The sequence below is a fragment of the Arvicola amphibius genome, chromosome X (assembly GCF_903992535.2).
Source record: "Arvicola amphibius chromosome X, mArvAmp1.2, whole genome shotgun sequence".
Classification (NCBI taxonomy): domain Eukaryota; kingdom Metazoa; phylum Chordata; class Mammalia; order Rodentia; family Cricetidae; genus Arvicola; species Arvicola amphibius.
In genome coordinates, this window is record NC_052065.1 from 123,907,114 (window position 1) to 124,022,306 (window position 115,193).

The 115,193-nt window shown below is 39.2% G+C and overlaps 1 protein-coding gene across 1 annotated transcript; it reads right to left on the reverse strand.

The window, feature by feature from the left end:
- Positions 1-683: 683 nt before the first annotated feature.
- Mcf2 (MCF.2 cell line derived transforming sequence) lies at positions 684-109,430 on the reverse strand. Its single transcript, XM_042054367.1, has 28 exons — positions 109,283-109,430; positions 88,345-88,413; positions 84,646-84,760; positions 81,936-82,026; positions 63,167-63,286; positions 62,223-62,339; positions 60,731-60,880; positions 58,206-58,339; positions 57,483-57,597; positions 53,585-53,704; positions 51,134-51,325; positions 49,148-49,339; positions 47,337-47,508; positions 42,362-42,414; positions 41,556-41,638; positions 38,461-38,527; positions 37,650-37,765; positions 37,305-37,374; positions 35,538-35,630; positions 19,901-19,993; positions 18,827-18,952; positions 16,171-16,392; positions 12,047-12,139; positions 9,895-9,973; positions 8,383-8,446; positions 6,518-6,636; positions 3,025-3,134; positions 684-800 (listed from the first exon to the last, which is right to left on the reverse strand). The coding sequence occupies exons 1-28, from the start codon at positions 109,365-109,367 to the stop codon at positions 684-686; spliced, it is 3,177 nt and encodes a 1,058-aa protein (XP_041910301.1). The 5' UTR covers positions 109,368-109,430.
- Positions 109,431-115,193: the final 5,763 nt, after the last annotated feature.

The following is a 115,193-nucleotide window of genomic DNA, read 5'->3' on the forward strand; positions in this document are numbered from 1 at the left end:
GAAATTGATTATTTCTTGTTTACTTAGGTAGTATTATATCTTTCTGGAGTCTTTGATGGAGTTGAAGAGTGGATAGATAGTTATAGTTTTCCATTGTTATGATAAAAGATAAAATAGATATAAATATTGTAACTGTAATTCTTGCTTTATAACTTTTTTATATGTAGTTATATATATATATATATATATGTAGTTTTACTATGTTAAAGTGAAAGCCTTTCTTTTTTGTTTAAACAGAAAAAGGGGAAATGATGTAGGTATGTCTTCTATCTATCTGATGATTTCATTGGATAATTAATAAAGAAACTGCCTGGCCCATCTGATAGACTGGCCCTTAGGTGGGTGGAGTAGACAGAACAGGAAGAAGGAAGTGAGGTAGATGGCTCAGTAAGATGCCACGCCTCTCCTGAGTTAGACAGACTGCCATGCCTCTGCTCAGGGAGAGAGTTGGGATGAAGCCAGCCGCCAGGTCAGATGTGCTGGATCTTTCCCGGTAAGATACCATTTGTGGTATTACACAGATTATTAGATATGGGTTAGTCAAGATGTGAGAAAGAGGCTGAAATTAATGGGCCAGACAGTATTTAAAAGAATACAATTTGTGTGTTGTTATTTCGGGGCATAAGCTAGCAGGTGGCCGGGAGCCGGGCAGGATGAAAAGCAGGCCTGCCCGCAGCCCCTCACTACAGTGCAGGCGTTGTGGACTGCACTGCATTGCTCTTGTGTATGTTTCCTGGGTAGCATGACTCAGGAAGGTATTCAAAGAGGAACTCTAATAGCTTTTCCTGAATTCCCGACACCTGTGATGAAAGCATTAGTCAATTTTGCAAACTCACTTTTATTTTCTGACTCCAAAACTGGATAAATAATGCTATAAGGCCTGGTTCTGACAAGCCTTCTAGACACACACAGGCAGTGTTCAAATACCAAATGGCTTCCTCTGATTGCTCATACCTGACCAACTAATCCAATCTAATTCATCCACCAATGATATAAACTAAGGAAGTTTCACTTATTACTATAATTGATATAAACCTGTAGGTTGCAAATTACAGGAAGTAAACCATTTAGGGTTTGTTTCTGAGAGCCATTCGATAGGTCTGGAAGGTCATGTTTACATAAGGATATTACTTGCCTCTTGTACTCTCATTCTCAAAAGTATGCAGGAGTTTTGCACAGTTTATTTGATCTATGATAGTAGAAAAAATTGGATTCAAAACTACATGAGAATCAGGATGTCTTTTTTATTGTTTTGTTTTGTTGACACAGGGTCTCTCTGTGTAGTCCTGGCTATCCTGGAACTTAACTTTGTAGACCAGGCAGGCTCTGAACTCAGAGATCTACTACCTGCTCTTCCCTCCAGAGTTCTGGGATTAAAAGTATGTGCCACCAGGCCCAGCTAAGGATGACTTTAAATAAACCAGATGTTAAAGATATTTAAAAGAGTGCTTCATTTCTCACTATTTTCTAACTTAAAAAAAAGTCAGCCAAAAAAAAAAAAGTCAGCCAAGTGGTGGTGGTGCATGCCTTTCATCCCAGAACTCGGGGGGCAAAGGCAGGTGGATCTCTGTGAATTCCAGCTCAGCGTGGTCTACAGAATGAGTTCTAGGACAGCCATGGGGTGTCACACAGAGAAACCATGTCAAAAAGAAAAAAGAGAAAGTCACTTTATAATAAAAATGATATTTACTCAAAATTACAATAGATTTCTTAATTTAAATCTTTGTTATTTCTCATTTTAATATATAATAAAATATATTTTCAACAGATAAAGGTTGCATAAGAAAATAAAAGTCCTTCTTTAAAAGATGCATGTGTAAAAAAAAGATGCATGTGTATTATATATGCCTGTGGCCCTTGAAAGCCAGAAGAGGGCATACAATCCCCTAGAATTGGAGTTACAGATGGTTGTGAGCTGCCACATGAGTGTTGGCCATCAAACCCACGTCCTCCAGAAGAGAAGCCACTGTTCTCAGCTGCTAAGCCATCTCTCCAGTCACTTAAAGATTGAAGTTCTCAATATTTTAAGAACATAAAGCATTCGATCATTCAAAATATGAGCACTGCAAATATAGACAATTATGACAAATTTCTTGCTAGCCCTTAATTTCTTCCTGTATTATAACTTAAAAAGTTTAGTCTTGAGTTCCAGGACAGGCTCCAAAACCACAGAGAAACCCTGTCTCGAAAAACCAAAAAAAAAAAAAAAAAAAAAAAAAAAAAAAAAAAAAAAAAAAAAAAAAAAAAAAAGTTTAGTCTTTCTCACACTAATACTGTTAATATTGAGAAATTGTTGTGTAAAGTAATTTCTAAAGTATATTTGAAACTTCATTACATCTGTGTATATCCCTCATACTTAAGTAAAAAACACAGCTCTGAACAAAATTACATGACAATACATATACAGACATACAAAAGTACATGGAAAACTGTTGACATCTGAGTAAAGCTAGCACAAATGTCAATTCCTAAGATTTGGTATCATCCTCTAATTACAGAAGATAACTAGGTAGAGGGAACACAGACATTTCAGTAGTATTTTTGTTAGCTTCTTCTGAATTTATAATTTCAAATATTAAGCTTAAAAGAAAATTCCATATGCACAGAAAGGTGTAATGAAATAAACACCTTACTTTTTTAAAAAATCTAAAATTGAGAGGGTCATGAAATCACACATGTATAATCCTAGCACTTGACAACCTAAGGCAGGAGGCCAGTCTAGGCTACCACAGAGAGCTCCAGAGTGAAAAAAAAAAATAAAAATAACAATCATACTGATATATCTGTAGACATCTGGAAACTAATTATTTAACTCCAGTAGTGTCCTGTGTGTAACTGAGATATATTCTACATAAAGAGAAGTGGTTAGTGAATCTTTATAGGACTCACCTCAAATCATTTCATTTAGATATAGAATATACTCAATAATCCTCAAGGATTCTGACAAAAAGTTGTTCTTTATGTGCCTTATCTGTTTCATCAGTAAAATGCCTCTGTAATTTTGATGTAGTATATCATACTAACCATTTGTGGCCGATCTTCTTCATTGTCATTGTAACTAGGGTAGAAATAGTTGGTTGAACATTCCGCAGATGCTCCAAGACCTTCTGCAGATGGTGACACCTGAGTCCAAGCTACAAGAAAAATGACAGGTATATCAGTTACTTAAAAGATCTGAGGTTGGAATATTTTTTTTAATTTGACATTTCAGAAAGGATTTGGACTACAATATACTTCTTCAAAATTTCAGAATGGTTTGAAGTTGAGGTTGATGGACATTATTAAAAGTAATGTTAAGCCAGGTGGTGGTAACGCATGCCTCTAATCCCAAATTGGGAGGCAGAGGTAGGTGGATCTTTGTTAGTTCAAGACCAGCCTGGTCTATGAAGCAAGTTCCAGGACAGTCAGAGCTACACACAGAGATACCCTGTCTCAAAAACAAAACAAAACAAAAAAAAAAAAAAACAACAAGAAAAATAATGCTAAACATTTTCAAAGTATATTGTCTTTCTTACCTCCACACACACAAAAAAATGGTTCTGAATGTTCTTTCTATAATATTTGTATTTATCCAATTCAAATAGTGCTTGTTAGATTCCACCTGGTGTTGCTATTATTATGTCTTGGATCCTCTCTTAGTAAGTAGAGATCATACATTACATATCCTATGACTTGTAAGAGCCTGCATGTAGCCAGGTGTGCACACCTTTGATCTCAGCATGCAGAAGGCAGAGGCAGGTAGATCTCTACAAGTCCAAGGCTAGCCTGGTAGGTTCCAGGCCAGCCTGTACTACATATTAAGACCATGTATCCCCTTGCCAAAACAATGAGGTGAAAGGTAGGAGGTATGAGGTTTATTTCTTCCTCCCTTTATTTCTTCCTTCCTTCCTTTATTTTTCCTTTAGACTTGAACTGCTTGAGATGAAGTAATCTGTGATAGTTGAAACTGTCAATTTGACACAACCTGGGATCACAGGAGAAGACGATCTCAGTGAGGGATTGGCTAGATGATGTTGGCCTGTGGACAAGTGTTGACTGAGGTTTCTGTCCTACCCAATCTTGCAGCCGTTCAGTCCCAAAGAAAACACACATAGGTCTACATTAATCATAAACTGATTGGCCTCATATCTCAGGCTCTTATTAACTAATTCTTACATCTTATATTAACCCATTATTCTTGTCTGTGTTAACCACATGGCTTGGCACCTTTGTCAGTGAGGGATTCTCATCTTGTTTCCTCTCTGTCTGGGTGATGACTGTAGACTGAACCTTTCCTCTTCCCAGAATTCTCCTGTTCTCATTCCCCTGCCTCTACTTCCTGCCTGGCTACTGGCAAATCAGCATTTATTTAAAATACAAGTGACAGGGTACAGACCATTGTCCCACAGCATGTCCCCCCACTTCTTTTAAACAAGAGCTCTGAATCAAATATCCTTTTCTTTTTATTATTTTTTTTTTTTTTTTGGTTTTTCGAGACAGGGTTTCTCTGTGGCTTTGGAGCCTGTCCTGGAACTAGCTCTTGTAGACCAGGCTGGTCTCGAACTCACAGAGATCTGCCTGCCTCTGCCTCCCGAGATCTGGGATTAAAGGCATGCGCCACCACCGCCCAGCCCAAATATCCTTTTCTATCTTTTTGTCCAGACCATTATTCATAACATCTTGTAACCTACACAATAAACAAAATAAATATCTATAATCCATTTTGCAGGAATGTGGGTGTAGTTTTCCAGGATACTTCCTGCTGATTGGAGGCACTGATAATCTTATGGGGACCTAAAGAAAATTTAAGATTATGGCCAAGTCCTGACTGGAAAATTCTGTGAGGCTGTGGGAAGTGCTGTGGGGCAATGGTCTGTACCCTGGCATTTGTATTTTAAATAAACACTGATTGGCCAGTAGCCATGCAGAAAGTAGAGGTGAGACAACGAGAACAAGAGAATTCTGGGAAGAGGAAAGAGTCAGTCTGCAGTTGTCACCAAGACACAGAGGAAGCAAGATGAGAATGTCTCGCTGATGAATGGTACCAAGCCACATGGCTAACACAGACAAGAATTATGGGCTAATATAAGTTATAAGAGTTATAAGGAGCCTGAGCTAATAGACCGATCAGTTTATGATTAATGTAGGCCTCTATTTGTTTATTTAGGATTAAATAGATGTGTGACCTGGTGGGAGAGAAGCCTCTGTCCAGAGACAAGCCTGTGGGGGTGATTTTAATTGATATAGTAAGACCTAGCCTGAAAGTAGGCAGCATCATTACTTTATAAGCATAAAGAAAACTATCTAAGGAAACAATTAATGCAAGCAAGCAGCATGAATACATTTATTTCTCTTTGCTTTATAACTGTGAATGTGAAGCTGCTTCGGGCTCCTACAGCTGTGACTTCCCTGCTCTGATAGACTGTAACCAAGAACTGTACACTGTAATAAACAAGCCCCCTCAATTGGTTTTCTCAGGGTATGCTCCTACAGCACCAGAAAAGAAACTAAGACAAAATCTAAGTCACACATTTACAGACTCTCATCTCAGCCACAATCAACTGTTCATGTCACCTTGGAAATATTATGTGACCTTCTCTGATGTGGTTTCCATATCTGTCAAATGAAGGCATTTGATACCAGGTTCTCTCTTTGTTGCTGGGGCTGGGAGTCACAACATAATGATCTAAAGGAAACAACCTCTAAATGGATAACTAAAAACTGAACATGGTCATCATTACTTTTTTCCTCCTCAACTAGTAGGATTGAGGACTACTATATTAAGTCCTGAGTATTTGGCATTTCTCAGGGAGTCTATGCTATTGTTTCCAAAGCTATTTAGGGAATCTTGTATGCTTGTATAGCACCTTATACCTCCCTATTATGATACAAACCACATTCCATTTTAATCGCTTACTGAATTATCTACCTTCCTAGCATTGTAAAGATGGCAACTGTGTGTATTTTAACTAGACTTCAGATGCAACTCTACAAAATTCCTGATGCACTGATTAGATGATCAAATGTATTATGTACAATCATTTCAAATAACACAATTCTCACAAGAAAACAAATTCTCCAGCTCTAGTCACAAAACCAATGGTAAATATATAGTATATCCACTGAAGGCAATATCTGTGTTGCATTCATTCCTGTCCTCTATTGCAAGAGTTCTCAAACGTGAACACAGATGAGCATTATATAGAAAGTTGCTCAAAATTCGGGTAGCTGGGCTTCACACCCAAAGTTTCTGCTTCAGAAGATCTGAAGTAGAAAGAGCCAATAAAACCTTCTTCTATAAAACAAGTTCCCAGGTGATATTAATGCTACTGGTCTAAGGATCACACTTTGACAAACAGTGCTCTATAGTTTCCATCAGAGTGGTTTTTGTGTGCAAGAAATGAAAGTCTTCTACAACAGGCTAACTCTCTTTTCTTTATACAAAAATAACACATGACTAGATTCTTTGCACATTAGCAACAGAAGTTAAAACTCACATAGTTATTGAATCTTTTCTTCAGATAACCAAGACACATACCTGCGCAATTTACTTGTGCTTGAACTGGCACAACTGCCTCCCTGACCTCCACCATGCCACTGGCTTGTTCTACCTCTGTTTCCACTTCCACAGCATTTAGAAGAGCATCCTCTTGCTTTCTGAAAAAGCCACTATAAAAATAGGTAAGCTTTTGCATATTCTAAGAATAGCAAAACTTAAAATTTTCTATCTTGATATTACGTGTTAACAATAAGCTGAAAATCCATTTCAATAGCGGATGTGCCCTTATTTAAGTCTGTATAATAGTTAATATAAAACAGTTTCAAGAGCTTTAAAGTCCTAGGATTCAAGCCAGCACACCCCTTTTATGCAAAGATAATATTGCTCTCTTCTACACCCAAGACATGTATGTGTACAATTGTATTGCTCTGAAGACTTTTCACCTCAATGTGTTGATGTAGGATGCCCTTCTGCATGCTATAAATATGTTTTATTACCATTGGTTAATAAAGAAGCCGCTTTGACCTATGGCAGGGCAGAATATAGCTAAGCGGGAAATCCAAACAGATACGGGAAGACAGAAGGTGGAGTCAGGGAGATGCCAACAGCTGACAGGAAAGCAAGATGTGAAGCAATAAACCACGAGCTTTGTGGTAAAATATAGAATGATAGAAACGAGTTCATTTAAATTGTAAGAACTAGTTAATAATAAGTATAAGCTAAAAGGCCAAACAGTTTGCAATTAATATTAAACCTCTGAGTGGTTATTCAGGAACTGGTGGATGGGCGAGAAACTTCCAGTTACAATGTGTCAGGAAAGGTACATATAAATATGTAGAAGAAATTTTATCCCGATTCACACTGTGACGTTTTCACCAGCTACTGTTACAGCAACTACTTCATACAACAAAGGCTTCACTTCTGTGTTTGAACGTTACAAACCCTGCCAGAAAAAGACCTTCAGAGTCAATCCCAATGAAACTCATGTGCTGTCTCAGATTTTAGAGACCTCTGGGAGATATGTTTGACAAAGGAGAAAAGACAGTATATGTAGTAAGTAATTCAGTGTTTCTAGTACCATGCAACTAGTGTAGCTCAGTGAACTCTGTCGGGGCTTTGGAAATGGCATGGAAAATCTCTGTACACTCAGATGCAAAGAGTGCAGCTTTTAAGATTGTTAAAGGCAGAATGTTAAGATAGAGTTTTAAAGCAGCAGTGCTGAGCTGCCATGTACAACTGCCACCATCCTGAAGAACTTCAGGCTAACTTCATTACCTAGATCTATGTCTTAACTATGTACAACAAATATCTAAACCACCACCAAGGGTTCTTCATCAAGGGACTACACAATGTGAACCAGTCCTTTATCTGTTGTTCTCATACTGTTTCTCCAACATACTGAAAGTAAAAGTATCCCAAAGAGAAAGCCATGAATGAGAACCACTACATTTACCGTCAATCTGAATGCAATTCTTTGTAAGAACAAGTGCAAAGTACTTAAATGTTTTAAAAACAGCCTTGCAATTTATAGGGACTGTTGGTCATTATGTGACTCCAATATATGGCTCCAATATGTGGTTACATTATCTGATAAATTATTGCTATCACAGAAGGCTAGTTGTTATAATTACATTGTTTGGAATGTCTGGGAGCTGAAGAGATTGATCAGTGATTGGGAAAAATTGTGGCCCTTGCAGAGGACCCAGGTTCAGCTCCCAGCATCCACACAGTGGTTAGGAACTGTCTGTAACTTCAGTGTCCAACACCTCTTTTGACTTCCCTGAACCAGGCAAACATGTGGTGCACATTTGTATATGTAGGCAAAATATTAATACACATAAAGAGAAATAAATAAATCTAAATAAATTTAGAGAATTATATTTCTGAGTGAAATGATCACTTACTCAGCTTTCTGCTGCTGAAGAGAAAGTTCATCCAGTTCTCTTGGCTGATCCAGCTGTTTTATAGCTGAACAATAAAACAAAGCTTATCTGTCACTTATAAATCTTGTTTCTTACTTCTCTGAAGGATGACTTTCACATACACCACAGAGGGTGGGAGAAAAGAGAAAGATAGAGAGATGGAAATACACACACACACACACACACACACACACACACACACACACACACACACACCATTTTCAGGTATTTGAAATGACCAACAAACAAGAAGGCCCATCTGAAGTTATCTGTAGAGTCCAAGCTGTGTATTTGGATACAAACTAGGGGCTGGGGTGACATGCAGTGGGCAAAGCAGTTTCTACACAAGAATGAGGACCTGCATTTGAATCTAAAACTGACAAAAAAAAACAGGGCTCAATAGCACATGTCTGTTGATGCGGGATGCCTTTCTGTATGCTGTGAATGTTTTATTACCATTGGTTAATAAAGAAGCTGATTTGGCCAACAGCCAGGCAGAATAGAGCCAGGCAGGAAATCCAAGCAAAGATAAAGAGAAATGAAGGGCAGAGTCAGGGAGTATCCAGGGAAGCAAGATGTGAGGTAACAAGCTACAAGCTTTGTTGTAAAATATAGAATAATAGAAATGGGGTTAATTTAAGTTGTAAGAACTAGTTAATAATAAGTCTGAGCTAATAGGCCAAACAGTTTGTAATTAATATTAAGCCTCAGAGTGGTAATTTGGGAACTGGCAGACAGAAGAGGAACCTCCAGTTACAAACTTTAATCCCAGCACTCATAGGAGGTAAAGTCAGAATTCCCAGAAGCTCCGGGGCTAGTTAGCCTGTCTTATACAGCAGTGAACAATGAAAAAAGGGCCTGCCTCAAACAAGGTATAATGCAACTGGTCTGATCTCCACATGCTCGCTGTGGCACATGCACCTATGAGCATACACAAACACACACACACACACACACACACACACCTATAGTCACATACACAAGTATGTACATCTACATCATACACACAAGCAGAGACTCTATTTTGTAAGTACAAGTTCAAAAGTGTAACCAATTCTTCATCCCAACCTTTGTGAACACTGGTTCTGTGAGGTTCTACTCACTGTCACCTCCCAAGAAGGACCAGAATTTGATACTTTGTTGATCTCAACTGGTTCTGAAGCACCGACGCTCACCTTAGACTTTAAATTAGCAGTTGGGTTTTTAAAAAAGCTTTCTGAATCTCAATGTCACTTTTTTATTGTAGTTTAATAAATCCCTTCATTTTCAAATTATCAGCCCCATTCCCAGGAAGACTTTTCACAAAACCCAAGGTAGTGGGTTGTCATTGTGCTTCTCCATATAAAGCATGGATGCCTGAAATTACCAGTCAAAGGGAATCGATCCAGATGGGAGAGGAGGTAGACAGGAACTGGGAGGAGTAGAGGGGGGCAAAATTATAATCAAGATATATTATTTGAGAAAAAATCTATTTTCAATAAAAAATGAAATTACCAGTCAAACGTTCTTGCTGCTTCAACAAAATGTTTCTTATTTCTTTTAACCATAACATCTTCACATCAATATTTGGAGCCTAAAAATTAAAACAGAAGGAAAAAGTATGTTTCCTTTTGAAAAGAATGCTTTTATAATAATAAAAAATGTAATCAAACATGAGTCACTCTATGAAACACCAGATTCAAATTCTAGCCTCTTAATTCTTAAAGCATTTAAGAGGCTGATCACTAGCAATCTGATTATATATTATAATCAAAATCATTTTAAAATTGCCTTAAAGAGTATAACAACTGGAGGAAATAGAGATCTTTTCAGCTACTTTTGCTTCACTGGAGGATTACACACACACACACACACACACACACACACACCATTTTGTTTCAATTTGGTAAAAACAAAGCAAGCGCTAGTATTTCCACAGTTAAAATTAATTACATAATCATCTTAAAAACTGATATTTATATGATGGATTCCCTAAATGCTCTCCATTGCTTATAAGGTAAGTCTGTTATATGGTACCAACTCATAACTTAAAGCAAACCAAGAAGGGTTTATGTACTGCTATCAATACAAAATGAAAAAAACTGAACATCTGTAACAGCTAATAACATATGGGTCAGCCACAAGTCGTGACACAGAGACTTAGTGAAAATAGCACAGCACTATCTTGAAATGTCTTGAGTCTTCTCCCCTCCCTGAAACAGGGTGGGCCTCAGAGCACACCTGCCCAGGATCTTGATTATGTTCTGTCAAAAGAAGGAATACATCCAAACAGTCATATCTTTAAGTCTTTAAATGCTGAAGACAAAGGAAACTCAACGCTAACTGTAGAAACTTCATAGATGCAAAAAAGGTAGCAGCCAAACTTGAAAGGAATGAGATTTTATAAAAGGTGACCAACATTTTTTTACCAACTCAGATTTTTAAATCATTTTTAAACTATTTATTTACTTTTACTCAGTATGTATGGATGGTTTTCCTGCATGTATGTTAAGCACACCACATGCCTTCAATGCGTATGGAAACACAGAAGGAGTCAAATTCCCATAGATTGTTATAAGCCACCCATCATGAGTGTTGGAAACTGAACAGTCTTTTTATCTTAATGTTGGGGCTGGAGAGATGATGGCTCTGTGGCTAATAACATGCACTGTTATTGCAGAGGACCAGACCTTGATACCCAGAACCCATTCAGGACAGCAAGCAATGAACTTCAACTCCAGCTCCAGTGGATCTGTTGCTCTCTACTGGCTTTGTAAAACACTGCACAAATTCCCAGAGACACAGACAGACAGACAGACAGACACACACACACACACACACACACACACACACACACACACACACACACCTAAAATCCTTAGCATGAATGTTATGAAGGTAACCAACTGCTTCCTGATTGGATTTAAGGTCTGCTCCAATAAAGAAAACATAGGCCTAGTATTCCAAAGTTGGTTAAGAACCTTGGTTGGGGAGCTGTAGAAGGAGCGGCTGGAGATCATAAACTCCACATATGAACATACTAATATTATTTTGTTAAATATCAAACTGCCCTCTAAATGAATATCTACCTGAGCAAAACTCTCCAAGCTCATCAGACCATTGATTTGTGCAGTGTTTGAAGGTCAACAAAGAAGCTTAGAACTGTTTAAAGTGTAGAGACTGAGTATGGCATGTTCATTCATAAATGGCCTCTTCTATATCCCACCCCACATACACGAGGCCCAGAAATCACCACAGGAAAAGGGACAGAAAAAAAAATTAAGATCCCGAGGTTTGGGAGGATCAAAGCAAAACAGTATCTTCTGGACATGATGGGACCACTGCATTCAGGAAATCACGGCAGCTATGGATGCCCAGGACCTCACAAGACCAAGTCAGTCAACATTCCAATGCAGAGTGCTGGGAAGGGATTCAGAGCTCCCACTACTAAGTGAAGAGTAATAGATGATTCCTGGCTTCTGGGATAAAGAGAATCAGTTTTCTATATAATGAGATTCCTGGTAGGTTTAACATTCTCCAGTGGATGCTTCCACACCCAGAAATATATAGATAATACAAATTGAAGGTGATGGGTCAATAAATTAAATGAATAAAATAAAAATTTTGTCATTTTAATGATGATTATGGTTTCCATAGAATAACCAACCTGAACAATGTAAATTTCTTCCTTCTCACCATACCATATTTCAAACTTGCGGTTATCGCCTTTTACGTGTTCTGTGATTCCAACTTCTTCCATCTACAACAAATCAAATTGTTCCTGATCATTTGATGATTACAAATATGGAATTGCATTCATCATGCTCTGTCATAATCTATGGGAACAGAATGTCTCACGTAAGCAAAATACACATTTTATTTTCAATGAGCAGAAAAAGGGAAGTATAGCCATAGGCATGATGACTTAAGTGTTTTTTGTGGAAATATGCACTCAGAGTTCAGATACCACGTTCCATTCCAGTGGTTGATATAAATGGCATACATCTGAATATCCAGGTTGCCTATCAAAGGTTGAATTCGTCTGGAAATTAACTATACAGTAGTAAAACAGAATTTTGTCAGATGTATGTTATTAAACATCAATGGGAAAAGCCACTTGAAATTGATTAATTTCAATGTTTTTTTAAGTAATTATTGACCAGATCGATTTGATCTGACAAGTTTATTCCCTATGACTTATAAGTAGCAAATTTATGGGTTAGGGAAGGACCAGCCAAGTTCACAGAGGTTTTTGAATTTCCACCAATCCCTCAGCCTCTACAGCAAAGAAAATACCTAACTTGAATGAGAACCTTCTCAGGGCAGTAAAACTTGTGTTGTATAAAGTATTTCTTCCTTCCCACCACTTTCTTCTCACCCTGGTTTGTGCTTTGCAAAATTGTCTTTCACCATTTGCTGCTAACCTTGCCTAATTCCATGGGGACAACTTCAGTCCCTTGTGTAACATTCTCTTTAAGTTGTTCTCTGCCTTTCCTCTTTTCTTTCAATTCCTTCCTAATTGTCTACAGGAATATCACACTCCGTTACACTTACAAACCCCTGAAATGACCCAAATTAAAACTAATAAACATTAAGGGTAGTGCTCATGAGATTCCTGCATTAAAGTAAAGGAAAACAATTATACTTAGAAATGCAAGTTAGCTATGTTAATTAAACAGCCTCTGACATCCACTTTGAATACAGTCTAAAGTGACTTTCAAATGCTCCCAAATATAGCCTTCCTGGGCGACTCTATTCTATCTCTGCTTGAATATTTCGATATAAGTCTACTTAGATCCTAATGTTTTCCAAAAGTAATTATGTTTCATCATATAACTGTCTCAATGGGATGACAGGTAGTAGACAAACAGACTTACGAGTCAAAGAAGGACAGACTGGACCTCCATCCATCACTAACATTCATCAGCTATGTGTCTTAGTGTAAGGTGCTGAATTTTTCTCAAATTCCATTATTTCTACCATAAAATTGGTAAATCATGTATTTCATAGAGTTGATATAGAGATATAAGTAGTAAATGGTATGTTCAGATCATATAACTTTTTGTGGAGGTATGTGCATGTGGATATGCATGTTCACATGTACATGGGTACATTTATACATGTGTGGAGGCCAGAGGTTCATGTCAGGCATCTTCCACAATAGGTCTCCACTTTTTTTATTGATGCAGGGCCTCTTGTTGAACCCAGAGCTCATCTGATCCAGCTAATTAACTAGCCAGCTTGCTTTGAAGATCCCCTAGAGCTGAGATTACAAGAGGCAGCCACACGCCCTAGTGATCTGAACTCCAGTCCTTATACTTGAATGACAAAGCTCTTTACCCTTCCCCCCGTTCATAATGAGCTTTGAATGTATGGCTTTGCCTCCCATCCTTTTCTGTATTTGAATGGCAACTGTTTTACTATTTCCCATTGCTAAAATATATAACACATCATTACTTAAATACATGTGGGGATTTCCTGGGAAATCAAACCATTCTTATCTGACACAAAGTTAGCACTGTTGTGTGTTCAATTAAAACAACAGTTGATGATAATAAGCAAGTACACAGTCTGATGGATCTGAGGAAGCGACATCTCTATCTGGTTACCTGTGACCTGACATATGGCTTTTCCATAAATGTTAAGTGTTTGCATTAGAGTACATAGTCATTAGAAAGACATGACCAGGCTGTGTGGTTCCAGCTTGCTGTTATGCAGTCAAAAAAAAAATCCATTTCAGGGGAGAGAAGTTGTTCAGCTATGCTTAGCAGCACACTGACCAGTAATGATGGACTCTCATGAGAAACAGCTGGAAGAAGCAAGCACAATGAGACCTAAGAAACAGTCTAACTTCCGTCTTTCTTAGTCTATAGCATTACCCCTTTCCCAGGAATCTTTATCTAAAATTTTGCAAGCACCACTGACTAGTTCTTTTCAATTAAAGATACAATTATATCAGAAAACAAAAGAAAAAACCAGACAGATTTTCTTCTTTTAAATGTCAAGTAGTATTTATTTTCTATATCTGGTAAGTCACTAAGCCCTTATGTCTGCCTTCCATTGAAATGTTTCTTGCATCAATTCCTCCTTCGGTTTCCATGGCAACTATTGTAACCCTTCTGGCTTCATTACCTCATTAGTCCTTCTCTACTTTAATTAACTTCAGAAACACTCTGTTGTTGACATGTCTATCATTGTATCAAATTTAAAATAAAATAGGAAATCAATGCAAATAAGAAATCCTGCAGTAAGTAGTCACTAGATTACCTCACAAACAGAATGTGAATCAAATTGGTTTATGTAAAACATGCCTACAAAGGTGAAGTACCTTTTCAAGGAGTACACATACAGATGACAAGATTTAAAACCCGTCACAAAGACATCACAATGTCTTGGTTCTCAATTGATGTTTATTAAAGTCATAAGTACGTCAGATATGTAGACTTAGAGGTAGACTATATTAAAAGAGTAACTGAGTACTTGTGATAAAGATGATTGGAGTTTTGAAGAATCTGTAGAGCTACTGTGGATTCAAAATTGAATACAAAACAGACAATGGGAAACATTCAGGGAGGTGGTTCTAGGTAGGAATTTTGCTAGATACAGCTAGAGGCAGCTGACCAATCTGAGGAAAAACAAAAGTAGGTAGGCACTGCTTATCAGGTAGCCTCCTTAAACTATGTCCTCAAGCCCTTGACAGGTCCAGCCACATAATCATTGCTAAATTTCCATCAGCCCTCAACTCTACTGGAAAAGCCAGCTGAGAAAGAAAACTAAGGGAAAATGATTCAAAGGACCGTGACTAGAGAATTGAAGGTAAGAACGTTCTATCTTCCAATCATTCTATAAACAAATCTGTTGCTTTTAGAATTTAAACTTGAAAAATGAAATTCATTAGGTTTGAAATAACCAAATTTGCCAACGAGAGCCTCAGATGGATTAGAAGTGCTCCCGGGCCTCTAATGACTTTCACAAACAACCGTGTCCTAATTTTAACACAAGACTAATATACAGTGGCACTTCGGGTTCGAGAGAGAATAAAATAGTTTCAAAGAATAGCACAGAATACATATATTAGAAAGGTCCAGCTGTGGGTAGCTTTGGGTAATCAGAAAGCATGGAGCTAAGGAATGGAGGAGGAACAAAGACAGGAGGGTAGGAATACGCTAAGCACAAGAGTTCTCCATTTTTAAACCGCAGTGAGGAGAGGGGAACCCTTTGCTTCTTGTTTCTCCTATAACAAAAGCTTCTTGGTAATGAGACCAAGAATTTTATCCAGGACCATTGGAAGAGTGCTCACAGGTGAGCCGGAGCAGAAAGGGCACCTTGAAGAACATCTGAGACGACAGTGATGGGGAGTTGAATCAAAGCTCTACACATGGACCCAACCCCTTGTCCTGATTTCAGACTCCCCAAACCCATGTTCAGCTAGATGTGGTAGTACATGCTTGGAATCCTAGTGTTCCCATGGCAAGAAAGGAGATGGAGACAGGGGACCCCCCTGGAAGCTCTTGGGATTGCAAGACTGGGTGCAAAGCAATGATCAACAGGACACCTTGCTTCAAACAAGGTAGAAGGAGAGGACCAACATCTGAAATGTCCTATGACCTCCAAAGTTGACCTGTAGCATATACGTGTCTGAGCTCACGCGTGAACACACATGCATTGTTTTGTTTATTCTTTTAAACAGAGGGATGTGTAACTAAAGTATAAAACCTACTTAAGTGAAAGAGTATTCAAGGCGGAATACATATAAGATAATATTGTATCACACAATGTGAGTTTTCTTACTTTTAGACAGTGCTTAAAACTGTACGATGGGTATCTATCAGCGCCTTCTCCAGATTCAACACGCCTCTTACAAAACATAACAGCTTTTTCATACAAGAAAAGGTGTCTCTGCATGGGCTTGAATCTTGCAAAATCCTTCATTTTTGTAGCACCTTTTCGGTGCCCCAGCCAAACACTGAATGCACCTTGCAGAATCATCTTGCCCAGCTCATTCAGATTCCCCTAGAATGAAAAATCAAAACCAATTCAGAGAAGGCAGAGCTATATGCATGTGTCAGACACTGACATTGTAGTGTTTAGCTTGACCTACTAGTACTCTGAAGCATGTTTTGCCTGCTTTATATCTTTCAGATCGTTACATAAGACTTTATTGTTGAGGACTCGTCACATTTGGTCACAGAAATGAATAAATCAATCTCATACTGCCCTGCATGGTTTACCCCTTACAGGCTTTCATAGTACTAGAAGGTAATATGCAGGATGCTAGGTGGGTAGTCAGTTATCATTAACCAGCAGTGAACCAGGTGAGACACAACAATGGCCAAGATGGCAGAATTGTGGCATGAATTTTTTTGTCCTTTATTTTCTTTTATTGAAAATAGATTTTTTCATACAATATATTCGATTACAGTTACCACTCCCCAAATTCCTCTTAGGTCCTCCCCCACCTTCCCTCTCAGCCAGATTCACACCCTTGCTGTCACTCCTTAGAAAACAAACCAATAATAAAATAAAATGAACTAAAATACAATAAACAAGCTGGAATAGGACGAAACAAACAGGAGAAAAAGAACCAAAGGGAAAAACACAAGAAACACATGTAGATGCAGAGTCATGCATGTTTGTACACACAGGAATCCCATAAAAACACAAAACCAGGAGCCATAACACATACACAAAGAACTTGTAAGGTAAAAAATTTTTTTAAATGTCTTGACAAAACATTATGAGATAAAGAACCTCCATCTGCCCCCTATGTCAATCAGGAAAGAGAACTCTGTACCTCCCCAGGGATTAGAGTTGGCCTGATGGTGTGAGTGTGAGGACCTGGATCTGAAAGTCTCATAGCAAGAACTGACCTGGTTCCTTATTGTAGGCTGTCTTAGGTAAGCTAACCGAGGCAGAGCTGGAGGGCTTGCTCTGGTAGCGATGATGAAGGAAAGCTAGCGGACTGACCACTCCAGCCATCACCCAGGCAGGCCCAGAACCAGGGCTATGAGTTGACCCACCCCAGCAACCACCAAATCTATGAACTGTTGGAGCATGTAAAAGGGATGAACCTACGAATCCAAAACAGCAGGATCCCTACACACAGGACAACAGCAGGATACCTAAGTGATGTGGGAGAGTCTTCTGTTTGAGTTGATTTCATTGGCTAATAAAGAAACTGCCTGGCCCATTTGATAGACTGCCCCTTAGGTGGGTGGAGTAGACAGAACAGGAAGAGGAAGTGAGGTAGAAGGATCAGTAAGATGCCACACCTCTCCTAAGTTAGGCAGACTGCTGTGCCTCTCCTCAGAGAGATGCCAGATGCAATGAAGCTCCTGCCCAAGATGGACATACCCTAGAATCTTTCGTGGTAAGACACCACTTGTGGTGTTACACAGATTATTAGATATGGGTTAGTCAAGATGTGAGTAAGAGGCTGAAACTAATGAGCCAGGCAGTGTTTAAAAGAATACAGTTTCTGTCTAATTATTTCGGGGCATAAGCTAGACAGGCGGCTAGGAGCCGGGCGGGAATGCAACCCGTAGCTCCTCACTACACCTAAGAAGAGCCCCCATGAAAGCCATTACCAGTGGTGTAGCAGAAGCCAGAGGCCTCTAGCCAGACCAATGACTCATAGCAACGAACACTCACAAGTAAAGATGAACGGACTAAAGGGCACACTGTGTGACTCAACGGGCCACACTCAGCTTCTTTTGTTGTTGCTATTTTTATTTTTGTTTTGTTTCTTTGATTTGTTTGGTTTTTCTTTTAAATTTCATTTTGTTTGGGGGGTAGATTACAAGGGCAGAGGGATGACTCAAGGGCACAGGGAGAGAAGTGGGATCAGAATGATGTGAAATCCACAAAGAATCAATAGAGGTAAAATCTTTTTAAAGTTTTGAAACCGTTCACTGTACCAGAACTTTTTACTTTGAAACACACCATGTCTAACATATATTTCAAATTGCTCTGAAGGTGCCACATAAAAGAACCTTCCTTTTGTTGGCTTCTTGGCATTTGCCATGTGGAGTTATTTCAGCTGGAGCAATTATCATATCTCTTCCTCACTCCTGATTGGTACATGATGAATTACCACCCTCTGGATGGAGCAGTTCTGGGGAAAGGTGGCAAGCCCTAAAGAGTTGAGCCTTTTTATTCATATCTACTTCAGACTAGGGAAAGTATCAGTTCTGGGACAGTGTGTCTGCTTAACTGACTCAAGTTTCAGACTTGAAGGCAGGCTGCTACAGACCAGGAAAATGTCATCAAATTCCATTTGGCTGCTGATCTGCACCCAATCCTCCACTTAGCTTATCAATAATAATGCTTATACTTTTATTTCCATTTGTCTGCCTCCTATGTTATTTTCCAATTGAATCTAAAAGATAAAATGGGATTCTGATAAGTCTACCCCCTAAAACTCCAACAATCATTAAAGTTTACTTACAATATAGCCATTGATTGCAATCTGATGCATGGAGTCATTCACTGACTTCAGTAAGTCCAGCATTGTATCAAGTGCCTCCTTTAACTGAGTTGTTCCTTCACCTTCTTTGCTGTACTTTAAGAGCTCCTATGAGTAGAAGTCAAGAATTTAACAATATTAGTCACATATTAAAACTGCTGGAAAAATTAATAATTTGAAGCTAATATGCTTTTGAGCAGTAATCCAAAGATAATGTCATTTTTAGAGTAATTTCTTTCATATTGTCTGTCACATTAACATATTTAATAACAATGTCAAAATTGGAGAAGTAAAATAATAATTAAAGAGTATAAAACAAAGAGCATCCATTCAATGCTTTTACAGCTAAAAAACAATTGTTATAAAAACACATCAGAGATTAGTTTTCAAAGCAATTACATGAGATTTCCTCCTCTACATACAATAATTTGTCACTCATAATGCATATAGCATCATGAAACACATTTTAAAAGAAACTATGTTGGATTTGTACATAACATATATTCTACAAATCCTTTCCTATTAAACTAGGGTAGTGTCATTTGCATTTGTCATTGAAAGGGCCAATAGAAACATAATCTTAAAATGAATCAGTATATATTTTGACCTTAATATAAAAATTCTTTTAAAAAATATTATGCTTAAATATAGATAGAACTTATATGGAGGATGAAGATCTCCTTATACTCATAGCTTAATCACCTTGTGACTGCCATTTGTATATCACCATGAAAAATCACAATGCAAAAAAACTTATACCTAAAGTTCATCTTCTTCAACCTATTGCTAGTGCTTCCTAGTCAATCACTTCCTTTCAGGTGACTACTAGATTTGGTTCCAAAAATAATGTTAAGTAGGGTCTAAAGAGATGGCTCACTGATTAAAAGCACTGACTGCTCCTGCAGAGGACCTGGGTTCTGTAACTCTGATGCCATCTTCTGACCTCCATGGGTACCAGGCAGACACATGCTACACATACAGACATGTAAACAAAGTACTCATACACATAAAATAATTTTTAAAGTAAAGAAACAAGCAAATGCTTCATGTAATTACCTTTAAAAGCAACTGATACTTAGTGATTCGCTGCACTGGTTTGAGCAAATAGGAATCCAGCCCAAGTCGGTGTTTCAATTTTCTTTGACATTCCTGTCATTAAAAGATAATGATCAGCTGGGTACAGTATTAGACACCTTTAATCCCAGCACTCTGGAGCCAAAGGCAGGCAGATCTCTGCGAGTTTGAGGCTAGCCTGGTCTACATAGCAAGCTCCAGGTCAGCCAAAACTGCACAGTAGAGACTCTGTCTCAAAAAAAGATAATCAATAAATGTTAAATTAAGAAATGTAGATGGGTACAAGTGACAAGCAAAATATGTATGAAAATTCCATATAGAATGTTTACTTTGTAAGCTTATTTTTAAAGTAATTTATTTTTAAAAGACATATACCAAGGCTGGAGAGATAGGTCAGAAGTAAAAGCACTTGCTGCTCTTCCGGAAGACCAAGGTTCAGTTCCCTACACCCGTACCCACACAGTGATTCACAATCATTCATAAGCTAGTTCTAAGGAATCCAATACATGGGGGGGGGGGTGTGCACGCGCGCACTTGCGTGTGTGCGTATACTGGCAAAATACTCATATAAAAATAAATCTTTAAACAATTTTAACGAATAAAAATACATGTTCCTGAAAATGTCGAATGCCAAGTGCTCATTGATTAGACCCCAGACCTAAATCTTTCTTACATCTTAAGGAACATGTATCAGGAAAATCACAAAGGAGGGAGGGGAGTAAGGGAATGAAAGGATGGATGGATGGATGGATGGATGGATGGATGGATGGATGGATGGATGGATGGATTTGGAAGGTAGAAATTTACAGCATTTCAAAGTCTAAAAGATTGCCATGTTTAAGTTCACATCGGTATAAACTGCATAAAATTTGAGAAAGCAGGAAATAACAATAGGTTAGAATGATTAAAACATTCTTCAATCTGCCCAAGAAAATTAACAAAAGACCAGCTCTACAGGCAAAGGCCCAGAAAAGAAATAGGTTGTGCTAAATATAAATCTGACTGGGTATGAGAACAGAATATTTTTTAAGATCACAAGAAAAATACAGACTTCATCAACTGGTGCTGTATTTCATTCAGTAACTGGCTTGCTGCCACTATAAATATAGGGGCTATGACATTGGGTCCTGGGAACAGTGTAGGGACCATAGTTAATAGAAATGGGGGTAGTTAGGATGAATGTGCATATGGAAAGTACACAACACAAAAGGACTGGAAAGAGGATATACCTGAATAAGATACAGGGCCTTCCACTAAATGTGAAAAAAATTCTGCATATAATCTAATTCAAATAAGAATAAACAATCAACAATTAAATATTAATTAAATATTAATTAAATAGTCTGATACAAGCCACTTTGTTCTCCTTCATAAAACCCAATTAGAAAGATGAAATATATTTTTCAAGACAAAAATATAATTGAAGAGTGAGAAAATATTTGCAAAACGTAAAAACTAAAAGTCAATTCACACATGGTATCTGATTACAAGTTGAGAGAACTGTTTGCCAAAAACAGTTCAGATTTTATGTTAGAGAATGCCCCAAGCCCTTCTCAAAGAAATACCCATAACTCAGAAAGAGAAAAGTTCAAAATATTTATGAAATCGATACCAACAACTGTTGGTGAGGATATGGGCCGATCAGAACTCATCCACTCTAGTAGTAATGGAAAACTGAAGTCATTACGGAAAACGGTCCAACAGCTAGCCATTAAACATAAGCAAGCATGATGGAGTCGATGTATCTCTGTGAGTTCAAGGCTGAGCTGGTCTATATAATGCATTCCAGGCTAGTTAGGGCTACATGGTAAGATCCTGTTCTACATTAAATATAGAGTTTCCATATGGCCCATTTTATTCCTAGGTGTATAGCCAGAAGAAAAAAAATTGCTTAAATTTTTTGTGTTGTCTGTCTGGTTACATTAGAGACAAGTATGTGAAATTCTGATTCAAAGTTTCTGAGTTTATTGAGAATGGTCCTCAGTCTTGGATTGCTTGTCTCTGGTTGTTTTCCTTTGGTGTGCTCAAGAGAGATGGGGGGACTTTGCTAATATATCTATCTTTTTACTCTCTCTTCCACTGCTTAGATTTTCCAAGACTGCTATTCAATAACAACATAATTGGCTGCTACTATGCTTGAGGAAAAGGACGTGAGTTTCAAAGTTGTTAGATATATAGATATGGTGGTTCACAACCACTTCTAATTCCAGTCCTAAAGAATAAGAAACCCTCTTCTAGCCTTTGAGGGAACTACCTGGTACACAAACATGCATCCAGGAAAAACAGACATACATTATAAAGTAATAAAATGTGTAAAATATTACATAATAACTATGTTAAACAAAAGACAGAAACAAGTCAAATGCCCATCAACTAATGACCATATGAATCAACTATGATCTATCTATTCAGCAAAATATTCAAGCAGAAAAAGAATAAAGTACTACTATATACAATGGTATGAAGCTCAAAAATATTATGTAAAATAAGTGATTCCCAACCTGTGGGTCACGACCCCGTTGTATCCTGAATATCAGATATTTTACATTACAACTCATAATAGTAGCAAAATTATAGTTATAAAGTAGCAACAAAAATAAGTTTATGGTTGGAGGTCATCACACCATGAGGAACTGTATAAAGGATCACAGCACTGGGAAGGGTGAGAAACACTGTGTTAAGAAGCCACATTAAAAACGCCATAAAGTGTATGCTTTTGCTTATATGAAATTCTCAGAATAGGTTAACCCACTAAAACAGAAATCCGATTAATAGCTAAATGTTAGTTGAATGGATTAGGAAAAATCAGTAAGTCAGTGAATAAGAGGTAACAATGAAAAGGTATAAGGTTGCATGAATCTTTTTTCCTTTTCTTTTTTGTTGAGGGGAGACTTTGTCCATTATTTGGTTGCTATTAGTTTGTTTTCAAAGGTAGTATCACTATGCAGCCCAGGCATGACTCTAACTGAAGATCCTTCTTCCTCAGGCCTGTCAGTGCTAGAATAACAAGTGTATGCTACCACGACTGACTTTAGGGAGGGAATTTTTAATAGTAAAAATGTTCTGAAATTGATTGGGTTGATAGCCATACAATCTAATGAATATAGTTAAACTACCGAATTATGTACTTTAGAGCAGTGGTTCTCATGGCCCCCAAGGGGTCCAAACAACCTTTATGCAAGGGTCACCTAAAAACACTGGAAAACACAAATATTTACATTACATTTCATAATAGTAGCAAAATTACACTTAGGAAATAGCCATGAAAATTTGGTTGGGAGTCACCACAACATGAGGAATTATATTAATGGGTCTTTGCATTAGAAAGGTTAAGAACCACTGGTTTAAAGGAATAAATTTTATAGTATCTTATTTGCATATTAATAAATATGTTACCAACACCAATATTGAATGCACATTAAAATCTAAAATAAAAAATGTAAAAGCTGCAATAAGCACAACTGAGTCACACACACGCACGTGCACACACATACACACACACAACAGAAGAATGATTCTCTATAAAAGTAAACCAGATTTTCTTGAGTTCTTTATATATTTTGGAGATCAGACCTTTGTCTGATGCCGGGTTGGATCTGGCTTTTGGGGAGCCTAGTCTGTTTGGATGCACACCTTCTTAGACCTGGATGGAGGGGGGCGTGAACTTCCCACAAGGCAGGGCACCCTGACTTCTCTTATGTCCGGAGAGCAAGGGGGAGGAAGGGAGTGGGAGGGAATGGGAGGATGGGAGGAGGTGGAAATTTTAAATAAAATAAATAAATAAATAAATAAATAAATAAATAAATAAATAAAAATAAAATAAAATAAAGTAAACCAGAGGGCCTCTGGACCAAGGTATATAAGGTTCAACTAATTTGAGATCACTATATAGAAAACAAGAAAAAGAGCTGGATATCTTAAATATCTAACAACTTTGAAACTCATGTCCTTTTTTTCAAGCACATTAGCAGCCAAATATGTTTCTATTGAGCAGCAGTCTGAAAGATCTAAGCAGCGGAAGAGAAAGTACCTAAAGATAGACGTATTAGCAAAGTCCCCCCCATCTCTCACAAGCACACTAAAGGAAACAACCAGAGACAAGCAATCCAAGATTGAGGACCATTCTCAATAAATCCAGAAACACACAAGAAACTTTGAACCAGATTTCATGTGCTTGTCCCTAATGTAACTAAGCAGACAATTAACAGACATTTCAGGAAAGCATCCAAGATGAGTAGCAAGTGCTAATAAAGAAAAAGAACAGAAAAGCGATTTAAATGCAGTTGGAACCATGCAGAGAGAATAAAACTACTTTAAAAGGAAAATCTATTATTATGTTCATATAGATAATTGAAAAGAAGTTCTGAAACAAAAATCAGGATTCCATTAAAAGTAACTCAGAGAGTACGGAAATCTGTTAACTGACAGACATACCACTATGGAAACTGATATGGAAGTTCCTCAAATAACTAAAACTATGGCCAGGATGATAGCTCAGTTGATAATATATCTGTAAGCATGAAGACCTGAATTGGATACCCCACAACCTGAATTTTAAAAGTTTAAAAACAAAGATGTGCCTAGTGACTTGCAGCATTTATGTACTTATAGTCACAACACTAAAGAGGAGATAGCATATCTCTGATGTTTGGTGGCCAGTTAGCCCACCGTACTTAGCTTGTTCCAAACCAATCAGAGACTCTGTCTTAAAAAACCAAGAATAAAACTCACCCAAGGCACATATGTGTATGTGGATGTACGCATGCATGTGCACACACAGGCACACATGCATCGGCAAAGACATGAACATACACGCATACACATATTTTTAAAAATTGAAACCCAAACTACCATATGACCCAGCTATATCACTCCTAGGACTCCAACTCAGCATACTAGTGCTATGGAATAATCTTTTGTACACTGTGAAGATGTGTCACTCAGATTGGTTTAATAAAAAGAAAAATAAATGATCAATAGCTAGGCAGGGTTTTCAGGGCAGAGAGAATGCTGGGAAGAAGAAGGACAGAGTCACCAGCCAGATGCAGAGCAAGGAGGGTGGACACGATGGAGATGAGGTAATAAAGCCACAAGGCAGAAAATAAACTAATAGATATGTGTTGAGTTATAAGAGCTAGTTAGAAACAAGCCTAAGCTATCAGCCAAGCTTTCATAATTGATAGAATCTCTTGTGTCATTTTTGGGGCACCAACAGTCCTGACCAAAAAGTCCAACTAAAAACGGCATCAAATGTGAGGGCACATATTTCCACATAAGACCCAAGAAAGTTTTCAAGAAGGTTCCAAACACAAAAAAAATGGAGGCAAATGTGGCTTCCTAGTCCCATAGTCTCTCATGCCCTCTGTGATACAGACACATCTCTGAGCCGCTGCCTGTGGGCTTGAGCCGCCAGCACACCTTGAGCTAAGCTGGGAGGAGGTTTCAGTTTTGTCATGCAGACAGAAATGGTTACAGATACACAGTAAAACAGATCCAGATGGGGAAAAAAAACTAAACAGGTTACGGAGTGTTTAAAAGAAATGTGTGTAGGCTTTAAAAAAAAAATGAGTATAGACAGTCATAGAAAAAAATACTTTGTAAGTAATAAGATTGGGGCTGAAGAGATGGCTCTGCAGTAAAGAGCACTGACTGCTCTTGCAGAGGACCTAGGTTCAATACAGAGCACCCACATGGCAGTTCACAACTTAACTCCAGGATCCAACACCCTCACACAGACATACCAATGCACACTAATTTTAAAATTTAAAATTTAAAAAATAAAAATAAATGAAAAAAGTAATAAGATAAAGTCTTTAAAGAGGAAACAAAATAATATAAAAAGGATAAGTCACATAGAGATAGGAACTACAAGGGGAATCTGGGTCCTGTATGATGTTGTATTGACTTTAAAATCTTTTGATTACTGATAATCAAACGATAGCTGAGGAGAGACATTGGAACAAACAAACTACTAATTTAAACCAACCTATATATTTCAAAAATGTCTTAACATCAAAATGGAAGAAAAAAAATAAGTTACATTGGGGAAGATATTGTGCTTTTGTTTCCACAGAAAAGGAAAGGCTGTGGATTCATTCAAGGCTTATAGAGATCAGGTTTGATTGGGGTAAACCCCCTGAAAATCCTAGCTTCAGACATAAAGAATTAAACCTAGAAAAATACAAGACAGGTGCTGTATATTTTACCTGCTCAAACAGAAAACAAAACAGCTCTGGCTAGCTTGTATACAATACACAGTCCACAGTAGTATTTTGCATAGTTGTATGCAGATATGTATGTTACCTTTGAAAGTTTATGTGTTTTCAGAGCACAGGACCAGACACCAATGAAAACAGGTGGCCCAGGTGATCCAGCCTCTCAGAGTGCCTCTGTTGCAGTTTCCTCAGAGTTCTACATTCAGAACAGCTTCAAGGCTGCTGTTCTGTGAGATGGTCCAGCCTCAGACTATTCTAGCCAGGAATTTACCATTATCCTAATTTTCTCAAGGTCCCCAAAAGGTGCCAGTGCCCCAAGAAACAGGAAACAATTTAAAAACATAATGCCCTCATTCCAAAGAAGTTGGGTGGGAGGGTTTTGGTTGTTCAATAAATCTTTGTTATCACCTGGGAGTGGGGGGGTTAGGCACAAGTTATTATTGGTCATGGTCAGGGAGGATACTAAGCAAAGAAAATAGAATCTTCATCCTGCGACGGATGGAGATAGAGACAGAGACCCTCATCAGAGGAACAGACTGAGCTCCCAAGGTCCAGTTGAAAGGCAGAAGGAGGGAAAAGACGAGCAAAGAAGTCAGGACCGCGAGGGGTTGGTCCACTAACTGAGGCAGTGTGCCTGGTTCTAATGGGAGCTCATCAATTTCTGCTGGACTGGGTCTGAATGAGCAAGTGATCAAACCGGACTCTCTGATTGTGGCTGACAATGGGAGCTGACTGAGAAGCCATTGATAAAGGCACTGGGACTTGTTTTTACCGCATGTTCTGGCTTTTTGGGACCCTAGTCTATATGGATGCACAGCTCCCTAGGCCTGGATGTAGGGGGAAGGGCCTTGGACTTCCTACAGGGCAGGGTTCCCTGCCCTCTCTCAAGCAGGGTAGGAGAGGGAGGAGGGGGTGTGGGGGAGCGGGAGGGGATTGGGAGGAAGGAAGGAAGTGTGGAAAAATTTTTTAATTTAAATTAAAAAATAAAAAGAAAAAAGAAAATTAGATTCAGGAATTTCATTCTGAAAAGAAAAATGGGATACAGAAATGATAGGATAAGAAAAAGTGGAAAGTACACTTGAACCCATTGGTACAGGAGACCACTTCATAAATATAATCCCAGTAGCACAGACACTGAGAGAAACAATTAATAAATGGGACCTTCTGAAACTGAAAAGCTTCTGTAAAGCAAAGGACACAGTCAACAAGACAAAACAACAGCCTACAGAATGGGAAAAGATCTTCACTAACCCCATATCAGACAGAGGTCTGATCTCCAAAATATACAAAGAACTCAAGAAATTTGTCATCAAAAGAACAAATAACCCAATAGGAGTACAGACCTAACAGAGAACTCTCAACAGAAGAACCTAAAATGACTGAAAGACACTTAAGGAAATGTTCAACATCCTTAGACATCAGAGAAATACAAATCAAAACAACTCTGAGATTCCATCTTACACCTGTAAGAATGGCCAAGATCAAAAAATCACCGATGACAACTTATGCTGGAGAGGATGTGGGGTAAAAAGAACACTCCTGCATTGCTGGTGAGAGTGCAAACTGGTACAACCCCTTTGGATGTCAGTGTGGTGATTTCTCAGAAAATTAGGAAACAACCTTCCTCAAGACCCAGAAATACCACTTTTGGGTATATATCCAAAGGATGCTCAATCATACCACAAGGACACGTACTCAACTACGTGTATAGCAGCATTATCTATCATAGCCAGAACCTGGAAACAACCTAAATGCCTCTCTACCAAAGAATGGATAAGGAAAATGTGGTACTACTATACAGTTGAAAAAAAAATGACATCTTGAAATTTGTGGGCAAATGAATGGATCTAATCAACACCATATTGAGTGAGGTAACCCAGACCCAGATAGACAAGTATCATATGTACTCACCATAAGTGGTTTTTAGACAGAAAGAAAAGAAAACCGGCCTACAATTCACAATCCCAGAGAAACTAGACAACAACAAGGATCCTAAGAGAGACATACATTGATCTAAGCTACATGGGAAGTAGAAAAAGACAAGATCTCCTGAGTAAATTGGAACATGAGGACTATTGGAGAGGATAGAAGGAGAAGGGAGAGGAAGGGGGAAAACCAGAGAAAAATATATAGCTCAATAAAAACAATTTAGAAAAAAAGAAATGATAGGATAAAAGTGTAGATTATTGTATCTACCTTCAACCTAAAAAATTAACTACTAGTCTCAAATATTTTAAACTGGTATGGACTTGTGTATATTGATACAAATTTAAAGCTATTTTTGTTATACTGTATATATATATATATATATATATATATATATATATATATATATATAGGATGGGGGACTTCAGCCAATCGCGTGTTGTATAAGGTGTATCCCCCACCAGGGCCCCAAATAGCCTATAAAACACCCATGTGCGTTTGTTTCCTCCTCTTTGACTTCCTGCGCTCCTGGCTTTTGCGCGATCTTTGGTCATGTAAATTTTCCCTCAATTATTAAAATCTTTTGAATTGAGAGCTGGTCTGGTTATTTATCAATTGACCACACCCAAGATATGTGTGTGTGTGTGTGTGTGTATCTACTCTTGTGTAAGATAATTTTGTATATTGATACACATTTAAAGTTATTTTTGTTACACTGTTTATATGTTTCTACTTTTGTGTAAGATATTTTTTGTATATTGATACAAATTTAAGGTTATTTTTGTTAGACTACATTATGTGATTTTATTTCATGTTTAAGGTATTTTACCTATGCAGCTCCATTTATAAATGTAATGTAAAGTTCTAGTCCTTGAAAGCTATTTATGACAATAAAAAATACAGGTTAGGCTGGGCTGTGGTGGCGCACACCTTTAATCCCAGCACTCGGGAGGCAGAGGCAGGCGGTTCTCTGAGTTCGAGGCCAGCCTGGTCTACAAGAGCTAGTTCCAGGACAGGCTCTAGAAACTACAGGGAAACCCTGTCTCGAAAAACCAAAAAAAAAAAAAAAAAAAAAAAACACAAAAATACTGATGCGGCGAAGATTGGAAATAACCAAAAATAGTCCTTTTATAATTATTTAATTTTAATACAAAGGGAGATAAGGGAACTTACAGAACCAAGGGTCCAGCGGAGTGAGCGCGGGGCAAACGAACGGGGCGCCTTTTGGCTCCCCAATCCTATTTAAGGGGCATGGCTACCCCGCTGGAGCAGCCACGCCCCTGAACGCAGGGATTGGGCCAGCTGCCCCAACATCTCCCCTTTTTTGTCTAAATAAGACAGATTTAGAAACCAAATACAACTATATACAATGGGAACTGATCATATAAAATTACAAAAAGTAAACAATATCAGGCGAGAAGTATATAACGAAGAATTTTTTTAATCACTCTACTTTGAGAAGTCTAAATAATCTAGAAGGTAGCTACCATTATCTAATCTTTAACCCCATCAAAGATCTGAGAAGGAGAGTAAAATTACCAAAGCAACCAAGAAGCACAAACGAGAAACTTCCAAAAAGTGCAACAGAAGACAGAGACAATTGACTACCTGGGCAACCACACGAAGTCTTGATAGCAATGTTGAGGCAACCAACTTTGGCTGAGGCCTGAAAAAACCTGACATACCATTATACAATGGCAAGGAACCTTTAGTAGAACTATCCTATCCTGTCTTGGCAAGATAAGACAATTTTGTTTTATCCACTTATGGATATTTTGTACTTTAGTCAGTAATGGAGGTATGGGCTTTTCTTTGCCCCAAGGCCAGTTCTGTCAAGTAGAAGACAAACTCCCAGTGGAGTGTCTTTGGTGCTCAACGTTCTCTCGGGAGTAGAGCATTGTTGCCAGGAGTGATTGTGTCTCATAAATACAAAACTGTAGGTTAGATTAAAGGCCATGTTCTACAGTTCTTCAAAGAGGTTGAAGATTATGTTATCTATACTAAATATAACCTCTATGTGTCTAAAAAACCTGATTGTCCTAAATATAAATATGACCAACATATAATTTTTAACACTTATGTAACTGTATGACTAATAGAATAGACAACTGTGCAAAAAATGAAGACAATGATTTTCAAATGTAAACAGGGTCCTTACATAAATAATATCTGAGGTAGAAATGTACAGTGCAATATGGTAAACAATGTCAATATAACAATTGTTTTAAACAGAGGTAGTATCATACTCTCATACAATGTTTAACATATCAATATACAAGAATCAACACTCATATAGTTTTTTTTTTAAGAGAAAAAAAAGGAAGAAAAACAATAACTCACAAAAATCAATTATTTCTTTAGATCACCAGTTAATCCCTCCCTCCCCCCCCCCCTTTTTTTTTTTTAAATACATATAGATATACACATAATTTATACCCCTGAGTCCGCCCATTTTCCCAAATATTGTTTATAAATGTTCTTTTACATTTAAAGGGGGAGATGATATAGATATGAATTTGCATTGGTATAGATTTTAAGGTCAATTTTGTTATATGTATATGTATTTCTGATCTTGATTAAGCTATTGTGATAATAGTTCATTTTAAAAACTGTAATGTATAATTAGAAAATATAGGTTGTTAATGGATAATCATCGATTAATAGTCAAGCTTGTAGTCATGTTAGTCATTTTCTAGATGTGCATAGATATATTTCAGATAGGCATTCTTCATATCTTTCAAAGACTACAAAATATGGCATTTAATGTTTTAATAACTTAGGGTTTTTCATGACAATGAGACACGTCTGCTCCTGGCAGCACCAATCTACTTCGAGAGGAAGATGGGCATCGAAGAGGCTACTTATGGAGTTTGTTAGCCATTTGGGCAAGAAAATGCTCTTGCCTGGACTGTTACATAAACTGGACACAAGGAACCCACAGAAAGAGGACTGCTAAACTTGCCTAAAGGTGAGATGGTCTTTCGGGGTTCCTGATTCATAAAAGAGTCTGCGAGACGTTCTGCAGGACACAGCAAAAAGTGACTAAACTGTCTTTGAAATTTCCTGCTTCATAAAAAAGTCTGCTGGACACTATGGGCCTAAAGGCTAAAGATGGATGCCTCAACGGTACAGAGGAACTTTGGGTGACTGTCCAGACAGCGAGTTGTCTCTGTCATTTCTAGAGTTTTATAAGTTACTTATTTCTTATTTACTTAGGTAACATTATATCCTTCTGGAGTCTTTGATAGAGTTAAAAAATAAATAGATAGTTATAGCTTTCCTTAGTTATGATAAAAGATAAAATAGATTTAAATATTGTAACTGTAATACTTGCTTGATAACTGTTTTGTTATATGTAATTTTGCTATGTTAAAGTTAAAGCCTTTCTTTTTTGTTTAAACAAAAAAAGGAAAAATGATGGAGGAGAGTTATCTGTCTATGTTTCTTTCATTGGTTAATTAATAAAAAAAACTGCCTTGGCCCTTTAAAAACAAAAAATTAGGTAGGTGGAATAGACAAAACAAAATTGTGAAAACAAAAAAGTAGAGTTAGGGAGAGACGCTTCAGACAGTCGCCATAGGAGTCTCCATGCTGCTCCTCTCCGAGATGGACTCAGGTTAAGATCTCTCCTGGTAAGCCACACCTCGTGGTGCTACCCAGATTAATAAATATGGGTTAAAAAAAGATGTAAAAATTAGCCAATAAGAGGCTAAAACTATGGGCCAGACAGTGTTTTAAAAAAATACAGTTTCCGTGTAATTATTTCGGGTGTAAAGCTAGCCGGCGGCGGGTGGCAGCCCGCCGCTTCACACTACAAAATACAGGTTAGTAGAGTTATCTATTAACAATCAAACTTATACTCGGGTTAGAATTATATTCAAGGTCAAACAGAGACATTTAAATAGAGATGGTCTTTAAAAATTTCAAAGACTTATAGAATATAGCATTTTAATATTTTACTAGCATAAAGCTTTTCATGACAATATGATACATCTGCTCATGGCAGCCCCAATCATCAGAGAAGATGATGGGCATCAAAGAACCTTCATATGGAGTTAGCTTTCTATATGGCAAAAGTTAGCTACTAGGCAAATAAACTGCCCTTTCCTCAATTGCTGACAGTATAATATCCAGATTGAACAAGCAGGACACAAAAGAAAACATCTGCCAAATTTTGTAAAGACAAGGTAGGACAGCCCTTCAAAGTTCCTACTTCACAAAAAAGTCTGTCACATCTCCTGAGTCTATAGGTCAAAGATGGATGTTCCAATGTTGCAGAGGAACCTTGACTGTCCAGCCAGCCAGCTGCTTCTATAATTTCTATAGGATTGGAAATTGTTTGCTCTGTACTTCCTGTTTACTCAAGTAATATTTTATCCTTCTTGGGTTTCTGATGGAGATTGAAGACTAGATAGTTATAGTTTTACAGTTTTCCTAGTTATAAAATTATAGAAAGAAACTTACATAAGAGATATAAAGTTTATACGGTTGAGAAATATAAAAGCTTAATTTGTTTATCTAAAAATGTTTTGAGGTCAGAAAAGATAGTTTTAAGATGGTAATACAAGTTATAAGAGAAAATTGTTTAAGTATAAAACTTTAAATATATCAAAATAAGAGATAATAGAGTATTTTCTCCAAATACGCCAAATACAAATAGACTGGACATTGCAAATATAATTCTTACTTAATTGCTCTTATTACATATAGTTTTATTAGTTAAAGTTAATACCTTTTCCTTCTATTTTGATAATACCTGATACCTCTTCTTATTGCATATAACTTCACTATGTTAAAGTTAAAATCTTCCATTCATATCTAGACAAAATGTGGTGGAACAATCTTTTGTATACTATGAAGGTGTGTTACTCTAATTAGATTAATAATACGTTAAATGGCCAACAGTTAGGCAGGATTTTGAGGGCAGAGAGCATGGTGGGAAGAAGAGTGAAGTTGCCTGCCAGACATAGGTCAAGCAGGATGGGCACTACAGAGATGAAGTAATAAAGTCATGGGGCAGAAAGTAAATTAATAGAAATGGGTTAATTTAAGTTATAAGAGCTAGTTAGAAACAAGCCTAGGCTATTGAATGAGCTTTCATAATTAATAAGAAGTTTCCATGTGGTTATTTTGGAGCTTGCTGTTGTGACAGAGAAAGACTAGATACATACTAGAGAGATGCTTGTATATCTATGTCTGCAACACTATTTGCAGCAGGCAAGATAGGCAACCAACCTGCATTGTTTTCAACAGGGGAATGGACAATATGGTGGTGTTGAGTGCAGTCTTGTTGAGTGATAATAAGAATGAAATTATGTCATTTGTAGGAAAAAAAGGAATGGAGGTGACTATGGTCAACACACATGATATACTTAAATCAATGTGATAAAATCCATGACCTTGTACAAAGAGTATGTGCCAATAAAATTTAAAAATATGATAGCAGAAATAAAACTCTCAGAAAGAGTAGCAGATAATTTCCAGAATACAGAGCAGAAAGACAAAAATCTTAGGAAATAGAGAAAGGATAATTATAGAAATAGGCCAGAACTCCAATATCAGTACAACAGTTTGAGGAAAGAAAATAAGGAAAATTATGTGGAAGGAAAAAATGAGTTAATTTGGACTGGAGATTCCAGTTTCAGAGTGATCAGCAAGGTACAGGGTACAGCTCAGTTTTAGAATGCTAGCCTAGTACATAAAAGGCCCTAGATTCTACACGTTTACCACAAAAATAAAAAGAAATTATGCCCAAAATACCAAGATAATTAAGAAAACAATGCCAATAAAGAAATTCTAAGTATTAGTTCCATATCATTCAGAGAAAGAGAACTATGTCTCTTGAAAAGTAACAAAGTGGAGTCATTATTTTTTTCTAGAAGTCAGAAAAGAGTAAAGTAGCATTTTCAAATTTCTGAGAATAATCTTTTCTTAGAATCCTATACTTAGTCATCCTAACAACCAAAGCATTAGGGAACAATAAATATACTTGCTCATACAAGTTCTCAAAAACATGCAAATATATTACCTAACATGTATACTTTCTAAATAAACTATTAGATTTATTCTACCAAATGGGGGTAAAACAATGAAAATGACATGAGGCTAGAGAGATGATTCAGCAGTTTATATCACTTGTTGCTTTTGCATAGGACACAGGTTCAATTCTCAGAATCTATGAAGTGCCTCCCAACCACCCAAACACCAGTTCCATGGGATCCCTTAGCTTATTCTGACTCCCAAAGGTATCAGGTACTGCTGAGGGATAATTCTTTTGTACACTGTACAGATTTGTCACTCATATTGGCTTAATAAAACACTGATTGGCCAGTAGCCAGGCAGGACATCTAGGCAAGGCAACTAGACTAGGAAAATTTGGGGAAGAGGAAAATCAGAGAGTCAGTCACCAGACACAGAGCAAGCAAGATGAGAATGCTTTACTGAGAAAGGGTACCAAGCCACGTGGCTAAACATACACAAAAATTAAGGGTTAATTTAAATTGAAAAAGCTAGTTAGTAATGGGTTTGAGCTAATAGACCAAATAGTTTATAATTAATACAAGTCTCTCTGTGTTTCTTTGGGACTGAACAGCTGCGAGACAAAAACTTCCACCTATAAATGGTGCCCATGCACAAATACAGGCAAAACATGCATACACACAAAATTAAATAAATCCTTTTATAAAAAGAATTGGCATGTAGACAGTAGGTCAGGCCACTCAAGAGACCAGTGAGAAGTACCTCCAAATGATATGCACCAAGATCCTGAGATGAAAGCAGGTCAGAAAACTCTAGAAGGTATTTCTCTAAGATAAAATTTAAAGATAGTATATAAAAATATGAGAAAAATCTCTATGATTCTTAAAATTGAAAGAGGTTGGAGTAGGAAGAAAGCAAAGCATATAGAAAATTAAATGAGATAAAAATGGTAAAAAAAAAAACACACAGACACACACACACACGAGAGAGAGAGAGAGAGAGAGAGAGAGAGAGAGAGAGAGAGAGAGAGAGAGAGAGAGAGGGAAAAGCAACCATATTTTACTATATGAGTCATCTGCCCAAAGAAATTCCAGTCTTAATAATTGAGTTAAATATAGCCAATTGATCTAACAAAAATATACTGGAAGCTTTGGAGAAAAAGAATTTCATGCGGATATGGTCATGGGACAAAAAACAGTGAAAGAGACCTAAATCTTCATTTTCTAAAGCAGAAAGGAGAAAGACAAGCATGTTATTTGGAGATAGGGAGGCAAATACCAGAAGAAGCTAAAAGTGGTTGCCTCTGGGGAACAGCAAATATGTATTTATATGTATAAATGTACGTGTGTACTTTGCTTGAGAGAAGAATTGCTGTTTTATATATAACTTTTATATATATATATATATATATATTAGTCAAAGCAGAAAATGAAATTGTTAATGATAAATATTCCAGTATATTTCAAAAAGAATATGTTCAATACTTAAATGATTAATACCTGGAAAAAGGCACATTCTGAATACTTTCTCCAAATTAACTCTGACCTGGGTTTATTCTGACAGTACTTGGCATACATCTGAAAATCATCTTTCTGTAATAAAGAACAAAATCAAATATATTACTAATTTATAAATATGAATTTTTATTTTCAAAAAAAGCTAAGCAACAGAGTGGGTGGCCAACCATGGTAGTGAATATGACATAAAATGGTCTGCTTTGTGTTCCACGGACAGCATGCCCACTGAGCCAGACAACAGGATATATGATTTTACAAGCAATTTCAGAACTCCTGCCTACCAGATTTGACAGAGTAAGAAAAGCCTTATCTTTTTGAACTATTTATTACCATGATCTAATAAGGGCCCAAAATGAGTTTTCTGTGCTTCTAGTCTGTTGGCTGTCTAAATAAAAGAGCTTGCAGCTAACTTCCAAGTTACAAGTAGTTCATGGTTCATCACTGGGACATCATCACATCTAAGCACATGGTTGCAGTTTGTTCTCCCTTGAACCATTTTCCCTAATTTTCTCCGTCTCCTACACATACTTTAACTTTCATCTCATGAGTTTCTTCTATACAGCCACTGTTTATATCCTCAGGCTATGGACAATGTCCTTCTTTTGTGTGCCATAGGACCCTTTGTATATCTCTAATGGAGTATAACTCATTCTGTACATGAATTAGGGTTTCTATTTCTCTACCTAAATGTTCTTTAGCATGGTAGCCACATTGCTCAGCATAGTGCTTGGTGGACAGTAAATATTAAATAGATGGCGATTGAATTGACATATCATCAAGAAACATTTATTAAACCACCACTACTACTACTACTAGACAAGAACTCTGCCAAATTTGACAGGGACAAAGATACATAGGATATAAGACCTCATCAGGTTGGGAAATAATTTACATATATATGTAAAGGTACACAGTAAATATAAAATGTCCTGTAAGTAACACAGTGTTGGGTATTTTTAAGGATGGGCTCTAACTAAGTAGTCCAGGATGGCCTGAGGCTCAAAATTCTCTTGACTCTACCTCCTAAGTGCAAGCACCATCACGTCTTTCAAAGTAGCACAGAGTTAAGAACTAGGGAATTTGAACCAATGGCTGTTTATTTATCCCTAGTTCAGAAATTTTTATGTTTAGAACATGTTGAGAAAGGTAATGTCATACCTTCTTTCTTAGTCCTGTTCTCATTTCTCATTTTTTCTCAGGCTTATTCTCTTCAACAATTTCCAAGGTAAGACAGCTTTTCTAAATTTTCAACAATCTCTTTAATCTAACTGATTCCCAATCAGAAGAGGGTTGATCTCTCAGGAAGAGGAAAAACTAGATAACTAGATGAAGATTTTAAAAATTCTATGGTTACATAATGAGACTCTCTATCATTTAACTTTTGTTTTTTAAAACTGCATCTTTTATTCTAACTTTAACCAAGCTCACAGTGATTTAATTAATATGCTCCAATCTTTCACATCTTCCTAGCTAGGGTGGTCACTGGATTCCTGAGATCACCATTGCTACTACCTGAGTAATTGAAACATTTAATACCAGAGAATAAAGGTGCACCTTGATCACCCTGTACATCATTTTCTTCAAATAAAATAGTTTTACATTAAGAACTTGCTAAAATTGTTGTATCTTTTCCAAAAACATAAAGATATTAAAGGAAAGGGGGTGTCTTGTCTTTAAGCCTGATTTATACAAAAGGTACTTTTGGGTTGCCAACATTTACATAATTTCAAAACAAATAATCAGACTAACCCTTTCCAGGAAACAAGGCCCAACTCTTTCTGGAGCATTAGAACAATCTTCCAGCCTGCTCATAAAAATGCTGTGAAATTTGGAGAGAAAAAAACAGTTATTTTTGACATACAATAAGCCAGTAAGTAGCTCTTTTTTTTCCCATCTTTTGAAACTGGGTCTCCTTATGTAGCCCTGGCTGTCCTGGAACTCACTACATAGATCAGGTTGGCCTCGAACTCACAAAGAGACCCAACTATTTCTGCCTCACTAATGCTGGGATTAAAGATGTGTACCATGACACTCAGCAGTAACTCTTTTTAAAAAAACAAAATCACCAAAAACTTCAGTTTAGCAATTACATACTTGTTATGGAATTCATATATTTCTGCCATATTTCCAAAGAGAACATCCTTTTTATTTCTCAGTAGAGGTGGAATAAGATCAAACATCTGTGGATTGTCCATCTCAGATCTGTAGCCCTATTAAAAAAACAAATAATTTTTGCATTTTAAGTATTTATATTAATGTTTTGTTGAGTCACTGATGATATCAGTACATCAGAGTGGGTACAGCTGTTTGAATTTTAACATTTAAATCCCTTAGTTATCAGAATTATCTGTGGCATTTTTTTTCTTTTAGAATGCAGGATAAGAAAATGAAAGCTTCCACTACATGGTTGGAATAAAAAGGTAGTACTTTGGCCTTCAAGGCTTTTATTGTAGTGTTGGAAACCAAACAGAAACCAACTATGAAAAATTATAGTACAGAATATAAAGGTCTCCTTAAATTGAAAGTTAAGTGCTTAGATTTCTGTTCAGACCAAATTAGTATCATGGCATTTGTGTCAAATGAGTATTTTTATCCCACCCTCAGTTTTTTCCATCTCAACCTCTAAGTAGCAGCCTGGGAATAATTATAACAATGCACCATGTCCCTAAGAGAACAGCTTCTCTTTTCTATAAGAAATTCTAAATCACATATCCCCACTACTGAGAAAGAATATAAATGCCGTCATTAAAACAACATGTATTCTCAAATAACAGCAAATATACACTGCTACCATGGGACAACCAAGGACGGAGAGAGAAACACAAACTGCTTAGAACATTTTCTAATGGAAGTAGCCAGGGACAAGTCAAGAAAATGGGGGGGGGCAACAATTTGCTACACTTACCAACAAAACAGTTAACAGCTCTCCAACATATGCCTTTTCTGTCTGTATCAGCTCATTCAGGACATGGCTACAATGAACAGACCATAATTACCAGTTAATGTCCTACTCACAAATCACGGTACAGTGGTTCAGCTATTATCTTTAGACATAATCTAAGGGAAAATAAGCTAATCTTGTGGAACTACCTGAGGATTTTGTTCCAGCATCAAAATATGAAGCTTATTTTATGGTTTTTGAAATAAGTACCACCCAGAAGGCTCTTAAACAGATTTAAAAGAAAGAAGTTTGGGTGTGGTGGCACACACTTTTAATGCCAGCACTCAAGAGGCAGAGGCAGAATATCTGAGTTCAAAGTTAACATTCATTCTAGGCTTACCAGGGCTACATACCAAGACTCTGTCTCATTGTGGGTGCAGGGTGGGGGCAAGGAAGAAACATGTTTAAGGCTATGTACTAACACAAAAGTGATTTTTAATTCACTTAGATTAAGAATAAATTTACTAAAATGTTGTGGAGTATTATTTTATTTTAAGATGTGTTACATTCATTTTTGCTGTGGAACATTTGTTTAATGATGCAAAGATGTGTTGCATTCTTTTACGCTGCATTTGTTTAACTCTGTGAAGTTATGTTACTTTGCCTGTCTAAAACACCTGATTGGTCTAATGAAGAGCTGAATGGTCAATAGAAAGGCAGGAGAAAGGATAGATAGGGCTGCCAGGCAGAAAGAATAAATAGGAGGAGAAATCTGGGAAGAAAGGAGATCAAGGAACAACATCATGGGCCAGCTACACAGCCAGACGTGGAATAAAAGGAAAGATAGGCAGAAACAGAGAAAGATAAAAGATGGGATAATTTAAAGTTAAGAATAGATGGCAAGAAACAAGCCAAGCTAAGACAGGCATTTGTAAGTAAAAATAAGCCTCTATATGTGATTTATTTGGGAACTGGATAGCAGGCCCCTCAAAAAAAAAAAAAAACAAATAATAAAAACAACCAACAACATTAAAATCTCACAAAACCTATTTGGGAATGAAAGCCAAGTTTTGATCTTTCTGGACAGCTTAATTTCCTTTTCAAAAACCAACACTAGCCAAGCATGTTCCACACTCTCCCCAGTTCCTAGACACATGGTAAAATCATTACCCTCATCTTCACATGGGACAGGAGGAAAACTTAAGACTCTACAGCAATACTGTCTGCCATCTCTATCAAATAAAATACATTTGGTTTTCAACTGGCATATTTAAATTTTACTCCCCTCTGTAATATAAGCAACCCACTTAAACCTCTACCTTTGTATATTTCTTCTTTTCTTTTTTATACTTTAAAGAATTTAGACCCTGTGGTTTTTCTTTCAAAATGAGTCTCTTTCAATTATCTTTAATAATCTTGGGATACATATTTATCTCCACACAATTTGATGCAAACTGCTGGCTATTTCCAACACCAAGATATGAAACTTTATTCCCTTTGGTTTTTTGAGGCAGGTTCCAGTACGTTCCTCTGGCTGTCCTTGAATTATGTAGACCAGGCCAGCTTCAGACTGGAAAGATTCACCTGCCTCTTCCCCCGCCCCCAAGGTCTGGGATTAAAGGAATGCACCTCCAGGCTCAGATCATGATATGAAACTTAGAGGTAAATATTTTCAAGTTTAGAATATTAACATAAGAATAGAAAAGCATGTAAAGGGGCATTGTTAATATCTACGAAGTAGTATCTAGAAACCTATATGGCTTTTCACAAACCACTTCATTGATTTTCATTTCTTTTAAACTGAAAGAAACTGTCATGGCTTTAACTGTCAACTTGTCACAAAACTACAATAGCCTAGGAAAAGCAAACAACAACTGAATAATTGCCCAGTCTGACTTGTGTGCATAAGTCAGTGGGGCATTCTTTCAATTGATGTATGAGGACTCAGCCCAGGCTGGGTGGTGCTACCCCTGGGCAGGTAGTCCTAGACTGTATTAAAAAAGAAAGTTTAGCAAGCTATGGGGAGCAAGCTAGTAAGCAGCATCCCTCCATGGCCTCTGCTTTAGTCCCTACCTCAATAAGCCTGCCCTGACTTCTTCTCATAGTGGACAGTGATCGAGAAATATAAACCAAATAAACCATTTCCTCCCCAAATTGCTTTTATCACTGCAACAAAAAACAAACTAGAACAGATGGTACATCCCAAGGGTACAACCTTTCATTTATTAGTGCAATCATTCTGGGAACGTACAGCATGGCTACTATCATCAGTGAGGTATCTTATACATAAGAAATACACTTACAAAGTAGAATTTACACACTATGTTTTCCCATAAAAAGCAACAATCAGTGTTAACTAACTTGCTATAGTAATTATCTTACCCCCCCCCACATACATACATACAAAATATATATGTATATATATTTATATAGATATCTCATATTGTATATCCTAAGTGTATACACTTTTTCCATTATATTTTACTAATACTAGGAAACACAGGCTTTGGAAAGAATGCATGCTGCTCTAGCAGAGGACCCAGATATAGTTCCCAGGATCCATAGAGAGGCTTACAACCATTTATAACTGCAGGGCCAGGAGCTCTGACTCCCTCTTCTGCCTCTCTGGTCACCAAGCACACACATGGTACACAAATATGTAGACAAAACATTCATATACATAAAATACAAATAGAGATAGATGATAGATAGATAGATAGATAGATAGATAGATAGATAGATAGATAGATTGATGAATTAATGAAAAATAAACACATCTGAACTGGTAAAAAAAAACCAAATCAAACTCTTTCATTTTCCTTTTCAATCTGGAGATGAAAAATACAAAAGTCCTAAATGCGGACTAGGATGTAGTTTAACGGCAGAGCACTTGCCTTACAATCCCTAGTACTACCAAATAAAAATCCTCAGCTCCTGAAACAGACCACAGCTGCTCAAACCTAAATCCAGGATGTGTGACACCCTGCTAGTACTCTTTTAGTGTCCTCATTAGGACCCTATTTTGAAAACATAATTCTGAACACATGAGCCTTGGACACTGAACAGAGTCCCCTGTGAAGAGATGCACATATGAACATAGGTTAAAAAAGAAATAATACTTCTTTAAAATATCCAAGCTATTGTCCAATCTGGGAGAGTGATCAGAATTCCTCTTCTCTTGGCTATCCTTAACGACTTCAATCTGAAATAATAAAAATAAAAGTTCAATCATGTCTATGTAGATACAGTACTTTCTCAAATATATCTAATACCAAATTAACTTCAATCCTAACGTTGAAGGTAAACTGATAGAAAACACTGTATTTTTCCAAAACTTATTCCCCAAGGATACATGCCAGGACCCTCAAGGATGCCTAAAACTGTGAATGGTACTGAATCCTCTACGTACTACACTTTTCCATAGATACATATGCATGCTAAAGAAATGTCATGTACAAATTAGGCACAGTAAGATTAAAAATAATAGTGCATAATAAAATATCTCTTATAATAAAAAATTATATAATTATATAATCTTTTTTCTGAATTGTCCATGATAAACTGGACTCTATCCTTCATACTCATAGTGCCACACTCATTCATGAAAGAAAGCACTATCTCTAGAAAGATAAAGCTTTGCTTAGGTGGGTGGAGGTGGGCAGTATGAACAAGAACTGGAACTGATACACAGCACTCTGCAGAGATGATTCTGAACTTGAGCCAGGACTTGAAAAAATACTGCTCACACACTGGGACTATGCCAATACTTCAATTAAACACAAGGCAGCAAAGTTTTCTTGTACGCGTACGTTTTCAAATGTACAAGGTCAGTGTAATGAGTGGAAAGCATGCCTAAAATCCCCATACTAATTCCGCAGTTATAGCAGCACAGCCAACTTTGAATTCATTAATTAATTGCACTTACTTTACTTAATTGCATGTTGCTCTGAGCTTGAGTCTGTCTCCAAGACTTCTTCACTGTTAGAGAAATGTAAAATAACGTTAAACCAAAATTAAAGTCAACACTTTTAATGACAACATGTGTGCGTGTTTATTGAAAAGAAAGCGAATGCTTTAATATATTTGTTAGTATTTTAAATCACTCTACAGAAGACAGCAATTGGTTAGATGTCTATATAAACCCAGCTTTTTATGGAATATGATTTTGCTATATACTACCCATTTCCTCATTAACCACACAATCGCCTACTTGCCAAAAGAAAGGGGTGTTAAGTAGTCCCAGTTATGTTTATATTTAGTATGCATTCTGCCACACAAACATTCCATCGGATTACAGTTCACTTGCTAACTGGATCAAAGATTTCTTTGAATCATACATAGCCCTACATGTATGAGACCAGGGAAGACCAGGGGAGGGTACTTGGGGAAGGTAGTGAAGAGAACAAATTATGGGGCTGGCAAGATAGTTGATCAAGTAAAAGTGTTACTGCTAACCCTGATGAGCTAAGTTTGCTCCCCAAGACCCATATGATGGCAGGTGAGAAGCAACCCCAGTAAACTGTCCTCTGACCTCCATATGTATACCGTTACACACACACACAAACACACAAATGCAAATAAAAACAAATTATGTATGAAAAGCCATAATGAAATTCATTGCTTTATATATTAACTTAAAATTAATAACAAAAATCCAAGTTGAACCTAGTAAATATAGCATTCAGCATTTATTTGGCACTTAACCCAACCAGGCCCTGAACTAAGTCCAATGGTTTGTTTTCTTTTCTCATCTTCAAGTCTACACTAAGCAATGGAGAACAGTATCTGATCTCATCTTACAGGTAGCACTAAGGCTAATACCTTGTTCAGCAAGTAAAGGTGGTATTTAAATCCACACATACATAAAGGATTTCCAAAATAATTAGTAAAATGCTCATAAAAACCCCTTCACCAAAATTCAAAGTTTTACTCCTTATTTTTAAACAGTAAATTTCCAGCAAGCACTGGGAAAAAACAGGGTGTAGGGTGAACTGGGAATATAGCTCAATGGCAGAGCACTTGCCTAGCATGTGTTCAGTTCCCAGCACTGACAAAAGATGTTTTCGCAGAAACAAGCAAGGGCGTGGACAAATCAAAGAATATATAAAGTTCCAAATCCTGAAGGCTGTTACCTGAGTACTGGCCTCAGCATAGAAGATATATACCCTTTATCTTCCTCTTCTTGGCAAAAGCTAATGGCAGACACATTGAGGAAGTGGATGGTCTTTCATAGTCTATAAAATGCATACTTCACTGCCATTCATTAAAAAGTATTGACATATGCAAGTTATATATAACTACACATTAGACTTAGTGTGAGTTACCATATAAAATCAGTTTCTTAATAAGTACTGAGGTGCCTTACTTTAAAGATATCTAACATACAAAGATCCAAATTTATTCCTCAAGGTAAATTATGGATTGTTTGCAAACACACAGAGGTACAAAAGGGTATGTGTGTATACCTCCATAACACACCTTTTTCTCAAAAGCGAGGTAACTATATTCATTCTTTTAACAATGTAGAGACATACAAAATGGCTAAGCACCTACGTGATGTGACAAGCTACTTTCTGTGTTTGGGGATATGCAAAGGTGATTTGCACACAGATCCTGTCCTTGCAGAGTGTCCTGTCTAGCAAGTGCAACAGCAATCAGAGAAATAGGCTGCAGCTGAGAAGAAATAAGGAAGCTTGTTGTTACATGAGATGGACACCTGCCTAAGCCAGGCTACAGGATAGAGAAAAGCTTGTCTAAAGGAGGCAGCCTAGGGATAGGAACTAGCAATGAGGCAATGGAGCAATCAGGCAAAAGCAGTTCAGAGAAACAGCAATCTATGCAAACTCCACAAGGTAAGAGAAAAGGTAACAAGGAGAGTGTGGCAATGGGAGCCAAAAAGACTATTGCCAAGGCCATGGGTGATGCTACCTTAGACTCAGAAAGTGTCAATAAAGGAAGTAATGATGGGAATAAATAGATGCATAGAAGGTATATTTAGTGGCAAAACAATGGTATAGGAGTGAGCAGGAAGAACTAAATTCGGACAAACGGGGCCATCATAGTACCAATCAACAAGATGAGGAAGAAAAGATTTACAGAAGAGATATGTTCCTGTAGGGATGGTGAGACTGTTTCCTATGGGAAATTCCATGTTGCAAATACCAGTCGGAAGCTTAGGTGACAAACCTAGACTATAAACAGAGCTTTCGGAGCCCAAGCATAACTTCCACTTTATTCCTCAATGGCACTGCCCTTCCACAACTTCACTCCGCTCTCAATGTAAATTCATCAAACATCTGATGTCATCCTGCTCGTTTCCAGGCATGATGCCAGGTGGAAGATTCAATTTGATGAAAGGGGGGTGGGGAGGGAAAGCAAGAACAGAATAAAAAAACCAGTTTGACTCATTTTGATGAAAAAATTAGCTCACACTTTGATTTGGTCAACTACTTGGTTTACCAATTCCAAGTTTTGAAAACTTGTCTGAAATATGTTATAGGCTGCATCACCCACAGATAATCAGAAGGGTAAATGTTCGGAAGATTGACAGCATAAATGGCGATTTGGTTTCTTTTACAAACCATGATGGATGATTGGGAAAATCGCCTCTCCCAGCCATTTATTCATTAAGGTGTCTGCTCCCTCATAAATACACCAAGTAGTCTTAAGCTGAAGCAAATCCAAGCTATTCCCAACAAATATCTGGATATGAGTGGTGTGAGTCTTTAAAGTGAAGAAAACCCTGATTCACATTCATTTCCCTAAACTCTTTCTTTTTAAGATATATTTTTATTTACTTTGAATTATGTCTATGTGAGTGTAGGTAGGCAGGTGAGTCTATTGGTACCCACAGAGGCCAAAAGAGGGCATTAGATCCCCTGGAATTACAGGTTGTTGTGAGCTGCCATGTGGATGCTGGGAAGTGAACCGGGGTACTCTGGATGAGCAGGGAGTACTCTTAACCACTGAGCCATCTCTCCTGCCTCCTCTCTCTTTTGGTTAAGTGGTCGTTTTATGAAAGAAAATTGACTTTAGAAGCATACTTCATTCTTTACACAGTCATTTTTCAAGGGAAATTCAATGTCAAAAGAGAATAATGGATGGTTGATATGAAGAAATAAAGTTATTTGAAGGTAGAATTCATGAATGAACTGGTGCTCTTCTCATGTGCCAAACTGGTTTTTCATGTGTACAAACTCATAATCGGTATTGATGAGAAGTAATATAATAAAGATGGGTACCTTTCGAAAAAAGTTTACATGCTTGAAAGAAAGAATATCCAACTCCCACTGCAGAAAGAAAGTGTAATGCCATTAAGTAAGAATATGAGAAAGAAAGAAAAATGAAATAATACAAAACGAGATTTTCTTTGAATGACTAATGACATGAAGGGGTTTTGGACAGCCTGGTCATGAACCGAAGTGCTCCGTTTCAGAAAGAGTTAAGCTTTTGTGGGTCTGCTAAGAAAGGAGATTTAATCAGAAGGAAGGAAGAGTCCAATTTATTGAGTAATTGTTATTTTCTGCATTCTGTTTCATTTTCTTGTTATAATCACCTCTTAAATCAGAAGGTATTTGTCCCTACTTTACAGACAAAGACACTGAAGTTATCAGTGGGTAGCTGCCCAAGGTCACACAGCTGAAGTATCCAGAAATCGAACTGATGTCTACTTTGTGCTTAGAAGTATCAACTGTTGAGTTTAATCAGCTCATTGTGCTACTGTTATTCTTTTACTTTTTTCATTACCTTTGATATTTCCAGTATCTTGGTATGTTTTTTAATATAGTCAACATTATTCATTTACACCATTGCTCACACAGTCTTATTTTGAGTATATGTATGTATTTTGGAATTACTAACCATATAACTTCCATTGCATTTGTAATTTGACCCATGCTGGAGGTGAGTTGTATTTATTCATTACCTCTGGTTCAAGCTTCTCTGCATTTCAACGTAGTTTCATACACTAGTAAAATGACTGATTCAATTTAGGTCAAAGAGACTGAATTTAGTCATATGTTCACCTCTCCTACTAACCTAACATGTACAAAAGACCAAAACTGCTCTCTCCCCAAAAGCTGCAGACATAGCTCCCAGAAACCCTTGGGGGATTCATTCTTATTTTCGCACTAATTCAACACCTTTATAAGAATTATTATTTTTCCTATAGAACTTAGAAAGAAATGGGAGAGTACACAATTAAATAGACTCCAATGAGTAAAACATAAAAATGGAATCTGTAACAAAAAATTACTAACACCATTAGCATTTACCAACATCTATGTCGAAAAGGCAATCAAACCAATTACATAAAACACTCGTATGCAAGTAGCACATACAGCGCAGGTATCACAAACTGAACTGCACTTTGGGGCCTATCTTTTGCGTCCTTGGAATCAGCCTGTTGGTTCTCAACTATACTTGGAATACTTTCAAGCTTGAGTTGTACAGTCTGCATCTGAGCCTACGGATTACATTATAATAGCTTACTGGAGTACCAATGAGTATTATCCTTGGAACTACATGTATGTAAATATAAGTTTCATGTCCTTTTCTCTAACTGCCGAGGAAAAAAAATAAAGTCTGAAGCTGAAAACTTGTCATACTCATTTCTCAAGCTACAATACTCCATGATGAGGTCATACTCATTTCTCAAGCTACAATACTCCATGATGAGGTCTCCATCATCTGACGCAATTCAGTTTTACTTCTATGGCTTATGAAAATAAAGGAATCTCATTCTGACCTCTGTCTTGTACAACAGCATTTAAATACACACAAAGAGGCTAAAAGATTTTAAATTTATCAGTATTAAAAAAGAATTTAGTAGATATATCAACTATATCAAAAGAAACAATAGCAAGACAAAAAAATAAAAATGTGAAGACAAGCTACTTTACCATGTTTAGGTGAAAAAAACATTGCTCTGGACCTCATCAGATTTTCAGGTGCAGGTATCACAAACTGAACTGGACTTTCAGATCTACCTTTTGAATTCTTGGAATCAGCCTGTTGGTTCTCAAATATACTTCGAATACTTTCAAGCTTGAGTTGTACAGTCTGTATCTGAGCCTATGGATTACATAAGAATTCTATAAGCTGGGGCTGGAGATATGGGTCAGTAGTTAAGAACACTGGCTGCTCATGAAGAGGGCCTGGGTTCAAGTCCCAGCACCCACGTGATGACTCAGAACCATGCGCAATTCTAGTTTTTGGATTATCCAGCACTTTCTTCTAGCTTCTGTATACACCAGGCATTGTACATTGTATACATCTATACACACATGCAGTTAAAACACACACACATATATAATAAAATATAAAATCATATGAACTGCTAGGCATAGTTGAGTACATCTTTAATTAAGGCACTGAGGAGACAGAGGTAAGTGAATCTCTGTGAGTTCAAGGCTGGCCTAGTTTACATAGCTAGTTCCAAGTCAGCCAAGGCTACATAGCCAGGCTTGTCTCAAAAAACATGAAATGAACTAAAATGAAATAAGTCCTAAAAACTACTATTAAATTCTTCAGATACAATTTCAAATTTTAATTCCAGGACTGGGGAAGATGGCTTAGTCGGTAAAGCGCCTGCTACGTAATCATGAAAACCTGAGTTCAGAACCCGAGCAGTCATATAAAATCCAGGCAAGGCAGGAACTTCAATCACCTCAAGGTTGGGATAGCAGAGACAGGGGCGTCCCTGGAGCACACTGGCCAGCCATGCTAACTGAATCAAGTGAGAGCTCCAAGTTCACTGGAGAATGTCTCAGCATAAGGAGAGAGAATAAAAACCATCTTGAGGGTCAACCTTGGGCTCCCACCAGTGTGAACATGTGTACATGCCCCACAAGCATGTAGATGCACACGTGTACATACCCACACAAGCATGTAGATGCACATTTGTACACACCCACACAAACATGTAGAGGTACTGCATACCAAATAAATTAATATGTAAGTATTGAAGTGAAATATCTTTAGATTATAGTGTAGAAGAATAATTGTTTTAATTGCTGTTTGAGGACTAGGGAGATGGTTCATTGGGCAAAGAGCTTTCTACACAAGAATCCAAAGAACCCATACACAAAGTGGGGCATAGCATGTGAATCTCTGGCTTTTGTATGTCATGTGCTCACACGTACATGTACACAAACACAGAAACAACTTGTTTTGAACTTAATATATAACTAGAAGAAAATTAGGAAAGAGAACAAATTAGTGTATTCTCTATGTAAATATAAAACCAAAGTCCCAATATAAACAAACAGGGAAAAATGTATCAATCATAAAACTGGACATAACACTCTACTCCACTTAAGGGCCTCTCTCTGAGGATATAGAACAAAATGTACTTGAAAGCTCATAGCACATTTGAAAAACTTAAAAATAATAGAGTCAGACTATAAGAGTCAGCGCTCAGGAGGTCAAGAGTTCCAGGCCAACCAAGGCTATAGAGTGAAACCCTGTCTCAAGCAAACAAAAAAATAACATGACAATAATAAACTCAGAACTCATGGTGAAAGTTAGTCTTACATATACAGCCACCGCATGCCTTTGGATTCTTTGATACTTGACAGTGGTAGTACTATCATCCCTCAATCCTCTTGAGAGAGGACTATAGATATATCCCCTTTATAAAGTCAGCTGTGGGGTCGTAAATCCTTACCCCATGGTAATTAGTTTGTGTGTCTTTGAATAAAATGTTTCTCACCTTTAATTCAGAAGAAAGGTGCACATCAAATTCATATTGCAAATTCTCAATATCATAATTGATAAAGGGCAGAGCCATTTGAAGGAAATTTTGCACATCCTGAAAGGCTTTCTGAGCATCTTCTTTAGTCTGAAACTGATCCATTCCCTGATTAGCCAGGAGGCATTCTCCTTGATCACAGCACTGACGTGCCTGGTGAGGAAAATTATGAAAATCAGAGCAGCAAATGTAAGAATGGATAAAGGGGATGTGGGTTTGCCAGTAAAAGAGCTGTCTTGGGCTGGAGAGACAGCTCAGTGGTTAAGAGCACTGCCTGCTCTTCCAGAGGACCCAAGTTCAATTCCCAGCACCCATATGGTGTCTCACAACTGTCTGTAATACCAGTTCCAGGGACCCAACACTCTTACACATATATACATGCAGGGAAAACACCAATGCACATAAAATAAAGATAATTAAATCAATTAAAATATTGAAAAAAGAGCTGTCTATCTTTTTTATTATTACAACTTAGTGGAGGGGAGGGGAATGTAAGTGGCTGTGCAAAGCACACGCAGGCCACAACACACATGTAGAGGTTGGAGGACAATTTGGTGGGAAACAGATCTCTCCTTCCAGCAGGTGCGTTCTTTGATTCGACTCTGGTTATAACGCTTGTCAGCAAGTGCCTTTACTCACTGAACCACCTGTGCGCTGGAGTGTATCTGTCAATAAGAATTACTTTCAGAGGCCAGCCTTGATGACACACAATTTGAATCCCAACACTCAGGAGGCAGGCGCAGGTGGATCTCTGTGAGCTTGAAGCCAGCTTGGTCTATAGAGTAAGTTCCTAGCCAGACAGAGCTACATAGTGACACTCTGTTGCCATTAGAAAGAAAAGAAAGAAAGACAGAGAGAGGTGGAGGGAGGGGGAGGGAGGGGAAAGGGAAGGAGGGAAAGGAAGGAAGGAAGGAAGGAAGGAAGGAAGGAAGGAAGGAAGGAAGGAAGGAAGGAAGGAAGGAAGGAAAAAATGCTTTCAGAGCTGTTAATAAATGGTATCTGGTGTTGCCTCCAGAAGCTCTGGCTCTGGGCTGCCAGGCAGACATTCATATTATTAAAGCACTCCACTGATTACTGATGCACAGCCAAGGTTGGGAAGTACTGCATTTATTTCATAACTAGTAATTTCTTCTGCAGGAAGTGTCTGACCATTTTCTCAACACTAACAGTTCAGCTGCATGTTATTTTCTACAAATCAATAACTGAAATATGAAACTCCTAGTAAAATATGGAGTGTAATAGCAATGCTTAATGATTGCCAAGAACAAGAATAAAGGGTGGGGTTTTTTTGAATCAGAAGAAAAGATGTGCAGATTAGCACGCTTATGTGCAGATGTGATGCTGACAAATGGTACTCCTGTTTACATTCTGCATTGCTGTGACCAGGTCTTTTCATTCACTGCTTAATCACAAAATAGGTCTGACCCACAGGCATGGCAGAAGAATTTTTCAGTCACCAGTTAATTTTTAGTGCCGAACTATGAAATGTGGAAGGAATTTCAGGCTTCTGCAAAACGTCCCCTAGGCTTTTAAGTACTCCAACTGCAGAATAGCACCAGGTTTCGGAGATAGACTGAAAATAGAAAGGAAGCCATCACTGCCATGGTCTCCACATTGAGAACAGGACAAAATTAGTACTCCATGGAATCTGCCACGAATAGTACATAGGGAGATAGACTGAAATCTATAAGCTAGACTGAAATCTATAAGCTAGACTGAAATCTATAAGCAGGCTCTGTCCTTAAGACCTCTGGCAAATTTAAATCCAAAGCTATGGCCCTTGACCCCTTGACCTTTGAAGAAAAAGATACTATAAAACATATGGCCAAGTATATGGGAATAGGAAAGGTGTAGCATAAGGCATATGGGCAAGAGTGTGAAAATTAGAGAACCCAAGAAGAAAAAAAATGATCTTTCTCAGAAATGAGTCATTCTCCATGCTATTACCTGCTGCAGGAGCTTGTGCATTTTGAAAGCCCTGCTCAGCTGTACCCGCTTGGCTCTGATCTCATTAACCAAAATATCAGAAAGGTAGCGAAGCTCATTGCATCTCTGGCAGATTAAGTCAAGTGCATAGTGGTGATTTGACGCAAGCTTGTGGCCATGTAGTATCACAAGCCGGGCCTTGGCTAACAGCTCCTGATTTGAAAGAGAGGAGAAAAATCGGGACTGGATGATTTCTGCTCTTAGAGCATTGGTGGGGGGGAGAAAAACATCATTAAAGAATACATTTGGCAGGGGAAATAAATGGCCACAAAACATGATGTCATGTCATTTTTCTGCATTCAGTAAAATAGCACACACACACACAAACAAAATAAAAACCTCACACTGATAACAATTAGCTACAACTAGCATTAACCATCAGAAGTGTAAGCGTTTCTGAATATAAAATGAAAGTCAACTACACCATTCCACTCAGGATATATATCACCTTCTACTGTGCACAGACATAAAACAGAAGCACATACAGCACCCAGCATAAAGTAAACACCAGCCGAATGAAAGCTAATCTATTTCAATCTTAATTTAAGTTGTCCCTCCCTCACCTAAGCGCTCTGGCTGTTCCTAACTGAATAGCAGAAGGGACTCTCATGACTTCACTTCCATTCTGTCCACTACTGAGTCCCATAGCCCAGGGACTGAAACATGGTAGCGACATAGATAATGTTTCCCAAAGCAAAATAAGGCAAACTGAAGCCCAGATGAGGCAGTGACTGGCCTTCCTAGCTATTAGGAAACCCACAATTAAAACAGAGCTGCTTTTTTAAATGTGCCAGACATTCAGTCTTACATATGAAAATACCACTGGCCTCGTTAGCTTTAATTGCCAACTTGACACAGCCTAGAGCAGTGGTTCTCAACCTGTGGATCACAACCCCTAGGGGTGCCAGAGAAGCCTTTCACGGGATTCACTGAAGACAACCAGAAAACATGGGTATTTACATTATTATGCATAACCGTTATGAAGTGGCAATAAAAATAATTTTATGGTTGGGGGTCACCAGAACGTGAAGAACTGTATTAAAGGGTCGCAGCATTAGGAAGATTGAGAACCACTGCACTAGAATGAGCTGAAAGCCTCAGCTGAGGACTTTCCCAGATCGGATGGTTTGGGCATGTTTGTGAAGGACTGTCTTGCTTACTAATTGATGTAGGAGGCCCCGCCCACTGCAGTCAGTATCATCCCTAGGCAGGTGGGCCTGAGCTATCTAAACTAGCTGGGGGTGAGCCAGTGAGGAAGCGAGCAAGCAACATTCCTCTGTGGGGTTTTTCTTCAGGTTTCTGTCCTGGCCTCCCTTAAAGATGGACCGTGACCTGGAACTTTAAGCCAAACAAACCTTTTCTTGCCCAAATCTGCTTTTGCTCAGCATGTTTTATCACAGTAACAGAAGGAAATAGAACAACTACTGAACTTAAAAATGGCTTAAAAATGGCAAGTTCTGGGTCATATGTTTAAATCACATTGGAAAACAGTACTGAAAACAAACAAAGGCCCTGGCTCCGAAGTCAGGTTGCCCTCTCTGTCCACTCTGTCCGTCATGGGGAGGTGCCAAGGGCAACACAGCACAGAGGGCCACACGCCTAACTCCTTTACTGGCTACTGCAATGTCCCGACCTCGGCTGGCATTTGCACATGTTTGTGGTTCGATCATGAGTTCATTCTCTAAAACTAGATCTATGAAAGCATTGCTTTGCTGTCACATACAAGGCGGGAGAGCAAAGGTAGTTTACTAAGTATTAAAGTCACGAATCTAAGCTCTAGAATTAACAAGAATGCTGACAACTGCTTTTCCATTGAGTACATATTAAGAATCCAGGGGCTATACTAAGCACCATCTATACATCTAGAGAAATCCTCACCCGTCACTCTCCAAAGAAGGTCATTTTACTTCCAAGTTCTAGAAAAGGACATTGAAGCCTAGAGATCAATTCACCCAAGGTCCAACAGCTTTTCTGACTGAGAAGAACTGTCTGTGTGGATCTGAGATTGATTCAACTATGTATATCACATAATGAACATTAGACAATCCGTAGTCTTATATTATTCCATTAAGTTCCATATACAAAATAACTCTTTTTTTTGAGGCAGGGTCTCATATAGAATAGGCTGGCCTAAAACTCGCTATGTATCTGAGGCCCCATTATGTATTGTTCTTGATAGACATGTTTTCCTAATGTCTCCAAGACAATTTAATCTCATTGTAGAGCCTACAACTTACATAATTGTATACAACTACACGGCGCACCTGCAGTGTTATCCTAGGGCCACACTTAAAATGGATTTAGGTTAGTATCACTGTGTCAACTATATACTTATGACAGGTTAAGTATAATAAGTATGTATATTATGCGCCAGTAAAACATAACAGAGCAGATACTAAAATGTAATCTTACCTGAGATTTTTCATCCAAGTTCTCTATTTTTTTAAGTCTTTGTTTTATCTGAGATAAGTTCCCTGTTACATCACTGAGTTCTCTTTGTTGATTTAATACAAATTCAATTTTAGTCATAACCTACAAGCAAGAAATAATTAGGTTTTAAAAGCATGTGAATTATTAAGAATTCACCTTTATGATTAATCTTACTGCAACTTGATATGCCATGTTTTATTGATACTCATAGGAAGCCTTTCCTTTGCTGGATAAAGATGGAAGAGGAGTGGTTTGGGAGTGAAATGGGGCACTGGGAGAGAGGGACTGGAAGGGGAGGATGGGGAGAGATGCTGCAGGTGGGATGTAAAATTACTAGATAAATTTTAAAAAGAGGGAATAAAGAATTCACCTTTAGCAATGATCAGTTACATAAGAACCTGGAAACAACCTAGATGCCCTTCAGTGGAAGCATGGATGAAGAAAGTGTGGAATATATACATATTAGAGTACTACTCGGCGGTAAAAAACAATGACATCTTGAATTTTGCATGCAAATGGATGGAAATAGAAAACACCATCTTGAGCGAGGTAACCCAGGCCCAAAAAGATGAACATGGGATGTACTCACTCATAATTGGTTTCTAGCCATAAATAAAGGACATCGAGCCTATAATTCGTAAAAAAAATCCTAGAGAAGCTATATAAGAAGGTGAACCCAAAGAAAAACATATAGTTATCCTCCTGGATATTGGAAGTAGACAAGATTGCCGGACAAAAAATGGGAACATGGGGGTGGGGTGGGATGGGGGGATGGGGGGATGGGGAGAGAAAAGTGTGAAGTGGAGGATGGGACGAGCTTGGGGGAATAGGATGGTTGGGATATAGGAAGGGTGGATATGGGAACAAGGAATTATATATCTTAGTTAAGGGAGCCATTCTAGGGTTGGCAGAGACTTGACTCTAGAGGGGTTCCAGGTGTCCAGGAAGATGCCCCCAGCTAGTTCCTTGGGCAGCTGAGGAGAGGGTGCCAGAAATGTCCAGATCCTATTGTCATACTCATGAATATCTTGCATATCACCATAGAACCTTCACCTGGCATTGGATGGAGAAAATGACAGAGCCCCACATAGGAGCACCAGACTGAGCTCGCAAGGTCCTGATGAGGAGCAAAAGGAGGGAGATCATGAGCAAGGAAGCCAGGACCACGAGGAGTGCTTTTACCCATTGAGACGGTGGGACAGATCTAACGGGAGACCACCAAGTCCAGTTGGAATGGGACTGATGGAACAGGGGACCAAACCGGACTCTCTGAATGTGGCTGACGGTGGAGGAGGACTGAGAAACCAAGGACAATGGCAATGAACATGAACTCTACAGCATGGACGGGCTCACTGTGAGCCTTGTCAGTTTGGTTGCTCACTTTCCTGGACTTAGGGGGAGCTGGGAGGACCTTGGACTCAACATAGTGAAGGGAACCCTGATGGCTCTTTGTCTTTGGAGAGGGGTGGAGTGGGGGTATGGGTGGAAGGGAGGGGAGGGAAGGAAGAGGAGGAGGGGAGGAGATGGAAATCTTGAATAAAAAAAATGAGAAAAAAAAAAGAAATGCTATTAAACAAGAATGCCAATAGGAGAAAATTATACATATAGAAAATATGTTCAGCTTATTTGCTCACAGAAATAAATGTAATCTGTTAAGTTGTAGCCTCTTAGATATCCATGCATACATAATTATATATAAGATCACTGTGTACATGTGCAGTTATATATATGCAGACATACTTCTTTGTGACCTCTGGCCTCCAAACCACACACGAGAGAGAGAGAGAGAGAGAGAGAGAGAGAGAGAGAGAGAGAGAGAGAGAGAGAGAGAGAGAGAGAGAGAGAGAGAGAGAGAGAGAGAGAGAGAGAAGAGAGAGAGAGAGAGAGAGAGAGAGAGAGAGAGAGAGGAAGAGGAAGAGGAAGAGGAGAGGGAGAATAGAACACAGAGACAATAGCAAAAAATCATAAGCCATGAAAATTCTAGAAATATATGCATCAAATAAATGAATGTGAGAAGGGAAAACTTGCTTTATCGAAGTTCCTATGGTAGATAAATAAATATGGAAAGATTATCGCTGAAGGCTGCCAGAACAAAGACTGAGTCAGAAAAGAATCACCAGATGCTCTATGGACAATGCTGTACACTCTATGGACAAATCCGAAGAGGAAAGCAGAGACTTTCCATCTTCTCCCCATGTACTTACTACTAGCTACAAGGAGAGAAAGGGCTGTGATGCCATGAGAAACCAAACAGTGCTCACACTGGTTAATCCAAATCCGCATCAGCAACGCGGGATAAGTGGATATTTCTGACCTCTACATGTGGCACCCTGAAAAGAGTACCATCACCTCTGCACTATTCTAGTTGTCTACAGGTAGACAATCTCATCAGGAAAACACATTAAACAAACTCAAGATGAACAAATTCTACTTCTAAATTGGACTATATTTTTCAAAATATTAGCAATGTAAAAATTTTTTTAAAATCTAAAAATGTTCTGCATCAGAGCTACAGTACTGAAAACAGCCTGGTATTGGCATAAAAACAGACAGGAGGACCAATGGAATTGAATAGAAGACCCGGATATTAATCCACACACCTATGAACACCTGATTTTTGACAAAGAAGCAAAAAATATCAAATGAAAAAAAGAAAGCATATTCAACAAATGGTGCTGGCATAACTGGATATCAACATGTAGAAGAATGAAAATAGATCCATATTCATCACCATGCACAAAACTAAAGTCCAAATGGATCAAAGACCTCAACATAAAGCCAGCCACACTGAACCTTATAGAAGAAAAAGTGGAAAGTACTGGCACAAGAGACTACTTCTTAATACAACCCCAGTAGCACAGACATTGAGAGAAACAGTTAATACATGGGACCTCCTAAAACTGAGAAGCTTCTGTAAAACAAAGGACACGGTCAACCAGACCAAACAGAAGCCTACAGAATGGGAAAAGATCTTCACCAACCCCATATCAGACAGAGGACTTATCTCTAAAATATAAAAAGAACTGAAGAAATTGGTCATCAAAAGAACAAATAATCAATAAAAATGGTGTACAGACCTAACAGAGAACTCTCAACAGAGGAATCTAAAATGGCTGAAAGACACTTAAGGAAATGTTCAACGTCCTTAGTCATCAGAGAAATGCAAATCAAAACAACTCTAAGATTCCATCTTATACCTGTCAGAATGGCCAAGATCAAGAACACTGATGACAACTTATGCTGGAGAGGTTGTGGGGTAAAGGGAATAGTCCTGCATTGCTGGTGGGAGTGCAAGCTGCTACAGCCCCTTTGGATGTTAGTGTGGCGATTTCTCAGAAAATTAGGAAACAACCTTCCTCAAGACCCAGTAATACCACTTCTGGGTATATACCCAAAGGATGCTCAATCGTGCTGACAGAATTAGAATAATGATGACAGATAATATAAAGGGCCTTGTACTGTCATTGAATGTAGTGATTCTGACAACTGCAATTCTGTAAAACAGTATTCTTACTATAAGAAAAGAATAAAGCATTTAGTAGAAAATGACCATCCCTATGGCATGTGGTATCTAAAGATCAATGGGCATTGTTTCCTTGGAAAAATATCTTATAGCCTGAAAGCACTTTGTATTGAAAATGTTTGAAGGATGAACATGAAAGTAGAGAAAGACTCTGACCCTGTCACACTCGACACATCAGTGCTTTGTCCCGGTGGAAGAAATGAAGGCTTGGATGCTAGCAGAGCTTTCTTTTGTTCCAAGTCAAGGAACTCGTCTCCTTTATTCTCCCCAGGATGAAAACTGGCATGCTGAAAGCCTGGCCTTCTAACACTAATGAATAAGGGCCTCCATCACAAGGAAAGAACTGTTTCAACTGACCTCTTGAAAGTCTTGCTCAAAATTCCACAGTTGCAGATACTGCTCCATTTTTAGCTGATGTTTCTCCCAAAATCCATCAAAAGCAGTTTCCATATCGTGCACTTGAGTCAGCAACCTTAACAAACAAAAGGCAAAAAATTATTTAAAAATAACCATTTGTGGGCCAGGTGTGCAGCTAAACCTGGTCGGCTCATTTAGATTTTAAACACTTCCAACCAACATGATATACTGGCCCAAAGTGACAGGGTCAAGTGAGCAGAGATTGAAATCTCTAAAACTGTAAGCGAAAATAAATATTCTCCATAAAAACAATAGAGTGAATGAATGAATGAATGAATGAATTATAGGCAAAGGCCAAGCCTAGTGGCACACCTTTAATCTAATACTTAAGAGGCAAAGGAATGCAGAGCTCTGGAAGTTTAAGTCCAGCCCAGTTTATATGGAATTTCAGGCCAGCCAAAGCTACATAGTGAGATCTTTTCTCAAAAAAAAATAATTATAGGCAAAAATAGTCTATGACATTATGACACTTGGCTCAGGCAGAGAAAAATCAATGTCTGGGGAACGTAACTCTGCAAGCAAACTAACGTCTGCAGACCAACCCAGAGAAGAAGTTCCCAGACTTCCAGAGGTCCAGAAATACTTTCATACCTAACAGCAACAAACAATGTAAAATTCCTAGTTTGAAAATATAAGTACATTTTCAAAGAAGGGAGCACGTACTTATTAATAGTTTGCCAGTCACCACTGATGTGCTGAGGACGTTCGAGACTTGAACTGACAGTTTCTCCAGTGTTAGGCACTTTCAGGTTCATGAGCAGAATTTTTCCTTCTTTGGTTACAGCTGTTAAGTCACTCTATATAAAGGAACAACAGGATATGTCAACCCGTTAGTAATCCCAGATGACTGGTTTGAAGGGAATATACAGATAGAGAGGATGTATACAGCACAGGAGATACAAGCAATTCTAGCACAGCCTTTGCTTTCACAGTGTTTCAGGACCACAGAATCTGCAAGAGTGAGGCTCTGTGGCCAGGGAGATGACGCAGTTGGCTAAAATGCTTACCTCAGAAGCACGAAGGCCTAAGTTCAATATCCAAAACACATATTTAAAAAATAAACAGGTGTGATGGTGTACATTTAGAATACGTGTGCCAGGGAGGTAGATCTAAGCAGATCCCTGAGGCTCACTGGTCAGCCAACAGAGCCTCCTTAGTTCCAGGCTACTAAGAGACCCTGTCCCAGAAAACAAGGTAGGAAGCTGGGAAGATGGTTCAGTGGCTAAGAGCACTGACTACTCTTCCAAAGGACCTGGGTTCAACTCCTAGCACCCACATGGGGGCTCACAACTGTCTATAACTCTAGTTCCAGGCAATCTGACACACTCTTCTCGCCTCCATGGGCATTGCATAAACATGCTACACAGACAACAGGCAAGCAAAGCATCCATATACATTAAGAAACAAAATAACAAACAAAGGCAAAGTGGATGTCAAATGAGAAAGAATAACATCCTCCAGCCTTCAGACACATGCGCTGGCAAATGCATGGCATAAACACTCACGCAAATGTCAGCTTCAAAGAAGCACCTATCTTACAAACAGACTGGAGTCCCCAGCTGGCGAATTAGACATTAGAGACAGAAGTACCAATCATGTTGTTTCGAGCTTCTTGTTACAGACAGCATTGGTTAAAAAGTTCTAACCAATCTTGTTCTATTCTTCTAATATTTTTAATGTGCTCAGATCAAACCATATTAACACAATAACAGCTACAATATCAGAAATCGTAAAGTTACAAAGCATATTTAATGCATATTCAGAAAGAATCACATACCTTTCTTAATAATCATTCATTATTACCAATCACTTCGTGCCTTAAATCTTATTTTAGTTCACATGTGGGTTTAAGTAAGCACATGCTTGGGACATCTATAAACACAGACGTTCATCAGATATCTAAGTGATCCAAGATTTCCTTCGAAAGGTCCAAATAACTTACAAAGTTATGAGCAGATATTTGGCATAAGGAATAGGTAGTGTGGTATAAAGGAAAAGATATGAGGACCTAAGTTTAATTCCCAGCACCAAAAAAATGAAAAAATAAAAATCACACTACTATTAATAAACCACAAACTATGTCCTAAAAATCTATTGCATGTATACTACATATCTCATTACATCATCCCTACAGCTGCATACAAATTAGCAATGAGAGGTATCACATGCTTATACCTGGTGAAAGCATGAGAATCAATAGTTCAAGGACACCTACAGCTGTGTGCTTAAAATCAGTCTAGGCTACAAGAAAGTCTGTCTCAAAGAACAACTACAAAATAATCATGAATCGTCATTAGCATCATCATCATCATCACCGTCATCACCTTATTGCATCCCGGGTTTTGCTTCTAGATTATGATGCAAACATTTGATTTCTCACATCTTAATTTAAACATCGCACCTGATACAGAACTTAAAACAGGGCACCCAACATGCATTTTACAGGTGAGGGAGACAAATACTACACTCAACTGTCTGATTTCCCTTGTCCAAATTTTCCTGCATTTTGAGGAAAGTGCCTCTAAAAGTCAAACTGCCAGAACTGCTCCTCTTCTACTCCAGGCAGAAGTGAGTAGAACAAAGTCAATTCCCCCCCCCCGGGGGGGGGGACTGGAAAGATGTTTCAAGAGATGCACATGCGTCTCTTGTAGAGGACCCAGGTTCAGCTCCCAGCACCCACATGGCAGCAGACAATCGCCTAAACTCCAGTTCCAGGGAATCCGATGCCTTCTTCTGGTCTCTGTAGGCATTAGGCACACATGTGGGGTACTGACATACATAGAAGCAAAAAACCGAAACATATAAAGTCAAAGAAAAGAAAAAATATTTTGAATGAACTTTCCATCTTCCCTATGTAAAATGAACACATTAAACTCCTTCCTGGAACAATAAATACCATGTGGCAGGGTGTGATGGTGCATACCTCTAACCCCAGAACTCAGGAGGTTGAGAGAAAAGGATTCCAAGATTGAGGTCATCCTGGGCTATATAGTGATTTCCAGGTCACCCTGGGCTACATAGTGAGAACCTAGCTCACAAACCACCAAGGACACAGGATTGCAGTTTAGTGACAGATTTTGCTTAACACTCAGGAGGCCCTGGATTCCATTCTTCATTCGACACAAAAAGACGTCAAGAAGCAGGATGATAGGGTAAAATCTGTGTGTTCCTTTTCTAAAGAGACATACCTTCAACATCTGATACCTCTCAGCACGAACTGCCAGAATCTCCTCTATTGAAGGAATATCATCTGGTAGCTCTGTCTCAGCCAGCTCTGTTCCAAAGGACTGCAACATCTGAGCCACTTCCTTCACTGTAAGAGCAAACTTTTCTATAGCCTGTAAAAAGCCAGAGGATCTTTGATGGAAACTTTGAACATATCAATATTTGATCAGTAATGTGTATTGCTCTATATATGGGAATAGACAACAGACATGTATGCTCCAAACTTGACTAGGAAACATTGGCATTTCCCCTGACAATTAATGCTAACTCTGCATCTACACCCCCAAGAGACTAAAAAGCAGACTTGAAATCCTTGAATGTGTATTTCTACATATCTGGACTCCATCCTTAGACACTCACAGAAACTCTTTCTAAAAGATGCCATGTGCTGAGTACTTTGCTGTATGGCCTTGAACATCAGTGTCTTTCTTCCCTTAGCAAACTCAGCACATAACAAAACTGCTTTCTAATAAGTTCACTTCCAAAGGGACAGGAGACCAGCAATGTCAAGCGACATTTATTAGTGTTTGTAATCAACACTCCACAAAACATGGTGATCTAAGGAGCTGAAGAGCAAGTGGTCACAATAGTTCATTGCAGGTACTGCCAAAGATCTGAAGTTGTTTAGGTGCTGTTGCCCTAAAATGGCAAGGAAGGCTGCACTATTTTGTTTCCAAAATCAGTGCCTCACGGAACACAGGGGCAATGCTGACACAATATAAGCCATCTGTTTGGCATGTATCTCAAGAGAGTTGCTCTTTCATTTAGGGCAAGGCACTGCTCACTCTTAATGGTTTAACTTCACGTGAACACCTGAATTGCTGAATGAACCTACCAAACACACGGTTTGAATGAGGACTAGGAAATGTGACCCTGATTTAGTGGTTATCATTATTTTCTTCAGAAGAGTTCTCATATCGTGAGATTGTAAGTCAAGACACTTAAATCACAGGCTTTATTCTACCTGGGAGGCCACAGCCCTTACCTCTGACAAATCTAATAACTTTGGGAGTGCCACTAGGCTGCAATGAATATACTTGCACTTTCTGAGGATCTCCATATACCAAGCAGCAAGTCAAACATTTTGTATTCATTATCTCCCAAGATCCCTATTAGGTAATATACTATCAATCTCATTTTGTAGATAGAAAAAAGACTTGGAGAGGTGATATATGTTGTCTAAGATCTAAGTGCTAAAGCCTTTGTTTCTTTGTTTCTACATGATCACAGGAAGGGGTAGGCAGAGATTCCTCTGCTTTTTCCCTAGGTCTCTCCTTCAGTTGCCATCCTTAGTGACTCTTCATCATTTCTAGAAATATCTTCGAGAAGAAAACCAAAATGTTGAATGATATATGTATTTGAAAAGTAGGAGACCCAATATTGCTTTTCCCAAGTAGGAAAAATTTCTAGATAGAATGAAGGATAGGCTCTACAGTAAGGGCAGAAGCAACATACATTTCTGAAGATGATCCATTCACTGTGGCAGTACTGCAAGGTGCCGCCTAACTCAGGGGTTAACTGCTTGTCATCAATGTATGTCAGCAAATCACTAACTGAGCTCAGCATAACAACCTATGTAAATAAGCAAGAAAGACACTGTTAACTGCCCTTCATGACAGCCCTCCATCAGACTGCAAAAGGAATTTCAGTAAACACTTAGCAGAGAATCATCCAGTTTCAAAACTTCAAACAGTTCTTTCCTGTGCATGCCCCCACCCCTGGATGCATTAACCATCTTCAGATAACAACAGTTTTTATTTACAAAACATTTTTATCAACCAAAATTAGCTTCTATAGAAACCCAAACACCCTAATTCTTCTTTGTCTAAAAGGTTTCATGATTAATGAGCAATCTTGTACACATAAATACATGCTAATGTGTATACACGCGCATGTGCACATGTATGTACACACACACACACACACACACACACACAGAATTTCTGTGCTCAGAACACAGCAAAAGGACTTTATGTAGTAAGTTACAATTCATGTATCAAATGTTATGAGCACTCTATTTAAAACAATAAAAACTAGCAAAGACTTATTTTCAAAAGAAAAACCATGGTACTCTGGGCTAGCTAAGGATCATGATATTTCAGATATATAAACCATACAATGTTCACAGAAAATAAAAATTCCTAAGTGTACACACACATAGATATATACATACATCTATAACATATAACACATATTTTTCAAAAGGCATTGCGTTGTTTTAAGTTGCCTGAACTAGTCCTTTTTATCAGTAGAAGCAGATGGCTGTAAGACATTTCAGAATTAAATTTTTGAGAGACAAATTTTACTTTATGTGTTACATGGACACATGCAAAACAAACAGTATAAGATACAGAACACATAAGCATTAGGAGGACCAGAGAGTCAAACAATAATCTTACTGGTAGTTTCACCATAAAATCCTCCTGGCTAAATCGAAATCCAATGTCCGTGAAAGTCCTCTGAAGAAAACTGGTAGGGCGTAAAACCAGGACTAAGTGTAAGCTCCCAGGGAAAGAGGCCTATAGCAAGAAAGAACAAAAGAGTGAGCGGGGACACAATTGACACAACAAACTCCCAACTGAGCACAAATCAGAAGACATGTCACTGGAGGAAGCAAACTTCAAAGTTGCAGAAGTCAATAAAAGGCCAACCTGTTTAAATGACTGATGATAATATCTGAAAACATGGAAATAGAAATAAGGATAACATAGGGTTTTTGGGTCAGATCCTTATAATGTTGCCAGTGTGGAATTTTCTAACAGGACACAAGCAGATCCTAACCTGCAAAGAATTAGGCTCTAAAGCTGTATCTTGAAAGTAGGTTACTGTTTCTGATGTTTTCTTTCTTTTTCATTGATATACTAATATTAGGCTTATTCTTGTCATACACTACTATAATTTGATACATACATATAATATGTGATGATCACATCATTAATTAGCATATCTTTCACCCCAAACATTAGCATTTCTGTATTAGGAACTTTCAAACTCTTCTAGTTATCTCATAATTACAGAGTGAAATTAACCCTGCCTCATAGGACACCAGAACTACTTCCTCCTCTTTAACTGTGCACCTATTATCCAGCCTCACTGTATGTCTCTTTGCCTCTCCCTTCCCCTCCCTATACTAAGAGACTCCTAGTCTATGTTCCACTTCCAAGTGAACAGCTTTTGTAGCTTCTGCCAATGAGGGAAAATATGAAATTGGCTGTTTTTCTGTGCCTGGCCCATTTTACTCAATAAAATTTCCATCTCCAGTTCCATCCATGTTATCAAAAACAATGGATGCTATGTCATAGTTTTATAGCATGTATACATTTTTTAAAGATTTATTTATTATGCATATAGTAGTCTGCCTACATGTATGCCTGCATGCCAGAAGAAGGCACCAGATCTCAATATAGGTGATTGTAAGCCACCATGTGGGTGCTGGGAATTGAACTCAGGACCTCTGGAAGAGCAGCCAGTGCTCTCAACCTCTCAGCCATCTCTCCAGCCCCCAACAGTTTATCTTTTAATCCATGGATGGATATGTTGCATGGTTCCACACACTGCCTATTATTGATAATGCTGCAATCAACATGGATATGCAAGTATCCCTTTATGATACTCATTTTAATTTTTTTGGACATAAGTGAGATTGTTGGATTATATGCTAATTGTATTCCCAATTTCTGTGAAGAAACTGTTCTCCAATAATGATACTGATTCACATTCCTACCATGTACAAGGCAGCTCTCCTCTCTTCATCTTTGTCAGCATGCTACTTTTGGTCTTTTGCATGTTAGCCATTCTAGCCTTCTTGTGATTAGTGATGCTGATCATGTGTATACACCTCTTTGATATTTGTAGAACTTCTTTTAAGAAATGCTATTCATACCATTTACCAATTTTTAATTAGACGGGGCTTTTGAGGAGTTTTTTGTTTTGTTTTGCTATTGAGGTTGTTGTTGTTTTTTTTTTAAATATTCTAGGTATTAACCCCTTAATGAACAAACAGTTTAAAAATATTATTTCTGGTCTGTAGACTATCCCTGCATTGTGTTTATTGTTTCTTTTTTATACAGAAGTTCTTTTCATTGATTTAATCCTGTTTGCCTATTTATTTTATGCTTTGGGGCCTATATTTATAAATACAGCACACATCTGAAGAACCCACTTTCATTAAAGTAAAATAAGAAAGGAAGGACTCAAACCCCCTAAAACTGGTTTCAAGCCAGTACCATAACCTCTATGTATATATATATATATATATATATATATATATATATATATATATATATATATGTTTCACTGATACCAATTCACTTAAGAATGCTTCCTATATTTTTGCAAGTATTAACAGTTTCATAGTTTTAAGATTTTGTATTTAGGTGCTTGACCCAATTTGAGTAATTTCTTAATGGTGAAAGACAGGAAGCTAGTTTTGTTCATATATATACATCTCCACTACCATATATTATATTATTATTATTATTATTATTATATTATTATATATGCTCTTGGTTCTTTTTGCTGAAAACTGATTGAAAATAAATTTCTGGGTTCTGTTCCACTCCATTGGTTTATGTTCCTGCCTTTATGTCATGAAATTGCTGAATCTGAAGTCAAATTGTATTTATTTCCTATAAAAATGAAACCAGATAATGGAGCAGCCAAATGGCTCCATGGTAAAGGCATTTGCTATGCAAGCCTGGTGACCTGAGTTCCATCCCCAGAACCCACATGAAGTTGGAAGGAGAGAACTGACTCCAGGGAGTTGTCAATGCCTCACATACAAACACATTTTATGCACATACACCCCATAATAATAATAAATTTTATAAGAAAATTTAAAAACAGAATTAGGAGGCAAGTCCTTGGGATAACCTAAAAATCCAAAGGGAGCTGAAATATTATCTATCTATACTAAACAACTGATGAAAACTATATCATAAAATCATGTTCTTGTTTTTATCCAAGGAAGTCTTATTTTCATTGCTATGTGAATACTCCATGCATTTAAATGAAAGATTATCAAGCACATACAGGCATTGAGAATACACAAATTAATTAAATGCTGTCCCTTCCAAGAAAATGCCAGTTTAATAACTGAGTTTATTAGTAATCAGTACAGCATGGTAAGCCAAAAAATAAAAGAATTAGAATAATATACACAGGAAACAATATCACAAAGGTTATGAAACATGAGAGGGCCAAATAGCCTTTAAGAAAAAAGAGAAATTAATTGAATCAAAATGCCATCCAAATTTTTTGAGTATTTCCCCAGCTTCTAGGGAAAAGAGTCTGGCACATAGTAGGGCAGTTCTTCTAGCTTTTAGTTCTGTAGCTGTGATAAATATTCGGACTAAAGTGATTTAGGGTTAGAGTTCAGTTCATAATGCCAGGTTACTGTCCATCACGTGAAGAACTCAAAGCCAAAAGAACATGTGGGAAATGGTCACATTCACTTTCAAGCACAGAGAGGAAATGGATGCACCATAAGGGCTTGGTACTCAGCTCACCTTCTCCTCTCTTAAACAGTTTAGAATCAGCTGCCAAGGGGATAGTGGTGTCTAAAGTGAGCATGGTTTTTCCCCATTAATAATCAAAAGAGTATTCTATAGGGCAACAGGATCTTTATAATTTCTCATTGAGACCCTCTTCCCAGAGGATTATAGACTGTGTCAAGTTGACAAGGCCAATTGTAATCTGCTGGTCTGGTCTGTCAGCTGGGTACCCTGTCCCTTTAAAAGACAAGCCCCGCCCACTTCCACAAAAGCAAGCACCTCTCCTTTCTCTCTATCTCTCTCTCTCCCTCTCTCTCTCTCTCTCTCTCTCTCTCTCTCTCTCTCTCTCTCTCTCTCTCTCTCTGTCTCTCTCTCTCTCTCTCTCTCTTCCCCCTTCTTCTAGAGAGGTAGCTTCTGACTCTTTCTCTTCTCCTCCGCCTTCTCCCCTTCCCCCTCCCTTTCCCTCCATAACCCACTAAATAAACTTTATAGCTCAGCTCTCTCTTCCTGGCATATCTATCTGTATATCTTCCACCAAGGCCTCAGGCCACCAGCCAGGGGAACCACCAAGGACTTGGGTGACCCCTGCTGCCTTTTGTGGGACCAGGATCCCATCATCTCTTCATAAATGATAACACCAACCATCACAGCAGTGAAAAATACTTGCTACAGAAAGGAATTCCAAAACAAAAGAACAGGGACTACCATGCAAGATTGTCTATAAAAAGAAACAGCATGGCCCAATATTATATCACCACATATTAAATGTGTACTCTATGTCAAATATTTAGCCAGTACTTATAGGTCTACTTTACCATAGTTCAGCGAATGAGTTAAGTTGCCCTTTTTACAAATAAGGTGAAGCTCAGAGTGTTTAAGCATAACCTATAAAGGCCTTATCTTATACTAAGACTGTGGCCTTAGTCATTGAACTACCCAGCCTCTTGAAGATGCCCTATCAAGAAAGGTAGAGGAAAAGGACTCTGAAGCGAAAAGGTGTTGGAGAGGCAGGCAAGAACCATAACAAGAGCTAGTCTGATGTTTTCCCCCTTAGAAGTTAAGGAAATCGATCTTTTGAGTACTAGAGCACCATGGTCAGACACATATTTTATTTTATTTTAAAATTTTATGTGGTTCTAGGAATTAAACCCAGAGCTAAATGCAAGTGCCCTACCATGGAACTACATCCCTAGCCACATCCTCTTAGATCTCATGAGCCTTGAGAAAGAACTGAATTCAGATACAAAGAGAACTAGACTTGCAGTGACCTTGTAGAAAGGTATAGTAATCCAACAGTCAGATCCTCAACCAGAGCAAAAGTAGAAAGAGTCATGGCAAAATCCAGGAAGTGGCATCATCAAATCATAGTGATTAAGTGTACTTGATGAGATAGAGGGACTCCCTGAAATCCGTTCCAAGGTTTGAGATTTGAGTAACCCAGATGGGCACAAAAAATAAGCTTGTTTTATGAAGGAAAGCAAGATTCTAGTTCCTTTCTATAGATGCTGTGTGTTGGAAGAGTCAGCAAGGCATTCTCATGATATCTATAAAACAGTTCTCTGCATCTGCTTCCATCAGTTACTAAATGAAGGTTCTAGGATGAAAACTAGGGTAGTCACCAATCTGATCTCAGGAGAAGGCCAGTTCAGGCACCCTCTCCATTATTGCTAGGCATTTTAGCTGGCCTTTCTCAGCCTCGATGCAGGGAGGGGGAGGGGCTTGGTCCTGCTCAACTTAACAACTTGCCAGGCTTTGTTGACTCCCTGTGGGAGGCCTTACCTTTTCTGAGGAGTGGATGGGGGTGGAGGAGGAGGAGGAGGAGGAGGAGGAGGAGGAGGAATGGAAGGGAGAGAGGGAGGAGGGGAGGAAGAGGGAACTGTGGATGGTATGTAAGATGAATAAAAAAGTTTAATAAAAAAAGATAGCTCTCCGTAGGGAAGGAGAGAGAAAAGGTCTCATTTGGGAGTGCAGTTGTCAACATCAAGAGGGAACATTAAAGCATAACAAAGCAAACTATATAGAAATGTTTCAAGTATACTCATTTTAAGAATAATACAGTAGCTGTGATTGAACAAAGCTATAAAAACAAAATGAACAATGAGTTTATGAGAACTTCTTGTACCCCTGTTTAATTTAGTTCTGCAGTTAAAGGTACTCTAAAAAATAAAGTCTATAAAAAAAGAAAATAATAACATTATTGATACAAAACCTAGATCTCAGGACTGGCAAATCAGTCAGTGGGAACAAGCACTGGTTGCTTTTCCAGAAGACCAAAATCTGGTTTCCAGCACTCAAGTCAGATGGCTCACAACCATCTGTAAGTCCAGTCCCAAGGGATCTGTCACCTTCTTCTGTCCTCCTAAGGTCCTGCAGTACTACATGCACGTGGTACACAGAAGTACCTTCTGACACTCATAAACATAAAAACAAAATCTTCAAAAAAGCTTTAAGACCAGCTTGATCTACTTAGCAAGCTCCAGGCCACTCAGAGCTATATAGTGAGACCCTGTCTAGAAAGAGAGGGGGAAGGGAGAGAGGGATGAGAGGAGGAGGGAACAAAGGGGGAGAGAGGGGAGAGAAGAGGAGAGGGGAGGAAAGGGAAGGGAAGGAGGGGAGAGGAGAGGAGAGAAAAGAAAAAATGGCTCAGTGATTAAGAGCACTGGCTGTTCTCCCAAAGGACCTAAATTGAGTGCTCACCATCCATATCAGACATCTTACAGGTGTCTATAACTCAAGTTCCAGGGACTCCAAAGCGCTCTTCTGGTCTCTGAGTGCACTTGTATATATGGGTGCATGCACACATGCACACACATGTACAGACATGTGTGTATATGCATGCATGTGCACACACACAATTAAAATATATAAAATATTTAAAAATGAAATAAAATAAAAACACATGTATTGGGTTGAGACTTGACTTCTTCTTTCTCTTGAGAAATCAAAGACTGGACAGTACTTGGGCCCATTTTCCCAACATGACAACACTTGCCTGAGGCTGACTGGTTAGTACCCCATTTTTGGACACTTTTGTTCACCACAGTGCTCACCACTTCCACTTCCTGTTCCTCCTCAACATAAAGGAAGTATGCTGGTGGACATTTGCTACCATTTAGGCTAGATGTTACCAAAACCTCACTTCTTCCTCATGCACGGTTTATGGACTGAACTATAAAATGATTCTTGTACCATCCCCTTTATGTTTCTTCAAATTTTCTTGTTGATAGAGTCTAGTTTTTCAGGCAGGTCAACTAGGGTTTTAATTCTGTTTGATACTTGATAAAATCTCTGAGTACAAGTTTCTTACTGCTGCTATAAGGCAACACTATTCACTGCTATGCTTCTGGGGGTCAGAAGGCCAAGATTAGCATCACTGGACTAAAAGCAAGGCATTCCAGGCTGCTTTCCTTCTCCTGCCCTAGATAAGAATCTATTACCTTGACATTTTCAGTTTCTAGGGACTGCCCATCACCTCTTTGGTTTATGGCCTTGCAATTGTTTTGACCTCAGCTTCTGTCATTCCCTCTTCTCTGAAGCTTTCTCCACTTCCTTTCCTTTTTTTTTTTTAACGATACTCAGGATAGAACCCAAGGCCTCACACATGCAAGATAAGATCTCTACTACTGAGCTAAACCCCAATTCCTCTCTCTTTTGATCATAAAGACCCTTGTGATTATACAAATCCTACCTTGAAAATTTGGGATAATCTCCCAATCTCAACACTACTTCTTATTATCAATGACAGAGTCTCGTGTATCCCAAGTTGGCTTTGAATTTGGTGCCTCAAACTTGTGATCCTCCTGCCTCTACCTCCCTACTAGAGGCATGTGCTACCACATCTATTTCCAGTTGCAGTTCTGAGTGTAACCAGGATGTTGTGCGTGCTAAACAGGCAGTCTACCAACTGAGCTACAGTCCGAGCCTCCTCAAGGTTCTTCATCACATCACGTCCATCCTTTTGCATAGCCTCTTCATAGCTTTGGGGAATTGGGGAATAGGCACATGGAAATTGCCTATGGATTATTCTGTTCACTGTACTCAGTTTCTCCAGTTGTTAAATGAAGATGGAAATCGCACCTCTTCATATTAAGGACTTAGCAGAGTGTTATAATAATGTTCACTGTGAGTGTGAGTCTCAGGATAAGCCTTTAATAAATATTAATAGTCCTACCCTTGCACCCTGGAAGCCTTGAGAAGTCCCGAAAAAAAAAAAAAAGTGTTTTAAAATATATCTGCTGGGCTGGAGAGATGGCTCAGCGGTTAAGAGCATTGCGTGCTCTTCCAAAGGACCCGAGTTCGATTCCCAACAACCACATGGTGGCTCACAACCATCTATAATGAGGTCTGGTGTCCTCTTCTAGCAGGCATACATGTAGACAGAATATTGTATCCATAATAAATAAATATTAAAAATAAATAAATAAATAAAATATATCTGCTTTATATGTAATTTTTGTTTGGTTGCTTGTTTCTTAAAGAGTGTATGTGCTGGGAATGTATGATGCCCTGCTAGCAGGCAGGAGGTCTCGGGTGCATTCCCCAGCATGTAACAACAAAAACACAAGCTGAAAATAGAGGGGCTGTGAAAAGTATTCACATAGGTTGTAAATTCATTTTGTATGGGACAATTTGCCAAGCACCTGTTCATGGCTGATTAAGACAATCTAGGATTAAAAACTCACTGCATTTGATTTGCGTGTGAACCTGAAAGATATAACTAAAATGCCTCGTCTGAACTGTTATGCTTCAATTTCATAAAACAAATAACTGGTAAATCAGATGAACTACTTAATGCAACTCATTTGTTGAGTAGCTGCATAAATGAGATTAGCTATTGCGTTAGCATAATTTCAGAATCATTCTGTAGTGAAAAACACCGCAAGTGTAACTCTATAAAGCAGTAAAGGAACTACTCATAGTTTGAATGTACACTTCCCTTTAAAATGATGTTTTGGAAGTTCCTCTACGTCTGTACTATATTGATATAATCCTAAGCACAATTTCACTTTTCTAATCCTCAGGAATTGATGGATACTAGAAATGCATTTGGAACCAGCATGTAGAATAATAGCAGAGAGAATCGTTTCTCAAATGATGGGAGGGTTAACTGAAAAATGGCCCCTTGGGAGAACTGAGAGTTGGATAGTTATCCAACTTAAGTCTATTTATTTTATATTGTATTTAAGTATATGTGTGTGAATGAGTGAGTGTGTGCGTGTGTGTGAGTGTTTGTGTGTGTGTGCGTGTGTATTAATACATGTGTAGGAGCCCAAAGAGACCAAAAGAGGTTATTAGATCCTCTGGAACTGGAGTTTCCAGCAGGCTGTGAGCCATCTGACATGCTTGCTAGGAACTGAACTCAGACCCTTTAGAAGAACAGCAAGTGCCCTTAAGTACTGGGCCATTTCTCCAGCCCCTAATTTATGGCTACTTATAACCATTGTTTAATGCATTAAGTTAATATTGTATTCTTCATTTACCTACCCATGACTATCAAATTCAGTTCTCTTTCTGTGGTGTAATAGTCATTATCAATTTAATATTTGTGGACTTTCACAAGTATCTCAGATGGAAAGTTAAAGCTCCCAGTTGTGCCAGGTATGGTGGCTCATGCCTGTAATGCTAGCACTCAGGAGCCCACCCTGGGATAATATTCTAGGTCAGCTTGAGCTGCTTACTAGGATGCTGTGTCAAAAACAACTACCTGTGATTATCATTGCTCCAAGAGTCTAGGTTTTGCTATGGTTTCTGTTGATTGGTTGGTTAGTTGGTTGGTTGACTGGTTGGGGGTTTTTTGTTTTGTTTTGTTCTGTTTTGTTCTGTTTTTTGAGACAAGGTCACTTCTAGCTAACCTAGCTAGATCAAGATGGCCTTGAATTCAGATATCTGGCTGTCTCTGCCTTCTGAGTGCTGTAATTCAAGGTGTGCACCACCATGCCTGGCAAAATCCCTATTTTTAAAGAGGGGGGAACAAACTATAATTCTGTGGAAACACTGTAGAGTATAAACAAAACACATCTGTAGGCTACAATCACTAAATGAAAACATTCATATATCTGAACATGGGTCAATAGGAATAATATATATTCACTCTCCTTTCTTTGCTTGACATGAGAATCTATATAGAATAGAGACATCTGTAGAAAATTTAAATTGACAAGCCATGCAGATTAAGAGTATGTTGTCCAAAAAAGATTAATCTGTCCATGTTTATGTGGATATGTGGATATATGTGTGTGTGTGTGTGTGTGTGTGTGTGTGTGTATGAAGGTAAGCAAAGTATTTTATTCTCTATACAAAAAAGTTTATAACTAAGAATTTCCAGATAATCCATGTTAAATGAGCTATTTAATGAAAACTCAAACAGCATATCATAACAGATATGCAGAGCACAGCAATCACAGAGCATGACCACTGAGCTGTGCTGTTTCAGTTTAGTGATACAGAATTTCTAAATGCTTCAGAATATCTAATCTCTATGGTTATATAAACATGAAAAGGCACAATTTCTATTTTCTCCAAAATTAAGCTCTACATTCTAAATCCGTAAATCATTTTTAAGAACTTGTCAGAACAGCAAAGAGAAGTAGTCATAACATAGGTCAGTCTTTTTGTTTCTTCTTTTAAAAAAAATGAAAACAAAACCAAGACTGCTTGAGAAGACTCAGCACTACTTTGAGTTTCTTGCAGACATTTCTCTCTATCCTTTGAGATTCCAACAAGCAGCTACCTAAGGGCACATACCTGTAACTAGAACAAGCTGCCCACTGTCACGGGCCTTGGACTCGTGTGCCCAACCACTCACTGCTCACAGCCCCAACCCTGCCTTCCGCAGCAGTTCTTCCTGGTTGTTCAAGAAAACAGACCCAAAACATATTCTCTATCATCTTTCCCTCCTAAAGAACAGATGGTCTTGTCCTTGACAAATACCAGCCCCACTACTGACCAGGTACATGGTCCGCACCAAGACATAAACCTGATATGCCACTTAACTATTAAAGCCCTGAAAGTAAAGCTATTTAATATTCTTTTGTGTGATACTTTTAGGGAGGCAATTCACTCATCCTATAGGGTGGCTAGCTATTTCTTCTTCTTAAAAAAAGAAAGTCATGTGGGCATGTATGTCTATGTACCACGTGCATGCCTGTTGTCTCCAAAGGCTAGAAGAAGGCATAGGATTCCTCAGGACTGAAATTACAAATGGTTGCAAGGCACTATGGAAAGCCAGGCATACTACGGAAGAGCAGCGGGTGCTCATCACCACTGAGCCATCGCTCTAGCTCTCTAGTCATTTCGTTAGAAATGTTCAAACTGTGCTCTTTCTATTCCTACAGCATTTCTCTTTTAACCTTTCGGCCAAAGAAAGACAATATTATTAAGGACCTTTGACGGAAAGGGATTACCTACATGACCGACTTGTTACACACACTACTCGATTCAGCTTTCCTACTATGGTATCACAGTAGGTATTATCCCTTCTTATAGCGTGAGAAATGAAGCACAGTGGGGAAACAGCGGTACTAGGCCTTTCTGGGTCATAAACAGCTTTTTATCTACACTTAACCTTTCATATACATGCAGATTTACTCTTTGCAATTTAGAAATGAATTCATTTGACTCTACAAAATGGGACCAGTTAACAATTTTTGAAGTTATGGAAAACAATCAAGCATCATGTAGCCCATGAAATGAAAACTGTGGATGCCAGGAAGAGTTGACCTGGACGACCTGTCACTGAGGAGGGAGAAACGGAAGCTGAAAGGACCAAATGAGAGGGAGCTGTGGGCTTTTGTCTATAGCTGGGAGGCTCATTAGCAGGATCAAAGGGAATAGATTCATCCTGTTCTGACTTCATAGCTAACAGGAGTTGGATGGGGGAACATGAGGCACAGAGAGAAGGCTTGGAGCAAAAGTAAGAGAAATCTAATATCATGACAGTATATGATGGCTTGGGAAAATCCCATGACCCGGAGCTATAGGAAAGAGTTTTCTCTGGCAAGAGCTTCTTTAATTATCTCCCCTATCCTAACCCTATCCCCACTCTCAAGAGTACAGAACGTATGAGTTCCCTCAAGTGTTGCCTGGCAACTTGCCAAGAGCCCTGGAGAAGAGGACAGTCCTAAGCAATACCCATTCCTTGTGGTTTTTCCCCTTTTATCACATGTATCTCTTCTAATCCCCTCCTTACTGCTCAGTGAATCATTCAGTTTCCACCAGGTAATCAGTTTAATCCTCTCTTGAGACTTTGCATTCTACCAGGGCATCTTGTTAGGCCTACCACAGCCCCCAGAATTAGTCCAAATCCAAAAGTCCTTCCCAATTAAGCCATTTTGTCACTAAAGGCCCAAATTCTTCACTCTAGTCAAACAAAACACATTTTCTTACCACTAGAGCTCTAGGCTTCAGAAGCAATCCAATCAATTGCATTTGAAGATACCTGCTTCTAGCGGGCTACTTAAAGTAATTCATTTGAGGGAAATAAAAATCATGGGAAAAATTCAGAGAAAGGTAAAAGAAACACATGTTGTGACTTAAGGTGCAAACAAATGACATCTACCATGGAAGGCCTTCCCCACTTCTAGCCTGAAGTTCTTTTGAAATAAATATTTACAAATATACTTTACCTCTCTTCTGGACTGAGAGTGTCTTTAGTCAAGAGCTATTATATATTTACCATTGAAACTGGAGTCAGAGGGAGCACAGTGAAGATATATCTATTCAGTTGCTACCTGGGTGCTGTATTTGTGTGTGTATTAAAGTGTGTATACATAAAAGTTTAGTGTTGAGAAAATATGTATGCACAGAAAAGAATCAGGAACTTTCCAAAAGGTGAAGTCAAGGCACCTTTGCTACTAAAACCATGAATGTCAGTTCATACAATATTGTAAACACACACACACATACATTTTACATGTATTATAAATTGGCTGCTAAAGTTCATGAGTAGTCTCATAACGTAAAATCATGTGTAGGACTGACTACATAACTTTATCAAAATAAGTGTAATTTTTAAAGAACATTCTATGCTAAAAGGCTTATCAGAAAAATTTTCCACTCAACTCTCAGCATTTGCTGTCACTTGGCAACAATGCAATTCTTTTCTTTCCTTGTCCTCGATTGGGTTTTAATTTAATTTTTTTATAAGTAATTTTTAACTTTTCACTTTTGTGCATGTTACCTCAATACTTGAGCAGGCAAGTTTATATCTTAAGTCAACACTAACAATAACAATTTGTTGGCTTTTTTTTTAAAGGTGACATTTAATGACCCATGGATGAGTGGCTTGATATTTAATTAGCCTGGGTTATTTCAACATTTCTCTAAAACAAATCTGAAGATTATGGTAGAAATTTTCTGGGTAATTTAGAATATGAATATATGAATGAATGAATGGATGCATGGGTAGGTAGGTAGGAAAGTTCATGGAAACCAAAGGAGGAACTTGAAAATTGTAGCGTATGCTGGAAAACAAGCCACTTTCCTGTCCCTTATAACCGTTGGCAATGGGTAGAATTTTGCCCCTTGAAAGTGCACATTTATAAAAGACCTGAAACTACAAAAATTTCCTATCATTACAGATGCTTAAATGCTTCCACTTTTAAAGTCACAGCTAAGCAGGGCTGCCTTTTTAAGTGGTGGTGAAATTGCCTCCGGACCCATCCAGGATAGCACACTCTATTTACCAGTGTCCAAAAAAAAAATCATAAATCCTTTTGTTAGGTATTCTTTTAACTGGTGATTTAAAGCTATGCAGGCAAACCATTCTAAATTGCTAATACACTCTTAAACAAATAATATGACCAGCAATGCTCTCTGATAAACTTGATGACATTGAGATTTTGAAGCAATATTCTACCTCTTTTCCTTAGATTACCCTAGGCCGGTCTCACAGTAATCACATCAATGCAATTCACGAAAATACAAGAGTCCATTCTCCCCATCTGTCCTTAAAAGCCCCACTCAGCAGTTTGTGCTGTAGCACCGTGCTGCAGCATCCCAGCACTTGAACTTGGGAATAGGCTTTCCAGGACTGCAGGCAGAGCCCTTACCGCATTCCTTCTGAACCTCATCTTGCCTCTCGGGGGATTTGCTTCTGCCATCTCGCCTATACACAATTACACTCTTCTTTTCCGATTGTCAACGCAACATTGATGAAATACGAGCTGCTTCTTGGGTGGTATTTAAAAGCAGCAGCCAAAAATCTCTATCAAACAAAGCTACGGCTGCTTCCATTACCACCGCGGCAGAGCTGCAAAAAAATCCACTAGCCCTGATTAGTCAGCTGACAGATCCTTCCCTGCTGCTCATTGTGATTCAGAGTTGACACAGTCCCCCAACTACTTAGCCTGATTGAGCCTTGTGGATTAGCTTGTGCTGGACTATTCAAGAAGATCAGGCACGTCCTAATAGTGGAGGGAGAGAAAAAAAAGCACTCTCCTCCTCAGGAACAGTCAGGATGGGGCTGGCTTGCCTCTGCGTAGTTAGATTTTTTAAGGTGGAATGCTAAGATTCTCTGTGAAGGTAGTACTCACTGATACCTTGTCCTCTTGTCCTGCTCTGCTCTGAGACTTAAACTTCAATTCTATATTGTATTACTACATTCTATTCTGGGCTTAAGGGTTGAGAATGGTTACAGTTTATGAAGCTGTATCCTGATAATCTTGAAAGAAGAGAATATGCATGCAAACTTTTTAAGATGGAGAAGATTCTCCCTCAAGTTAACCTTCCTGCAAATAGCTAAAGAGAGCATTTTGAATGTTCTTACCACAAAGAAATTATAAATGTTTGATGTGATTGACATGTCGCTACACTGTGTGTGTGTGTGTGTGTGTGTGTGTGTGTGTGTGTGTGTGTGTGTGTGTGTGTGAAAGCATCACATTTTACCCCATCAATATATACAAATTTTCCTTTTGTTTTTTCAAGATAAGGTTTCTATGTGTAGCCCTGTCTGTCCTGGAACTCATTCTATAGACCAGACTGGCCACGAACTCAAGAGATCTGCCTGCCTCTGCCTCCCAAATTCTGGGTGTAAAGGCTTAAACCACCAGGTCTGGCCATAATTATTCTAATATTTATTTTATCCTAGGCATATATGTGTGAGCCTGAGTATATGTCTATGTGCCACATGCAGGCAAGAGCCCACAGAGGTTAGGAGAAAGGTCAAATCCCCTGGAACTGGAGTTTCAGAGGTTTGTGAACTGCCATGTGGGTGCTGAAAACTGAACCTGGGTCCTCTCTGCAAGAGCAGCAAGTGCTCTTAATTGTTGAGCCATCTCTCCAGTCCCATATGTACAATTATCAGAAGTCAATTAGTAATAATTTCAAATTCTTCTCTCATTAATTATGTAGCCTATCCTGCCTTCTTTCATTTATTTTGGAAGCTGTAAGTTAAAGTCTTCACATTGAACTTTACAATTATCTCACTGAAAGTAATAGACCACATGGGGATATAAGGCAGTGGTAATTCACATGTGGCCCTAGGGTCTCTTCCCAGGACCAGAAGAAAAATGGCAAATGTTAGAGTAATAGACCCCAAAAAACACTAACTTCTCTCCTGAGGACCCATGTATGATTTCCAGCACCCATGTCAGGTGATCCATAACCACTTATAACTCCAGTTCCAAGGGACCCAACATCTTCTTTTGGACTGCTTGGGCACCAACACTCACATATTCACATACATACATAATTAAAAATGAAATGCATCTTCAGAAAGAAAGAAGATAAAATATTAAAAATAAACATCTACCAAACTGCATCTCCAGAGCAATTTTGTGTGAGTGTGGTGATTTGAATGAGAATGTCCCCCACAGACTCATAGGCTTTTTATTAGGACACTTGATCTTCCATTGGTGGCACTGTTTGGGGAGATTTAATAGGTGTGGCCACTGGAGGTGGACTTTTGAGAGCTTAAAGACTCATCATTTCCAACTAGTCTCTCCTTTTCTTTTTCTTTTTTTTGTGGGGGGGAAGTTGAGGCAGGGTTTCTCTGTGAAACATCCCTAGCTGTCCTGGAACTAGCTCTGTAGATCAGGCTGGCCTCGAACTTACAGAGATCCGTCAGCCTCTGCCTCTCGCCTCCCAAGTGCTGGTTATTAAAGGCATGCACCACCACAGCCCAGCAAGAGTTTAAAGACTCATTTCCAGCTGCTCTCTCCTCTCCATGCTTGCAGCTGAGGATGTGAGTTCTCAGCATCTGCTTCCTGCCACCATGCCTGCCACTTGCTGTCAGGATTCCCTGCCATGATGGCTCTTATCCTTCTGAAACCATAAGCCCAAATAAACTTTGTTCTACAAGTTGCTCTGGTTGAAGTGTCTTATTACAGCAACAAAAAAATAACTAATACAGTGAGTATAAGAGTGTGTTTGTGTTATAGGCTCGATGTCCTTTATTTATGGCTAGAAACCAATTATGAGTGAGTACATCCCATGTTCATCTTTTTGGGCCTGGGTTACCTCACTCAGGATGGTGTTTTCTATTTGCATCCATTTGCATGCAAAATTCAAGATGTCATTGTTTTTTACCGCCGAGTAGTACTCTAATATGTATATATTCCACACTTTCTTCATCCATTCTTCCACTGAAGGGCATCTAGGTTGTTTCCAGGTTCTGGCTATTACAAATAATGCTGCTATAAACATAGTTGAACAAATGCTTTTGTAATATGATTGGGCATCTCTTGGGTAAATCCCCAACAGTGGGATTGCTGGGTCCTGGGGTAGGTTGATACCAAATTTCCTGAGAAACCTCCACACTGCTTTCCAAAGCGGTTGCACAAGTTTGCATTCCCACCAGCAATGGATGAGTGTACCCCTTACTCCACATCCTCTCCAGCAAAGGCTATCATTGGTGTTTTTGATTTTAGCCATTCTGATAGGTGTAAGATGTGGCTGACGGTGGAGGAGGACTGAGAAACCAAGGACAATGGCAATGAACATGAACTCTACAGCATGGACGGGCTCACTGTGAGCCTTGTCAGTTTGGTTGCTCACCTTCCTGGACTTAGGGGGAGCTGGGAGGACCTTGGACTTAACATAGTGAAGGGAACCCTGATGGCTCTTTGTCTTGGAGAGGGGTGGAATGGGGGTATGGGTGGAAGGGAGGGGAGGGAAGGGGGAGGAGATGGAAATCTTTAATAAAAAAAATGAGAAAAAAAAGAGTGTGTTTGTGTGTGTGTGTGTGTGTGTGTGTGTGTGTGTGTGTGTTCGTATACCCATGTGCATGCATAGAAACCAAAAGATGTTCAGTGTCCTGCTCTGTCACTCTTGCCTTTCCCCATCAAGACAGATTCTGTCACCGGACCTGGAACTAGGCTACCCGCCAGCAGGTCTCACTGATTGTCCTGTTTCCACAGCTTTTCACATGGGTCCCTTAATCAAGAAAAAGGAGTAACAATCATACTTAGAACTATGAATGCTTTAGAGCAGAAAAATGCACTCATGAAGGCCTTTCTGTAGTTATTGTTTGAGACATGGTCTCATATAGCCCAGACTGGTTTTAAATTCACTATGTAACTGAGTATGACCTTGAACCGCCTATCCTCCTGCCTCTGCCTTCTGAGTACAAGGATTACGAGCATGTACCACCATGCCCGATTTATGTAATGCTGGGGATGGAACGCAGTGCTTTGTAGGCAAGCACTCTACCGACAGAACTACAGTCAGTGTTGTTCTTTTATTTTAGTACTTTGTTTGACTTTTATGTTCTCTTCACTGTGTGATGGTTAGTGCTAAGTGTCAACTTGACAAAAATCTAAAATCTCCTGAAAGATGGGCCTCTGGACATGTCTGTGGGGGATTATCTTAATTGTGTTCACTGAGGCAGGAAGACCTGCCCACTATGGGTGGCACCATTCGCAAGGCACAACATCCTGGATTATGTGACAGTGGAGAAAGTGAGCTGTGCACTAGCATGCACACACTCATTTCTCTGTTCTTCTGGCTAGGAATATATTGTGATCAGCTGCTTCATGTTCCTGCCACGATTACTTCTCTGCTCCGGTAGACTAGCGCCCAGAGTCATGAGCCCTTCTACTGCTTTCAGAAAGTTTTATATTAGCAAAAGTAAAAGTAAAAGAAATTAAGATGTACTATTTATGATTAAATACCTGTTATAAACAAATAACAGAAAATCCCTACTAAATGGCCCCCAAATAAGGAATAACTCATGATGGATATGAAATGGATGATCTTATTCACTTTGCTACTATATCTGGCTCTGTTAGTATGTTTTTGTGTTTGTCAACAAACAATAGAGCAAAACAGTAATGACTCAGAACTTCAACAACCTCAATATCTGTCATGCCTTTGCAAGTAAATAGACTTCTTCTGGTGGGAGTAGCCTCTGAGACAGTCAGGAGACAGAGAACTTCAGACCACAGGAGCTGACAAGAGATAACAAATATACTGCTAATAATATACTAATATACTAGATTTTGCCAGAAATAAACAATAAATGTTTGAGAAGATAAATATACACTTTTTTTGATTTAAGCAGTACACAATGTGTAGATGTATGAAACATGACAACCAATAAATATGAACAACCCATGTTTTTATTTATCTGCTTAAAATACACAACTCTTTTTTAAAATATTTATTTATTTATTATATATGCAATAGTCTGTCTGTGTGTATGCCTGCAGGCCAGAAGAGGGCACCAGACCCCATTACAGATGGTTGTGAGCCACCATGTGGTTGCTGGGAATATGAACTCAGGACCTTTGGAAGAGCAGGCAGTGCTCTTAACCTCTGAGCCATCTCTCCAGCCCACACAACTCTTATTGTATCATTTATTGTATTAAATATTGCATCATTTATTGTTGAGTTTTCTGGTTTTGTAAAATAAAGTAATAGAAACAAAAATAACTAAATGAAAAGAAAAAGAATTTATCATGGTCGATTATAATGTAATCTCAAAGAAAAAGTACACTGAGTCCCAGCAACTTGGCTCTGATAGAATATGAACCACGCGAAATTTCTAAAGACTTTCCCAGTCTTGTCAGAAGCAGTCTGTGATCTCCTCATCTCCCTCGTCTTCCATTAAAGGGAGGCTTTGAACAGCATCACTATCCTGGAGAGCCTAGTAATGTAAATCTCTCATGGCAGTGGGCAGAACTGTATTGTGCCTTTTAGGAAAACTGTTTCCTCTTTCTGGCTCTTTGAAATTAGATTTTCAGTTGAGGCGATGTAGAATTTGGGGATACTTACCTTTGTATTCTATCCTAAAAACAAAAGTCTAGAAACATATATACCAAAATGTTAAAAAAAAATGGGGGGCTTATCTCTATGTGCTTAGAATACCAACTGAACTACTGTTTGAAATTTTTTCTTCACAATTTTCTATGTGTCGTAGGTATACAACATAGATATCTCCACTTTCCAAAAGGTCCCATAAAATATATGCCTTCCTCTGGAAGTCATACAAAACCACAATTCTTTGCTCACTTATAATTTGGACCATCAATCCTTCATTCTTCCCCACTAGGACTTAAAGTGGGGTCTCAAGTTCTTCACTGAGACCTGTCTGAGTTCTTTACTTCAGACCACAAAGCCTTCCTACTTTCCCTTCTCACTTTATCAATATCAACATTTATTGTCTCTATCAATATCAGAATAATCCATATTTTCAAAAGGCAAAGTATAAATAAAGAAGAAATTCCTGTAAAGTACTTACTGAGATTTTCTGGAGGGAAATTTTGAGGGAAGACCACGTATCTAGTCTGCGATCCAGAATAATAGTAAATCGGGAGTCAGATCCATTTTGTCTACAAGAAAAGAAATAATAATTTTTGTCAGTAATAACTCTTATTTATTATATGTGTCTTTATTTATGACTATTTTACAGTTAATGTTTAATTGAAGAAAAATTTAGATTTGGAAGTGCTATCTTAGCCAGAAGTAGTGTTATACACCTTTAATTCCATCACTCAGGGAGGCTGAGTCAGGTGAAGCTCTGTGAATTTGAGGTCAACTTGGTCTACAGAGTGAGTTCCAGGAGAGCTTGAGCTCAAATTAAACCCCAAAAAGTGCTCTTTAAAAATTATTTTAGATCTATATTCCCCTATATCTAAACTTTCTTTTTCAGTACTAATTTTAGTCTTTGAAATAGGAAAATGAGGTGGCTGGAGAGGTGGCTTAGACGTTAAGAGTACTTGCTCCTCTTGCAGAGGTCCTGAGTTTGATTTCCAGTACCTACATAGTGACTCACAATCACCTGTACTCCGGGTTCAAGGAATCCATTGCCCTTTTCTGGCTTCCACAGGCACATATACAGACATGGCATCCACTCACACAAAAACACACACACATACATATGAAAATGAAATAGGAAAAGGTGATAGATATGGATCTACTTTCATTCTTCTACAGGTTGACATCCAGTTATGCCAGCACCATTTGTTGAAGATGGCTCTTTGGCTTGGAGAGGGAGGGAGTGGGGGTATGGGTGGAAGAGAGGGGAGGGAAGGGGGAGGAGGAGGGGAGGAGATGGAAATTTTTAATAAAAAATGAGAAAAAAAATAAATAAATAAAAATAAAAATCTGATTGCACCAAAAAAAATGAGAGGATAAAATTAAAATGGCTTTGGTTTTTATAAAAAAAAAGAAATAGGAAAAGGTTATATGATAAATATGGATTAGGAAAATTAAGTTAGAATCTTGAAATGTTGGTGGGAAGAAAACTCAACACCCTCTGCCTTTCATAACATCACGCTTAACTTCACACAGCAATCTATCAATGATCTTTTTGTTCACTTGAAAATATATATAGTTAAATATATTGTTTTCCACTACAGCCTGCTGTTGGAGTTTGAGGGAAGGCAGTTTAATGGATAATATAACTTTGATTTGCCCTAAAAATACTTTTAAGCCTCAATGGGTACAATAAAAATTTACTCTTTTAGAGCTTAACTTTTGTTCATAAGACTCTTCCAATAAATTATGTTCTCTATTCTTTAGGATTAGTAAATGAAAACTGCTTCCTTTAAAATTTTATCCAGCACTCTGGAAACAGAAGTAGGCAGATCTCTGTCAATGTGAGGCCAGTCTGGTCTACAAAAGGAAGTACATAGAGAAGTCTAGGCTGACCAGCCAGCCAGCCGGGTCTACAAAGTATGGTCCTGTCAGATAGATAGATGATAGATAGATAGATAGATAGATAGATAGATAGATAGATAGATAGATAGATAATTATATTCAGCATAAATATAATCTCGAAGGGAGCGTGTGTGTGTGTGTGTGTGTGTGTGTGTGTATGTATGTGTGTGTGTGTATGTGTGTGTGTGTGTGTGTGTGTGTGTGTGTGGAGAGAGAGAGAGAGAACATTAGGTATCTTCCTCTATCCCTCTCCACCTATTCTCTTCCTTTCCCTAAATCTGGGGCTCACATTTTCTTGACTAAGTTAGAGACCCAAAAGCCCCAGCGATTCTCCTGTTCTACCTGGCTTCTTATGTGGAGGCTGGGATCTGATAAATGGCCCTAACGATTGTGCAGCAAGCACTCTTACTGTTGAGAAGTCTCTCCAGACCCTCTAAGGAAGCTTTTACTTTTTTCATTTTAACACACACCAGTGCCAACTGATTTTATTATCATATTATCCTGCCTAGTAGTTCCCAACACCACTGCTGTATGTAATCCTTGGTCAAAGAGAAAAATGGCTTTCTTCACTCCTGGCTAGTAAAGTATTCTTTTATAGATGATGGCCATACTTTTATAGATGACGGCCATACTTTGTGAGGGCCAGTACTACTAGAGTATTAATCTACTTACATAGCTCCTCGGCATATTTATATATTTTCTCCTCAGGATGTATTTTGCATCCTCAGTCTATATTTTACAGTATATTTTTAAATATATTTAGAATTTAGGCAGGTGGTGGTGGTACAGGTTTTCAATCCCAGCACTCTGGAGGCAGAGGCTGGCAGATACCTGTGAGTTTGAGGCAAGACTGGTCTGCAGAGTGAGAACCAGGACAGCCAGGGCTACACAGAGAAACCCTGTCTTGGCTGGGCATTGGTGGTACACACTTTTAATCACAGCACTCGGGAGGCTGAGACAGGTGAATCTCTGTGAGTTTGAGGCCAGCCTGGTCTACAGAGCTAGTTACAGGACAGGCTCCAAAGATACAGAGAAACCATATCTTGAAAAAACCAAAAAAGGAAGAACCCCTGTCTCAAAAAATAAAACAAATGAACAAAAAGAGAATTGAAGAATTTAAGTTGCTGTCAGCCTCCTCTTTTGTTATATTTATATACATTAGGTGACGTTTATTTACTATTCACAATAACAATAATAAGAACTATACTAACAAGCAACCTTCCTCTTATACCCTTCAAGTATGTATTTGATATAAAACAAGAGTTTTAAAATGTAATGAAATACAATACCTTGCAATAGATGTCAAGTAATTGAGCACTTTTGAGATTACATCCTCTGGAATGCATCTGAAGTTACAGTTTTCTGGAAATGTAATGATCCAAGCATTGTCCCTTCCCCGGCCACCTAACATAAAGCAAAATAAACAAATTATCAATTTATTTGACAAAACAAAGATGAGGATTTTCAGATTTAAAGAGGATGATTAGGCTGGGTGATGGTGGTGCACGCCTTTAGTCTCAGCACTTAGAGGTAGTGGCCAGTGGATCTCTGTGAGCTTGAGGCTAGCCTGGTCTACACAGCAAGTTCCAGGACAGCCAGGGCTACAAGAAGAAACTTGTCTTGAAAAAAATCAAATAACAATCATGTTCATAATAAATAAAAAGGATGATTAGGAGACTGGATAATCAAGAGTTTTATGAGAATCACAATTTCCATATAAACCAAAACAACAATAAGAGAAAGCTAGCAAAGTAGTTCCTAGAACAAAAACAAAACAAGAAATAAAAACAAAGAGGACAAAATGAATAAACAAGAAGAAAATTTCATGGGATAGGCATAATAAATATGGCTGAAGAAACAGATGATCTGCTAAGTTGAACAACCAAAATTATGAAACCACAGTGTACGCTAGGGTTGTGATCCGAAATTCCAAATGAGAAATTGACAGTGGAAAGCTTCATAAAACCGAGCAAAATGAGTCATGGTAAGCAGGAAAGAAAATGATTTAAGTGTTATAGTTAAAGTTCAAAAATCAGGGGTGGAATTGATAGCCTTGTTGGCCAAGTGCTGTCCATCCAAGCATGAGGTGTGGTGGTAGATCATCCAGAACCCAAATAAATATGGTAACACGTGCTTCTCACTATAGCTGGGAAAGTGGAAAGAGGCAGAAATCTATCCTGTTATACCATCTAATATTAGGCAAACTAGATTCTAGAACCAGAAATATCACTAGACATAAAAAGTTCAGGAGAGCTGGGCATAGTGGCACACGCCTTTAATCATAGCACTCTGGAGGCAGAGCCAAGTGAACCACTGTGAATTCGAGGCCAGCCTGTTCTACAGAGTGAATTCCAGGACAGCCAGAGCTACACAGTGAGACCCTGCCTTGAAAAAGACAAAAAAAAAAAGAAAGAAAGAAGAAAAGGGAAGGAAGGAAGGTAGGAAGATTGGCTTGGCTTCACTACATGGGCTTATGGGCTGGAGAAATGGCTCAGCAGTTAAAAGCGTGTCTCTCTCTCTCTCTCTCTCTCTCTCTCTCTCTCTCTCTCTCTCTCTCTCTCTCTCTCTCTCTCTCCCTCTCCCTCTCCCTCTCCCTCTCCCTCTCCCTCTGTGCCAGTTACTCTTTGTCCACTTGAAACAATCAAGAGATACCTGGAAAGAGGGACTCTTAGTTAAGAAACTGCCTCCATCAGATTGGCCTGTGGGCACATCTGTGGGGCATATTTTGATTAATGATTGATTGATGTGGGAGGTTCCAGCCTAATGTGGGCAGTGCCACCCTAGCCAGGTGGTTCAGGTTGTTAAAGAAAGCAATATGAGCAAGTCTTGGAGAGCAAGCTAGTAAGCAGTTTCCCCTATGGTTACTGGCACTTCTCTGCTTGAATAACTGCCATGACTTCTCTTAATGATGAACCTGAGATTAAGTTTTATAAAACTTATGTACCAAATAAATCTCATGTACCAGTCAGGGTTCTCTATAGGAAAAGAACTGAACCAAGAATAATCATCACATCTCCCCAGTTGCTTTTAGTCATGGTGTTTATCACAGCAATAGAAAGCAAACTAGGAGCCAGGCAGTAGTGGCGCATGCCTTTAATCCCAGTACTTTAATCCCAGGAGGCAGAGGCAGGTGGATCTCTGTGAGTTCAAGGCCAGCCTGATCTACAAAAGCTAGTTCCAGGACAGGCTCCAAAGCCACAGATAAACCTTGTCTTGAAAAACCACACAAAAAAAGAAACCAAACTAGGACATCCCCTATCTTCCCTCCCCTAACCCTTCTTCCCTTCTCTCTTTCTCAACAAGCTTGAGGGGGTGGGGCACTCGTACTATTTAAGCAAACATCACTTATCAATGGAAATGATACATGGGTACTCTAAGGATCAATTATCACTAATTTACTAATCTACTAAAATTTAATCTATTAAACTTATTACCATTGAGCAACTTCATGCACTATACAAGAGTACATCTGTAATTAAAAAAAGATGTTAGATTCTAAATTGGAAGGTGTTACTCATGATTGTCCATCGGAAGCATTTCCTTCAAAAGAAAGTGTAAGCAGAAGCATTTCTTTAAACAATCACAAAAATGCTGAGCATGCAGGAAAAGGGAGATGGGTGTGGATGGGGGCAACAAGCATCAAGGATGGTTCTATGCAGAACATAATTTAGGCAACACAGAGGACTGGAAGTGTGGCTCAACGGTAGAACACTTGAGTAAAGCAAAAGTACCTGAGGCGTGAGAATTCTACCACTGTCTGGGAAACACTGACAATCATAATAGCAAACCTAACACACAGCTAAATTTACTGTGATAGAGTAGTAGTTTCCTATATCCAGCCAGAAACTACTAAATTGCTAAATCCAGTGTGTGTGTGTGTGTGCGTGTGTGTGTGTGTGTGTGTGTGTGTGTCCCTCACAGGGCACTCCAGGATTGCACACAGTAACCGAGTTACTTTGTCTTCCCCTGTTTTATGTTTTGGAGCCTAATTTGCATTACTCTTACATTTGTAAGGACTGAATCCAGTCTCGGCCTTTGCATCACCCTATGCCTTATGCTTTAGGTTTGGGCACCATTATTAAGAAAAAGAATTAGGGTCGAGAAAGATTATGGTTCAGTAGTTAGGAGCACTGGCAACTCTTCCAGAGGACCCCAGGCTGCTACTCATAACCCATGTGGCAGCTCAAAACCATCTGTAGGTCCAGTTCCAGGAGATCTGATGCCCTCTTCTGCAGGCACCTCATGTATGTGGTACACAGACATCTATATTGAGAAAACACCCAAACACACAAAAATAGTAAGTAGAAAATGATAAAGGGATGAGTGTGCTGGCATGAACCTTTAATCCCAGAAACTGAGAAGCAGAGGTAGATTATTCTCTATGAGCTTAAGGCCAGCCTCATTTACAGAGAGAGTTCCAGGCCAGCCAACACTACATAATGAGACTCCACCTCTAGGTAGGTAGGTAGGTAGCTAGCTAGCTAGCTAGATCTAGATCTAGATCACACCCTTCTAAGATATATGCATTCTCCCATTATAGGTATCTAAAGACTTAGTCTAAAAGTTAAAAGTACAAGAGTGGTAAGATTGATCTTAATGACATATTTAAAACTGCTGAAAAGTCCTTAATTAATCTGAGTGTCCACTTGTTTAGTAACTAGATGCTCAACATATGATTATTAAAACACTTTCAGCCGGGCGGTGGTGGCGCACGCCTTTAATCCCAGCACTCGGGAGGCAGAGGCAGGCGGATCTCTGAGTTTGTGGCCAGCCTGGTCTACAAGAGCTACTTCCAGGACAGGCTCTAGAAGCTACAGGGAAACCCTGTCTCGAAAAAGAAACAAAAAAAAAAAAAACCACTTTCAATTGTGTATGTACATTTGTATATGTGTATATGTGGATAACGAGTTATTTATATAAGTCTCAAATGAACTCTCTTGACCAGTTCATACATTTATCTGCCCTTAAATAAATGATAGCTTGCTTACCAGACAGGAAGGCAATGTCTTGCATTAAGAAATGATTGATGTCCTTTAATTGGAGGAGGAGCCCAGTTTCTATGACAAACAAGAGATCAAACAACACCACTGTTAAAATGTAGCTAGAAGCATACAGAAATCCTCATAGTGCCCAAAAGAACACTGAGGCCCTTAGAGATGCGTGTGTACAGAAGGATCAGTAGTTGTCTCCTCTTTCCTCGCTCAGCTACAGGGAAAGAGAGTTGTGCTATTTATGCGGTCACAGGGTATATAGAACCAACGGCCCACTTTTTAGGATCTAAGCCTGGAACAAAAACTACTCTCACTCATCAGCAAACTAAGAACAAGGTAAAAACAGCCCGGCTTCTTTGAAGAGGAGCCATGCACACACTGCAGCAGACTGCCTTCCATATGGTGAGGTTTCATTCCATAGAACTTCGTAATTACAACGCATACTTGGGGTTCTTATAAAAATCATTTGGAGGGTGGCTTGAGAGATGACTCAGTGGTTAAGAGCACTGGCTGCTCTTCCAGAGGCCCTGAGTTCAATACCCAGCAACCACGTGGTGGCTCACAACCATCTGTAATGAGATCTGGCACTCTCCTCTGGCTTGCAGGCATACATGGAGGCAGAATGTTGTATACATAATAAATAAATCTTAAAAAAAAATAAAAATCATTTGGATCCTTAAAATATCCCAAAGTAGGTATTATTAACCCTAATTAAGGAAGATTAATAGTACAGTGGTTCACAACATGTGTTCCTGAATGAGAAAGACCTGGATTCAAATCCCATTTACTGCACTTAGTAGCTATACAAAACTTAAACAGGCAGGTCATTGAGGCTCAGTTTCCTCCACTGTAACCTGGGCATCATAATGCCTACCTAACAAGGGGTAGTGAACTGTAACTTGAAACAGCTCATATAACAGTAGGCACCTAATTAACAGTGGCATTTTTTTCATTTCATTTTTCCCTGCATTATTTCATATAGTCATTTTAGTTGCCCTAGATCTTAAATGCTAGCTCACAACGTCCAAATCTACCAAACACTACAGGGATCAAAACGAAAAGTCCATTATCTGCCTACAGTCCATGAACAAGGATAACTTTTTAAAAGAAAATAGGTCATTGAACTAGGGTATTTTGGACTGCTGATTTAATGCCTGTGGTTTCACATCTCTTACCGAAGCCATATTTTCCACTTGCTTTCTGATATAAAGGACCTTCAAAGTGCTCACACTTGGTGGTGTCAGGCTGATGATACAGCCTTCCTAGTGCTCCTGAAATCATTGCATATAGATGTACTTTATCAAGAACAAGACTCCTCAAAAAATTGACAAAGCTGCAGAACATCCTATCTTACAGAATGACCTACTCAATTGGAAACATAGAGCAATTAACTGGCATATTTATTTTTATAAAATACAACTCATTAAAAACATATGATTAAGGGTCCACAAAACGGCCATGCAGCTAGCCTGACAAACTGAGTTTGGTCCCTGGGACCCATACGGTAGCAGGAGAGAACCTGCTCCTGTAAGCTACAAGTTGTCTTCTGACCTCTACACCTGCACTGTGCAAAGTAAATACATAAATATGTGCTAACCTTTCTTTAAAAATGTGATTTGTCAGAACATAAAAATTCTTAAAATTGTCTTGTAATTAATATATTATGTATATACATATAGATTTATATAGCTTTAGATTCCTGGTATATCCCATGCCAAAGCATATACATTAGCATATGAAATAATTCTTTCAACACTGTGGTGGCTCCAATAAAATAATGTTTATAACAGTCACACATTGACATCTTTGGACATGGAGATATGGTAGAAGAACTATATCTTCTGGAATAGGCTAGATTTTCCTCTGTCCTCACATGTTTCCGAAGTAGTAATGGCATGAATAAAAGAACACTAGGAGTGTGGTGGCACATGCCAATAATCCCTGCACTTGGAGGTATAGGCAGGTGACTAGTCTCTGAGTTCAAAGCCAACCTGGTCTACACAGTGAGTTCTAGGCCAGCCAGTGCTACATAAGGAGACTGGCCTTCTCTCACAACAAAACAAACAGCATTAGAACATAGAAGCATCCCTACAAAAGAAACCCAGATTTCTCTTCTGATTTGAATAGCAAGAATATCTATTAAAATAAATTGATGAATTTAATGTCAGATGGCAAACTGGAAATAATACATATGCAGCCTGATTATTCCTGTGCCATTCAAAATCAGAAGAAGTATAAAATGTATTACTCCATAATTTAGATATATACATTAAAAATTGGCCTTGGCCATAAAACAAAGGGCTACAGGCTGATGATAATAGGAAGACCAGGGTTTCATTTTATCTCTGCCACTTAGGTGCTTTGTAGCCTTGAGCAAGTGACTCATGTATCTTTCCCTTCATGTCCTCCATTTTAGGGCCATACAGCAGATACTTTCCAATGTACTCAATATTCTAGGAGAGCCAACACTGGAAAATTACATACACAATGAAAATACACTCTTATTTTTAAGACCTAAAATGCCATCCTACAAAATAGCGTTTTCATACTAATGAAAAGGGATGGGTTGAGGGTTAAAAGAGATGCTACTACTTTAAAAAATAGTCTAGATTAGCAATTGACTAAAGGGAGAGGAACTAACAATGGAAAGGTAAGAGAAGACAGATGGCTTACCCTGAGCATCCACAGTGAACAAGGTAAGACTGTTGCTAAAAACAAGGAAGTGGAGAACACTAGATTCTTTAGATTCTAAAATCTAAAAGATTCTAAAATCTAAAAGAGAAAGTCATGGTGCTGAGTTGCACCCTGTCTGGACCTGAGGCTCTTACATTTCTGCGCAGATTTCCTTCCATGATACAAAAGTGAAAGAGTATAATTCATAATGCCTCTCTCGCAGACCCCTTAAACTCTTCCATTTCAAAGCATAGTTGTTGTTATTTTGGGTAAAGCTAGTCGGGCACCACGGGAGCAGGGCAGGAATACAGCCCGCCACTCCCATCACTACAGAATGGCGCCCATGTGGACAACTGAACCCACAGAAAGCTTGAGAAAGCTTGGGAAAGAATAGAGTAAAGCATGGCTTCTTGGTAGCAGCAATTTCTCGGGTCTGAACATGTGTTTTTCAGTTTTCAGCCGTAGCAGGAAAAAAGATGTGCTGTTTTAAAATGCCAGCTTTCTGGGCCATCCTGCCAGGGCAAACTCTGATTCTTTCAAGCAGGCGGTCCTGACTATGGAGCTTTTGATTGTTGTTTAACACTGTTGCAGCTTGCTTGCTGGCAGGGACCTTGAACTGCCACAGAGTTGTGTGATAAACATGGCTACAGCGGGTACCTCTGCCATGAGGCTGGAAAGCTAAGGAATGGGCTGTATCCAGCTGCCAAAGTCACGGCTTTAGTCCTACCGATATTGTTTGGTAAATTAAAGGCTCGTGTGGTCAGAAAAAGATATATAGTAAAGATAGATTCAAAGATGAAGAAAAACTCTAAATGGTTTACAATGTGTTAAAAATATATGCATGCTAAAGGTTAAAGTTCTTAGGCTAAAAAAGGAAGAAAGAAAATAGTTGTGTGTGGTGGTACACACCTTTAATCCCAACACTTGGGAGGCAGAGGTAGATTGACCTCTTTGACTTCAAGGTGTGTTAGTACACACCTTTAATTCCAACACTTGGGAGGCAGAGGTAGATTGACCTCTGTGACTTCAAGGTGTGGCAGGACACACCTTTAATCCCAATGCCTGGGAGGCAGAGACAGACAGATCTCTGTGAGTTCAATCCCAGCACGTGGGAAGCAAAGGCAAGTAGACCTCTGAGTTCAAGGACAACATGGTCTATAGAGTTATTCCAGGACAAAGATATACAGAGAACCTGTTTCAAAAAATAAAAGTAAAAATAAACAAAATAGAGGTTAAAATAAAGTCATATAAGATGGAAAATACACAGAGAATCTTGATACTGTATGCTATTATGCTCTCTTTGAATTGTTTGAATGCTGAGGAAGAAGCAACAGCTGCTAAAAGATACTTGTTTATAAATGCTGCTGAACTAATCCAACATAGATATTTTGAAAATACCTTGACTTCAGAATTTGGATCTAAGGATATGATACTTTGGAAAAGAGATTCTTCTTTTGTTTTTACAGAAAATGAGACCCTGTGGATTGCTTCTAACCCAATATGGTATGATAGACCACGCCCTCCTGAAAGGTTGCTGTGAACACCTTCAGAAAATTACTTCACCCAACTGATGATTGAGATGAACCTGGCACACAGGTTACACCATGAAAGATGTGATTAACAGCGCCCCCATTCAGCAGGAAGCAGTTTGGAGAGAGATAACTGCGTCCATATTCCCAAATATTGTTTATAAATGTTCTTTTACATTTAAAGGGGGATATGATATAGATATAAATAATTTGCATTGATATGGATTTTGCTTTAGTGATTTAAATTTAAGGTCAATTTTGTTATATGTATATGTATTTCTAATAATGATTAAGGTATTGTGAATGTGTAGTTCATTTTAAAAATGTAATGTATAATTAAGAAATATAGGTTGTTAATGGATAATCATCGATAATAGTAAAGCTTATAGTCATGTTAGTTAGATTTTCTAGATATATAGAGATATTTCAGTTAGATAGGTATTCCTAATATCTTTCAAAGACTACAGAATATGGCACTTAAATGCTTTAATAACTTAGGGCTTTTCATGACAGTGAGACATGTCTGCTCCTGGCAGCACCATCTACTTCAAGAAGATGATGGGCATCGAAGAGGCTCCTTATGGAGTTTGATAGCAATTTGCACAAGAAACTGCTCTTGCCTGGACTGTTGCAGAAACTGGACACAAAGAACCCACAGAGAGAGGACTGCTGAACTTGCCTAAATGTGAGATGATTCTTTGGGATTCCTGATTCATGAAAGAGTCTGCAAGACATTCTGTAGGACACAGCAGATACTGACTGAACTGCCTTTGAAATTTCCTGCATCATGGAAATGTCTGCTGGAAACTATGGGCAGGAAGGCCGAAGATGGATGCCCCAACGGTACAGAGGAACTTTGGGTGACTGTCCAGGCAGCGAGATGTCTCTGTGATTTCTAGAGTTTTGGAAGTAGCTTACTTCTTGTTCACCTAGGTAATATTATATCCTTCTGGAGTCTTTGATGGAGTTGAAGAATGGATAGATAGTTATAGTTTTCCTTAGTTATGATAAAAGATAAAGTAGATATAAATATTGTAACTATAATTCTTGCTTGATAACTGTTTTGTTATATGTAATTTTACTATGTTCATGTTAAAGCCTTTCTTTTTTGTTTAAACAGAAAAAGGGGAAATGATGGAGGATGCTCATTGGCTAATAAACAAACTGCCTTGGCTTTTTGATAGGCCAAAATTTAGATAGGTGGAGTAGACAGAACAGGAAAAAGGAAGTGAGGTAGATGGCTCAGACAGTTGCCCTGCCTCTCCTCTCTGGGCCAGACTGCCGTGCCTCTCCTCAGGGAGACAGATGCGATGGAGCCAGCCACCAGGTCAGACATGCTGAATCTTCCCCAGTAAGACACCACTCATGGTGTTAGAAAGATTATTAGATATGGGTTAGTCAAGATGTGAGAAAGAGGCTGGAATTAATGGGCCAGGCAGTGTTTAAAAGAATACAGTTTGTGTGTTGTTATTTCGGGGCATATGCTAGCCGGTGGCCGGGAGCCGGGCAGCGGGAAGCCGGCCCGCAGCTCCTCACTACACATAGTCTCCGTATTTGCAGTTTTCAAAGACCAGGCAGCTCTATGGTGAGTTGCTTCAGAGGAGACTCAATGCTCTGTGGGTCTCATTTCAATGATAGGAGTACAGATTACCATTCTAGAAATTTCAGCTCTACTGAGCTAAGAGGTTCCATAAAGAAAATCATCATTGGAATAAGTAAGTAACTGGTATGTTACAAGCTTTCTCATTTTATAGGAAACATTTTTATTTTAGATCCCAAAATGTAATAGCAATAATTTCGAGCCCTGGGGCTTTTATTTTACGCTGATACTCTTTTGTATCCATTTGTGCTCTGTCTAGGATTCCCATTCATATATGATAGACGAAAACTGGTTCTGAACCCGCTACACATACATGCCACTGAACCCACACTAAATGGGAATGACAAACAAACTTCTGGAAAGAGCACATGCTCCCATTCTCATGCTCTCCTAACAATATACAGGAGAAAAAGCAAACCATATGTGAAAACAGAAAAGACCCTAGCAGCCCACCCAACCACCACCAAGAGGCCAGAACTAGGAAACAAATGGAACGAATGGTTAATGATAACTATCATCTCGAAACTCTTACCACTAAGAACTTCTCAAGACATTTAAATGCAAGTTTCTGGTCTTCAAAACAAACCTCCAAAGTAGATATTAAAAGCCTCATTTTAAAAATATTTTTATTAACTTATTCCTTTTTATGTGTAAGGGTATTTTCCTGTATATATGTCTATATGCCTCAAGTGTGCATGGTACACATGAAGTACAGAAGAGGATATCAGATCACCGGGGACTAGAATTACAGATGTTTGTAAGCTGCCATGTGAGGGCTGGGAATTGAACCAGGGCCTCTGGCAGAGTAGTCAGTGCTCTTAACTGCTGAGCCATCTTTCCAGAACCCAAAGTCTTATTTTAAGATAAAGAAACAGGCTCAAGGAAACAAGCAGGCATGTGTGTATTCATTTAAGAATCTCCTATTAATTAATAACCACCTGGTACCAGTCACTGTCTCAACCTGAAGCAGAATCTTGCATAGATTCAAATAAGGTTTCAGAGCATCACTTATCTGGTCTGCAACCCTTCAGATTGGCCATGTGACACTTGTACTTAGAAAAACTCACCCAAATAGCTCTCATGCAATTATTAACTAGATACAACTTGATGGCGCCAATTCTTCCCAAAGCACAGCAAGAATATTCACAATCTTTTGAAAGAAAATTCATTATGTTTACAGTCTGAAATTCTTTTATTTAACATTTATTTTATATGGATTTGTGCGCCTGAGTGTATGTATATGCACCACATGCATGCAGGAGCCCAAGGAGGCCAGAAGTGGTATCATGTTTCCTAGGCCTGGAGTTAAAAATGGTTGTGAGGCCTCTGGTGTGGGTGCTGAGAACCAAAACCCAGGCCATCTGCAAGAGCAGCCAGGGCTCTTAACCACTGAGCCATCTGTCTAGCCCCTACAGACTGAAGCTAACAGCAATGTGCTTTCACCATCATCTTTTTTAAAGTTCCCTATGGCTGTGACAAAAATTACACTTTGTGAGTCCCAGGTTCTGCTACAAGATGAATGGGATTCCGTAAGTGCAATTTTCCCTTTCAGTCTGAACAACAGATATGCCATACCATCTGTAAATAGAAATGACTTAGCAGATGCAAATGATTGATGTGTTCCCTTGAAAATGTTATGATTCAAAAGATGGAACAAATAAAAGGGTAATTCTGAAACCATCAAAGTAGATCGCTATTAGACTATGTATAAAGGTACAGTATGAAAAACTAACATAACTCTCTATCAAGATTCATGCTAAATCCCTCTTTTGCTAACATGTATTGGAGCCTCTTTGCCAATCCATTGCAACTCAGCAAACATCTAGTGAATTCCTATTTGGATTCTCTCTGCATGCAAACATAGATCTTTTTACCTTACAATTTAAAAAAAACAATAACATAAAAGCTGTATGTTCTTATAATCACAGCAAAGGAAGGTTAAGGCCAGAGGATCCCAAGTTCCAGGTCAGCCTTAGCTACACTGAGAGACCAGGCCTTTAAAAATAAAATAGGCCATGAATGGTAGTCACATCTTTAGCTTCAGCACTTAAGAGACAGTGGCAGGCCTGTGTCTATATGAATTAAAGGCCATACTGGTCTAGATATTGCGTTTCAAGCCAGCCAGAACTAAATAAGAAAATTCCCTCTTTAAAAAAAGTAAGAAAGAAAAAGGAGAGGGGGAGGGAAGAAGGAAGATTATGCTTAATGAAAGAGGTAAGACTTACAAAAGCCATATAGTCTGTTTCCATTGATAAGAAATCTTCAAACTAGCTATATTTAGTGGCAAAAAGTAGATCAGAGGTTGATTAGGAATTGATGGAATTGGAGAGCTGATAACTAAAGAGTAAATGATGTTTTCTAGAAGTGATAAAATAATTGTAAAATCGATTACAGTGATAGGTTACAGAATTTGATAAACATGGGAAATGCACTGACTTTAAGTGGGTAAGTTGTATGGTAAATTACATCTCAGTAAATCTATTATGAAAAATACAAAGAAAAGTTAGTATTTGTAAGAATATAATTCTTTTTAACAATGGATGCATTTTGTCCACCTCTCCTTTCAAAGAAAATGTCATAAAATAGATTTTAATTAAGGAATTGGCATCAAAAACACAAGAAGAAATTGGAGTTCATGGATGATTAAATTAAGAAATAAAAAGCTGGACAATTGACACACCTTTAATCCCAGCACTCAGGAGGCAGAGGAGGGCCAGGCAGATCCCTGAATTCATGGCTAGACTGCTCTACAGAAAAAGATCTAGGAAAGCCAGGGCTATAGAAAGAAACCCTGTCTCAAAAACAAAAAGCAAAAACAAACAAACAAAAAATGTATACATATGAATGGGGGGAGTAGGGAGGTGGGGGTGAATCTGGGAGGACTTAAAAGAGGAGTTGGGGACAAATATGGTCAAAATGCCCTGAAAGAAATTTTCAAAAAGCTAATAAAAATATTTACTTTTAAAAAGCAACCTTTGGTGGCACGTGCCTTTAATCCCAGCACTTTCGGGAGGCAGAGACAGGTGGATCTCTGAGTTGGAGGCCAGCCTGGTCTACAAAGCATGTTCCAGGACAGCCAGAGGTATACAGAGAAACCCTGTCTTGAAAAAACAAAAAAGAAAGAAAGAAAGAAAGAAAGGAAGGAAGGAAGGAAGGAAGGAAGGAAGGAAAGAAAGAAAGAAAGAAAGAAAGAAGAAAAGAAAGAGAACAAAACAAAAGCAACCTTTGGAAATAAATGTAAAAGAAAAGTAACATATGTAAATATATTTTGAAAATATATGAAATACATGCAAATATATTTTTAATAATATCATAGTAGCTGTTGGTTTTTAAGAATTTCTTGATGCTCTTGCAGCTGCCTCTGGTGTCCAGCCCTTCATTTCTACTGTCAGGTGCACAGGATCACTTCTGTTGGCTGTCTTGGCACCCACCATTCCGACTTGTTGGCCGTGTATTTGGGGAAAGGCCGCATGATCTCTCTGGCTCCACTCAGTGTCTAAGATACCCCGCTTCCTCTGCTTGCATCCACAGCCTCCCCTCATCCTCTTTCCCACAGCCCAGCTCTCCTTGGTTGAGCCTGTGTTTATCTCCCTGGAAACCCCACCCTGAATGGTCTGTCCCGGCTCCCATAAAGCCCTCCCTCCTCCTCTCCTCCAGTAACGATGGGGCTAAGTCACACCCAAAGCTCACACCTACCGAGTATTTCCTCACTACTTTACAGAAAACACCAAACAAAAATGCCATTTTAAAAGAGGTGTATTTTTTTTCTTTTAGAATGTAAGCTCCTCGAGCAGGGACAATGTTTTCTGTATGTTCTGTTGTGCCTAGTACACTGTAAATGCTCAATAAATATTGATGATGGGAAAAAAAATAATATCATAGGAGCAGCATTACCACAGAATTATGTATGTGTCTTGTACTCTTGGGTGAAACACATGACATTAAATTCGGAGGGTTTGCTTGTTTGTTCTTGCGTATTCTAGAGAAGCACGGTCCCACTGAGCTGTATGTCTAGACAAAATTTGGAATTTTTCAAACAAAGAAGTATTTCTCACATAAGCCATACCACATAGTACTTATGAATGTACACTCTAGGATTGCCTAAGTTCCAATTCCAGCCCTTTCTTGCTAGTGAGGCAACCTTCTGCAAGCTGCTTAATCTCACTCTGGGAAATGAAGTTCAGTGGTAGAGAATTTATTTGCCTTGCATGCCTGAGCTCCGGCTTCCACCCTCATTAGTCCTGCTAAGAATTTTGAAAGGGAGTCGGGTGGGCTATGAGACTGTGAGGTGTGAAAACCATGAAAGAGCTCACCTTATTGGTCATGGGAAGAACAAATCTGCCTGCTGCAAAACACAAGGTGGAAAAAAAATCAAATCCTTTCTAATGCATACTTGAGTTGGTAGGGAACCCTAAGAAAATCCTTGGAGGCTAAAACTGCAGTGGGCAGGAACACTGTGGGATCAGCCAATCAAGCACAGCCCTTGTCCATCTGTCAATTCCTAGGCCACTAGGAGCTTGTGAGACTATTTGTGTTTACAGTGCTGTAGCACAAACCCAGGTGAAGCTCTGTACCACTGAGCTACACCTCCATTCCAAAAGCTTGCTTTAATGGACACACACACCCAAGGATTTAAATCATTTATCTTTGGGATCTAGAACAGAAAAAATACAGGGTACCACCTGTATAACCTATGGGAAAATATTTTTTTTCTTATAGAATGTAAAGCACACACCATATAAAAGAAATTTCTTTCAGCAAAATACCTGACTTAATAAAAAGGCAATGGTAGAGCACAGGATCCTGAGTTCGATCCCCAGCATCAATATAAAGAAAGGGAATGAGGCAAATCACAAAGTGGATGAAGATAGAAAATTATGTAAGTATGTAAAGGAGTATAAATCATTAAGAAAAAAGATAAATTCGATAAACAGGAAAAAATAGCAATCAGCAGCCATTAAACAAAAGAGATGGAATAATCAAATAAATACTTGAAAAGATGCTGCATTGTATATGTAATGTAAAGTCCAATAACCACTTTATTATAACTTTTCTCAAGACAGGCCCCATGCCCAGCAACACAATGAGATTTCTTTTTGTCTCATTTTGCTTGGTTTGGGGACTTTTTTTGTCTTATTGTTTTTTTACTCGTTTATTTTTATTTGTTTTTGTGCTTTGTGGAGGGTTTTTGTACATGTTCCTTACGTTTTTGTTTTGCTTTGTTTTTAATTTGTTTTTAGGGCATGGAAAAAGAATATCAAGTTGAGTAGGGAGGATTGAGCGAGAGTAAATTACATGATGAAAATATATTCTAAGGAAACAATTTTTTTCAAAAATAAAGTTTAAAAAGTCAAGACAATATCTCATGTAGTCCAGGTTTGCTTGAACTTACTATGTATCTGAGGGTGGCCTTGAACAACTGACCATGCTGCCTCCATCTTCAGTCCAGTTTATGTGGTGCTGAGGAATGAACAGAGGACTCTGTACTAGCAATCTACCAACTGAGCCATGGGATGATTAAGATTTCATTTTACTCAAGTGTGTGTGTGTGTGTGTGTGTGTGTGTGTGTGAATGTGTATTTCATGTGTGGGGCTCCCCCTGGAAGCCAGAAGAGACCATAAGATGCCCTGGAGGTGTAGTTGGAGGTGGTTATAAGCTGCAGATGTGGGTGGGGGAAACTGAACTCAGGTCCTCTAGAAGGACAGCAAGGGCTCTCAACCACTGAGCCATCTCCCTAGCCCCAGACACTACATATATTTTTATATCTGGCATTAGCAAGTGTCTGTATATGCTATATGATCATTACAGGCATTTTAGGATTGGATTTGGTTCTTACCACAGGATTTCTTTGCATTTTTCACAAAGCATGAATTTTGAAAAACAAAATTATCTCAGCAATTTCTACAAGAAAGTATAAAGTAGAGCTTAACAGTGATCAAAATTAAGAATTGATAAAGCTCGCATAATATAAACATCATAAACAGGGAGGAAATCATTCATGTGACAACTAAAAGATCAAAGAAATTCTGACGTGACCTTCAAGTTAAGCATCCCCTAATTGAGTATAGTTGTATGTTCCTTTAATTTCAGCAGCACTTGAGAGGAGGAGGCAGGCTGAAGCAGAAGGATTGTCACAAGTCTGACGTTAGTCTGGGCTACAGTGAGTTCGAGGCCAGCCTGAGATACTGAAAGCTTTCAAAAAGAAAAGGAAAAAGTCAGATGGCATATCAGAGTGTTGCCTGAGTACCTGCTGTGTAAGCACCATCACTGTACCCGCCTCCAAGGCTTACACAGCATCCATTAGGAAGAACTTCCAAATCTGGGAAGGAGGGCTACAAGGCCTTCAAATGTTCAGCCTGCATTTGTGCTTTGAAGGAGAGAATCAAGAGAACGAGTGGAATTCTAGAGAAAGTTGAACAATGGAAGGAACGAGTGAGAGGATAGAAAAAATAGGCAAGGCAGTGTTCCATCTTTCAACACCGTTTTGTTGTTACTTGATGTATCTATCCGCTACTCTGATAATTCATGGGTTCAAAGCTGAAAACCAGCTCCCCTTAATGTCAGGCTACAGAAGCCAGTTAGGCATCAACCCAAATCAGGGGCGCTCTTTCTCTAGAAGCAGGACGCAGTTCCGGCCCAGAGTGGTGAATGTTACAATTATACCGATTAGTGGGTGCAGTGAGCACGGAGTAAAAGGGTAAAAGGGCGTCCCGAACTGCACTGATAAGACACTCGCGCGTGCGCAGAAGAGACGAGAAGCCAACAGGTTTTCCAGCCTAGTCCTTGAGAACTACCTCCGGGAAGAGAGCCTTCCAGCAGCTCAGGATTTAAAGGATTTGAAGGTGGTCCAAACAGCTTTCCCTCTGTCCTGGGTCAGAAACATTTGCATGCGCTGCAAGTGAAAAGGTGGTCTTTGCACGCACTGATATTCACATGTATATGCGTGTGCATATAGTGCAATGACATGCAAATATGAAGCATTGTGATTCAAATGAAAGAAAGGCCTTTAGAACCTAGGAAAGGATAAAACCTGCCTGCACTGCCTCCTAATCTTTTATACTCCTTCAATTCTTAAAGGCCTTTTGCGACTCGACCAAATTTTGAAAATTTATAGATAAAAATCTTTAATAAATGAAAAATCGATGTTAAAGAAGCATTTTTCAGAAATGTGTTTGCATTGTCTTCCAGATGATTGTCAGGAGAAAACTGGTTTATTGAAAAGAATTCGCTTCCTTGGATAATTCTGAAAGCTCTCCTTAAAAACAAACAAATTAGACACGGTGGCTCCAGCTCCAGCGCTCTGGAAGGCTGAGGTGGGAGGATTTCTCTAAGATCAAGGCTAGTCTGCACTATAAAGTGATTTCCAAGTCAGCCTGGGCTGGAGTAAGACCCTGCTGGAAAAAAAAAGCAAAGCAAAACAAAACCACAAAAAAGAAAAGAAAAAGAAAGAAAGAAGGAAGGAAGGAAGGAAGGAAGGAAGGAAGGAAGGAAGGAAGGAAGGAAGGAAGAAAACTAAAGAAACAAAACCGAGAAAACTATATTGAGCACACAATTTTATTTTACTTATTTATTTTTGTTTGTTTGTTTGTTTTTAAGACAGGGTCTACATAGCCCTGGCTGTCATAGAACTCACTATTGTTGACCAGGCTGGTCTCAAACTCAGAGATCCAGGCACTTTTGCCTCTTTAGCATGGTGGCTCATGCTAAAGAGCCACCACACCTGGCCAGCACGCAATTCTAAATATGAAACTATTCTTAGCAACATAAATTGAGAATGAAAAGAAAAGCTTTTGGAATCAGCAAGATGGTTCAGCAGGTCAACACTGACCTGCAAGTTGGAAAACCTAACCCGAGTCTCTTCCCTGGAAAAAACAGAAAGGCAGAAATCTAAGAATACCATAAAGCTGTTCTCTGCTCTCCATCAGTATGCGTTCCGCATCCACACATACACACAAGAATAGTGTCTTAAAGAGAAATTTTTCTTTATTTTTAATTACTTTATGCATATGAATATTTTGCCTGCATGTATGTCTGTGAACCATGTGCATGCTATGCCTAAGGTCTCTGGAAACCAGAAGAGGTTACTAGATCCCCTAGAAATGAAGTTAGAACCCTCTGTGAGCAGTCACATGGGTGCTGGGAATTAAACCTGGTTCCTCTGGAAGAGCTAGTACTCTTAACCACTGACCAATTGCTGAAGCACAGGAATCCCTTTCTCTCTCTCTCTCTCTCTCTCTCTCTCTCTCTCTCTCTCTCTCTCTCTCTCTCTCTCTCTCTCTTTCTCTCTGTTTTTTGGGACAGGGTTTCTCAGTGTTGCTCTGACTGTCTTGAAACTAGTTCTGTAGACCAGGCTGGCCTCAAACTCACAGAGATTTGCCTGTCTCTGCCTCCCAAGTACTGGAATTAAAGGCGTGCGCCACCACTACCTGGCTATGGAATTTCTTTCCTTACCTATCTGAATCATCAGTGCTCAGTACCCACAGTGTAAATGAGTCTACCCCTGCTTGAACATGATCTTAAAGATGCAATGATAATCACAAACATGATGGTCACAGCCATGAAATAAACATCCTAAATGTATTAAGAATTTGCATTCACCTCTTTTAAAATTTTTATTATAACATCTGACCTTTTGAGGGCAGCTATTTAAAGCACAAGCTATAAAAGTATACAAGATGGCCCACTAAAGTCAAAACCCACAATATCCATGCAGATATATAATCAAATGCCAGCTCTCTTACGCCGTGGCTATTCATCACTTCTGGATTTAGGAAATCTAATTTTGAAAAGCACAGCCTCTGCAATAGTAAATCCAATTAAAATGGTTTACTTTGGTTTTTAATGGGTGCAGGATAACACACAATATCTGTTAGTGGTCCTTCCAAGGTTACAACAAAGGAAGCAGAACTGACCCTCTTTTGTAAACTAACAGTGCAAAATGATAGATCAAATGATGGGACATGCAAATACAAATTCAAGAATGTTCCAGCATATATGCATACTCCTTCTAAGTGCCATCAAGAAAGCTAAGAATAACTATACCTCATCACACTGGTTCATTTTTAATGGAGAAAAAATTTTTAAATAACTCTAAGATTTTCCTTGTCAACACACTGGATACTCAATAGCTAAGGTGTCAGCTAATTAACCAACAGGCACAAGACTGCAAATACTCTAAGGAGCAGAGAACTTGCAGTTCCCTTGAATGTTAGCACAGGACTTGATGCTGACCTGACTGAAATATATTTTGAAGTGACAGGCAGCTCAATGTCTAGCAGACTCTCCAACCACAAAGATATTCAAGATTCATATTCTACTAGCATGTGAACTTACTCTTTCACCCAGAAACTTTATAAAAAGTCAGCAACAACTTATTAAAAATAAACTCGGAGCCAGGAAGAGGCACAAAGCTGGGGTCCTAGAATTCAGGGAGGCTGTTAAGAACATCATGAGTTTGAGGGCAGCTACTTCTTTTTTTTTTTTAAATCTATTTATTTATTATGTATACAGTATTCTCAGTATTCTGTGTGCATGTATGCCTGCAGGCCAGAAGAGGGCACCAGATCTCATTACAGATGGCTGTGAGCCACCATGTGGTTGCTGGGAACTGAACTCAGGACCTTTGGAAGGGCAGGCAGTGCTCTTAACCACTGAGCCATCTCTCCAGCCCAAGGGGCAGCTACTTCTTAAGACCCTTCCTCAAAACTGAGGAATATAATATATGAAGTCCATGTTACATACAGCATAACTCAGTGGTAGACCACAAGTTTGGCATGCCCTGGGCTCTGATTCCACTCCACAGCATGTAATAAATAAAAGAGATTGATGTTCATAAAGAAAATTACAGGAAAATATTCACTGCTTGTACCACAAAAACAAGTTTCAGGCCAGCCTAGGCTATAGTGTGAGACTTTATCCCAAATAAGTAAGCAAACAAACTCACTAAATTGACCTATAGATTCTAAGTAATTACTAGCATATCCTAACTAGATTTTTATATACAAATTGATAAGCTAATGATAAAAAGTAAAGCTCTAAAGATTGTCAAAGGACCTAGAAGAGCCAAAATAATCTTTTTATTGCTTTTATTTTTATTTGAGTAGAGCTGGAGAGATGGGTCAGCAGTTAAGAGTACTTCCTGTTCATGGGTCAGGCATGGTGGCACCTTCAATCCTAGCAGAGGCAGAGGCAGGCAAATCTCAATGAGCTCCAGAGCAGCCTGATCGAGACTAGCTGAATCCATGGGCTCTGGGTTCAAGAGTTCAGAGAGACCCTGTCTCAAAAAACAAGGTAGAGAACTACTGAGAAAGATAGCCAGAGTCAACATCTGGCTTCCATCTGCACACACATTTGCACCCATACAAACACACAAAGTTCATATGTATTAATAAAGGAAGACTTCCCAGACTAATTATTTATTTATAGTTTTCAGATAGTACTGTGGATTTGGGTTACAATGTTCCTTAGCTTACAGCACATCAAAATGAACAGTGGAGGATGGAGCCAGGAATCAGAGCTAGTAGAAAGAACTGACAGTAGCAAGCAATGACAGCTAGCAGAGAAGGGATATATGGAAAGATTAGACAAAGCAGACATTATAAATTAAAAGGCAGAAAGATCTGTAGCCATTTGCCATAGAGACAAAGAGCCTCCACTGGAACCCCTGAGCACTGTATACATCATATTAAAGTAACTGATTCTGTCCTAAGGACAGTCTTGAGTCATCAGGAAAGGATGCAATTATTTTCAGGTTCAGGAGTCTGGAAGGTAAGCAATCTTTTTGAAAACCTTTCCGTCCGAAATGGTTAGAATGCTGAGAAGAAAAATAAACCAGTCACTAAAAGTGCTGGTGCTCAATTTCCCAGAGAATGCTTGGGTTCCCAGGGAAGTTTGTCATGGGAAATAGCCAATATAATATGGTCTAGGGCTGGGGAAGTAGTTCCATTGGTGAAGTGTTTGCCTAGCATGCAGGAAACCCTGGGTTAGATCCATAGAAAAACATTTTTAAAAATCTGGAATGGTGGCTTATACATGCAATACCAGCACTGGGGAGGTAGAGGTAGGAGGATCATGAATTCAGGAACATCCTCAACTATACAGAGCTTTCCAGGATAGCCTGGGCTACATGAGACCTTGTTTCAAAAGGAAAGTTTAGCCTCATGAAAGCTCCATTATCTTTGGAATACATTTTACAACACTGTGCAATGTTCAGCAAATAAGTGTTGTCATTGATACTCTATTTGGGCTAAAACTTGATGCCAAGTTGCATTTGAAACCAAATTTATACATGAATAGGTTTTTATAGTACCTTAACTTCTCAATTGGGTGAGGTTCTCTTAGATGAATAAAGTTTACATTCTTCATGGAGTGTAGAATATTTTTCCCTATTTATCATTAAGTAAGATAGCATGCAAGAAGGAAAAACTGTAAAAGCAAGGTCAACAGAAAATGATATAACAAACATGTGGTTGTTTATTATTCGGGCTGTGCTATCAAGAGAGCCCAAAGGGAAGTAGACTTAAGAACTTCAGCTAAGAGAAAAGAAGAAACAAGGTTTACTTCTCGCTACTTCTTCCCAGCTCTGACCTTCTTAGTCAGCTAAACCTGAATGTTCCAGAAAAATCACATGCTCAATACTGAATCCTGGGGTTGGGAATGTTATCTCAATGCTAGAACATGTGTTTAGCATGTGTGAGGCTGCTGGCTCCACTCTGAACACTAAAATAAAATAAAATAAAATAAACTGAACCCAAATTTGTTCTTCCTCTTCCATTCCCAGTGTTTTGTTTGTTTAGTTGGTTTTTGTTTATTTGAGACAGGACCTCACTATGTAGCCCTACCTGGCCTCAAACTCAGAGAAATCACCTGCTTCTCCTTTCCCAGTACTGGGATTAAAGGCATGCACCACCACACCTGGCTTCCATTCCCAGACTTCCCTTGGCTTCTCAAGACAGGGTTTTTCTGTGTAAACATGGCTGTCCCGGAACTCTGTAGACCAGACTGCCTCAGAGGTTCACCTAGTGCTGGGGTTAAAGGCGGGGGCCACCATGTCTATCTACTCTAATCATTTTTAAAATCACATACAATTCTGTAAACTATGTTCTTCCCTTTCTGCTTTGCCTTTGCCCATATTATTTCCTGTGTCTGGAATACCTTCTCTGCCTCTACCACATCCATTCCAATCCCTTGTTCACCTGGAAAATTTTTAATTCCTCATGCTTTGTGCACCCCCTAGCCGCTTGAGACCTTCCGTCTCCAGTAGCAAAAGTCTATCAGTCATTTCTGGGCTGCCTCAGAAGAAAACCTGTGTACATGCATATAACTATATAGTAAGTGATCTTTCAAATGGTTCTTTGTGTCAATAAAAAGCTTCTTAAACACATCTGTCGATATTTTACTATTCTAAGTATATGAAATACAGCTGGGTTTGGTGGCATATGCCTTTAATCCCAACAGAGGCAGGAGGAGGTCTGTGATTTCCAGGCCAGTCTGGTCTACAAAGCGAGTTCCAGGATAGGCTCCAAAGCTACACAGATAAATCCTGTCTCAAAAAAAAACAGTTTTAAATAAAAAGTATATGAAATCCTTTTTTGCATTTGACGTTATAAACTAGGCACAGTGGCACACACTTCTAATCCTAACACTTGAGGAGTGAAATCAGTGGGGTCCAGAAGTTGAGATCAAGCGCGACTGTCAAAAAGCCAAAAGTGGCTGTTGAGATGGCTCAGCATGATGGAAGGAAAGATCCTTTCAAGCTGTCCTTTGACCTCCACATATATGCTAGGGCACATGCTTCCACACACATACACACAGAAAAGACAAAATAAGTAAGAGTAATTTTGAAAAGTTCCAAATAAAGTTACAGAAGAAGCCGTACACGGCGTTATAAGCCTGTAGCCCCATTTACTCCAGGGGTTGAGGCAGGAGACCATTTAAGCCAGGCATTCAAAAACAACTCAGGGAATTAAAAAAATGCCCATCTCAAAAACACTAACAAAAATATATAAAGTCATACTATCCTATAGTGTGTGCCCCAGCCACAGGAATACTTATCCTCATGGGCAGCTGGAGGTTAACTGCTGAAAATACTGAAAGACAAATGTGAGCTGCCAGTCCCTCCATCCCTTACTGCACCCCTACTCCCATCCCCACTAACGCACAGCACAGTGACCAGTAGCATTTAAATGCTAGGATGTGCTGCCAAGTCATAGTGACTGGGGAATGGCAGCATGATAGAAACTTCCAAGGATCAAGAAAATGACCCTAGAATGAAGAGAAACACTTAGCAATAGAAATGTCTACTTGAATAGCATTCTTGTGATTCAGCTAGAATTGCAGCTTTGAGGTAAAGCATTTGCCTAGCATCCATCCATAGGTCTTGGGGTTCAATCCCCAGAACCTCTTTCTGTCACATGCAAAAGTGGTGTGAGAGAGGGGGGAGGGAGGGAGAGGAAGAGAGAGAGAGAGAGAGAGAGAGAGAGAGAGAGAGAGGTGGGTATGTGCACGCCTGTGGGTAGTGATACACATGGGGGTGTACTAATTCCAGTACAGGATTATTTTGAGGCCATCCTGAGCTACATAGTGAGACTCTGTTTCATTTTAAAGTGATTTTTCCTATAAAGTTGGTTTTTAGCTTTCACTGCACACTGCACGTGCACACAAAGTTTCCACTGGTTTCTTTTGTAGCCTCCCAAATCCATCTAAACTGCCCTTAAACCCTGAAGGAGTTTGTACCCCATCGCCACACTTCCCTTAATGATTTATTATTACATACAGAAAATAACATTGACCACTTCCAAACAAAATACTCGAGACCAAAGGGTTCTTTGTTACGAAGAAGCTTTAGACAAAGCCCTGAGTTTCCTGAGGTTTAACCGAAGACGGTGTGACCAATTCATGGACAGCTTCGAACAAGAAGTGGAATTTGGAACACAGGCTGTGGCTACCTGACTTGAGGGGGAAAAAACTACACCAAGTCAAGTTTTTAATTCCCAACTTTCCATTACAAGAAACATCATAGGGTAAGCATCACCGAGGCTCAAGAAGACATGGCCAGCACCTGTGGCACCTGGCAGATATTCCTGGACTCCCCCCAATGGTCCTATCGGAACTTTAAGTCTTGGAGCCTCCGCATGCTCCATAACACATCAAGCCCACAGCCAACCAACTCTTCCTTGTTCAACATGTGTACATCAAACTCTGCTTTGCCCCATTCTTAAGCCTTTACCAAAATAGAGTGGCAGCAATAAGGGATTTGTTAGCTTTGGTTTTGTCCCTCCAAGGCAAGTAAGAAAGAGCTTCTGCCTTTGTGGTAAGAGCCCCAGAGAGGCAAGAAGCTCGTGGGACCAAGCTGGAAAGATGTGGTGGTCCTGGCGGATTAGCGCAAAGCCTTGGCAGCAGTTTGCCTACAAACTCCTCCTCCAACTTCAGGCCCGCGGCTTTCAGAATCGGAGCGCCTTTTTGACTTGGCCCTAGCACGTGTTAATGAAACAAACAACAACCACCCACACGGCGTAAATAAACCTAGCTTTTTTAACTACAGGGAGTGTTACAGGGAAGTGCATCCTCAGGAAGCCTTGGCTCTGGGGTGCGGGGATGCAGAGTGGGACGAGCCCTTGTGTTCCCAACTCCACCAGAAGGCACCTAGATGGGTGGAAAGTGGGTAGGAGACTGGGATGGTCTCACCTTGCCTGGCGGACTTCTGGAGGTCCACCCCTGGGGCTTGAGCGGAGTTGAAAGCCACACACACACCCTCAGCGAGGCAGCTGGCCTGAGGAACTGAGGACCACAGCAGGGGTGGCTGCAAGCTAGGAGGACCACAGCACTGGGCAGTGTGTGTGTGTGTGGGGGGGGGGATTATAGAGTTATAAAGTGAAGCGAGGGGAGGGAGAGGGAGAGGGAGAGGGAGAGGGAGAGGGAGAGGGAGAGGGAGAGGGAGAGGGAGAGAGAGAGAGAGAGAGAGAGAGAGAGAGAGAGAGAGAGAGAGAGAGAGAGAGAGAGAGAGAGAGAGAGAGAGACCAGGAGAGCGTAGGGAGACAAAGTGCACCCGCCCTCCCCAACAGGCTGGGAAAGGGAGAGCTCGGCGTTCTTGGCCGCCTCTTGGGTGGGAGTGCATCGGGAAATAAAACTCACCTGCGAGAAAGACTGCCTGCAGCAAGCAGAGGTAGTTCTTCCCGTACTTTTCTGCAATCCTAACACGATGCAGGGCCATGGCCATGTCCACCTGCACGGGGACTGCCTGCGTGAACCGCAGGGAACTGCAGCCGCCCCAGTTCAGCCGGAGATTCCTCGTACTGGGCTCGGGAGCGACAGCCCCGTGCAATTGCCTGAACCCTAGCCTACGCGAGGCCCGAGCGGGAACAAGAGGGGGCCCTGCTGGAGGGAGCCTTTCTTCCGCCATCCTCCAGCCGGACTCGCTGGTCCTGGACCCCAACCTCAACTCGCAGCTGCCGGACTCCGGCCGGCGAGTAGCCCGCCTGTGTGCCGCCCGCCGGAAGGGTCGCAGCCTGAGCAGATCTGAGGCTCAGAAGACTGGAGCCCCCTAGCTGGGACCAACAAGACCCAGGACAGACAGCACTCAGCGTCCGGAGCCCAGAAACTCGCAGACTTCGGAACTCTGGCAGCAGAGTGCTTCTGGCCTCAGCCACTGAGGGTTGAGAACAACTCCGCTCCCCGTGGGTGTGCACCCACATCGCCTAGTTCCCAGCGGGATGAACAGGGGCGGGACGTCAGGAACCAGAGGGGACAACCCCCATAGAGACGCCCACGGAGGAATTGGGAAGGCTGGCGCACGTGGTGGGAGGGGATGGCCTGACCTTGCACTCTGGGCAGTGGGAGCTGGAACTGGAGGTTCCTTGCATCCTGCTTCCCAGGGCGGGGCGGGGCGGGGCGGGGCGGGGCGGGGCGGGGCGGGGGTGGAGTAAGGATGCACAGTGTGGGCACCTGCAGATAACACCCGTTGTGCTTTACTGGTGCCCAGAGAGCAGCTATGGATAGTCGGAAAAGGGCGGGTGCTGAAGCCAAAATGTGCCTTCTCCCTCCTTGCCCCTTGGCCTGCAAGGACTCAAGCACGCTCACTCAATCTCCACCCTTGCTTCTCTGGGGCTAGGGTCCTGGGATAATACACCGGGTTGCCATCTTTTACGGGTTTGGAATCATGGCTTGCTTTAAAAAAAAAAAAAGGCAAGAGAAAACAAATGGGCCAGTAAGATGGCTCTGAGGGCGAAGGCATTTGCTAGGCAAACCTAGTGATCTGGGCTAATGGAACCCATGTAAGTTAAGGCAAAAGAAGATAACTGACTCCACAAAGCGTCCTCTGACTGCCACATACCCTGTGGCAATACATTATGCACTAAGAGAAGTAACAGAGGTAGGAGCTGGAGATATGGGTCAATTGGTAGAGTGCATCCCTAATATGTACAAGACGCTGGGTTGCATCTCTCTCGAGATGAACTCTGGAGGATCAAGGTTATCGCCAGCTCCATAGCCCATTCTAGGCCAGCCTAGGCTACAAGAGACCATGTCTTAAAAAAACCACAGACACACACACACACACACACACACACACACACACACATGCACGCGTGCGCGCGCGCGCACACACACACACAAAACCCCACATACTAAATACCAAAAACAACAACAAAAAATAAAGGGGGGGTGGGCATCAAAAGAAGTCAACCTCTTGAAAAACCAAGTGAGAAAGCACAGGAGGTCCCAGCCCTTTCCTCCTCCTGTGCTTATTAGTCTAGGGTCTGCGTTAGGAAGAGTGAGGAGGATCAAGATGCTCATCAAAAAGCTATTGCAGCTGGGTGGTGGCAGCACACACCTTTAATACCAACACTCAGGAGGGAAACAGAGGCAGGCGGATCTCTGTGAATTCAAGGCCAGCCTGGTCTACAAGAGCTAGTTCCAGGACAAGCTCCAAAACTAAAGAGAAACCCTGTCTTGAAAAGCAAAATCAAAAACAAAAAAGCTATTGCACCATGATTTTGAAGATCAGCAGGGAGGAGTGTATGGGAGGGCTTGGTGGGAGGAAAGGAAAGGGAAAAATGTTGTAATTAAATTATAATCTCGAAAATAAAAAGCAATAAGAGCTATAGCAACTGAGGAGAGGCCAGGGGTGTCAAGGTAAAAACTATGGAATTGTGATCCAGTGTCCAAGCCCTAGGATCTACCCCAATTTTGCTCTACTACTAGAAGACTTCACGGGAATTGCATTACTCTTTTCTGTAGCTACTATCCTTTTCAAAATTTTCCGACAAGAGAGTACTGTTATAGAGGCCAACCAGTGCAAGTGGGTTTGTTTGTTGTTTTGTTTGTTTGTTTGGGAGGTTTTATTTTGGTTTTTCAAGATGGTTTCTCTGTAGCTTCGGAGCTGTCCTAGAACTAGCTCTTGTAGACCAGGCTGACCTCGAACTCACAGAGATTCGCCTGCGTCTGCCTCCCGAGTCCCGGGATTAAAGGCATGCACCACCACCGCCCAGCGCTATGTTTTTTAGACACTTTATGTATGAGGTACCTGAGGAAAACCAATGCAGGCAAGTATAAAATTTGGATCACAACTACTGCCTCTTTCATGTTAGCCTAGAACTAATCATGGAGAATTTGAGTTTAACTGGTTAGTTGGAGTATGCACCATTCATTCTAAATATCACTTCTTTTAGGTAGGACAGAAGAAATTAGAATAAAAGAATATTATTGCGTTGTAGTAAGTTAGATACAGGTTTTGAGAAAACAGAATTCCAACAACATGCTGAACTTAAAGGTAGGCGATAAAATGAAAAGCCATCCTTTCTACTTGGACTTTGGAGAGGTTCTACAGAACTCAGGAAGTCTCGCAACATATGAGAGGGTTACCAAATGAGAACTCATTTTAGAACAGGGATAAGGGAAACTTAAAACTTTGTGTAGTTAAAATTGATTAACCTAAAAAGCCACATCAAATTCTTGGGCTGGTTTTTCTGCTAATGATGTAGGGGACATCTTTTGCTTTTGTTTGTAGTGCAATATTCCTATAGGGAACCCATCTGTACCACTTTAGGTCCTTGTGATGCAGCCAAGACTATTAGCAAATCCTAGATTCGGGGTGGGACTGTGGCCAAGGCTTGGTAGAACATTGTAGTCTGTCTCCTTGGTCATTGAATAGTTTTACACCCAAGAACTTTTACACCCAGAACTTTCTGGAACTAATAGTAGAACGTTTTCTTCAATGGATGGTTATAAAGTAAGCCTGAGGCTGCAAAGACATCCTACCTAAGAATGAAACCTAAAGATGAAAGCTGAGCTGAGATGGAGAAAGAAATTGATTCCTAATAAAATTATTTAAACATTTAGAGTCAGCCATGTCTGAAGAAATTATCCACCTTTCCTAAAGTTTTTAGTTATATAGATTGCTGCATTTTTTGTGTGTTTAAACCCATTTGCATTTGGAATTCTATCATTAGCGACCAAAAGATGTTCAACTAATACATTATGACTAACACAACATTATAACTTCATTTAATTCTACATTAGAAAAACCTTGGTAAGGGACAGTTGTTAACCGAAGGCAAGTCACCTTGACACAATGTGCTAAGCTTGCCCAAAGAAATGAAATAACCAAGTGATCAAATAGACACAATGTTTCTTCTTTCTCAGGAAGAACCTCAGAAAACACATTCTCACTTGTTCTCATTTTTTTTTTTTCAGTTCCATCTTTTGTAACTTTAAAAGCCAAAACTTTGCTTTTTGTAGAAATTACTGCTTCATGGGTGAGTTTTTTTTTCTGAGGTTCATGAAAGGAAAGGGATCCTTCAAAATTTGCTTTTCTGATGATCACTGGCTTCAAGGACATTTCCAGTAACACTATACTTGTAGGAAACAAATCTCTTCCACAAATGTCAGCAGTCCTTTCATGAAATGCTTTGAGTATGATGAGGATATATTTGAAATGGGAATTTTACTGCTTGAGGAAAAATCAACTCTTGAGTAGCATTTGAAATGATAACTCCTGACTCCTTAAGTTTTAGCTACAATTAGTGATGAAGCATTTAGGTGTAAACAATGAAAGTACAGGGTTGATTGCTGAATTTCTGTACTGCCCAACTAATTATTTACTAAGATGAATTAGAACTGGCATTTGTTAAATAGCATGATCTGAGAAAACCAGTGTCACCACTGGCTATGTAGGTTGTCTGACAATCAAAAACTATACACTTCATAAATCTAAAGAAAGTGCTATTGTTGTACATATTACACATATGGTTGAGTGTGGTGATTCATGCTTTTAATTCTAGCACTGGGAAAACAGAGGCAGGCTGATGTCTGTGAGTGCAAGGACATGTTGGCCGACATAGGGAGTTTTAGGCCAGGCAGGGATACATAGAGAGATTATGTGTGTGTGTGTGTGTGTGTGTGTGTGTGTGTATGTGTGGTGCGGTGTATTCTAGCATTCATGTAGTCAGGCAGCTCACCAATATCATGAATCAAGGGATCCAATATTTCTGACCTCCATGGGTACCTACATGTACCATGTCCATACACACACACACACACACACACACACACACACACACACACACACGGATATGACACTTAAGCTGGTTCCATTCCTTTATAATTGCGAGGTGAAAATAGCAGTAATAATTATGGCTATGTAAGCATCTCTCTTAGTAGAATAGCGTCCATACATATGAATGCATACCCAGGAATAGTGTAATATAATCTCTCTCTCTCTCTCTCTCTCTCTCTCTCTCTCTCTCTCTCTCTCTCTCTCTCTCTCTCTCTCTCTCTCTCTCTCTCTCTCTGTCTCTCTCATCTTACACTATAGTTCAAGATGTTCTGAAACACATTATACAGACCAGGCTATCCTCAAACTCCCTGTTATTTTTCTTCTACCTCATTTGTCTGAATGCTGGGATGACAAGGGTAAGCCACCCCACCAAGCTCAGATTCCTTTACTTAGGAGCCTGCTCCTCTTCTGCTATGATAACTTTTTCAACCCAGAACCTTGTTTTTCATTCATCTTATCTATCTAAAGACGATCCAGCCTGGACAGACCGCTTCATCCAAGCCTCCTACAGCTGGGGCTGTGCACTCTCTTATCAGGAAAATGATAACAGTATCTTAGTTTTAATAGAACACTGATTTGGCACAACTTGAAATAACCTTGTAGCCGAATGAGAATCTTGCCACAGCTACCAGAATTGACAACAAGCCTGGAGCCAGAAGTCTTGTGTGCTCACCTGATGTCTGCAGCACTGGGTTTGATGTCTGCCTCAATTGCAGATTCTTCCTAGTTCCTTGTGGATCTCCAGAGTGCAAAGAAAGACATCCCTTTTCCTCTTTCCCCCAGTGTTTAACTCAAGTCTTTTTCTGTAGAAAACTTAGCCTGGGTGGTATTGAATAGCAAAAGTAACGCATATCATTTCCATTGTCTTCTTTTGAAAGGTATAAACCTAGGGCTGGAAAGATAACTCAGCAAGCACTGCTCTTGCAGAGGACTGGGGTTTGGTTCTCATCATCCAAGCTGAATAGCTTGAAACCACCTGTAACTCCAGCCTTCATGTGGCCTGCACTTAGTTGCACCCGTAGATGGACACACATATATCTGATTTTTAAAGGACATACATTTATAAACTTACACGGGTAAGTATTGGAAAGTAACAAGTGAATAAAGCCCATCTTGGGAGGCTCCAGCTTAGGTGGAATTAGTGAAAGCCTCAGGAAAAGGCACATGGAGCAAAGTGAGCGGGTGTGAGCCTATGCAACCCTAGACATGCAGAAGACTGGGAGATGCTGTGTACTGTCGAAGGGCCAGAAGGAGGCATGTGCCTAAAGACAGCGACATTCACTGACTAGCGCAGAGGAAGCCTTTGGCCTCGCCAGCCACATTTCTTACAGATGAACAGCAAGCACATTTCCCTAGCAAGAGAGCAGAGACTTCAGCAGGGGTTGGGGGTGGGGTGACTGAAGAGCTCCCGGAGGGGTTTCTCTTCCCAAGGATTTCCCCTCATCAGCTTTTTAACACTAAAGCAAAGGCTGGCAGTCAAGAAGTCCCTTC

Excerpts from the sequence above, each read along its gene's own strand:
- Mcf2 (XM_042054367.1), bottom strand. The coding sequence starts at position 109,367 with ATGGCCATGGCCCTGCATCGTGTTAGGATTGCAGAAAAGTACGGGAAG. Across the intron at positions 57,598-58,205 it reads GACTGGCAAACTATTAATAA|GTTGCTGACTCAAGTGCACG; the intron begins GTACGTGCTCCC and ends TTGTTTGTTAAG. Across the intron at positions 8,447-9,894 it reads GCAGCAAGAACGTTTGACTG|CTATAAAACAGCTGGATCAG; the intron begins GTAATTTCATTT and ends TTTATTGTTCAG.